Consider the following 115257-nt stretch of genomic DNA (forward strand, 5'->3'; position numbering starts at 1 on the left):
TAAACTTTTACTGTTGCTAATTACAGACAGGAAACAAAGTGTTCATTTTAGAGCAAGTCTTAAGCCCAGTCATTTTGGGTACCTAAAATGACCTGACAGTGTTCTTTTAAAGTAGCACCAGTTTGAGTTTGTCTAACCTGAGAAGTTTAACGCACAATTAACTTTGACCTGTTTGCTAATTTCCCTTTCGTTAATTTTTTTTGCATTGTGATTACCTTCATGGGCAGAAAATAAAATGATACATTATGATATACTGTTACAGCACCATTAGAATGTTGTAAATCTTGATTTATTGCTGTTGTTTAGACTGCAGTTACCTGGTTTTGCCATCAGCAGGCATTGATATGATTTGAGGAGTATGCACCCTAAATGCTTAAAAAGCAGACTTATGGCTTCTTTTCATTAATATTTTGTTTTAAGCAGACTGGACAGCAATCTCCTTTAACCTTCACAGGCGTTTCGCAGTCAACCGGCGGGCATGATTCTACAAAACAGGTAATCTGACCAACCTGTGCCAGGAAAAAAGTAACGAAACCAGAATACACTTAGCTACATTTTCCAAAAAAAGAATTACATTTTTCACATTATTGAAAAACATGTTCTCATTCATCTTCTCTAAGATCTTGGCTACTATGATTAACTCCACATAGTTTATTTCAGCATAAGCTTATATTGAGAAGGCTCTTTGTATTATACCGTCTTTAATGGAGCAGTATAGCACTTTAGCCAATGTTCAGGCACGAAACTCTGGGATACCGAGTACTGAAATATTTCTTTTACTACCTTTTTTAAAGTATCACTATGATAAAAGACAATGAAAATCTCGCACTCAGTTAGATGAGTTTTTACTGATTTTTATGCATTTTAGCAGGCTTTTTCAAGAAGTCTCTCATTTCGAAGTTAATTTTGCCAGTACGACTATACATCAGTGAAAATGGAAATACAATAAAAATATCTAAAGGCTGGATTGAAAACCAGTGTCAAGGGCAGGGCTATCTAAACAACGTAATTTTTTGCACCAAATACCTGAAGATCCGTAAAGGAACAACTAGCAACTATTACCCAGAAATTAGCAGGCACAAAACTGGAACCGCTGTTTTAGAAGCAGAACCTAATATAATTCCTATCTCAAAATGGATTTCTACATACTTACTTTGCATTCACACACAGTACACGGGTCCCTTTTCCAGGTTTCATTGCTGGAATATGATTTACCCTTTTCATCAGTGCAATCAGTTTTACTGAGGCGTGATTCAAGTTTTTTTATCTGAAAATATTAAAAAAAGATAATAACAATCAAAGAAAGGGTTTTATTTGTGGAAGGTATTCTGCCTTTTCTCTTATGCTACATAGCCCATGATAAATACTTGTCTGGGTTTTTCTTCTCACTACTTAGTTTTCATAATGCTGAAAGATTGGAAACAGGTAATATGTATGGAAAAAGCCTTTCTAAAGAAAACTAACAGAATCTTTTATACCATTGGAATATACAACTAGAGCATATAAAGAGAAGCAAACTACATGTTGCCATATATGGAAAAACAAACCTAAACTTTCAAAAATGTCTGAATGAAAAGGAGGTGAAATAAAGTAAAGTAAAAGTAAAGTAAAGTAAAGTAAAATAAAGTAAAATAAAGTAAAAATGTTTCCTTGGATTTTTTACTATCGCTATTTTCTCCTTAATGATGAAAAAAGGGGGTTATATGATTAGTTTATCTTGCTGATTGTGTGCTTCTTGGGAACAGTGATTAGGAAGGCACAATTTTTACCAATCCCTCAGTCTTTTTTACATTCAAAAAAGACAGATGAACTGACTGAAATGTAATGTTTTAACTTCACATAGCATTTTCACTGTGAAAATGGGAGCATTGAAGATGAGTACAACAATGATTAAATAACACCATCAAAGATGGAATCAAGTTACTATGCAAATAAATATAAGATTTGTATCTATAAATTACAAAATTGGAAAAGTTGCTCTGGATTAACTCAATTATTGTAGGCAGACATTTTAGCCTACTTGTATTTGTCTGTTCTGTATGGTATACATTTTTAAAACTGAATTCCACTCTGGCTGAGTTATCCTGAATAAAGAGTTTGTTTATGCCACATCGTAAAGGTCTTCCCTAAGTGATCTAGATCTTAACTATGTTTACAGCTGTAGTCTGGCATATTACTTCTTATGAAGTCAACCTTTTCAGCATAGTTTTACACAGATTCTATACATTTAAGATAGGGAAAAAAAAAGATTTTATTAACTCTACAGACAAATTTTTAGAGAAAGACTAATCCCATGTTTAGTATGCAATGGTTACACAAGGTTTCAGGTTCAAAAGTCAAGAGGGTCTAACTGTAGAATATTTCAGTATGATTTCAAAAGAACACAGAAATAAAGAATAATAACACACCATGTTCTGTGTTGTGTTTTGTTTGAGATACTATGTGGTGGGTTTTGGCTGCAGTAGATGTCTAAATATTAAAAACATAAGAGGAGTGACGTTAGGAAAACATTATAAATTAAATCTACAATAAGAAACTATTCATAATGGCACCTTACCTGGTTTCTGAGGCTTGAAATAGTTTTTTGCATTTCCAAAACAAATTCTTTGAAGTCATTCACTGCGGGCATGTTTGTATTTGCATTAGATGCTGATGTGGCATTACGAAAATATTTACTCTGTCTCACAGAACTGCAACAAATGAATGCCAAGTCAGGATATTCATCTAACTCATTTTTATTTGGCTGGATATTTTAGAACACTTAGCAAAAAATGTAAAAGAAGACCAACCAACAAAGGTAGGAACTGTCTGAACCGCAACAGCACGAGACCCACTGGTGTTGGAGACAGCCTCAGGTCAGGTGAGCTGTGGACTACTGTTAATATCCCTACCAACAGGGCATTTCTTCTGCTTAGAGAAATAATGTGTATTTCATGCAGGGGGACACACAAAGTTGTCATCAGTGACACTGTAGCATCACCTTAAATTTACTGGGAAATCTCTTGAACCTCCAATACAAAAGCAGACAAAAGTAAGAGTGTCTTAAAAAGTGTTATTTCCAAACATGAAATTCGCATTTCACGTTCAGATTCATAGGTTCTCCCTCAGTTGTGCTCATTAGCAAAACGTGTATTTAAAGTAATATGACTTTAAAAAGGAAAAAGTTGGTTTCCGTAAATAAATGAGTAGTACTTTTATATATGAACATATTCCTGGGTCCCATTTTAACTAGCATTTTAAATCTATGCTGATTATGGTAAACAAAATCTAGAGTCTTTTGTCTATAGCACTTTCCAGCTGATGTCCAGTAAGAGATGTACAACACTAAATTGTGTTAATCAATTCAATCTGTTGATGGGAAACAGTTATCAAAGGACCTGTCCATAACTAATAATATATTATTTGGTACCACTTAAGAAAACATGTATTCAAAACCAAGGATAACACTAATTATTAAGTCACTTATTACATTAAGGTCCTTGAATACATACAAGCATTCTTATTTTGTTTGCGCATCTTCTCCAGGGCTCATGTTTTATAATCTTTCTGCATAAATTAAAACAGCACTTACTGGCAGGTGTTCAAGCTACTTAGTTTCCCATAGTTTTTCATCTAAATTAAAGAAAAAGAACTCTAAACAACATAACATGCCAAAATTAAGTTAACCAGCTGCTATTGTATAACAAAAAGTTTAATCTTCCCCACCTGCTCAAGTTATTGAAAATAAGAAGGAAAAAAAAAAAGGAGGAAAAAAAATCTTCTCACCATGAATAAAATTCTAATAATGCAGCAATGAGCATGAGAACCGATGAGAATGTTAAAGGACTGAGGTTGCTTTAGCTTTATTTATGCTATAAATAAAGTATTGTAACTTTACTATTTTGTAGTCCTACTTAGTAATTGGACTGTTGTAGGTTTTTGAGCTTCATTTCTGAAACACAGTTAGACAGCAAGTTAACAAAACCAATCTGCTTCTCAGATATGTGTTTATTTATTCATTCGTGCTTTCATTTTTATTTAATTTAACCCATCTACAGTTTTAGAATTATGGAGAATTACAAATTTTAGAATTTGTAAATTTAAAAACTTCTAACAGTTCACTTGCAAAGACAGACAAAAAAAACCCTTACTCAATGATTACTTTAAAGGAACCTTTCTTTTTCTGTTGTCTATAAGTAAGCTTATACTTAGCAGCTGGCTTTTCTTGTCTAAAATCCTAACCACTTAAAGGCACTGTTACTTCAGGACAGCTTCCTATCTATTAAATGAAATATAATGGTGGTGTTTCCCCGGTGCTATAACATTCACATGAGTATTTGAAACCGCTGAAATAAATTTACCTGTCTACATATCTGTCTGGCTGCCCTCCTTGCCAGAGTGGGTAGACTCTGCCTGGTCGTCTCAGTCAAGGAGATGATTTTATTTGCTAAAGGAACACATGCTATATGGAAAGAGCTATAATTCAAGAGAGTCTCAAATTTGCTCATCATGAAAGATTTTCACAAGAAATGTTTGGTCTGAGAAGAATTCATTTCATTTCACTAATCCCTAGAAAAGTTTTGATTCCCTGAAAATTCCAGGGACCCTGTGGAGTTGATTATTTGTGACTGATGTTAAGATTTACTTCCTTGCTAAAGTATTTGAGGATTCAGGAGTTATAAACATTGTCTGTAGCACTCCTGTTCTCCATTCCCGCTCTCAGTATTTTTGTAGTAAAAGCAATCCCTACCACTATCACAAATTTTTCTGCTAGTGTTATCAACACTCCTATTTCCTCCTATTTCTACAGGAGGACCTAGCAGCTCCAAGGAGGAAAGGAAATAATTGAGTTCGGTTACTGCAGGCACAGTAGGAATATGGCATTCCAAATTCCCCAAATCATGCTTCATTACTGAGGTTTTTTATGAAAAGCACAGGAAGAACAGAAGCACTATACTGTGTCACTCACAAAGGGTCTTACACGCATTTGAGCTTGTAAAGAAAGTGGTTTACTGTTAGCAGATATGTAGAAATGTCAGAACGAAATACATCAATCATAAACTTGAGAAAGCAGACACTGGAAAAAAGTGGTATGCATTTACAAAGAAATCATGCAGTTTCATTCCATCTTAAAGACAAATGTTTTTTCTTACTTCTTTTAAAAAAAGCATCCTACCTTACTGTTTTGGATATTTTCATTTTCTTCAAGGGCTTGTCCTCCTGAAAGCTGTAATCAAGGGAACGTCTTCCCCGAAAGTGATATGAAAATGCATTAAACTGTCCTCTAGTTCTACAGTCTGAAATTAGACAAGAAATTACATATTATAAGCTACAGTATAATTCAGCATTTATAATATTAATATGTTTTTACAGTATCTTCTGAATTGGCAAAGGCAATTCATACATTCAGTCTGATCCCTCTGGAATCAGTCTGATGGCAGCTGAATACGTCTCAGCGATACAACATTTGGGCCAGCTGGATACAGAGAATTTGATTATTCACAGACCAGCTTTTTGGTATGAAACAAAGGAGTAAAGATTATTTTCATAAATATATCAGTGCTTCTTTAACTATTTTTTTCACTTCTGAAATCTCCTCTCTCTTGGCTTTTAATTATTTTCTGCTTTTGGATTTGGGTAGTTACACATAGAGGAAAACAATCATAGAAAAAACAGCCTGTTGCTTCCTCATCTATTCCAGGCATTATTATTTTTTATTTTTGGCATTTGAAAGGGAATCTTTAATTAAATCCTGGAGAACATTTGCAGACATGCTTTACTGGCTGACCAGCCCTATTTCCGAATTTGAAGGATTTGAAGGTATCACCAGTCACTTAGACGCTAAGACCCCACCGTAGAGTGAAAATTTCAAGCCTGAAAATAATCATGACAGAAATATTCTCCTAAGATTCTAAGAGGACGTTTTCACAGGATGAATTATGCCTTTCCTTCAGTTCACTTTATTTAGCTTTCCAAACACAGTGAGTATTTGGAAGTAGTCCCATTTAAAAAAGAAAAGGAAAACAAAACAAAACTGGAACAGCACTTTGGAGAGGAGACAATGAGAAAATAGAAGTTTTCTCATTTCTGTTCACAGAAGCTTTAAAACAAAGTTACAATGGGCCAAGCTGCAGCGGGAACCAACAGCATGTTCAACTGTTAGAAGAGTTTGCTAAGAAAACAGAAGGGAAAGAGAAATACAGAATCCCATGGATATATCCAAGCTAAGTCTGGTATTAGTAGAATGAGCCATGAAAGCAACCGAACAGAAGAGGAAGTCATTTTCCCTAATGTTTCTCATAACTTGAACCAGAAAAAAATTATTCAGAAAGTCAATAACATTTTATAAAGTATTTTTTCTGGAATTAAGCAGTAGTTAGATCAAATACCTAAAGTATTAATACAAATTATTGCACAAGTTTGAAGTCAAGAAAAGAGTCTCAAAACACGAACTTGAAAAACAACTTGAAAAACAAATGTAAAGTTGCTCTGTGATTATACAAAAATAAGTATCTTGGGACTACTTTTAACTGTACTGGACTTTTACTTAAATTAAACTATTACAATTTCCCTGTTAGGGAAAAACTTAGCTTGCCTGTGCTTAATATCAATTAAGATAGGGGGAAAAAAAAAAAAAAGACAAAAAAAAAAGGTACTGATTGACTGTCACTTCAAAACCGATACCTACAGATCATTCTTGAATACAATGTAGCCACACAATTCTCCTTCCCTTTTCTTTCCTTGCAGCTTGTCCCACTCTTGTGTAAATTTATTACCTTCCTCCTATAATAACAGCACCACCAAAGAACTAGATGATATTTACTGCCAACATATTGTTCATTCTTCTTGTGTGTTCTGCTCTTTCTCACACAATCTTCTTGCTCTCCGCTCAGAAACTAAGCTGTTTCAGACAGGAACAGACCGCTGCGTCTGTAAGACACTTGGCATGAAGGCATTTTTGATCACCCTTAGACATTTCTAGGTTTAGTATGGTGAGAAAAGGGGTCACACTCCGAAGGGCCACTGGAGAAAGAACTAGTTTTGGTCAGAGGAATTTTTTTTTCTTAAAGCAATCTGTTGCTTAAAGTTTTTCTGAGTGTCGTAGAAACTTTAGTTTCTCTTGGAAGCAATTTATGAAAAATTTCTGCTATCCTCCTTTGTTAAATAACTGCTAAGGTCATCTCACATAATATAGATATTGTTTTTTGGTACAATAACACAATGGCCCATTGTTTTTTTATTCCTAGGCTGGTTTTTAGAAACAAAGGTCTGAAATTCTGGGAAGGTTTTATCACCTAAGACTGGTAAATATGAGAACCATATGTTCAGTGGCAGCTTCAAGTACACACACCTGACATTTCTGTAGTTTTTAAGGACTCAAATATCTCAATTTGACAAATGAACAACTCTTGTTCTTGCTTTCAGTTTCAGGTACAAGGAGGGTTGAGAGGTGCAGGACAGAATGCTCTACTCGAGCTTTCAGACAGACTAAACAAAGAAGTTTATATCTTATTTTAAATGAAGAATACCTTAGCAGTTGCGGTAAATGAGAAAAATTAGCCAAAATTTCTGGTTTTTTCAGCCTACCTAAAATTTCCCCAAATTAGGTATACCCAGTCCAATTACTTTTCTGCACAAAAGCTGAATGTTTAAGAGCAAGGTAATAATTCCTTTTCTCTATGGACAACATTTTCTTCCAGAAGCTAGGTATTGTTACACTGCAAGTGTCAAGATAATCCACTTGTATATTGAAGCAATGTTGACGTCCTCAGAAAATCCCCTATTTCCCACAAGGTTTTAAAAATGCACCTAACACGTAAAGTGCATAAAAAAACCCCTGACATTTAGAACTATTGAGCACTCTTAATTCCCAGTTAATCACCTCTCAAAACCTGTGTCAAGGAGAATTATCTAAACAGTAGATTAAACCAAACCAACTTGAGAGACTAAGGGAATGTGAAGAAAAGCACAAATAGTATAACTACAGCTTCTATTTGATTATACATCAGTTTTCTGAGATTTAACATAGTGAATTAAGTTGCTGTTACTGTAAGGACTTCTACATATCTAAGAACTAGTTCTGCCAGTGGGAACAGCAAAAAGGAGGACAAATGCTAAAAAGTTCTGAAATATCAAAAGATTTTTTGAGTAGATGTTTTGACAAAGCAGCTACTTAAAAATTACACAACGTAGAAAAAAGATTTTGTACCCCAAATGAAGTTCTAACTCAAAATAGCTGGTTTTGTTAATGCTAAATAGGTCACATCCCTTCACATCACATTTCTTCTGTTGAATTAAACTTTCTAACAAAGGATAAATCCAATAGCAGCAAAAAATATAGTATGTTGGCCTAAAATCTGCAATAATCTGCTCAGATTGGCAAAGATGCATTTTGCATAAACATTATTTAAACATCTGGACAAAAATAATGGTATAGAAGACAGACGATCAAGTGACAGCCCAGACTGTCATCTGCCAGCTGACATACTTGGGAATTCTAATAAAGATGTTGTCTATAGTTGACCTCAAAGCTCACAGACTGATGCTACCAAAACTAGAATGCCCAGACATCGCTGGGAAAGAAATATCCAGATAATTTACAGAACACGACTATATAAATTGCTAATATACGTCTATAAATTGTTAATATACTTCTAAAGATAGCCTAAAGACATTTAAAAATATATCATGTCTTTGTTATCTGAATAGGTTTTGGATGGCCTGCAGGAAGATATAGGAGAACCATTAGGTTTCTTGACACCAAACCAAAGCAAATCCAATCTCCCCAGAAAAATTAAACAGGACTAGTTAGAAAGTTTTGCAGATCAAAACCATGCATCTTTTGGAAAAATAAATATCAAAATTGGTGAGAAAAAATAATTTCAGACAGACTGAAAAGCCACAGAAATTTGGAAATTTGAAAAGTAAGGACACTAAGAACTGACCTGCCCATTAGACTGTGAAGGTATCAGTGTCTCAGAAAGGCAGTAAGAGTCCACAGGGAAGGACAGGCTCCAGCTGCCTAGTTTTGCAGAAATCACTGAGACACATCCATTAGGACGCTTTACTTACTACCCATGTTTCCTTTACAGCTAATGGACATTGACACAGGAAGAGATTGCAGCCTGGACTGTCCTCTAAAGGCATCTCTTTCTCTACTGCCTGCAGTGGGACTTCGACAGGCTGGGATCTTAGGTTTGGCGACTTACTCAGGAGTTTGGGTTTAAACACAATGAATGACATCCTGTTGCTTCCCTGAGCTTTTCACCAGGGATGGCAACTACTGGCATGAGGCCCCCGGTAGCAAAGACAAAGCAGTGTCACAGACTAAATCTCCTTATTTTAAGTTTATGAATTAGAACTGTATTTTACTGATCTTGGATACTTGAAAAAGATAAAACATTCTTGATTTGGGTGAAAAATGAATAGAAATTATTCTCTCAATAAAATTTGTAATCATACAGAAATGCTGGACTACATTAAATATAAGTCTATTCAAATAAAAAAGGATGTAATCCTTAAAATTACAGCCCATGGAACTTTATTTTAGTAGCCTGGCATAGTCTGAATTGTTATTAAGCTAATAGACACTGTCTTTAAATGTAAATTGAAATGTAAAGAGATACATTTGAATGTAGGGAGCAAAAATAAATATGACGTGACAGAAGCACACCACAAGATCTGTGTAAAGAGAAAACATGTTCAGGCATAAATTGCATCATTTGGGTAAACAGTTTCCATTGGCACAATGGATCTTGCAGTCTCACACTGAGACGACTTTTAACATTTTTAAACGTTAGTCTTCCACGGCATTACTACTTAGCCCAGCATTGCTTAGTATTTTCCTTGAAGATGAAAGGGCGTAATAAGAAGAGCATAATAAGATATAATACCAGAAGTCAGACAATTTTTAACTTGAAATAAAGAATAATCTTTAAAACAAATAGTTGACGATTTTCTAGAAGCAATGCTTAAATCAAAGAGGTCAGTACAGAAGTGACGGAGTAATTGTTGGTCTGGTCTTAAAATGCAGGAATTCATAAATACAGGTCTATCCTACTGCAACACCATGTACAAATGTATTCTGATTAAGAATATGACTTAACTCTTCTAATAAAATTCAGTGGGATTTAAACGTGTTTAATCATAATTTGCAGAAGTCTATTTTCCTGAATTGAACAAAAAAGAACAATATCTGATAGAAGAGATATATTGGTTGCTAACTGAGAACCAGTTAAGAAAAATCAGCTTCGTAAATCAGTTTACGCCTATGAGGATGTCTTGTATCCTGCTGAATTACCTTCTCCTCAATCATTGTTTAACATAAAACAAAAGGCTAAAAGTTTTGGGTTTTTTTTTCATTTGGATTTACTAAAAAAAAAAAAAGTGCGAAACTTTTAAAGATTTACAATGGAAAATATTTCAAATTTACATATTTGGAGTAAAACCAAAGTCTTTTCACCTAATTTCTAGTCTTTTTTCTACATGAGTCATCTCACAAAGATATTTGGCATAACCATAACAGTATACTTGTATTTGAGGGAAGAGAGGTTTATAACTTCTGTGCTTTGGGTTCAGAACTGAGATACAAAGTCAATAAGACTAATCATGGAAGCATACACTGAGTACTTTAAAAAAAAAAAAAAAAAGTTCTTTTTCTGCACTAGAGAGAGTGGAAAAAGCACCAAAATTTCTTGTTTGGAAAACCTGAAGCTTGGATGCTCTTTGCTCAAATAAACTGCTGCAGTAAGTCTGCAGTAATTCTTCACCATCTCTGACAAGACAAAGAAAGGTAGAAAGTGAAGGAAACCAGAAGAAAAACTTGTGCATCTCAGTGGAGCCCCTTCTTTGTCCTACCACAAACTAGTAATTCTGTTGTATGATTCATTAACTGAAATCTAAAGGTAATCTGGTATTGTTATTATAAAAAGGAATAATACTCTGCTTTATAAGAAATAAATACTAGCTTTACTCAAGAAATCTAAGAAGTAGCTTTTTGCAACTAAGAAGTTTTTCTGTTCTTCATATGGAAAAGTATTTTGACTTGAACAAAACAGAAAGGATAACAAAACCAGATGTGTTTTTTAACCAAGCTGAAACAGCTGAACATATGGGTCACTTATTAAAAGTACATAAAGTACAACGAACAGTATTCCATATTCTAAATTTTAACTTAGGATAATTTTAATTACAAAATAATCAGAAGTGTTTTAAATGTGGAGAATGTTTTTTTTTATTTTAATAAACAATAATAAATAGTAATAATAATAATAAAACAAACCAAACCAGAATGTATTAAACTTAAAGTGAATGTTCTTCCTGAATGTATGCTGTGTATTCCTCCCCATCTCTGAGTAGTGGTGAGTCCCAAGTGCCACAGAATGATTTTTTTTTTAATTAATTGCTTAAACCTGGATTCCCACAGAAAACGTCACAACCATTCATCCAAGCAAGAAAGCAGTTCAAGCCACACATACCTTGTTTTTTGTTCATTAACCTCTGCACAGACTTCAAAAGAGTTCAGAAGAAACAGAAACGGATAGGCAATTTTTTAAAGAACATTAGTTATTTACCCTTTCTTTTGCTTGGCAGTTGTCTAACTGCACTGCATCCAGTAGTACTCTCTGGTAATAACATTCTTGAATGAAAACACAAGCTAGGCTGTTAAATGGCTGAATACTCTAAAGACTTTCCAAAGATAACATCTGCTCTAGAAGGCTCAGCGATAACATAACATTTAGAGAATCAACACATAATTTCTCAGAACAGCTTTACAATTTTTCCAAATCGATATAATTAATGTATTTGAAAAACTGTCTGCCAGGCTTCATGAACCACAGCAAAGTGAACTTATCCTGAGCTGGTAGAATATGATTTATTTTCTTATGGTAAAGCATTTGAAGAGTGATAATTGATTTTCTCTCAATGCTTCTGGCATATGTCAGAGTTATTTTGAAGAGATTCTGGAGGACTTTGCATTATAATTACAATACGTCAAACATACCTAGAGTTTTATAAGCTATTATCATCTATTTGGGAATGGCAAACCTGGTAAACGTTGTTTAAAAAAATCTGAATAACCTAAAAAAAACCCTGGCAGAAATTAAGAGTAAGACCTGAATGACATGACATTTTGGGGAAATGTATCTAAATAAATAAATCTAAAGTATTTATTTCTCCTAGTCTCACACAGATAACTGACATTTTGAACCAAGTCTTCCAGGAAAGAACTTTCTTAGACAGTGATTTATTATTTCAAGAGCTGGTTACCAGACAAGACAATACAGTAATCAGTTTAAAAGATAAGTTGTGCAATATCTTTGAATAGTAACTCACTATCTACTTTTTTTTCATTTTTAATACCTGAATTTGTTCTCATGGTAAAGTTACACTAGTTAGAATACTTCCTCAGTATTTACTGTATCTGTACCAGGTTGAAGGGACATCCTTTATCAGTTTACCCTTTACATACTGCCTTAAATTCTGAGCTATATCACCAAAGGACTCCGTCACTGGGGACAATTATATCTTACCAAAAGAGTTAAATGGACACTAGTGGAAATGTCACCTTTCTCAGAAATACAATGCACTGGTTCTTTATTCATGCATATCTTTTGACAGAATATTGAACAGTCTACTCAGCAGGAGTAAACTCAAGAGACTCCGCAGTAGAAAAGATGATGAACTCAGACCCAGATACCTTTCATCAGTAAAACTACAAGATACTGGTATTGAAAGCTACGTTCTTACCGAGTAAATTATAAGATTCTAATAATCACAGAATCACAGAATTTTCAGAGTTGGGAGGGACCTCTAGAGATCATCTAGTCCAACTCCCCTGCCAAAGCAGGATTGCCAGAGCACATTACTCAGGACTGCATCCAGGCGGGTCTCGAAAATCTCCAGGGAAGGGGACTCCACAACCTCCCTGGGCAGCCTGTGCCAGTGCTCTGTCACCCTCACCGTAAAGAACTGTTTCCGTGTATTTGAACGGAACTTCCTGTGTTCCAACTTGTGCCCATTGCCCCTCGTCCTGTTACTGGGAACCATTGAGAAGAGTCTGGCTCCATCCTCCTTCAACCCACCCTTCAGATACTTGTACGCCATAATAAGGTCTCCCCTCAGCCTTCTCTTCTCCAGGCTAAAGAGTCCCAGCTCTCTCAGCCTTTCCTCATAAGGCAGATGCTCCAAGCCCTTAATCATCTTAGTTGCCCTTTGCTGGACTCGCTCCAGCAGTTCCCTGTCCCTCTTGACTCGACACAGCATTCCAGTTGTGGCCTCACCAGTGCAGAGTAGAGGGGGAGAATGACCTCCCTCGACCTACTGGCCACACTCTTCCCTATGCAGCCCAGGATTCCATTGGCCTTTTTGGCAACAAGGGCACATTGCTGGGCCATGGATAATTTACTGTCTACCACGACCCCCAGATCCTTCTCCTCCAAGCTACTTCCCAGCAGGTCCGCCCCTAACCTATACTGGTGCTTTGCATTCTTCCTCCCCAGGTGCAGGACCTTGCACTTGCTTTTGTTGAACCTCATTAGGTTCTTCTCTGCTCAGCTCTCCAGCCTGTCCAGGTCACGCTGCATGGCAGCACGGCCCTCTGGGGTGTCAGCCACCCCACCCAGTTTGGTATCATCAGCAAACTTGCTGACGATACACTCTGTCCCCCCAGGTCATTAATGAATACATTAAACAAAATTGGACCGAGTATTGACCCCTGGGGGACACCACTGGTTACAGGCCTCCAACTAGACTCTGTGCCGCTGATCACAACCCTCTGAGTTCTGTCCCGCAGCCAACTCTCAATCCACCTCACTGTCACCTCATCTAGCCCATACTTCCTCAGCTTCCTAATGAAGATGTTATGGGAGACATTGTCAAAAGCCTTGCTAAAGTCAAGGTAGATGACATCTACGACTCTCCCCTCATCCAGCCAACCACTTATAACATCATAGAAAGCTATCAGATTGGTCAAGCATGATTTACCCTTGGTAAATCCATGTTGACCACTTCCAATAACTTCCTGTTACTCAACGTGTTTGGAGATGACATCCAGAATGAGTCGCTCCATTACCTTCCCAGGGACAGAGGTGAGACTAACCGGTCTGTAGTTCCCTGGGTCCTCCTTCTTGCCTTTTTTGAAGATCGGAGTGATGTCAACCTTCCTCCAGTCCTCAGGCACCTCTCCTGTTCTCCATGACCTTTCAAAGACGATGGAGAGTGGTCTAGCAATAACATCCGCCAGCTCTCTCAGCACTCACGGGTGTGTGCCATCAGGGCCCATGGACTTGTGAATGTCCAGCTTGGCCAAGTGGTCTCTGACACGGTCCTCCTCAACTGAGGGAAAATCTTCCTCTCTCCAGACCTTCCCCTTTGCCTCCAGAGTATTGGATTCATGAGGGACAGCTTTAGCAGTGAAGACCGAAGAAAAGAAGGCATTCAGTAACTCTGCCTTCTCTGTGTCTTCCACCACTAGGGCACCTGTCTCATTCACCAGTGGGCCTACATTTTCCCTAGTCTTCCTTTTTCTATTGATATACTCAAAGAATCTCTTCTTATTGTCTTTAACTGCAGTGGCCAAGCTGAGTTCTGATTGAGCTTTGGCCCTTCTCATTTTCCCCCTACATAGCTTTGTTATATCTTGATAGTCCTCATAAGTTGCCAACCCCCTTTTCCAGAGAATGTAAGCTTTCCTTTTTTTTTTTTTTTCCCTGAGGTTATCATAATCATCAACTGATTACTCTCTCTAATAAGAGCAAGTTTTTTACAGTTAGTAATTTGTTTGACAGCAATTTCTAGGTTATAAGAGTTCCACACAGAATTCCCAAAATTCCTGAATATACTTTTTCAGCCAGGGCATGTCATTCGAGTTTTGTCAAAAGAAAATGATAACAACATTGTCAAGGACATCCCAGTAAAGACAGGTCACTGTCCTCTGAAGTATTTTGTTGTTGATGCTACTGCAAATCATTCTGTGAATCTGTGTGACATAGAAGATTCTCTTGGGAAGGGATCTTCTATGTTACAGATGCAGTGAAATCTGATGTGATGATGGCTAAAAGAGAGGCCATGCAGAAAATCTGTGAGACAGAAGCCAACTTACATGCAACCAAGCAACATGGGATTCTCAGTGTCCTGTGCTTCGTGCAGCTAAGTAAACCCTCTTTCTGTAGGAAAAGTTTATTTCTGGAGAAATACAAATCACCCCACTGTCCTAACTTTTGAAGGAGATGGCAATGAACGTTTATCCGCGAAAGGAAGGAAACAGGAAAGCAGTTACCTACACCACGCAATTCTCAAGTCTATGCTATGTTTAGAATGTGTCTATGAAATATGGAATGATCCCTCACTTAACAAGGGTTGTGCTCTAGATTTGAGATTGTAACATCTTAATAAAAACTGAATAACAGTCAAATATCTCTTTGAAATAAAATAAACAGACACTAAACAAAGTGCATGTTAATACACCCAAATCCACCTGTATACAGACCTTCACAGCAATCTTGCCACATCCTGAGGTCCAGTTTAGGAATATCTTCACAGCTACTATATCCATGTGGGAATTCAGCCACCTTAAAGACATCATGTTGTACCCTGGTTATGTTGTCACCATTGTCACACAAAACTCTGGCAAGAGATGTCTGCTTGATCTGAGTGAGCTGAGCAGGCGTGAACACACCCGGGTTCTCATACCATAACCTGTAATCTCACAGAAAAGACAAGTTTGCTAGTAAAAAACTCAAACCACGCAGTTTTCCAGAGATATTGCAATACTGTAATCCAAGTGACATTAATTATTCCATAAATCCTGTTCTCAACGTTACATTTTATCTGAGGGAGTGATCCAGATGCCAAAATGTAAGCACTTGATGTCACTTCAACCCTACTTGGTGTCATGATGACACTAAAAGGGCCCAAGTCTTCAACAAATCCTTTGACTTCTCTTTTAGTCCCATTTCGATGTCTTGGGTATCTTTGAACATCTAAAATGGCACTAGACTACCGAGTTTAGGGTTCTTTTAAAGTAGAAGCTATAATTATAATAGGTTTCTTTCTCCAGACAACTTTCCTATAGGTATGAAAAAAATTTGATAGAATTGCTGAGATCAGAAGAATAGTTAATCTATAGCTAGTTTATTATCAAGATAAGTGAGACTGTTTAATTTACTGCAGAAATTTTTTTCTGTAAAACTATTTTAATGACTATACTAATTCAGGGACTTATTAGTATATGCTCAATTCATTATATTGAAGGAGGAAAAACTAATTTTGAATAATTTATTTTTCATACATAGAGGGCTAAAAGCCTGTTATCAATACAAAATATAAATAATACATTACTATGAAAAGCAAGCCAGCCCTTGTAAAAGAAAACATTTTAAGTTACTGTCCAGGATTTTAAAATGTTTTACACGTTTTTACACGTTTACATGAGGAGGAACTTCTTTACCTTGAGGGTGGCAGAGCACTGGAACGGGCTGCCCAGGGAGGTGGTGGAGTCTCCATCTCTGGAGACATTCAAAACCCGCCTGGACCCGTTCCTGTGCAACCTGCTCTAAGGTGGCCCTGCTCTGGCAGGGGGGTTGGACTAGATGATCTCCAGAGGTCCCTTCCAGCCCTATGATTCTATGATTCTACACTATTCTAACATTTAAGAATCACTCACTGTGATATCATTCACATCTCAAAACTGTAAAGTTATAATTCTATAGTGATACTTTTTCCACCTATTAAAAAAAAAAAGTAGGAGGCTTTTCAAACTTTATGAAAAATCAATAACAATTTTGTACTAAACTTAGAAGAACGGTCAACAAATTTCATTTTACATACTTATTGTGTCATTTTCATAAGTCATTGGACAATGGCCAATGAATTTCCAAGTACTGGGATCAAAAAAACCCAGATTCTGAAATTTCCATTGTGACATGAAGTTAGGCTCCCTTCAAACATCACTCCTTTTCTCTGCACAGACACATTTGTTTTGCATGGTACTGGCAGCTTTGATCCTCTGCCCATTGTAAAGGCTTTTCAGAGAAGTGAGAGTTGCTTTCGTTATGTCTAATAATATTTTACTATTTGCTGGCATGTTGTTTCAAAACATTTGTGTTCTTTGGACAGCAGAATCCCATTTCCTAAATATTCAATGTTTTCCTATAGTTTCTAAGTGTTGCTTAAGAAAAAAAAAAGAAAGAAAAAAAAGCTTTTGCTGGAAAAATGCAAACAGACACACATAAAAAAGCAGTATCATCGCCCTGTTGTGACACAAATAGGTACCTGTCACCAGCAATCTGGAGCTCATACTGCATATATTTCTCTTTTTAATCCCTCTGCCACCAGGTATGAGTTTTATGTATCGCAGCATAATTTTTAAACAGATTTTTATGTAAGAAAATTGTTTTTTAAAAAAGCATAGAAAAAGGGTCATGTTATTGACTACAGAAATAAAAAAGCCTTTATACTATTTTAAGTGTCAATTTAATAACTTACATAAACCAAATAACATTAGATAAAGTCAATCAAATCTAATTTCCTCATTCCTCCTCTGTTTCCCTTTCACTAGGATGGGACTACCCCCATGCCAGGCAAAAAACAGGATTCTGGGTCACAAATTATGTTAAAATGAGGGAAACGTTGATTTTCAGACTCCAAACGAGTGTGCTGAAAGTACCCAAAGGAGATGTGGCTGCTGTAACAACAGCAGTCATAGAATCATAAAATGGTTTGGGTTGGAAGGGACCTTGAAGATCATTGAGTTCCAACCCCCCTGCCATAGGCAGGGACATCTCCTACTAGACCAGGCTGCCCAAGGCCACGTCCAGCCTGGCCTTGAACACCTCCACAGATGCGGCCTCAACAACCTCTCTGGGCAACCTGTCCCAGTGCCTTACGACCCACAAAGTGAAATATTTCTTCCTAATGTTTAATCTAAACCTGCCTTCTTCTAGTTTAAAGTCATTCCCTCTAGTCCTATCGCTACATGTCCAAGTAAAAAGTCCTTCCCCAGCTCTCCTGTAGGCCCCCTTTAGGTACTGGAAGGCCGCAATAAGATCTCCCTGGAGCCTTCTCTTCTCCAGGATGAACAGCCCCAACTCTTTCAGCCTCTCCTCACAGGAGAGGTGCTCCAGCCCTCAGATCATCCTCGGGGCTCTCCTCTGGACACACTCCAGCAGGTCCATGCCCTTCTTATGTTGGGGACTCCAGAGCTGGATGCAGTACTCCAGGTGGGGTCTCACGAGAGTGGAGTAGAGGGGCAGAATCACCCCTTGACCTGTTGGCAACACTTCTTCTGATGCAGCCCAGGATACGGTTGGCCTTCTGGGCTGCGATTGCACATTGCTGGCTCATGTTGAGCTTCTCATCAATCAGCACCCCCAGGTCCTTCTCCTCAGCGCTGCTCTCCAGCCATTCCCTGCTGAGCCTGTATTTGTGCTTGGGATTGCCCCGACCCAGGTGTAAGACCTTGCACTTGGCCTTGTTGAACTGCATGAGGTTGGCTTGGGCCCACCTCTGCAGCCTGTCCAGGTCCCTCTGAATGGCATCCCTCCCCTCCAGCATGTCTACCTCGCCAAACAGCTTGGTATCATTGGCAAACTTGCTGAGGGTGCACTTGACCCCACTGTCCATGACAAAGATGTTGAACAGTACAGGTCCCAGTACCGACCCCTGAGGAACACCACTCATCAGTGGTCTCCACTTGGACATCGAGCCGTTGACAACCAGCCTGGCCTTGAACACCTCCAGGGATGGAGCTTCCACAAGTTCTCTGGGCAACCTGTTCAAGTGTCTTAGAACCCTGACAATGAAGATTTTTTTCCTAATATCTAACCTAAATCTACCCTATTTCAGTTTAAAACCATTACCCCTCATCCTATCACTACACTCCCAATAAAGAGTCCCTCCCTATCTTTCCTGTAGGTCCATTTAAGTACTGGAATGCTGCTATAAGGTCTCCCTGGAGCCTTCTCTTCTCCAGGTTGAACAACTCCAACTCTCTCAGCCTTTCCTTATAGGAGAGGTGCTCCAGCACTCTGATCATCTTCAGGGCCCTCCTCTGGACCCACTCCAACAGGTCCATGTCCTTCTTATGTTGGAGGCTCCAGAGCTGGATGCAATATGCCAGGTGGGGTCTCACAAGAGTGGAGTAGAGGGGGACGATCACCTCCCTCGACCTGCTGGCCACGCTTCTTTTGATGCAGCCCAGGATACAGTTGACTTTCTGGGCTGCAAGCACACACTGCCAGCCTATGTTGAGCTTCTCATCAGCCAGTACCCCCAAGTCCCTCTCCTTAGGGCTGCTCGAGCCATTGATCGAACTCTTTGAGTGCGACTGTCCAGCCAGTTACTTATCCACCGAGTGGTCCATCCATCAAATCAATGTCTCTCCAATTTAGAGACAAGGATGTCACATGGGACAGTGTCAAATGCTTTGCACAAGTCCAGGTAGATGTTGCCAGTTGTTCTTCCCTTATCCACCAGTGCCGTAACACTGTAACAGAAGGCCACCAAATTTGTCAGGCACAATTTGCCCTCCATGAAGCCATGTTGGCTGTTACCAACCACCTCCTTATTTTCCATGTGCCTTAGCAGACTTCCCAGGAGGATATGCTCCATCATCTTGCTGGGCACAGAGGTAAGACTGACTGGCCTGTAATACTCTGGTTCTTCCTTTTTTCCCTTTTTGAAAATGGTGGTTATGTTTCCCCTTTTCCAGTCAGTGGGCACTTCACCAGACTGCCACGAATTCTCAAATATGATGGCTAGTGGCTTAGCAACTTTATCTGCAAGTTCCCTCAGGACCCGCAGATGAATCTCATCCAGTCCCATGGACTTGTGCATCTTCAGGTTCCTCAGCTAGTCTCGAACCCCATCTTCACCTACAGCGGGCCGTTCTTCATTCTCCCAGTCGCTGCCTTTGTCTTCAGCAACTTGGGTGGTGTGGCTAGAGCACTTGCCGGTGAGGACAGGCAAAAAAGTCAAGAGTACCTCAGCCTTCTCCATATCCCAGGTAACCAGGTCTCATGTTGCCTTCCTGAGCAGGCCGACATTTTCCCTAGTCTTCCTTTTATCACTAACATACCTATAGAAGCTTTTCTTGTTGCCCTTGACCTCTCTGGCCAGATTTAATTCTATCAGGGCTTTAGCTTTCCTAACCTGATCCCTGGCTGCTCACACAATTTCTCTGTAATCCTCCCAGGCTACCTGTCCTTGCTGCCACTCTCTGTAGGCTTCCTTTTTCTGTTTGAGTTTGTCCAGGACCTCCTTGTCCATCCACGCGGGCCTCCTGGTTGGTTTTGCCTGACTTCCTCTTTGTTGGGATGCATTGTTCTTGAGCTTGGAGGAGGTGATCCTTGAATATAAACAGCTTTCTTGGGCCCCTCTTCCCTCCAGGGCTTTATCCCATGGTACTCAAGCAAGTAGATCCCTGAAAAGGCCAAAGTGTGCTGTCCTGAAGTCCAGGGTAGTGAGCTTGCTGTGCTCCCTCCTTGCTGTCCTAAGGATCCTGAACTCCACCATTTCATGGTCACTGCAGCGAAAGCTGCCCTTGAGCTTCCCATTCCCCACCAGCCCCTCCTTGTTGTTGAGAGCAAGGTCCAGCATGGCACCTCTCCTCATTGGCTCCTCTATCACTTGGAGAAGGAAGTTATCATCAACGTATTCTAGGAACCTCTTGGATTGCTTATGCCCTGCTGTGTTGACTTTCTAACAGATATTGGGACAGTTGAAGTCTCCCATGAGGACCAGGGCTTGTGAACATGAGGCTGCTCCTATCTGTCTATAGAGAGTGTCATCCACTTGGTCTTCCTGGTCCGGTGGTCTGTAAGCAGACCCACAGTGTAATGTCACCTGCCCCTGCCCTCCCTTTACTCCTGACCCATAAGAGCTCCATGCATTCCAGCTGGTCCTTGACATAGAGAGTGACACCCCCTCCTTGTCTCCCCTACCTGTCCTTCCTGAAGAGCCTCCTTCCATTCCTACACTCCAGTCATAGGAGCATCCCACTATGTCTCTGTGATCCCAATATCATAGCACATCTCTAACTCTTCTTGATTATTCCCCATGCTACATGTGTTTGCATACAAGCATTTAAGTTGTGCCCCTGATGAAGCTGACTTGCCCGCTGGAGTGGCTGGAATTCCTCTGTGGTGCACTCCAGGTGCTCTCCTGCCAACCTGCAATCTTCTCCAGGCTCTGAACATCTACTGCTGGTGCCAGCACTAAACTGGTAGGAGTGGGATGGATTGAGGTTCCCGTCCCCTGACAACTTTAGTTTAAAGCCCTCTTCACCAGCTTGGCAAGCCTATGACCGAAAATATTCTTCCCCTTCTCTGACAGATGGACCCTATCAGCCCCCAGCAGACCTGATTTCTCGAAGTGAGTCCCATGGTCTAAATAGCCAAACCCTTGGCTGTGGCACCAGTCCTGTAACCATTTGTTCACTTGCCAGATTCAACTGCTCCTTTCAACCCCCTTCCCTTTGACTGGGAGAACTGATGAAAAAACTACCTGTACTCCAGAGTCCGTTACTGCTGCTCCCAGGGCTCTGCAGTCCTTCCTGATACTCCTCAGACTGCTCCTGGTGGTATCACCAGTGCCCACGTGAAACAGCAGTGGCGGATAATAATGGGCTGTATGGGGCTTGGTATTCTCTCAGTGACATCCCCGATACGAGCCCCCGGTAAGCAGCACACCTCTCTAGAGAGTGAGTCAGGTCAGCAAATGGGTGCCTCCATAGCTTTCAAAAGAGAGTCACCTACTATTGTCACCCATCACCTTTTCTTAGTTGCGCTGGTTGTTATATGGGGAGCAGATTGGGCTGCCTTACTCAGCTCCAGCGTCTTTCCTGATGTGACTGCTCTTTCCTCTTCAGTCTGCAGAGTAGTGAAGTGGTTCTATAAGGGCACCTCAGGCTTTGGGGGAAGTGTCTTCCTCCTGCTGCTTGCAAGCCCTTGCAAGCTTCCATTCTGCATTACTGGCCCCCCTCCCTGCTGTGTGTGCCAGTGGGGGAGTTTTTGGTTGTTTGGCCGTGGGTTGTGGGTCCACTGCAGACTGCACTTGGAAACACCTATCTATCTCCTTCTCAGCCTCCCTGATGTTACGCGGCCTCCTCACTGCCTCCTGCAGCTCAGCCACCTGCTGCAGGAGGTCCTCCACCCGGACACACCTTTTGCAGGCAGATCTGCTGCCTATCCCTGCCCCCGGAGAAAGGTCCAGGCAATGACCATTTTCTTACTTCAGGTACTATAGAAACTGAAAATGAGAAATTGCTCATAATGTGCTTTGAAAGTAATTTAAGAACAATAATCAAACTGTGTTCTTTGGGATAACCTGTCTGCTTTTAACACCTTTTGGTGCACAGACTGCTTGTATTGAAATATGTATAGGGGTTATATACACAGAGTAATGCTTTTCCAACCCATGCTTAAGTAATGGAGATGGTAAAAAATTATGTCTCAACCACCACAATTCCTTTGCCAACAAAACAGTTAAATACCAATGACAAGAGATGAGTAACATCCACTTTTCAGAAAGGTGAGCGACTTGAATAACTGATGAAAGGAAACTCATTAATTAATTTCTAGCTCTCAGTCGCATGCTTAAGTAGCATGTATTTGCTGTGGTGCTCTTTGGAGCTCAGTACGACATATTCCCCACAAAAAGTAACAGATTTAAAAAATGAATTAATCATAGCTTCTAACAGTGTTTTAAACCTGTATTCTTCATCTTTTCGATTATACATTATAATCATAAACGAAAATAAAATGCAGCTTGGTTTGGAAACAAGCCATTGCAACCATTATTAAGCATCCTCAATTTAAAATTACTTTTGTTTTCCATGGTATTTCAATTTACCTGTCTCCATCCCGAATACGCCTAAACTGCGTGCTTAACAGACACATCAAAGTTGGCCCCAGTCTGCTCCCTGGAACTAGGTCTTCTACCATCAGAGCAGGAAACAGGTCTATGTTCAGTGGGGAACCATACAACCTATAAAGAGAAAACCACAAATATTTAATATCAAATATTTTACATTAACAAAACAGGCGGTATGCGGTAAAAATAAAGGCAAGAGATATGAACAACTCACAGTAAAAATGACAGTGATAGTGCTACATCTTTAGTGAACAACCTGTGGGTGTATACGCAAGAATGTAATACAATGTAGGCTGTATATAAGAGTAACATCACAGGGGTCTGCAAGTCTACCCCACAGTTTCCCTTCTCCTAGTAACTTTCTTCTGATTTCTTAGAACCATTTCTCTTTCCTGCCCCTCTGCACACTTCTTTTATCACAGCTGAGACGAATTCTGTCTTTGATTTTGTGTAGATAAGCTAGGGGTGGCAGGTAGCTGAAGACTTATTTTCAAACACTGATGCTCTAAAGTGGAGCAGATTACTGGCAGTGAAGGATGTCCGCATGAAAATACAGTGAATGATATTCCTGATTGTTCTACTGTACAGAATGGATGGAACTGAACATGTGAATACTTGCATGAGACTGACATTAAATATCACCTTACATTGTAATACCACTCATATTTAACAGCACTTATAAAACCAGGTATTTCAAATTAATACTTTAATGAACACATACAGTATATATTAACTTCTTATTGTTCACAGAGATGTGGAAGCGGAGAAATTATCTGTATGGGGCATTTTCCACATCTGTTTCCTGGTACAGATGGAAGTTTCTTAAAAAATCCCTTTACCCCTTTCTTAACAAATATTTTCTTCTACATAAGACATTTAGCCACTAATTTTGCATGCACATTCAGATAATTGATTGTTTTTCTTCACCTCAGGCTCACCTGCTAAGTTTCTCCCTGATTTCAGGATTCTTAATTTCATTTTTCAGATCTTCAAAAGTCTGAGCTGAAGAAAGATTACAGTAAACTCTAAAATCATGGTAGGGAGGAATTCCATGATCTCTGCCTCTCTGAATATTCATAGCTGCCAGATCTAAAGCCACAGTACGTGCCATGGAGAAGAGTCTTTCTGTTAATTCTGTATTGAGTAATTGTGATGGGACACGCATCTTACCAGCAACACCAAACAATCCCCTTAGAAGTGGATCAATGCCTCCTTCATTTACAATCCGAAATGGAGAGAAGAATGCCTTATGAAGAGGTAGATGGCCTTGTGGAATAGGTTCAAAGTTCTCATCCAGTCGATACAGAAAAGGATTAATGAGTGTGTGACCAAACCTAAAAGCGGCAGTTGCAAACTCATTAGTTATGCCAGAATTAACACTGGGATCATAACCCTTATATTCGCCAAGCATCTTCATGCCTACCTCTCCAAAGATCTTAGGTAGCCAGTGGCTAAATGTTATGTGTTGCATTTCTGCACCAACAATTTTGCGTGTTTCGTGATATATTGTGTCACCATCCCAGTGTGGATTGAGTTGCAGTAGTTCTGTGGCAATTCTGTTGTGTTCTCTAAACCACAACGTGTGGATGCTAGTAAGACCCAGCTGTTCGTTAGAACGCTGATCACCAGCTAAAAAGCAGGGAATTGGGCTCTCATTTTCATCTCTCATACATTCTGTTGGTGGGCCAGTAGCAAATGGAAGAAGGGGCTTGCCAGATCTCTGTACAATGCCCTGTCTCAGAAGACCCCTCTGACTCGCCAAGTCTCTGATTTCTAGTGCTTCATGGTCCGAACTGCCATACACATTTGACGCATCGATGTATGAAGTCAGCTGATTGATCTGTTCTCGTGGGTACACAGAATTCATCAGGAGAGATGTCATGCCACTTCCACAAACTGGACTGGAGCGTACGAAAAACATACAGCGTGCACCGTTTCGAACTCTGGGATCATTTGGTGGTATCATGATCGAAAAGCATGGAGGATCATTTGTACAAACTGAACTGCAATGCTGACCATCTGAAAACCTGGCCTCACTTAGGGCGGCCACGGTGAGGTCAAGGTCATGGTCAAGAAACTGACCCCACTGCATGAGCATGTGAGTGTACTGGTCATCAGGAGTTATTGTTTCCGTGCCGATCAGAGTAGTTGAAACCAAGCGAGGCATTGGGAGTGCATAGCCATTAGAGAGCCTCCTGGGTTCAATTCCCCGAGGCAAATTAAATCCGTTTTCGTAGACTGACTTTAACAGACGTTCAAAGGCGGTCAGAGAAGCGCCCCACATGGGATGCTGAAGGTTGTTGCATGTTCCGTCGTGCGTCCTGTACTTCTGGTGAAAGCACATATCTGAGCAGTTGTTCACTCGCCGATGGGCTGTGCAGCCCGAGAGATTAGCTATCAGGTTCAAGTACTGTGGGGATACAAGGTCATTATAGTGATAACCTGAAACCAGAAGAGAGACAGAGAGAAAATCAAAGACTTCATAGACTTACGGTCCCCACAGATCGTGAATTTGTTTGAAATGTTATTTTATTATATTGCATTTTCCACCAGGTTAAATATCCCTATTGTTTAAAAAGAACAATAATCATCACATATGTATATTAGCTCATGAGCTCATTTAATCAACAGCCGCTATTAGGTCAGGAGAGAACTTTGTAAAATGCCAATTCAAGAACAACTTCCTCAAAATGTTTACAAAGGAGCTCATTTCTTATTTGGTCACTTATGAAAGCAAAGATATTTTCAGAAATAAACGCCTCATATTGAGAAAAATGGGAAGTTTTTCCCTGTGTCAATAAAAGCATTTAAAAAACTTTCAGTAACATTTACATGGATTTCAAGACTTTATCTTTTGAGACTTGATAATTCACGGAACATTACTATTATGTTTTGCTTTATTACAGCAAAAGTTGCACAATTCTAAGAAAAAAAATCAACAAAAAAATCAAAAGAAAATAATCACAGGCAATATAGCTAAACATAGGAGTGATCTTTAGGACAAGTGTTACAGAGTAACTCACATTCACATTACCCAGAATTAGTTTCTAAAGAAAACTGGTGTTTGTGCAACACTTGGCACAGGTTTCCTCTTCTATCCACACCATTCACTTCTGGGACTACAACATACTTACCGCTTTCCTGCATTTTTTTTTCCTCAGTCCGTGGAAAAATAATATATATAAAATATATACTGAAATTCATTAGAATTATGCTTTTTATAACTTCAAACTAAGGCTATGTGTTGTATGATCGCTGCTGTGGTACGATTGCCTGTGGAAGGACTGAAGACCATAAGACCTCCTCGTACAGGGTTGGGTGACCTCAAATAGTAGAACAGTCAGGCTGCACCCTGTCCATGCTGCCTATTAGGAGTCATTCTAAAAGCAATTTTTTCTTAGAAGTGTTTGGGCTTCATTTCAGGAAAAAAAAGACATTAATTTGGGCTATATCTACATTATCAACTTGTGTAGACCAACAGAAATGTGTCTGTAGAGTGAAATTTTTGATGCTGAGAAAGACACCCCTACTGCGCTCATTGTGCAACAGGAGCAAGTTTCCTTCAGAAAAGCTTTACTTTGTTCTCCTGGACTGAATGTGGCCCTGGATCCTATTTTTTCACTTAATTTGAAAAGAATCCACACTGTTCAAGACCATACCACAGCTCACACCAAAGCACAGTATGTAGGGACAGCTGAAAGATTCACTTCAAAATGGGCCCTACTGATCCAAAGCATAGGCACACCTTGAGTGACTAATGGATATACGGTGTAGATAAGAAAGGTTCCAGGATCCAGGAGAGAGCCCAGGAGGTAGAATATTTGGCAGTGTAGATGTACTTTTAGCCAACTAGGAACCATCATACACCACCATGGTTCTTGATGTGGAAAGCTTGCAGTCAGGAGTAAAACCGGACAAGCAGAATAAAGGCAGAAGGAAAAAAGGAAATGAGTGAGTGTACAGTGGTACTGTGTTCCCGCAGGCCCACGAGGTTCCCTCCATGATGGTAATCACTCAAGAATACGAACTGAATGTAGCTTTGCAAGAGGTCGGTGCGGGCTAATTGCACACAGTCAGGAAACGTCCCTTTTAGCCCTGCGCTCAGTCCCAGCGTGCCTGCAAAGACATTGACCTTCATCTACATTCAACACATAAACGTGTGCTAGACACACTGCTGCTCTCTGCCAATTTCTACAATGCCGGGCAATTTAAAAAAAAAAAAAATTCACCTAAACCCCCTCTTTGTCTCTGCCTTGAAAGGGACTGGATTGCTCATAGCTGCTCAGCTGGGACAGGACCTGTGCTCGGTCAGGAGATCTGTTTTCTCAGCCTCAGGCTATGTGTACCCTGAGTGGTCTACAAGTTAAAGCAAGGCAGAGACCTAGTGCTTGCATTACACACAACTAACCTGTTCTTGTAAGACATACAGGAATTATTTTATGGAATACTCCAGACTAGGAAAAAGAAAAATAAACCACAGAGCAAAACCAGTAAGTGCCACTGGGTAATGCTGCAAAATACACTCTTTGATGATATTATTGATAACATATTATAGTATGTTGGCTACTAGGGCAGTTTAATTCTGAAACTACACTGAGAAAACATATCTTCTTTATAATAACACTCCTTTTAAAATTATCTTCATTCATCACGGAGTTCTTTCCTTTTGATCATTATTCATGTAGTCTTTACATAAACATTTGTCTGCTGTGGGTATCCTGGTTGCCACCCACATTTCTGAAATCAAGTTGTGAGCAAAACTCGACTGTGAGTTTTGGATGGAATGACCTCCATTATCCATTTAAAATAAAAGGTTCAGCTTCTCTGTTTAGCAGTTCAGGTCGGAGGCAATGTCTCATCTATCGATTAGATTCAATGGCTTTCTGAGCAGAGTGGAGGCTGCCATGAACGCCAGTCTCAGACCCTTAATTACCACTTGCATTGTAGGCACTATCTCCAGCTCTGCTTTCTAAAAGGCTGCGTGCTGAGCACTTCCACTGCTTAGAAGCTGGCTAGCGCAATTCACATAATATTTACTACCTTTTTTTCAAACTGCAAGGAAGATGTTTCATAGAGTAATAGATTGATTGGAAGGGACCTCTTACCCAGACCAAGCTTCTGCTTGAAGCAAGGCTGTCTCCAGCACTGGATCAGCTCAGCTAGCATCCCTGTCCAGCAGGCTTGAAAACCTCCAAAGACTGAGTCTCTTCAGCTTTTCTGGATAAATTCCTCCAGTGCTGCACTGGGCTCCTGGTGAGAAAGTGCTCCCTAACATCCAATCTGAACCTTCCAAGCAGCAATTTGTGGCCATTCCCCTTGTTATGCAGTCTGGCACTGCAGAGGAGAATTTGGCTCCATAGTCTTTCCTTGGGATATTCCAAGATTTTACATTAAAAAAAGTCTCTGAATGGGAAACTGTCAGGTTTCTCAACTGTTCCCAATGCAAAAGTGCTAAATAACACCTTTCATTGGGCTCTGCATTTTGAAATAAAACCAAATAAGGACAAATCTGAGTATTAAAATCTGAGCATTAGGCTATTTAAATGAAAACAGATTTATTTTACCATTCAAGTATTCCTAATAGCCAGGTTTCTATGGATTTTGCAGGGCTAAGAAGCAAACTCTGGTAGTGAATAGTATTTCCAGTATCACAGAAAGTTGCCTGATTTTGTGTTCATTATCACAGAATCATAGGGTTGGAAGGGACCTCTAGAGATCATCTAGTCCAACCTCCCTGCCAGAGCAGGGCCACCTTAGAGCAGGTTGCACAGGAACGCGTCCAGGCGTGTTTTGAATGTCTCCAGAGAAGGGGCCTCCACCACCTCCCTGGGCAGCCTGTGCCAGTGCTCTGCCACCCTCAAGGTAAAGAAGTTCCTCCTCATGTTTAGGTGGAACTTCCTATACTCAAGTTTGTGCCCGTTACCTCTTGTCCTGTCACTGGGCACCACCGAAAAGAGCCTGGCCCCATCCTCCTGGCACCCACCATTAAGTATTTATAAGCATGGATCAGGTGCCCCCTCAACTGTCTTTTTTCCAGACTAAAGAGACCCAATTCCCTCAGTCTTTCTTCATAAGAGAGGTGTTCCAGTCCCCTAATCATCTTGGTAGCCCTATGCTGCACCCTCTCCAGCAGTTCCCTGTCCTTCTTGAGCTGGGGAGCCCAGAACTGGACACAGTACTCCAGGTGCGGCCTCACCAAGGCAGAGTAGAGGGGGAGGATGACCTCCCTTGACCTGCTGGGCACACTCTTCTTGATGCACCCCAGGATGTCATTGGCCTTCTTGGTCACAAGGGCACATTGCTGGCTCATGGTCATCCTGTTCTCCACCACCATTACTTTGGATGTGTATGCTTTAATGCCGATTTTTGCTAAACTTGATTGAATTTCACTACTACAAATCCTAGTGAAAAGTAGTCAAGAATTCTCACACATCGGATTTCATATATTCCTAGTATTATATTCACTCTGCTTGCATATGCATCTAATCAGAGAACCACATCAAATCGGGTTGCTCTTATAAAACCCAAGCCTTCAAAGAATTTTGAATAAGTTTTTGTGGTAAACTATTCATCACAAATTATTTACTCAGCTCTAATAATGAGTTACAAGGTTCTTTTACTAGCAAACGTTACAGTACTCCACAAAGCTGGCAGTCTTTGGTCTTATAAATACTTGCTTAGTTCACGGTCAGAGTTAAATTTTTCGGAAGTTACAATAAATACTCAATTATAAACATCAAAAAGAATATAATAAGTAAAAATATTTCCTCTATATTTTCAGTGTAGCTTTTGGCTATGTCTCAAGTCTCAAAAGCTCTCCTAAAACTCTACCATTATTTCCAAATGCTTCACTCCTGGGTCTCAAGCCTATGCACACACATATCTACACACATTTGTTATATACGCTCCAGCTGGACTTCACAAATTTGAACTTGGACTTCAATAACTAAACCTTGCATTTTTCTGCTATTTCTAAAAAGCAGCAAAAACTGTATTTCTCATTAGATCAGATCAGTGTTAAAGGAAACAATTAGCTTAGTTTGATAGGCACTTAAAGGATGAGTGGCAAATAATTCTTTGAAAACTATCGTGGTACATGCAGAAGCCTTGGTTTGCAAAGTATGCAAATGCCTCTTGTTATATCATCTTTTCTCGTTGCCAAGGCACGCCGACACTAAATGGTTTTACTTAAAGAAACATGAACAAAATACTGATCGTTTTTAATACGTAACAGAAAAATCTGTTCTGCTATGAAACAATGGTCCCAGTGAGTTAACACACAAGAAATTAACAAGTAGGATGCATTATGCACTTCCATTATACCAATTTGACCAGTAGAAGAATCTGAACATGAATTTTTCCCTAATATGTTAACATGAGGAAAAATAAAAACACTCTACTCGAAGAGCTCAAGCACACTGAGTTACACCACCATGTAGCAATGTACAAACCAAGGACTGAATTGGGGAAACACATATATTTGGAAAAGTTTTGCAAAGTCACATACTCCACTGATTTCACTGTAATGGTTCTGCAGTTGGGACCCAGACTCAGAAAATAAGTGTCTCTTGAAGTATGACTTAAGAAGGCAAACACACTTCAACACAAAAAAATAAGGAAAGAATACTGACTTGTTCCATTCAGGTCAACCATTAGACCATCTTGTACATGATCTTGAATAAGCTGTAATGTCCTTTCAAATATTTCCCCAGCTCTTGCTTGCTCAACAGTGTATGGATCCCTTGGGTATCGAAATAAGGCTAGCAAATCATTTGGAGAACGAGGACGACTGATAGATAATTTGAAAAACAATAGTAAGTGGACACAGGAGTTACAAAATAACAATACTACATAAATCATGTAAACATTCAGCAACATGATTAATACATACCTTGGTTACTCATCTCAATATGGAAGGCAAACAAACAAACAAAAATTTAATCAAATAACAAAACTTTAAATATATAGTAGCAATTAAAGATTTAGTAGCCTTTTAATACACATCATGTCAGCAGAAAAACTGCTGCAGCGAATAGAGATTTCAACAAGTGTTTAAAGAATAGGAATCCTTACATGTTAAACTGTCAGTATTCCCAGAACTAACCAGATGTTAACAATATCATTTAAGTAATAAAATGGCTTCTTGCTTAACAAATGTTCCATTATTTCTAGTATATAAAAAATTAATTTTGACTTCTCAATATAAAAAAAAAAAGGGGGGATACCTGTCAAACAGATGTGTACGTGTTGAATTTATTGCTCTGTCAACAGTCGCAATTGCTTCCACAATTGATGTTTGTACAAAAGGATCTCCATTTCGGCTGACATTAGGGACTACAGAAAGAGGAATTCACACGTTATTGCAAAAATGGCCACCCACAAAAAGATACTTTTATAAAACAGAGTCTAGACACGACATCATTTCAGTTGTATAAAGGAAAGCCCTGTTCTTTAAGCATTAGTTCGTCCAAATATAAAATTCTTAACCATTTTGGAATTCTATCAAAGCATATTACAGTAGAACAAAATTCATTTAAAACAGCAGCTAATGAAAGTTTAAAAGTCAGCTTGCTTATCTTTCTAAAACAAAATAAAGTTAAGACAAATGTACACAGCATTTAACTATCCATTAAATACTCCTACAATTTCAAGTCAAAATGACCAAAGGAAAAAATTAATGATTATTAAGGTGGTTTTTTTTTTCTGGTGTGGTGTATTACCAGCTTTCAGGTGTTGATATCAAAAGCCTGACCTATACCCACTGAAATCAACACAAGTATTCCCTTTGATTTCAATTAGTACTGAATTCATTATAAGAATTTAAAGGGTTTACAGGAATGTGTTACAACAAGCGGAAAATACTGACACACTTAGTTTGCCTTTTAGAACACACGCATCACACAAATTCAAAGAGATGTCATTAAAAAAAAGAATAAACCACAAAAAAAACCCCACAGAATTTTATATATTCCCAAATAGTTACAGTAAATTTACACTGCTCCTCTCCTGAGCATAGTCTAGTAAGCAATTCACATTAATTCTAAAGGGTTATATTTTATTTATTTTGATCACTACTTTCTTTTCTATTTTTAAATTATCTAGCTTTTTAATCCTACATTAAAAATCACATGCTTAAAACCTATTTAACGACTCTGCATAATACTGGAAATTCACTAACGCATAGGTCCATTCATCTGCCTTTTTATACAGCACTCCGTTGCAGCTGGAAGTTTGTACAACGTATCTAAGGCTAATAACCTTCCTTTCAGCCTAAACCAAGAACTACCAGATCCAGGGGCAACAGCTAACAATTTCCAGAGTGTGTTTAGATTGGAAAAGTCACACGGGAAGAAGGGTAAAGTAGGGAAAAAGTCCAAAGCAAATACACTGGAATAAAATCAGCAGATGTACAAAATCAGCTGACATAAAAACCGTTGTTTGCAAGCTTTTCATTACTTCCCCCTCCCCCTTTCTAGGCAATATTTCATTATTCCTTCATAACTGGCAGCTTAGGCTGTGTCTAGCTGAGTTTCAGAGTCTAGACCCGTGTAATCAATCTTACCCATCTATACCCTCAAATAAAAGAGTCCCTGGCACTCCATAGCTGGAGCTGAAGCCCCTTTCCCCCTTTCTCTGCCCTGAGGCCAGCTGCCACGGGCTGCTGACAACATACCCCCGGCATCCAAAACGGGGTGACTCTTTCCACAGTGCCTGATGGCAACAGTTCCCGATCCAACCTAATTACCAGCTGTCCTCCTTGCTTGACAGCTTCATTTTCATAGCAACCATACAGAAACATTACCAGATAAGCTACTTATTTTAAGGAGAAACACCATTTACAGGTTTGCTGCCCTCGTTTTAGTTGTTTCAGAGAGTGCCTGTGTGCCATGAACCATCTTAGCGCTCCAACACTGCAGATTGTAAAAATCCATTGGTTGGTTCCCTTCCCTAATGCTGTCTACAATAGACATCATCTCGGTGTTCACTTTAGATACAAGTTTGGAAGAGCTGTTTTTCTGATTAATGGTAAACGCGGGCTGAATCATAAACCTTGGTCAGATGTTCACTACACTGTACTTTATTTTTGTTTAGACTATTTGCTGTCAGTAGTTCTTTTTTTAGACTGATAAACATTAAAAGGTAAAGCTCCCCGCAAGCCTTTCACACAAACTTTTTTTTGGGGGGGGGGGGAAATGGCATTTTTTTTAAGCAACAAAAATGTAATCCACACACATTCTGCCTTACACTTAATCCAGAGACTTTTACGAAACAACAGAAAAGGACAGAAGAAAGTGGCAAAAAAAAAGCATCTTTAAAATATAACCAAAGACAACCAGCAAAACCTGCCCCCCCAGCTTCTATACACTTGCCTTTATTCTGTATCAATAATAAGAAAAAATTTTTATGCATTAGGAACATTCATAAAACATTAATTTTGTTTAAAAGAAATGTTGACACGCAAGTTGTTAGGCGTTTCTGGCTACACCACTGTTAATACTATCCATATAGCAAGTAACCAGTAGGTATAATCTGTCTGCTTGTCCTCCTTTCTTCTCCAACAGCTTCATTTTTATAGCAACCATAGAGAAACGGTATGTGATATCCCACCAGTTTTAAGGAGAAACATCATTTACAGTTTCAAACTGAATGCAGATTAATCAAGGGTAGTTTCACCAATTTTAGGTTTATTAATGCTACGGTTAACAAAAAAAATAACCACATTACAATTGAATACTGTAGATGAGCTACCACCAGGTTTTGTAGTCTGCAACTTTCAGCAGATGAGAATAAGCACTCAACACCTGCACTAAGTAAATGAAACTGGTTTCCATTGGGGTTATAGTTCTATTCGTGGTTTCATTTTTCAGAGCTTTTATTGATTTGAGATCTGACTAACCTTTTTTTTTTTTTTTGAAAAAAAAAAAAAAAACACCACTTTTTTTCTACGCATCTCCAGATTAACCAAGATTTTTATGGACTTTCTTTCATTTGCAGACTTCATAATGTGGATTAAACCCTATCATTGAATGATTCCCAGACCTGCATTTTTTCCTCTCAGAAATCATCTTTGCAGATTGAAGAAATGTTATTTTTGATAGAGGAGGGGGTAGATTGATAGTCTACCAAAAGCAGCTTAGGCCAGGGAACATCATAGTTTTATTGATGCCATACGATTGCTGTCATGGTAATCAATGCATTAGAAAAACCACTGATATATATTTATGAATTTACTAAACAAAATACAGAACATTAGACATGACACTGGGAAACGATACCCAATGTGTTAAGAAATCACTGCTCAATGCTCATTTTTCAATGATACAAAAATATTGTGTCTTATTTTATACTGAAAAACAAAAAAAAATAATCACAGTTTCCTTAATATTTTCCATCAAAATGAGTCTGAAAAATCAGCAGTTTTCCTCAAGAAGTCAGAAAAGCATTAGGGTCAGTCTCTGTAAAAAAGTTATTTCCTTAGCCTTGCTTTATAACCAATTATTACGTATTAATAATTGATTATTATTTGCCATTACTACTTTCAAATAATTAGAATAAGTAAGTGCCCCTTTAAAGATGCCACAGGATTAGACTGTGTATTCAACTAGCAAATACTAACAGGTCTAAATAATATCTCAAGAGGGATGTAGTATGACTAACTGGAGCTCAAAGCATTGTTTGTTTTGAAGTTTAACTCCTAGAGACATTTTGGCTGACATATTCCCATCTTACTCACATCTGTGGAGACAGCAGCCTGAATTAAATGAAGAAAAAAATAAGAGAGGATTATGGGAGGCAAAGAAAAATATGAATAAAAGTTAACATTTGATTAACTTTTTTGCCTCTTACAAATTCAGCAATTAGAATAAAACTAATATTCTAACTCATACCTCTGGTTCATACACCTTACCATTAACACTAAGCACCATACTAACAGAGGAGTATCCTATGGTATTCCGGGCAACACATTCATATCGACCTTCATCAGCTGTTCCAACATCGCGAATGGTAAGAAATCCCTCTGGACTAACATGAAATTTTCCACTCTCAGTTACCTGTACTCCATCCTGAAGCAAAGAACAATGTTTAGTTATTCTAAATGTTCTTTTTTTTTCCAACTTGAATTTTTGTCTTCTTTTTCTCTTTTATTTTTACACTTTATTTTATATTTCTATTTTGTATGCCAAGGTAATAGTCAAATAGATTTACATAAACTTATATAAAAAACTCACACGCTGTTATGTTGACAGGACTTGCATGTACTTCTAAATTGTACAGTGTATTTATTTTCTTTTAAAAGTACTCACTATTATAAATCAAAGTATTTTAATAGTTATGTCCTCAGCACATAAAATTTAATACCCAAAAATAAGATAGCACCTCTTGAGAATGTATATATATTTGATACTACTCAAAATTAACCAACTAAAAAAGATCTCAGAAGGTTTATATGTATCAATTCTTCATGTGCTATGCATTTAGAAGCTATTTAAAGTACATTAAAGTACATTTTCTAATGCTTACTAATTGAAGAGAAGAAGATAATCAGGAAATTTTAAGATCAATATTAGCAAACCTTAAATTCACCGGTAACTCTGCTAATAACTCTAATAGTTTGATATAAAAATTATAGCACCAATGGAAATCAAAGGCACAGAGAGGTTACCAAAGAGTTACTAAAACATGTCCTGGTTTAAGTGTTAACCTAACAGCGACAACGGGCTCAGCAATACAGTATTTTTCATTTCTTTAAATCTATAATATCATTAAAAGTGTGACTATTAATAGGATATTCCCACAGAACCGTCAATAAAATACCTAGGCCTTTTAAGGCCTACATTAAGAATTTTAGCTGGTCTGTATGATGATTTGCATAACCATATATATATTTTTATATATATAAAATTCAAATTTGGTAACTATATACATGCTCTGTCTTAAAGAAGATTTGCTGATTGAACTTCAGGTAATGTTTTCAGACACCAGAGCAAGCAATAATTTGACAACGTGCCAGTTGTGAAGAGATGGAAAGGCCACTGCCTTTCTGCAACAACCAAATATCCAGTACCTTGTTCCAGGTAATTACTGGCTCCGGCTCTCCTTGAGCGCTGCACGGGATCTGCACGTTTGTGCCAACCTCCACTGTCATGTCACTCGGAACGCTGGCAAATACAGGAGTCACTAAAAAAACAAACACCACATTGACAAGTTACGAATACAACTCGTGCAAAAGATGATCTAAAAAGCGGTCAGCACTGTTTATTTTTTTCAGTTACCCAGCATTTCTTAATCTATAACCCTATTCTGTCTGCAGGTTTTTAGTTGCTTATGTTTGTCTTAGAAATTCTTTATTCCCGATGTCTGCTTCAGGCTGAATTTTAAGTACTTTTAACTTCTATCAAAACAAGCTAATAGTTGCTAAAAACACTTTAGTTCCATAAATTAAAAGCCCTGAAAAAAGCTTCTGTGAATAGTTGAATCTCAACAAAGTCACCAGAATGAATATCCCATTAACTTCTGTCGGTTTTTTTTAAGTTTTAATTTTTCAAATAGCAATAACGGAGATCTCTTAGATGATGAAAGCAAAACTTTCCAAAACTCATTCAACTGGGATTCCCCCCAGCCCAACTTGCTGAGGTGCTAAGCCTTCAGAGCTCCGACCCCCTGCCACCAATGAGCCCTGGGATGGCAGCTACGTCATGCCCCAAAACCGACCTGGACCATTAATCTGTATTCATTAATACAGATTTAGCCACAGTGACCACTGACTAGACATTCCTCAGATGAACTGTCCTTTTGTTAGAAGCCCAGAAGAAAAAGTTTTCTCTTCCTGCACAACTGAAAATAGCATCGCAATGAATGTATGGAGAGCTCCAATTTCAGGCTGCATACGCAGCCTTCAATCTTGTATTTACTATCTTTTGGTGACTGGATTTTGCAAAGTTACACAAAGATCATTTTATTAAACTTTACTCGAGTTCAGTGAAGTTTAACGCAGCTGGAAGGTTTTAAGACTTTTTAAAATTGAGTTTTGTTTTATCGAATTCTAGTCAACAATTTTATGTAGGTGAAAAAAACTTCAATTTTGACAATCAATCTCACAATCTCTCTTAACTAAGAAAAATCAGTGGAATTTTTTTCTAACATCTAAAGCTCAGGAAGACCTTTGAGTCCCTTCCATTAAAACATTCTTTGAAATGAGGTCACTAACAAGAAATGCTTTGAATTAAATGTTTAATCTCCTTCAATTTAGTTAAACATAAAAGTACTTAACTAAATTATAATATTAATATGATTCTAATTAATCCTAGAAGTAGATTACTCAGAATTTACTTGAAGAAAAGCATAAGAAAAATGAAGCGGGGGGGTTTTTTGTGTGTGTGTCAGCTTATTTTAAGTATAAGGAATGATTTTTCGCAGTGAAGGTCATTCTGCTGTTGTAAAATATAGTGTTCTGTTCTGGACATCAAAACATTATGTTAATAACACCATTTAGTTAACAGCATACAGTCTTATAAGAAACCAGTCTTTTCGCAAAACAAAATATTTTCCCAAGCATAGGAATACTGTCATCCTCAAAGCAAACCTCCATTCTTTACAAAAAAGAGTAAATCAGATAAACCTCTCTCACAGAAGATAGACTGTTCTAAAGGAATGATACTCTGTACAAACACTGATAAGTATCCACACGTGTTATTTATTAAAAACCACCTGGCATCTAAAAATAGATATACTCAGAAATAATGATCAGAAATGTGAAATGTTAGCAACAGTCTGAACAGCAAGTTTTTCAAACAACAAAAGATATAGTCTCCTTCTACCAAGCTTTTATCAAAAAAGGCCATGTTTAGTTGTTATGTAGTCTCCAAGTGACTTTGAACAAAGTCTGTCAGGACACACTGTCCCCCATGCTCAATTTATAAAAACTAATAATAAACGCATTATAATTCAAACCCAGCAACTTAGAATCATTGTAAAATGCAGCTAAAGTCCTGAAGAAAACTGCAGCACTATTCAAGCTCTGTTTCAAAATCTTTTTTTAATTCTAAACAAAAATAAACAACTTCATATTAACATTTTGTGCCATCAAAAATAATTAATTCTCAATCTTACATTTTAAGAAAAAAAAAGATTAAACACAGCACTATACATTTTAGTGTAAGCTTAATTATTTATTGGGGTTTTTTTTAGCAGCTTCACACGGAAAACATACCTCTAGGCTGTACGGTTAGGTATACAACAATTCGTTGAGATCCGATAATATTGACAGCTTGGCATTCATACTGTCCCTGGTCATGCAGAGCAACCCTGGAAATCCTGAGGGTTCCAGAGGATAGAACTAAGTGTCTTCTGTCCACAGACAACTGACCTCCTGAAACACAGAGCAAGAGCGTTTACTGTTTATAGCAGTGCAAAACAAAGTCCCTTTGTGTCACAAAAAGGGAAATCCGTAAGATTTTAAATTTGATAAAACATTGGAAAAAATTAGTCTCTTAAAAAAAAGTTTGAAACATTTACTTCTCAGAAGATAAACACGCAAAGCAAAAATAACACACATATGCACACAATCATAATCCTGATCTCTGTTTGTGGTAGAAATAAATATTTTCTTTCAAGGAGCATGATAAAGCATTCAAATGAGAAGGCATCGTAAGAAAAACAGCAACAGGAATTACTGTTCATTTCATATGATTGCCATGTGTATAAGACACAATTCATCTCATCTGCCTAGGCCATCTAGAGAATCCAAAGAAAAATACATACAGCCCTGAAAATATGAAATATAATAAAAATGAAATAAAAGGCGCAGCACTGTCTGTACCCTTTTCTTCCTTTCTGGGCATTTCATTTGACTGGAGCAATCTTGGTAGAGGGAGAATCAGTGACATTATCAGCATCAAAATGATTAAGGGTTTGTTAAAAACCTGCTTTATCTACATAACTTAGAATTTCCTAAGAGTTGTTTTGCCTGCTGGAGTGATTTCATTTGATTCAACTGGAATATTTACTTACTGATAAAACATCCACTACAGTATTTCTTCCCCGCTGGATTTGGCTTAATGCCTTTACAGCCACAACCCGATAAAACAGTCAGCAGAGTGCACCCCAGTGCTCCTGTCAATCCACATTAAGTGACAGAAATGCAGTTATACTGATGCCAGTGACAGGTTGGACTGTTCTGGTTTTTGAAGAGAGCACACCCCACCTAATTTCAGATCTCTGGTTAATGACAGTCCTCTCCGTTTCTTCTGCAGTAAACCGGCAGCAGTAGGTATTGCCACACGTGATTTGTCTCATATTTCTTAAACATTTATTATTAGGAACCTATTACAGAGACATATATTTTAGTGAGTCTTTTTTACTGAATAATGCAAACTGCTTGGGCAGCTAGCTTCTGTGGGACACTTTGCCTTTTCTACTGAAAGCAGAAAGAGATGAGCCCCGTTTCCTTCAGAGACTGAAGCATCTAAACAAATACGTGTGATTCCTTTCAATGCATTCCAAAATGACAGCTAAACTAGTCTAGTAATTTAAAAGTAAAAATGGAACACGCTTACCTCCTTTAGTCCAGGCAATAACAGGCTGGGGATAGCCTTGCGCTTCACAAGGGAAATCAACGGTTTGTCCCTCAATCACCGTTTTGTCTTGAGGAGTGACAGTAAACTGAGGTAGAGCTACAGAAGAGAAAATAAATGGGTTCAAAAAAAACCAACTGAAAAATGCATGACTGTGAAATTACGTACTGTTTCCCGCGTGACTTGAATAGCTCATATTGGTGGGAAAAGAGATGGCAACGAGACTCTTTTATACTGTGACCGCTATAGGGCAGAGACTTAGGGCAGCCACAGGACCATCTCCCTCACAACCCGGCCCTGCTGTCAGTGAAGGCCTCTGGGATTTACTGCCATAGATCCAAAATAATAGGTACAGTAAGACTTGTAGAATCAAACACAGAGTGTTCCCTGGATTAAAAACCTCTTCTTTTCTTTCTCTCAACAAATCCTCAGCTAACTTGTGAAGAAAACGCAATGTAGCCAAAACCATCCTGAGCTGCTTGTTTTCTTCTTGACACAAAAAGGAAAGCAGCGAGTGGGGTATGGGCCAACTTCAGCAGTAGCATCATGACATTATCAGTGTGAGAAGTAATTTGTTCGGCTCTCCAAACACAATCATCCATTAGTGAATAATAAATAAACAAACCGTGTGGACAAGTTGTTTTGTATAGTTTTAAAAACTGAATTCATTAACAAACCATTTGCAACCTAAACTATTTGCCAACTAGAGATCTTAATATGACAACAGAAACCAACTTAAATTTAAAGGTTACTCAAAATGTTTTGCAAATAAAAGTTCCAGCGTAAAAGCTTTTGCAAAAAAATATTCTTCATATATATATAGAGAGAGAGGAGGCTTTTGACTTATTGTTCTTTAAACACTTTATATTCATATTATTGACATACAATACCAAAATTATCGTGATCATAGTAAGTTAGAGAACTTTTGACTTTTATTTTGCAGAAAAGCTATGCTAATGCCTCAGCTGGCAGAGTGATAGTTTCCATGAAATAGAATAAAATGTTCCCACATTCACTGAAGTGTCTACAACAGAAAGGCAGCACAGATCTGTACTTGAAACTCCATTTCTAGTACTCCAGGCACAAATTCTCATCTGTTACATAAAAAAAAATAATCCCCCACAAATTTGACACTGTATGTTTACTCCTACAGGCAAGCAAAACATAGTAAGAAATAAACATTTCAAAACTGCAATGATTAACTTCTGAGAAAAATCAATGAAACTTGACTTTCAGAGAGCTGATATATAATATCTTACTCTGAGTGAAATGTATTGCAACTTTCCCATTGACTACACTAGAATAGTGTAATTAAAAGAGAAAACTCTTATGATTTTAGTTTGTCTCTGACAATTCAGAAAAAACACAAAACCTCACAATTTAAAGTAATATACTACTATACATATTTCTGATGTGTTTTATAGCATGTCACTCCTAGTTTAACATTACTCACCTTGAACTATGATGTATGCAGTCGCATGGATATTATCTATGCTGTTAGTTGCAAAACAGGTATACTCGCCACTGTCCTCCTGCTTCACATTTTGTATGTAAAGTCCTCCTGACGGAGTTATTGTGACACGAGGGTCACTTGGTAATGGGGTTCTGTCACCTTTGGTCCAGGTAATTCGCGGCTGAGGGTGCCCGGTTGCGCTGCACTCCAAGGTAACGCTCTCTCCAACTAGCACTTCGGTATTTTGTGGGTGAATCACAAAACTTGGCCGGGCTGTGAGAAAAGAGAGATACCTAAATATGCCTTTTAGTTCACATAGCACTATTTTGGCTGAATATTGCAAAGTTTATGGAATCTTGGGGTTTTTTAATAGCTCTGTTCCAACGTACTTCTAATCCTGGTGGAAAATATGCCTCGCTTTAAGCCTAATCTCGCTGCAGACGTTTATAAATATCAATAGATAAAAAATAAAAATTAAAATAAAATAAAAAAATAAAAATAAAAGCTCATAAAATTGCACTGATGTTTTTTCTTAACTCCCACTTTCAAACATTCTCTTCTCATTTGATGATCTTTATAAAGATCTCTTCAGAGGCTTAGACACTGAGACCTAGAAAACAAACTGGCTAAAAAATGCCAGAAACACACAAAAAGACAAAACTGATCAAGCTACATTTTAGTAACTTTTCCCAACTACATGTGTGCTTTGCAGTGACATTCTAAGTTTACTTGATGCTGAGTGTTAAAACAAAATGCCCTTCTTCTTGTGGGGGACTTCAACTTCCCAGAGGCCTGCTGGAAATACTACGCAGCAGAGAAGGAACAGTCCCAGAGGTTCCTGGAGTGTGTGGAAGACAACTTCCTAACACAGCTGGTGAAGGAACCAACTAGGGGAACTGCCCTACTGGACCTACTGTCTGTTAACAGAGAAGGTCTTGTGGGGGATGTAAACGTTGGAGGTCGCCTTGGGCAGAGTGATCATGAAATGATAGAATTTTCAATTCTTGACAAAGCAAGGCAGGGAGCCAGCAGAACTGCCACCTTGGATTTCCGAAGGGCAGACTTTAGCCTGTTTAGGAGCATGGTTGAGAGTGTCCCTTGGGAGGCAGTTTTGAAGAGCAAAGGTGCCCAGGAAGGCTGGGCATACTTCAAGCAGGTGCTCTTAGAAGCACAGGAGAAGGCCATCCCCGTGTCTCGAAAAACAAGCAGATGGGGAAGAAGACCAGCCTGGCTAAATAGAGAACTTTGGCTGGACCTCAGGAAAAAAAAGAAAGCTTACATTCTCTGGAAAAGGGGGTTGGCAACTTATGAGGACTATCAAGGTATAACAAAGCTACGTAGGGGGAATATGAGAAGGGCCAAAGCTCAATCAGAACTCAGCTTGGCCACTGCAGTTAAAGACAATAAGAAGAGATTCTTTCAGTATATCAATAGAAAAAGGAAGACTAGGGAAAATGTAGGCCCACTGGTGAATGAGACAGGTGCCCTAGTGGTGGAAGACACAGAGAAGGCAGAGTTACTGAATGCCTTCTTTTCTTCGGTCTTCACTGCTAAAGCTGTCCCTCATGAATCCCATACTCTGAAGGAAAAGGGGAAGGTCTGGAGAGAGGAAGATTTTCCCTCAGTTGAGGAGGACCGTGTCAGAGACCACTTGGCCAAGCTGGACATTCACAAGTCCATGGGCCCTGATGGCATGCATCCGCAAGTGCTGAGAGAGCTGGCGGATGTTATTGCTAGACCACTCTCCATCGTCTTTGAACGGTCATGGAGAACAGGAGAGGCGCCTGAGGACTGGAGGAAGGCTGACATCACTCCGATCTTCAAAAAAGGCAAGAAGGAGGACCCAGGGAACTACAGACCAGTTAGTCTCACCTCTGTCCCTGGGAAGGTAATGGAGCGACTCATTCTGGATGTCATCTCCAAACACGTTGAGTAACAGAAAGTTATTGGAAGTGGTCAACATGGATTTACCAAGGGTAAATCATGCTTCACCAATCTGATGATAGCTTTCTATGATGTTATAAGTGGTTGGCTGGATGAGGGGAGAGTCGTGGATGTCATCTACCTTGACTTTAGCAAGGCTTTTGACAATGTCTCCCATAACATCCTCATTAGGAAGCTGAGGAAGTATGGGTCAGATGAGGTGACAGTGAGGTGGATTGAGAGTTGACTGCAGGACAGAACTCAGAGGGTTGTGATCAGCGGCACAGAGTCTAGTTGGAGGCCTGTAACCAGTGGTGTCCCTCAGGGGTCGATACTTGGTCCAATCTTGTTTAATATATTCATTAATGACCTGGATGAGGGGACAGAGTGTATCCTCAGCAAGTTTGCTGATGATACCAAGCTGGGTGGGGTGGCTGACACCCCAGAGGGCCGTGCTGCCATCCAGCGTGACCTGGACAAGCTGGAGAGCTGGGCAGAGAAGAACCTAATGAGGTTCAACAAAAGCAAGTGCAAGGTCCTGCACCTGGGCAGGAAGAATGCAAAGCACCAGTACAGGTTAGGGGCGGACCTGCTGGGAAGTAGCTCTGAGGAGAAGGATCTGGGGGTCGTGGTAGACAGTAAATTATCCATGGCCCAGCAATGTGCCCTTGTTGCCAAAAAGGCCAGTGGAATCCTGGGCTGCATAGGGAAGAGTGTGGCCAGTAGGTCGAGGGAGGTCATTCTCCCCCTCTACTCTGCACTGGTGAGGCCACAACTGGAATGCTGTGTCCAGTTTTGGCGTCCCCAGTTCAAGAGGGACAGGGAACTGCTGGAGCGAGTCCAGCAAAGGGCAACTAAGATGATTAAGGGAGTGGAGCATCTCCCTTATGAGGAAAGGCTGAGAGAGCTGGGACTCTTTAGCCTGGAGAAGAGAAGGCTGAGGGGAGACCTTATTATGGCGTACAAGTATCTAAAGGGTGGGTTGAAGGAGGATGGAGCCAGGCTCTTTTCAATGGTTCCCAGTGACAGGACGAGGGGTAATGTGCACAAGTTAGAACACAGGAAGTTCCGTTCAAATACACGGAAACACTTCGTTACGGTGAGGGTGACAGAGCACTGGCACAGGCTGCCCAGGGAGGTTGTGGAGTCCCCTTCCCTGGAGATTTTCAAGACCCGCCTGGATGCAGTCCTGAGTAATGTGCTCTAGGCAACCCTGCTTTGGCAGGGGAGTTGGACTAGATGATCTCTAGAGGTCCCTTCCAACTCTGAAACTCCGTGATTCCGTGAAAATTTTCTCACAGCAAAATATGGAATTTAAAAACCCTCCAGTGCTGGACAGGAATTTAGTGTCTGGAAACGTGAAGCACTGGCTAAATAGAAATTCAGGCTGAGAAGCTCCTGAGCAGGGATGGTTGCACAGGGTGTACCAAAGCTGTCATCAGTGGCCTGTTCAGAAGCCTGTAGTTTTCAGGTATCCAGAGAGAACATTATGTTACTGAGCAACATCGCAATGCAACAGCCTCTTTTCCTAACCCTTCTACCAACAGCCTACATGACTATCATCAGAAGTGCAAACTAGAACAAAGATATTAATTAACTGGCCGATTTTCATTGTTGTTCTAGGGATATTACAACTTCATGATCTAGTTCTTAAGACACCCAAGTACAAGAAAACTACATGTCAAAAATGTACAAGAGACAAAGCACCTTATATTTAGCAATCTTATAATCAAAACAATTCTCTACCTGAATGCAAAATTCAGACTTGCTGGTCTTTACCTGGTGACTCAAAGTATCTAAGAGTAACTTCCTGAGTTTTCACTTCTCCAGCCACATTTTTTGCCATGCACTGGTAAATGCCTTGGTCTGTTTCTTGAGTATTCTGAATCATTAACGTGCCATCATCTAGCAAGTTTAGACGGGAATCTTCTTTCATACTGAGCTCATTACTGTGAAGAAAGGAATCTGCTGGAGTTAAACTTTTAAATCACAAGCACAGAAAACTGCCAAACAATAAAACCCAAAATACATTACCCAAAATAACTTGGGGGAAAAAAAAATAAGTTTTACTGTGTTAAGTAAAATAATAGAACTTTTAGTTTTCTCCTAAAGAGAAGAAGAGGAAAAACAAACAAACAAAAAGAACCAATTTTGCTTATGCAAGTATTACATCTTCAAAACAAAAAGCCAAAATATTTTTATGAGTAAAAGCTTACAGGGGAAAAAAATGAACAAAATACACATACCTGGTCTCATTTTCTTTTAAGGCTGTTGTAACTGGTAAATCATTTTAAAGCATTTCCGCTGGAAGTATACAGCGTGAGTTTAACACTCAAGATTCTTTCTACTAGGAGAGGGGTTAGTTGCTATAAAATCATCTTTGTCCCAACCTCTGGATTGTTCGAGGAGCACTAATGATAATTTGTATGATTATAATTTGTACTGGCTTGAAACGTAAGTTAAGATCAGATCTTCAGGCAATATCCTGGATACATTTCTGTGATATTAACTAAGAACAGTTAGGGGGTTTTATTAAAGGAACTGTTTCTCACTCCATCCCTCACTACGTGATGAAGAAAGCACAGAGGTGGGATGAGATCTCACCCCCTATGTACAAAATCCAGCCTTACTGCTGATCTATTCAACATACCGCTCTACAGGTCAATGGCTTTTGACTGAAATCTTGCCACATTCAACTCCCTTCCAAAGAGCTTTGCTCTCATTCATGTAGCCAGGAAACAAGCCAGAGTCAATAATCCCACACCCCAAGCTCAAATTTCTTCTTAAAACTCTTTCATATGTGTATTCTCAATACATGTTTTCTTTGTTTATTATAAAAAGTACATGAGCCAAAGAAAATTTTAATGAAATAATTATAGCATGCAAGTTCAAGGCTCTGTTCCTCCATAAATGCTGGGTCCTTGCTGCACGTGGGGATCTCACTGACATCAGCACAAAGCTACAGCACCAGGACTCTACACTGTTCCATTTTATCAGCAACTAACAAACTAAAATGGTTCATTTGCTAATATATAATGTGAGGGAATATATTTTCCAGATCAGGTTCTCCATTGGTATCAGATCGTTACTAAGCCAAAGTCTGATTAATCTAGTGGTAAACTCACAATTCCTGTGTCCGTCATAAGTTCACATCAGTTTAAGGGGGGGCAACGTGCCGGCAGGTGGCTGGCTCAGCCGTGCTGTGCCCAGCGCTGCTGGAGGGAGCCAGGCACTGGGCAGAGCTCGAGCAGCCACTCTGCAGTAGGCCGGCCCTTGGGCTGCTTAAAGACGTTATGTCCTTTATGGGGTCTTCCCTTCATCCCCTTAACAGTGAGGAGAGGCAATAGAGCAGGCTGCCCAGACAGTTGTGCCACCTCCATCCTTGGAGGCTTTTGAGACCCAACTGCATAAAGCAACCTGGTATGATCGTGCTTTGGGCAGAAGGCTGTACTGGAGACCTCCTGAGAACCCCTCCAACCTGAGTTACCCTACAATCCTGTGATATAAGCACTTACCTGCCCTCCATGTACCGGTTTGGGGAGCCTGGAAATTGATATAACTCTCCTCTCCTGGAATGGAGCTACACCTCAGAGGAAAACTGCCTCTGAGGAGCTGGGGCTCAAGGAAGACCTTCTCTGAAAGCTAACTCTTAATCAGCTGGAGCCTTTTAAAAAAGTAGGTTTTGCTCTGCCTCAAAATGTATGCAAAACCCTCAAACTGCACATGCAAACCTTCCATATTGAATTGCCTGCTACTTACATATGAATTCTTTTGTTTTGCCGCTGTGAGCAACTTTGCAGGTATAACTGCAGTTGAAAATCTTACAAATAGTATTATAGTCATAAGTTAATATTTTCTAAAGTTATCAGCTCTTAAGTGTTTAGAATTACTAATAAAACAGATCTGGGCCATTATTACTTCATATACTTCTTTTAATTACAATATGTTTCTGCCGTGACTATTCCATATATTAGCATATAATGCGTGTGGACATGCACCCAGAAATGTACACACACTCAGTCAAACATACTTACATCAGGTTTCTCTCTTCCTCTTTTAAACTTACTTGTTTCGAAGCCAGATAATTTCTGGTTTCGGATTGCCTTCAGCTCTGCAAGTGAAGTACACTGTATTCCCTGAGGTAACGTCCACATCCTGAGGCTCTGATGTAATTCTTGGCCTCTCTGTATCAACAATAAAACGTAAAAGGAATTCTTACTTATTTTAAAATTACTAAAGAATGGTAAATACGTACACCTTGTAGAAAACCATTTTTCACAAATGTTTTAACTTAAGATATTTATATGCTTAATCAGGATTAAACGCACTTTTCCCTATGCAAAAGTGACTGCGGGCTTTCTGACTTCCTCCCCTGTTCCTTAGGACCTTTTAGCAGACTGGAAATGGATTGTGCAAATTTGTATCAGGTTCTAAAGTAGCTGTTTTATTTATTTGAACAGAGGGTCAATTTGCTTATGAAGGAAAAACTTTGAAGCAGCAAGCACAAATACCATTTAAAATAACTTCCTTTAGATAAGTATCAGTGCCTAACCTGCCTCCTACAGAATAATTTTTCCAGCTTGCTTCCTGCAGTTTCCATATTCAGGCTCCTTAGATGTGCAGAGAGCTGGTAGGATGCCATGTGAATTATTCTTGCACCAAATCCCCTTTTTACAATCTTTTTCAAGAACCTTGTAGATGCCTAATGTCTTAAGTCTCACGATCAGAATTATATCCAATACATAACCAAAAGGACAATTTACTTATTTTGTATCTTGTTCTTGTCACATGGCTAGGCAGGCAAATGCCCACAGCTTGATACGAAATCTGCATTTTGATTTTGGAACAGAAGAGGTGCAGGGCCGAGCCCCAGGTTGTCCACGGGGACAAGTCTTTGCACCCCCGGGCTGAACAAATGCAAACAAAAAGATTATCATAAAAGTGCTTATCCATTAATCCTTCAATGACAGAGGATTTCAGTGCCTGTGCAGGGCACTCCTTGTTAATTATAGCTGAGTGAAAAAGAAATCCAGTGGCCCAACCGCCATTCCAATAAAATCAATAGGAGTTTTAACAATAAGATCTGTGAAATCGGGAGCAACTCTGTACAGTTTCTTTCTTCCCTTTTCCTTGTACAGAAGGGAATAAAGGACACCAAACAATATTAACGTGACACCAAAGACCCTAGCTGACAATCTTTTTATGACCAAACCACAATATAAAAAGGAAAAATAAACTCTTTCCGGATAATCGCATTTAGTTCCTCAAGGAGAAATTTCAAACGTGGTTCTGTTTGTTTCATTAAAGATAGGCCGAGGGGTAAAAGCAATCAGTTCTGTCAGCAGCAGGCAAAAACTGAGGGGGAACACAAGGAGATTGCTGGAAATAACCAATATCAACCAGAGGTTGTCAGGGTTATCGAAGAGAACAGAACAACGAATTCCAACAAATCAAACCAAGAAAATACAGTAACAAAACAAAACAAAACAAAATACAGTTTAAGTACATTTAACCCATTAAAGAAGCCATCAGGAAGTGGCAAACCCACCACAGTTAAGTTCTTCTGGTGTTATCGTGGCCACGGATCTTCCCTGGATCCTTCGTGGATACTCACAGGTAGCTGCTGCTTGAGCATTACCCGACTCTGCGTACGTCTTCAACAGCTCCGCCAGCCACAGGATTTCACAGTCACAGTGAAGAGCGTTTGAATCCAAACGTCTGCACGAAACAAGAGGCAGCCACACCACCTGTTAGCAACCTTCGACTATTTTGCTAGGATCCAAGTAGTTCTGCAATACCAGCAGCGCCTTTATCTGTGAATATAGACCTCGGGCAATATGGAACACAGGTGACAGTCACTTGCTTATATAAAAAATTCTATTCTATTCTATTAATTATATTATATTATATTATATTATATTATATTATATTATATTATATTATATTATATTATATTATAATAATGCATATTATTTTTACTGCATGAGTAGGACTATGTTCAACATAGTAAGCATGTAAAAAATGTTTCTTTTTTAACCCGAGCATTCAGTGAATGAACCAGGTTTTATTTAAATGTTATACAAACTTTGCTTAAATAAGGAACTTAGACCATTCTCCCCACATTATTTTTTCTATCTAATACTTATTACTGCAGTAACTTCACAGCTAACCTGACATTTTTACAACTTCCCATTTTGCTGATCAGGCAACTAAGACAAAGACCTACAGTTTTATTTAAGCATTAAACTCTCGTTGAGTTCAGCGGGTCAGTAACTTTGTAAAACACCTGCCTATTCCAGATAACGAGAACCCATAAATTCTGTTGACTTTCTTTCCAGTAGTGAAGGGCCCTGTTACTACGTGGAGCACTGCACTTTCTGGTGGAGCACCCTGTAGGAAAAAAACCATTAAGTACAGAAATCTATGCCATTAAATATATTTATATAGAGATTGGAAATAAAATTGCATGGCAAAGCAAACCTCAGTTTGGTGTACCTTCGGGGGTAGTAAACTTTTTGATCATTTTGTCTTTTAATAATTTTTTAACCTCTTGTACAAATGCCCAGATACTATTTCTTCCCTGTTCTCCTATGTAAACCAGGCAAGAACAAGCAAAACTATTTTAAAAGTTACTGTACGAATGTCTCCCAGTATATCACATGTTACTGGTAGAATTTAAATCTGGAAAACGAAAGTCAGGATGTGACCTTTAGGGATAAGCTGTCCCAGGTCAGAGGACACCAGATCAGTCTAGCCCAGTGTCCAGTGTTCCACTAATAGTCACTGTTAAAATTCCCCTTTACTGAGGAATTATGTGAAGCAGCATCCCTTTCTGTTCGCTTGAAGTCCACAAGAATTTAAGGGATGTATGAGTGAAGCAGCTACTACTGGAGAGTACATACATCAACAAAATTTACTTTATTCTGCCTTTCACCCACAGTTAAAAGGTATGGTTTCACAACTGTCCTGAACCTGCAGGACCACCTTCATACGACGTCCCTTGCGATCTCTTTCCTGGTGACTCGCTGCACAGCACAGCACAACCTCAGCAGTCCTCTGGGGGGGTACGAACGCAGGACTGCCTTTCTCAAAACAGCAGTCTTGGATAATTTAAAGAACACTTATCCTAGGTCAGTGGAGATGCAAAGTAAGGGACAGAAAACCCTCTGAAAGTCACCTTACTATGGTTCTCTTACCGAGTTCAAGTTTTCAAATGCTATTGCGGGACTAAGAAGCCTCTAATTTTCCAAGTTAATGGCATTTCAAGAAGAACTGGCTTCTGGAGTTGCTTTTGAATGTAATACACTCTTAAACCACCTAGCACCTTTTTATAACCATGTTTGTATTATCAGATACAGACAAGTAAAACAATTAAAAGAAAATACCAAAATAATCTAAGATCGAAAGACATCATAGAAGGATCACCCAATAAGACACAGACAAGAGAGGGATCACCCCCATCACTCAAATAAATAAAAAACAAACAAACAAACAAAAAACCAAAGAAGGGTCTGTGTATATTATTTAGTCTACAAAACAAGACTATATGATTACAAATAATTCCAAGACAGGAAACAAACAAAAGGATTTAGTCAGTCACTAAAGACAGTAGAATATTAAGCAATGGTCTCAATCTATGTACGTAAACAGATGCAGCACAGCTTAGGAAAAAATATTTAATACTTAAAATAATTACATAATGAAAGGCATTTGTAAGAAAGATAAATATTGCAAGATGAGATGCAGTATAATTAGATTATTTTAAAACTTTCTTTAGTTCAAGAATAATTCAGTTTACTTACAGTCTCTTCATAGATTCTAAGTGACTAAATGTTCCAGGAATCAAATGAGCTATTCTGTTGTTATGCAAAAATCTGTTAAAAAGCACAGAAATATGCATGTAATAATTCAGATTTTGATATGTACTCATTTCATTTACATTCTTCTGAAAGTCCTCTAAGCAATTTTACAAAATAAAAAATCATTGAACATTTTTCAGCAATTCATTGGCTGCTAGTTTTTAAGTGGCCTCCAAGGAGTATTTGGTGTGTCCATACGGGGGAAAAAGCCATAAAAAGACAAAGTAAGCAAAAGGAAGGGAGTTCATAAGCATTCAAATGAGAAATGACAAAAAAAAAAAAAAAAAAAGGAAGAAAAGTCACAATATAAATCTTCTACTTCTTCATTCGTAACATTTATTTTAGGCCAAACATTTATCACAGCTCTTTGGGAAACAGTTTTGCAATAGAAAAATATACCACAGGCAATGCTCACTTCTACATGCTTCTAAGGTCAGCCTGACCAAAGTGTTCTTGGCAAAGACTATGTAGTAGTTACAATAAAAAATTTAGATTAAAAATAATCTATGGGAGCGATAAAAATATTATTTTCCAGTTTAAAATATTTGATTTAATTCAAGCAAAGAAGCAAGCTGACTTCTGAATCTTACCCCAAGAAAAACAAACTTACAGCCTTTCAAGTTTTGGAAGATGGGTAAAGGATTCAGGTTCCAACGTTTCTATTTGATTAAAGTGCAGATACCTGAAAATATGTTAAAGAAAAAGAAAAATACTGAAACAGTTTTCTTAAGGAAGCAGAAATAAATTAAGCATTTGTTATGGTTTACACACTGACACATCTAAATGGTGATAGTGACGTAGTGGCTTAACTTTTATTATCATCTGGAACCTGTACTTGAATCTGAGAAATACAAGGAATGACAAACAAGAAGGGTTTGCAGACCACTATATGGTGTGTGTGTGTGTCTCTCTGTGCGTGTCTGTACATATATGTACAAAAAAATTGGTTGAAAACCATTACTTTAGAGATACTATTTTGAACACTCTTCTGCCAAGTCTCATTTTCATTAGTATGGATACTTGAATAAATACCTATGGAAAAAAGAAAATTATGATTTTTTTTACAGAAAAATGTTGCAGGTTGTTTAGAAAACATTAACAGTTTCCAACACAATAACATTTTTAGTAGGCAACAGTTTTCATTGCTGTCACCCTGAATGAAAATTTCAAAAGCGGCTGAGAAGTAACCTGCTCTAGTGCATGAATACTGGCACTGAAAGCTATGAACGCTCTCAAAAGCCAAACAAATTCGTAATGTAAAAATAAGTTTGACTGAATTGCTTTTAGACAAAGGGCTTCCCAGCAACTGGTGTACAATTAACCACCACAGCTGTGCTCTCTTTGATGCTCTGTTGATGCTTATGTAAGCTATTAATATTACACAGCAACAAATATTACACAGCTGTTAATCCTGTAAAACTGAAAAAGTCTAATGTAACAAGATAATTAACCAGATTATTAATCTGTAACTGCTGTGAAAACGGACTGTTAAAAAGGATCATTCCAGCCGTGACTATGATGTGGAGGTAGTCCATAACCTTGCTGATGAGAAAACAAGAAGTAATTGATAAGACTGGCACAAGGAACTGTGAAAATTATTTATAGACTTTGGATCCTGATTATATCCAAACATATCCAAACTTCCTAAAGTTTCCTATTTGACCTCCGACAAACTCAGGAACATCTGGAGAATGCGCATATCTAGAAATCACTGCGGGCTGAAGAATGACAAAGCCCATAATTTAAAAACAACGAGAAAATCTCAGACCCCCAAATCTCCTCAAAAGTTAGTCCTTGTGCAGGAAAAGTAGGAGGACACGGGAACTCCCTTGTGCTGAAACACCGCCCGTGCTCTACTCCCGGACCTGAGCCGAATGGTCGCCGCCGAGAGAGGATAAGGGGAAGAAGCGGCCATGAGGGCAGAGAGCGGTTGCGGCGAGCCCCAGGAGGCGCGTGCGGCAGGGCAGCCAGCCCCGTGCCTGGCGGTGTCCCAGATCCCCGCCAGCAGCAGCACGGCCCCAGCGCGAGCCAGCCAGCCATGCCAGGGGGCAATGAAGGGGGACCACAGAAAAAGCCGATAAATCAGCACGGATGCGTGCCCCATGGCACATCGGAGCGTCACGTCTGCTTACTGCCAGCGCAACGCGTGGCCACATATTGTAGTGAGCGCAGAGTACGATCCTGTTTGCACAGGCAAAGAAGGAGCGCGTAATGACGCTGCGCCTGCCAGTCTTCATCTCCCTTTTGAAAAATACAGGCCAATTTCATCTAAATGGAAAAGACAGACATCTCAAAGGCAGATACTTCCTGCAAGGTTCGTTCGAATCGCCTGCAGAGAGAAGAGAGACCTCAGTCAGGTCCAGCCCTGAGGAAGGACGGGCAGGACGGGGCCGGTACCTGCCGCGCGGGCAGGGCCCAGGGGCAGCCACAGCCCGCCAGGGGCCAGGGCTCTGCTCGCCCACCTCCCCGCCATCAGCGGCATTTGGGAGGGGGAAAGGTAAGGTGGGGATGGCTGCAGTGGAGGAGGAGAAAGGAAAAATACAGGCACAAATATAGGGTTTGTTACTTCTGCTGAAGCAGCTCTGAGGTAAAACAGAACCAATTTTGTTCAGTAACTTCGCTTCTTAGCTGGGCCTCTTCTAACAACTGAAATTAACTGCATATTGTGCAGACAGTGTTCACTCTCTCAGAGTGATAAGACCAATTGTTTATAGCTGATGCCCAGGCATGGTAAGCAGAGAGGCTCTTGCTTATACTTATTGCCATAACAGCCAAGGCCAACCAACTTTGTTATTTGCCACGTTGGAGGGTCGGAAGCGGAAAAACATAGTGGGGTCCCACCTGCAGGGAGGAGCGGACAGGACAGGTGACCCAAAACTGACCAACAGGGTATTCCATCCCATCTGCCTCATGCTCAGTATAAAAGCTGAGGGATCAAAGGGTCACGGGCTCTTCCTTCAATGGCCGACGTCTGAGGAGGACTCTGTCTGCCTGTGATCCCAATCCTGACTCCAGATCCGGAATCCAGTTCCCGTCCGTCACTGAGTCCAGCCTGGGACTGCCCCAGTGCCAGCCGGTGACGTGATTGTCATCTCGGGAGCTTGATACGGTTTTGTATATATTTTTCATTATTTCTTTTTATTTTATTATTAATATTTCATTAAAGTAGTTTAGTTTCTTCTAAACTCGTAAGTCTCTTTTTCCTCCTCTGCCTCTCTCTTTTTAGGGGGGTAGAGGGGAGCATCTGTCAGTCCCGTCTGGGGTCCCTCAGGTCCCCAGTGGTGGATTTGGCCTAAACCACGACAGTATGGCAAAAATTACATACATTACTTGTGCAGCCAACAAGGATTTTTTTCTTTTTTAACTTTGTTAATTTTACTCGCATTTTTATGATTCATGAGCACCTTGCAAATGTATCTCCTCATCTTCCCAATAAATTAAGCCCTTCTTCGGCCTTGACAAGGCAAGATTTGTAGGTACAAGTAACACCTCTTACTAGAACAATAAATAATGTCAGTCAAAGCAAGCACATTAAGGCACTCAACCCCTTCTGCAGGTCCGTGGATCAGAGGTGAGATTAGCAGAGAAAAAGAAAGAACACCTCTCTCTGATGGCTTAAGTGATGTATACATCATTAAACTCACAAATGCTGTTTAGTGGTAAAGACTACTATAATTACAGACGTAAGGAATACTTTATGTGCCTGACAACTCATCTTGTTTTTGCAACCAAATTTATCAGTCTAATGAAAACAGTACTACTTTGCCTTGTTTACAACCTCAAATCACCACAGATACAACTACAATAGTTCAAGCACTGAAGCACATTATAACAGTTAACTTTACCTCATCAGAAATCATGCTGCCTAAAGTAGCTCAAAAAATCAAATCATGAAGTCCAACTGGAAAATACTCTTAACTGCTTCATATGACAAGTTTGTTGAGTTTTGCAGGTCTTTAAATCATGACCTCAAAAAAGTGCTGAGCAACTTGGCAGGCAATTTATGAACAGAACAAGGTGTTAAATATGCAGACAAAGTAATTAGCAACAAGTGTCATTCTAAAAAAAATAGATGCAGAAACCAAATTGTATGGTAAGTCTTCAATAAAAATAAATCCTTGGCTTTATGACCCGCTCTTTAATCACATTTTATCACTTCGGTTTATCACTTACATTCTTTTCTTCTATGTACCACATTAACACTTTTTTAAAGGATTTTTAATATTTCAATTAATATAAGAATTTCTTGGGACTGGAAATTCACTTTAAAGGTAATCATATTCAGGAAATAATTTCACAGTGACATGTCTTTATAGACATATTTTGTGTTCAGAGTATAACACGCTTTTAAAAATAGTAGTATGATGTAATGAATTTTATATCGAAATCACTTTCATAATGGAAATTTAAAGAAAAAGCATGCAAGAGTGATTTTTAAATACCCTTGTGTCTTCCTTTTTTAATTCTGAATTCAAGGATGAAACAGAAGGAAAGGAAATACTTAAAGGGGAAAAAAAAGTCCAAACCAAACACACCCAGAGGAAGACAAAGATTTGATCAAATAAGCATGGTAGAAATTTTCTTTGTTACTATTAATCTTGGAGGATGAACATTTACAGTAAAATTCAGTCCCAGTGGCATTTTTCACAGCACTAAATCTAGGATTACATCTTCTGTAGCATAATATTTTTGTAGAGGATTACTTTTATCATCTATGCCACTTGTTCATTTCTAATAGTATCTCCACATCTTTGGGGAAGTACTTAAAATCCATTAGTTGAATATAATCTCTGTTCTGACTATTTTAATAGCATGTTTGCCATTTTGATTATTTGAAAGGGAATGAACAAACATACTTTTCCTGCATTTATCAAAGACCTTTCCCTGCCCAGGGGTACGACAAGAATTTTAAAAGGCTTAAACCACAAAGAAAGAGATTTAAATAAGAAGTTACAGTAACGATATAAAATATTGGAAGAGCAAATTTAAGGAGATTATGGAATCCTCTCTTTAAAGACCTTTAAAATAAGGCTAGATAAATATCTGTTTCTAGTCATCTAGGTTTGTTGTCCCTAGCTGGTCTTATTTTAGAATAATAAGGATTGGTAATTCTCAGGGCCCCTTTCATACCTTTTTGGTTTGTTTGTTTGTTTATTAATTCTCTTTCATTATTCTTTACCATAGGTATTTTTAGCAGCAATGAGACTTTAATGAGGCTCCACTGTGTTAAATGTACATAACTGCTCACATACAGTTATGCAAAAAAAAGAGAAACTCTCTATAATATAAAACTTAAAAAAAATCCTAGCAACATTTCAAAGCTACTGAAAATTAAATTGGGGGAAATAAAATGAATATAACAAGCTTCATCACTGTGTGGAAGATAACATTTTTATCTATTAATTTTCCCCAAAATATGTACATGTGTACACAAACTACAGCATAACTCTAATAACATCTTATAAAGAGCAAAATTAGTATGTTAATATGAAAGCTAAAAGAAAATGCATAATTAGTATTCCACTAAGATTAGGTAAAAAGATTTAAATAATTCCACCAGTATTTGGGGATCCCACTAGTGAAGGGCTGAAGAGAACACTTGTTACCCCTGATACATACAGCTCTTAAGCTGAGATGTCAAAAAAATATAGTAGATAGATATTTAGAAGAAAAGCAATGTACGCACTTATGGAAAAAGACCGCATTTAGAGCTCGATTTTGGGATCCAGATACAGCAAACTCATGACTTCCCAAAGCCAGGTATTTGTGATATTTCATGTGGGATTCAGCTGTCTCGGCGCAGCCACGGAGAGGCACATAGCAGTTACATAAGCAGTTATATATATATAAGCGCAAGCATATAGAGGCAACTTTTGTTGCCTCTCGGGTGCTCTGCCTGCCGCTCCGAAAAAATGCGAGTTTCCTGCAGCTTTGTGTCGCATTTGCCAGACCCAACCATATGTCTTGCAGATTTAACAGGGTCTAAACTGACAGTAAGCGGCCACTTTTCACCAGCTGAATTTCTCCCTTCACGCCCTGCCATAACTGAAGAGTTAGGTGACGAAATATGTAGGGCTCAGTGTGTTCGAGCATCTCAAACTGCCAAGTTTATTCAGAATTTACTCTAGCACAGGCGAATTTCAAGACCCGATTCAAAGATCTCATTCCCGTGGCAGAAATTTCTGAAGAAAAAGATATTTCTACTACATCAGCAGCTAAGCATGCTGCCATGGAGGTTTAAGCAGGATCCTGTCAGCAGGATCTTCCCTTCTTCCCTTATACATGCAACAGGCCTCCTAAATCAAACTATATTTACAGATTCTCTCTCAAAAAAAAAAAAAAAAAAACCAAAACCAAACCAAACCAAACCAAACCAAACCAAACCAAAACCTATCAGTTTCATCCTGCTTCATTGGAGAACAAGAAATTACTATGAATCAAGTCTTCTCCTGAGATGTGGACTGCAGCATCTGCTGAGAATTGAGAAGAGCATTTGGCTGAGTCAACACATCCAGTAGCAACACGTGTTTGATAACTTGAGGCCACGTAAGCCTCAAATGCAGAAACATTGTACTGAGGAGTCGATACAGTCCCAAACAGAAGTTAAGACGTCTTGGGAACTTGTTCACAACGACTAACTTTTGTCTTGACAACACAGTCTTTGTCCAAAAATAATGTGATAAAAACAGATTCTGCAGAGTCAGAATATATTTTCATGCTAAAGATGCATAAATGACAAATCTCTCATGAACTCTTACAGACTACAAATCTCAATAAATACACTCCCACTGGATTTATTTCTGGGCCTGCCACTGTCGTCCTGTGCTCCCATTTGCCCCCCTGGTGAGCTTTCCCTTTTAAGATCTCCCCAGGGGAAGGGTTCCAAAAGAAGCGAGCTTTCTGATGTGCACCCAGCAGGGCAGTAACCCCCCCCAGCAGCTCACCATAGGTGCTACTTGTGGCAACTGATGCCACGACTCAAGGGCAGGCACCAAGCAGTGACCGTGCCAGGCTCTCTTTCCGTACTTCCCAGACAGAGATGAGACTCAAAGTGTACTTAAAACTTAATTTCATACAGAATAATGTTGATGTCGCAAGTTTGAGCTTAAGCTGATACAGTGTGATATCACTGCAGGCAGAGAGGCTTAAATGCAACCTGGGGCAAAAGTATGTTTAGAAGGTGTTAATATTCCAAAGTGATTTGGGGTTTTTCACTCATAACATAGACCAACAGGAAATAGAGCGAAATTAAAAAGGACAAACGTTGCCACTTGCAGCATATCAGGCTTGTGGCATGGGGAAGAATATTATTTTGGAAGCATAAGTAATTCAATAAATGGCCCTCAATACTTAAAATTCTACACAGAAAATAAGAATTGCTATTAGCATGCAAGTAAGCCCTACCAGTTGCTGTCAATATGCTGCAGTAATCATTTCTAGAGTAGGAGGAAGAGGAAGAGAAAGGCATTAAGGAAACAAATGACATATTTGTATATGGTTTATAATTATCACTTTTGTTTTATATAGAAGTTCTTCCTTCAAAAGCATCCGTTGCCCTCTAAAATGAGCTTGTATGATCTTGTACCCATCCAAAGTGTCGTTTTATTTCAGATACACACTTTGTCCACTAATATCCCCTAGAGGTTTATAGTAACGAGGAAACGGGTACATACCATAGAAAAATTGTAATACACTGATAACTATCAGGAGTTTCAAAATTTATGTTGGTCCTAGAAGAAAGATGTTCAGCCCCCAAAATTTGTATACTACAAAGCTCATTGGTCTAGTACTGTTATTTGGCAGTCAAACTGTGCAATAGCTATGCATTTACAGCTCTGTTTTTCTAAATATTACCACAACAAATGTATAGCAATGCTTTTGATTATAAAACAAAATATAGTTAAACTAAATGGAATCAATACAATCAGTTTTTGTCACGCTAAGGACTGCATTTTTCATTCTTTTTCAATAGAAACTATCCTTCAGTCATTACACAGGCAAAGGAGTATGCTTTTAATCAATCTTTCTAGAATACACTACTGAAACATCTACATTACAAACAATGAACTTTCTTACTTTTTAAACATCTGTATACAGCAATGATTAACACATCAATAATAGGAAGGTTTTAATTTTAAAATCTCTTCTTGCTTTAAAATATAACAAAACTGGGTAAACTTCAGGAGACTAATCCAGCTTTAGTTATGCTGCATAAAGCAAAGTAACTGCTGCAGTCAAAGGAATTCCAATGTTATAAAACCTACAGAAATGAAATCAGAATCTCTCTCTATGCAATACACATTAGTTTTCAACATTTTCCACAATAATATTGCTTCTTCGTCAAAGCTAAGTAACAACGTATAGGGACACCGGGAATGCAAATCACAAATAAAAGACAAACATAGAAATGAGGAATTTGACACAGAGATCAATTTGTGTTTTTTCACATGCAAATGATTATGGGGGGCTCTGCCTAACAACCCAGGGAGTGCAGACATGCAGAGCATGCAGGCAGGATGTAGGGATCAAGGCGTGCACTTTCCCTCTGCAGGGGAACCATGGAGATGACAGCACAGACGAGAAAAGGCACTTACAGTTGTTCTAGAGAGGCAAGTCCTTTAAATGCTTGCCTGTCAATTGACTGGATTTCATTCTTGTACAAATAGCTGAAACAAGAAACAATCAGTAATATTAGTACACAAACAAGAGCTACATGAAGGTGGAAAAGAAGAATTAAGTTGACACGCGAAGACAGTTTTTCAACTACTTATTAGGAAAAAAATACAAAACAAAAATTAAACACGTACACATAAAAATACTTTGTCCTTGAGATTTCGTCCCAAATGTTTGCCACGAAAGACAAAGTCTGGGGCCTTGTAGGCCCTGAGGCTGTCACCCAGTTGGTCTTGGGCTTTCCAGTCCTCACTGTTATTACTTACTGTTTCTTTGCCCCTCAGTTTCTTGATGGGCTTGCCAAAAGTCAAAATAAATTCTAATCAACGGGGCAGAATTGCATCAGAAGTGCCTTTACCAGAGCACACCAGGGATGCCATCGGCCTCTTTGTTTCTTTAAAATATCTCATCTGAATACTGGTACAAATATTCAAATCATGATGGAATAAGTCTTTTTACTCAACTTGGAGAACAGTGAGAATTTCTATAACTTCGCCTGTGTCACCTTTTAAATATTTACAGAAAAATATGAGTTAGAATATCAGTATCACATCCATAAAACAGCATTGTACATTTGTTTTATCACTGTGTAGAAGATGGACATTAGGTCCCCATTGATATTCCATAATATAAACAGAATAAACATAAGCAGAGTACCAGTATGTCCACGTGTCATCTATACCTTTTCTACAGAATTAAAATAAACCAGGATGGATCAGTGTATGTGCTCACATTCATCACGCTTTTAACAGCAAGGATGGTTTAGTGAGAGGGTGTTGGAAAAAAAATCACAGTTTAGGTGATGACTGCTGTTTCTGCCTGGAGACAGCAAATTAAAATACTTTTGGGGTTCAGTGTCAGTCACTCTCTTTTTGCGTTAGGTTAGGGACAGGTTCGCAGTTAAGAACTTTCTCACAATTATTTGACGAATGATTTGAAACTCAGTTAATCAGGCATGGATTTCTATGAAAAAGGGATGAAGAGACTTTGGACCACAAATGGTTTTATTAGCAGGCATTTTATTAGTAGTGGTTTTCGGTTTTCTATTATTACAGTTTTCAGTAACTTACTGGAAATATTGCAAACTTCTTTTCATGCAACTGATAAAATACTGGCTCCGCTGGAGTTGGTGGCAGTTTTTACACCGACTCGACAATGGGCAACATTTCACAACAGGCCCTAACAAGGAAAAAAGCTGTAGGTATCTGATGTTCAACTCATGACAATTTTGAGGGACAATATGGAGTTGTATCTTTCCCTCGAGTCTAAACTCAGTTCACCAATGTATTGCTTGCTGAGATTACAACACATTAATATACAGAGACTCAGGTGCACTTAATTAACATAGATACGAGTCTGAACAAAAAGCAGAGTTCCTCCAATAACAGAATAACAAGGAAGCAAAAATTTCTGAGGTTTTTAAAATGCTCAGAATTGTGAACAAATTTAACTGAGAAAAAAAATACTATCATGTGAAATTACTGTAAAAACTTTAAAAATAATTTGAAAAGGGAGGTAATAGATGTATTGGACATCTTGGATGTGGAACTGGGTTTTATTCTGTTTGAAAAAAAAATTATTTCACGAGTATTCAAACATTTGGTTTGACTTAGATTTACCAATCCATTTGAGGATCACAGTCATTAAAATTTTATCTCCTTAATTTTTCTCTCTGATATTAAATTCCTACCTTATTTTCCAGAGAGAATTTTAAATGCATCACTTCTTCTCACATCTTAGAAAATTTCAAGGACTAAACAGCTAAAGTGTTATTTACCTTTCTTAATACACTTCCCTTGGCAGTGTGGAAATTCCTCTTGTTCCTGTGAGTACTAAATTTCTGATCAGACCAGTGAACCAGAGTGGGTTTTAATAACCAACCTCAGTTAAGTATCTCTTGTGGGCATTTGAATAATTTTATTCAAGAAATCTGAATTAATCCAATTTTAAAAAAAAAAAAAAAGTTTTGCCAGAATCACTCTTGTAACTTTTATTGACTTTCTGCAAAGTAAGGCAGATTGAAAAACAAAGATGGGTTAGAGGAAGACTGGGATAATGGTTTTGTAGTTTTGCAGACTTTTACCACCATACTCAGGGAAGGGAACAGCCTTTCATGTCCCCTTTTGGAGCTCTCACCAAGCTACTGTAGTGGGACTTTATTTGGGATTCAGCTTTAAACTACAACTTTTCCCATTCTGCTCAGAAAACCCTCAGCTGCAGGACACTCAGCTGACCTCAGTCTATCATGTCGCCCCTCCGCAGAGAAACCCCTGCAACCCCAAGGCTACAAAAAACGTACGTCTTATGACATATATGTTAACCAGACTTTCAGTTAATTGTGTAGATGTTTCCCTCAGGATATTAAGAGAAAGGAAAATACATAAATATTTGCCTAGAGAGAGATGACAGAATACAAAATATAAATAAGTAGCACTCACAAAAAATATGTCTTTCTAAAACGCTACTGTGCTTGACAAGTAAAACATTGTTAACAGTGCACTAATCTAACAAAAACATTCTCAAAATTTCTGCCAGTTACATTAGCAGAAAACAGAGTTAGAGTATAATTAGGGAAAAAGTAATTTATAATTGCGTTAACCTAAAAGCTCTCTTACAGAACTGAACTACTAGAATTTTACAAAGAATGAATAAACAGTGGATTAAGATGACAAAGGGATATATTATATTATGACATTAAATTATTTTCTGGCAATTACTACTAACTGTTTTCAGAAGAGTTAAAAAAAATTGTATTTCTCCAGAAATGCAAGCAAGACTGATGGATGCCAGAGGTACTGGTCACATGCTTGTGAAATGAACAAACAAATAGGTAACCAGTAATCAGAAAATTAGAAAAAGTAGTTTTAAGTAAAAAGTTTGCCAGATCCCCTACATGGATAATTTTTGTTTAGATTTTTTTTTTTTTTTAATGGACCGTATTAAAAGTCACGTGATTTAAGGAAAGTATGATCCAGATGTATTTGTTTGGAACTGGAGGGAAAAAAAGGTAAAAAGTAATAGCAATACCAGGCATTGTAGAGTTAAACCTGACAAATAAATAAATATAGCACTGACAAGCAAATAAATATAGCAAAGAGAGACTCATATAGAAACATAAAGGAGACAGTGGAATTAGCAACATGAATTGAAAAGAAATGAGATCCGGAATCACTGGAGGTGTTCAAAGGACAAAGTAATTTGACTAATACGGTCACAGTGGCAGAAGGCACAGAAGGAAACATGACCTAATCCCATTTCTGGAAGGCTGAGGTCAGCAGCTCAGCACTTTAGCAAACCTACAACCTATCTTCTACCACTATTACTTCATCCACCAAAGGCAAAACAAACCTTGCCTCTTCCCTTTCAGTATTTCCAGAACTGATAAATGTCATACAGTCCTAATTTCCATTTATCATATGCTTATCGCAATGCTGTCATGTCTTGATTCCTCACCTCTCCATCTCTTACTAAGTGACTATGTATCAGTGTTGTTGCCAAAGTTATTTCCACTGTCCATTTTTATTCCCCTCACTTCCTTCACACTGGCTTCCAGGTTACTGCTCTGTAAATACCAAGTACCTTCTCTTTATCTGGAACATTTTTTTAAATCGCTAATCTATGTTTTATACTTTTCCATATCTCCTCCCTAAATTCTTTTTAATTTAACCTCATTCTTTCCACTGCTGATTCCAAAATCTTCTAGTATCCTACATGTACGTGTCTACCCTCAGTTCCCAATTATCTTCTCTCTTGGAGAATAAACTGTTGACTTTCAGGATCAGGAAGGATTATCCTACCAAGTTTCCACAAATCTGTCCGGATCTGTTTTATAAGGTTGGGAAGCTTTCCTTTCTCATCTTTCTGTACTACCACCTCTAGTCAGTAAAGTGGATAACTCACAGCAATCAATTAAATGTATTCAGTGTACCATATACATCATGTACACGTATACATATATATCTCTATATATTAGGAGCAACAAATTACAAACATGTTATCAATTATTTTGCTGACATGAAGACAACTTTTCAAGTTTATTTTAGACAGGAGTCTTTACAGTATCCTTTGCAGAAGGGGGGACATAAGACTCAAAAATCATACAGAATCACAGAAGTGCAGAAAGAAACTATATTATGGACAGGGTACAAGCTAATACTGCCTTTTTGATCCTTACCAAAGAACCATATTGCCAACACTAAGGTATATAAATAAAAGACAGACAGACAGAAAGGCAGAAAGGCAGGGGAAAAAAAGTATCCTCTTCATTTCATAGCAAAACAATAATAATTACATTTCTTTCTTCCCAACTTTTAGCATATGAATTTGAAGACAAATTATTACCACAAAAAGCAGAACAAGATCACACAAATCTGTTTATATAATTGAAATGTTGACAGTTCTATAAAGAACAAGATAACAAATATTCCTAAAAAATTAGCTTCAAAAATCATACGTGCATAATTTTTTATACAATGTAAAGACCAACTTTTACAGTGATGAGTATTTTAATGCACAAAAAATTGAGAAAATATCATTACTCTGTCAAAAATTGTTCTTCAGACAAACAATTCTGAAAACATATACACCGCATAAAACTCTTAATCTCAATTTCAGAAAGAAATAGTACAAAGAAGCATTTGAAAATTCTAGGGCTTCTTGGATACTTGCTGGAAAAAGTTTTGTCTTAAAAGCATAAAAACTGATCCTCAGCAGAGATGCAGTAATGGGCTTTGACATCTGTCTCTCATATACTGCCTTTTTTTTAATAAATATACTGTATTATGTTTTATACTTATATATTTTATATATAACTATATAGTCACATGTATTTTTATACAGTTACATTCACACTCACTAATAGTTACACATCTTATATTTGCATAGATTTTGCTAAAGCAAAGCCACTGAGAAATGACAGGTTTTCTAAAATTACTCAGTGAATTATATGTTTTCAGAACCATCTGCAATCCGGTACTTGAGTTCTCATAAGAACAAAAGTAACATCATGGACCAATGATCTCCTTTTATGAAACACAACACTACAAATTATGTTTGCAAATATCTATAGGATCAGGCCATACAAAACCTCAGTTATTCCAGATGATTTGGCTTTATAATATTAAATTCTCAACAATATTTTTAACGTTTGTACAATTTCTCCCCCTTAATTTCTACTTCAGTTGATCCCATTGGGAAAAAATGGTCTGTTTTGTTCCCTTTGTTCCACAGAATACAGTTAGCATGTACTTACTCAGCTGAAATTTTCACAGCTGAACTGTATTTATTTGGTACATTTAAGCCTTCTGTATTGATCATGTGACCAGTACCAGCATTTTTATAACTTTAAGGCTGTACAGTTTAAAGCTAAACTTTATATCTTATCAGAATCTTTACATCACAGCCATTGAAAGAGACAAAACATGGGATGGCTTTAAAGAAGAGCTCTCTGCAGTTGAATAAACTGCCACATTGAACTTCATATGAAAATTCTCCAGGGAACAAGAAGAAAATGAAAAGATCTTCCTCTTAACAATATAGACATAGATAGACATTACTACATGTATATGAAAACAAATCATAGTTCAGTTATCTCTTTTCACTCTTTTATTGAACTGAACAGAGTGCATGGCTGAGATTTATCTCAGGTTTACTACAGCTAGGCAAAGGCAAGCATGTGAAAACAAAAACATAGTAAGAACCAAGCCGTATTTTTGCACAGTTGCTGACTGTGGAAAGAAGCTTAGCCATCCTTAATTAGTAAACCTCACGTACTCCACTACCAGATCCACCATACAAACACATATTGTAACAAATACAATCATCATGGACTTTAATAATTCCCTGAGGATACTCTGTTCAATATTCTTTTTCCCCCTATTGTATGTAGATTAAACAATTTAATTACTGAAAGACAATACACATAAAAATGAGACCAGGAAATGTAATCAAACACGGCTTGGAAAACCAGGTAATGTGTCTGCACAAATTTATATGATTTTTATTTTCCTCCTTTCTCTCACCTCCTTGGAGGTATTCAGGTTTCATTCTTGAAAACTAGATGAAAAAATAAGCCTCTGAATTGTTTCCAAAGCAATGAAATCTCAAAGTGACTTTTTTTGTCTGTACATCATTCAAGCAATGATCAATACTCCAAGACAGAGTGATGCTTTTCTACATGACATTACATAAGATGGACTCCAGAGACTAGACCTGAGAATCCATGACAACTTACTATTCAGCTTTAGACTTTTACACAGATAAAAATAACATTTTTTGATGCCTTTTGTTTATTCAGGTAATTAATACACTTGATATGTTTGTTCAAATGGGAGGGGTTAGTCCTAAAAAACACAGGGTGCCTGAAGACGTAGAACTTATGGCACATCATACAGGTGCTTTTCTATTTTGTGTTTGACTTAATTTTTCTCTTACAAATTTATGCTTCATTTAGTGAACAATTTAGGAGTAGTTAAAAAGCTTACATAAATTACAAGCTTCTGCAGACACAAATCTTGGATTAACTGCTTTTAAGCCACTTTTCAAAACAGAAACTTAAAAAGTACCTGTATGAAGGTTTCAGTGAACATTTAAAGAGGTGACTTCCTCAACCTTTCAACATGTGCCTTCTTAAATTAGCTTTTAAGTTGCATATAGTAAACAGCAACTACTATGTCCTTTAAAATCTACTGCCTAGAGATATCACAGTCTTATACTAGCAAATCTCAAAGCACCTACTTATAGAAACAAAGATTCTCTATTTCCCCCGCCCCATAAATTAATTTCACAGATTTTCAAAGATATAGTGAGTCAGATTAAAACATTTTCCCATGGAAGATTTTCAGTTACACATTGAGGTAAAAAGGGACATTCATTTAACTTACAGATATTTCAGATTTTCAAGGTCTTCAAATGCCCCACTAGGTATTCTTTTTATTTGATTGTTGTTTAGAAGCCTGTAAAAAGAAATAAACAGCTGTTTATTTTAACATACAGGAACAGTAAAAAAAAAAAAAAAAAGTGTAATAGCAGGTGTAGTGTAACATTAAAAGGAAAACTTAAAAAAATAAAAAACCAAAATGCCTTTTCCCCTAACAGTAACTGTTAGAAGAAAAAAGTGATGTGCTTACAGCTGCTTAGTCACTACCTTGCAGGAGAAAACTCTGGAAAAATTAAATAGAAATAAAAAAAACGAACAAAAAATCTGAAAACTGAAATAACATGGCTTTTTGTAGGTATCTGAGATGAAGGGAAAAAAAAATCTTGGTCTTAAGTCTAAACATTGGTTTGAAAATGATCAAATTGATACTAACAAAGATTTGTCACTAGCAGGTACATTAAAGTGACTTTTCCTATATGCTTCTTAGCAATATTCTGTGTACTGGGCCCTTTACTTCATACAGGAGCACAACTGTCTATATTCACAGATTTGCGCTCATCTCCCATGCAGTAGTTTTACGAAGAGGAAGGAATCCAAACTTAACGAATACTGTCTTTATTCTGAACTTGTGGATCTCGGATCAGTGATTTGGACAGTTAAAACTTGAGACTGGATATCTGACAGAAATTGTAATTCAAAACCGGGGATCAACTGCAAACAGAAATACTATCAAAGGTGACTGGAAACAGGGATAGGTAGTAAAACATCTTGGTAGCACAGATTTGGACAATACACTTTTGGGTGAAAGTCCTATCATTTCTTCTGGTGTGAAGAATACAGAGTACAAGATGTCTCAATACATTTGTTGTTATGTGCTTGCAGGATAAATAGGTAATAGGGATCCAAAGCTCACTGATATCACTACTGCGTTCCAGTTCACACACTGCTTGTGTTCTAGAAAAACCAGTCAAATTTGCAATCACAAATTCTGTACATTTAAAAGTAAAAATAACTGTCCATCTTAATTCCTCCTCATGCCTGCTTATATATTACAGAAGAGAAACATGCGTGCCTATGTTTCAGAAGTGATGTTTGAAGGAATGAGAAAGGAGATACGCAGTTAAAACTACAACACATATACCATTTGCATTCTGGTTTGTAAAAAGTCTTTTAGAAAACACAGACTTTTCTTCACAAACATATATGATAACAAAGACCTCCATAAAAGGCAGCTCAGTAGGAACAAAACTTGCCAACTTCTGCCAGTCCTGGCAAGCACGTTAGAACAGGGAAGTTCAAAACATTAGTTTGTCATATATTTTGTGATTTCAACACATTTGCACACCTGAGCCTTTGATGAGCTTTGCCATAGCTCCATAATTTATTATGTGATATTCCACCGAAGTCATTTAGCACAATTTGGAAAACATTATACAGTAAAGGTCTGTGTTTTTCATACCTCCAATTATAGTATGTTAATAAAACATTTGGCTGTAAATAATTACCTTTTTTTATTTTAATAGACATATACCTCATTTTGCTTTCAAATACTTTGGGCCTAAACCCCACTTCCCTCACCTGTGTAAATACTACAGCTGAAATTTGTGAGACTACTTACCTGTGATAAGTGAGCAAATTTGGCACATTACCAAATTAATCATATTAAATCAAAAGGGAAAAGGGCCTTAGGACTGAAAAAGAACTTACAGTGTGTTCAGGTTTTTAAGCCGTCTAAACTCTCCAGGCTGGATTTCTTTAATCCTATTAAATCTTAGGTCTCTGTAGAACAAAGAAAGAAGAATCATGTTATAAAAAAAAAATATGTATTTTTTTCATGTGAAAAAACAAACTAAGCACAAGCCTTCTAAGACCACAGTGACCAGCCTCCGTCCATAAACCGTAGCTTTTGACCAAAGAAGGCAAAACAAATCCCAACACTGTTTGACAAGTTTAAGCAGAGGATTGACCAAATCCAGCCTCAGTGGTCAACCCTGAAGGCTGTACCTAAGTTGAACCTGTGGTCACGAAGGATGTTCTTTTTCCACAGTGAAGCAACTTGTAATGGGATGTTGAATTGTATTTCACTAAATTGCATGGTCTTTGTATTTTAAATGCTACTTGTAAATAATACACTAAATAAAAACAGTTGCAAATAAATAGATACAGAAAAATTTGGATCAGAGAAAAGCTCAGGAAAAAAGAGACAACTTTTAAGACTTTTAAGCTACTCCATTGTTTTGGTTTGGGTAAGGAGGCTTAAGTGCCTGATGTTGTCCTGCTTTCAAAACCTGTAAATCCAGCTGCCTGAAGCTATTTATTTTCTTATTTAATTTTACTTTCTCTTAGGTTTTTTACATGTTTTTACCATCTTCAGTTTCCTGTTAGATCTCCAGCTTAATGAGAACTTCTCCAAGAAGAAGGAAACCGATTTCTCAAGCGAGCGAGGTGCAGCAAAAGCGAGCAGGGACAGGGAGCGAGGCGGCAGCGGCAGGACAGGGATGTGGGGAAACGCCATGGCTGTGCCATTCTCACTCCTCTCTCCCGCTGAAAGAAGGAGGAGGTGGTTTCCACCTCTGCCCACCCGTCCTCCCCAGGCTCCGAGTCGCGTGGTCTTGCTGCTGGCTTGCACTGGCTGTCCCATCCCCAGCGGCTCAGAAACGGATTTAACCAACTCATCGGGATCAGCAATAAACCCATGAGGAAAAAAAAAAAAAAAGGGAATAATTTTCTGGCTGATTAGCAAACGGAATGGGCTTCCTGGGAGGCCACACAGGTGAAAGGGGAACTGTGCAAGGAAAGATCGGGACCAGGGGAAAGGAAGCGAGGCAGCAGGTCTGTCCCCTTCCCTAGCAGCAGACAAAGGACACCAGGCCCTTACAGCCTCTGGCAAGCGATCAGAAGGGAAGCAAACGGAAAATATGTAAAATCTGAAAGACTTTGATCACCCTTATTGCCCTGTCCTTTCTAGAACACACACTTAGCGATTGCTTTCAAAAAAGCAGGGCACAAACATGTCATAACTTCAATCTTTGCACCAAACCCAGTCCTAATTAAAACTTAAATACGCACTGCGTTTTAACAGGTAATATGTTATCAAGAAGTCTCTCTGGAATTTGGCATTTAGTCAAAGGAAATATAGAAAAACAGACAAAAAGTCAGCTACCAATCCCATTCCACCCCACTGGCAGAGGTTGTACGCTATTGGGGGTACAGTTGCCTGAAGTCTTTTGCAAAGAGCACACTTAGGCATCACTTCTCAGGAATCAGCCCATCAGGTCTTATTCAGCTCTGGAATAATGGCCTCAGAAGGACTTTTTCTACATAAGTGGTTTAGGATGTGGCCTACTGTTCATTGTAAGGAAAGGATTAGACATGTGGCTCTGTTTGCATTACACTCCACCAAAATATTTGATCAGTGACTGGAATAAATAAGGGATGCAAACTGCTATCCCTTATTTAGACGTGCAGTTAAACTGCCTGAAGACATTCAGGACAGCCCCCTTACTCAACCCCCAGCTGAACCGAGGATTTCCAGATTTAGAAGCACAAATTGTCATAGCCTGAATTTGTTCTTTCCAAAAGCACCTCCTTTAGTTAGAGCTAAACAGCGTTACATTTTATTCATCGCTCACACAAGAAATACTCACTTGTCACACATGAAACACACATGGCCCTGATGAGAAAGAGATGCTGCCTATGAGTCACTGAATCTCAGGTGATGAGATTTTCTAAACAGGCATTGAATGTCATAGCCTGCACTGAGAAAAGATACAGCAGATCCCTCTGTAAGCGTCACTGGACATGGCATACCATTTTATTGAGAGCTTTTCCTAGATTATCTGAAAGTTTATTGTGTTTCAAGGAAGCATTTTAATTTTGATTAAAATCATCAAAATTGCAAAAATCCAATATGCATGAAAGGAACATTGAAAACTGAGTACTTTTCAAAAGCATCAAAATACTATTACAACTAGCAATATTTAGCTCCTCAACAACTCAGGACTTCTCAAATTGATATTTTTCAAAGTTCCACAAGTAGAAATAAATCTTTACTCCAAGTAGACATAGACAGAATAGACACAGAGTACAGAATGTCTTTTTCGATATAAAAGAATATACATTCATCCATATGGAAAGCAAGCCTATTCCCTACAGTGAAGCAAAGCTGATAACTAAGTACGTAGCTTTCATGAATGCAATGAAGGAGCCAGTCCTCTGAGTCAGCATCAAAATGAGCACCCTTTTGATGTGTCAAATCCATTCTGCAGTAAATCACTGGGATGACTCGGGATTAGCAACACCAATCAAAATAATTTATATTATTTCACTATCGCTGGGTATAGTGATATTTTATCCCAACTCCTGACACTATATGCCCTTCTCATATGGAGTTGTTAAGGTTTCATGTCTGAAACCCTACTCATTCATTTTCATTCTGCATAAAGGTATTAAAAAGGAGCCGTAATAAAACACAGCACCCAAATTTTCTCTGGAGCCCAGTTCATTTGGTATCTTTAAATAAAATGTTTCATAGAAAGCTATGATGACAACAATGCATTTTTATAAAGATTAATTATATGTTTTGTTTAAAGTCAGTACGACAATTACATTAAAATTGAAAAAAACCCCAATGTTAATCTCAGTGAAATGTAGAATTATGATTTTGGTACATTCCTTCAAAGGGGAGCTCTTTCTTCAAATGAAGTAACACTTCTAAGTGTTACCTCAAAGTTTTTTCATTAATTTTCCAGCACAAAGTCTCCCAAAATAGAGAGTGAGGCAGATCACAAATGCTGCTCAAAATAAGAAAAACCACACAACCTCTTTTGTTCTCTAAATTAATATAACTATACTTCATAAATTATTTCTTGTACATGGAAGACAAAAGTTCTTAAGTCATAACCACTGTAGATTTCTCAAGAAGAAATTCTGTCAAACTATCTTAACTTCCTTCTATAGGAGGATAATAAGCCAGGTGAATAAAGGAAATAGAGTATACATTGCATACATTTAGTTTAAGAGTTTTGATACAGGCCATTCACAGAAGCAAACCAGAGAAATATGGATTAGAGGAAATCTCTGTAAACCAAGTAGTAGGGAAAAAGAGGATAAGCAAAGACTATTTATTGAACTGAAAGGTTGTATCAAGTAGAATTGGGCAGAAGGTATTAAATATTTTAACACAAGGTTGGTAGAAGAAAAAATAAGCTTATAAAGTTTGTAGATGTTGGCAAATTTGGAGTGGCTGCAACTGGAGAAGAGGAGGCTGAGGGGAGACCTTATCACCCTCTACAACTACCTGAAAGGAGGTTTTAGAGAGGTGGGGGCTGACCTCTTCTCCCTGGTGACAAGTGATAGGACAAGAGGAAACGGGTTCAAGTTATGTCAGGGCAGGTTTAGATTGGATATTAGGAAGCATTTTTTCACTGAAAGGGTTATTAAACATTGGAATAGGCTGCCCAGAGAGGTGGTGGATTCACCATCCCTGGAGGTGTTTAAGAAAAGGGTAGATGAGGTGCTTAGGGACATGGTTTAGGAGTGGTGGTGTTTTTATCAGGGTAGGTTAATGGTTGGACTTGAAGATCTTAAAGGTCCCTTCCAACCTCACTGATTCTATGATTCTATTCTGGAAGATGTTTGAGATTAGAAACAAGCCTGAAGTTATAAATCCCTAAAAATTTGAAATAATTAACTGAACACCAATGACACAGGGAAGAATCAGACAGCCGCCAATTCTTTCAAACCTAATTAAGGTTTTGGTAGGTGATGAAAAAAAGATTTAAAAAGCCTCAGTCTCCACTGCCATGTCATTGTAGAAAAAAGGAAAAAAAAAAAAAGACTCCACACTAAATAGGAGCACTATTTCTCAGGCTTGAAATGTCATCCTCCCATGGTACAGGCCCCATGCCCAGCTTACGAGAATAGAACACGTTTCAGCGGACAGAAGAAGAACTCAGAGCATACGTGTAACAGCAACCGGAGTGCAGGGAAACATCCCCTCCGAGAGTGAACGGCAGGAATGAGGACTGTGTGTCGTGGTTTGGCCTCAGCCAGCAACAGAGAACCACGCAGCCGCTCGCTCGACTCCCACAGCCGTGGGAAAAATCGGCAGAAAAGGGCAAAACTCGTGGGTTGAAATATTATAATTTAACAGAACAGACAAAGGGGAGAAGAAAGAAAGAAAACCAATAACACCGGTAAAGGAATACAAGAACGCGATTACAGTACCGCCGCGAAGCGCACCGACCGGACCCGCACCGCCGCAACCCGCCCCCGAGTGGCGACTGACTCCCCCGCCCCGGCTAGCTCCTTTTATAGCGGGGCAAGGGTCACGTGGTATGGAATACGTGCCTCCCCTGCCGGCTCCTTGGAAATTAACCCCATCCTTGCCGGAACCAGGACACTGTGTTAGACTGAAAAATGAGTATTGGTAGCTCAAGTAGGCCATTCCGATCCAGCTCTTCAAAGACATTCTGTGCTGCTGAAATAATGTGTGGTTAATCAGCAGGGAGGGGAGGGATGACATCCAGAGGGACCTGGACAGGCTTGAGAGGTAGGCCTGTGCAAACCCCATGAAGTTCAACAAGGCCAAGTGCAAGGTCCTACATCTGGATTAGGGCAATGCCATGCACAAATACAGGCTGGGTGCAGAATGCATCGAGAGCAGCCCTGAGGAGAAGGACTTGGGGGTGTTGGTTGATGAGAAACTCAACATGAGCCAGCAATGTGCTCTCGCAGCCCAGAAGGCCAACCGTATCCTGGGCTGCATCGAAAGAAGCATGGCCAACAGGTCAAGGGAGATGATTGTCCCCCTCTTCGCTCTTGTGAGACCCCACCTGGCGTACTGTGTCCTGCTCTGGAGCGCCCAACATAAGAAGGACATGGACCTGTTGGAGTGGGTCCAGAGGAGGGCCACAAAGATGATCAGAGGGCTGGAGCACCTCTCCCATGAAGACAGGCTGAGAGTTGGGGTTGTTCAGCCTGGAGAAGACAAGACTCGGAGGAGACCTCGAAGTGGTCTTCCAGTATCTGAAGGGTGCCTACAAGAAGGCTGGAGAAGGACTTTTTACAAGGGCATGTAGTGACAGGATGAGGGGTAATGGTTTCAAACTGGAAGAGGGGAGATTTAGAATAGATATTAGGAAAAAAATTCTCCCTATGTGGGTGGTGAGGCACTGGAACACGTTGCCCAGAGAAGTTGTGGATGTCTCATTCCTAGAGGTGTTTAAGGCCAGGTTGGACAAGGCTTTGAGCAACCTGGTCTAGTGGAAGATGTCCCTGCCTATGGCAGGGGAGTTGGAACTAGATGATCTTTAAGGTCCCTTCCAATCTAAGCCATTCCGTGATTCTGTAAGGTTTCTTGTCTTTTTTTTTTTTTTTTTCAGACTAGTTCCTGGCCAACCCTGCGACCACATGACTTTTTACTCACAAAAGCCTGTTTCCTGCCCATTCATTTCTCTTTCACCTTTTTTGTTGTTCCCCATTTTGCTCTTACAAGCTGACTGAATCCTGGCTGTATTGCCGTGCTTCGGGGCTCAGCAAGCCTGACTTCCACTGACCAGCCAGAATGCACCAGAAGGTTAAACCAGCAGCCTGAGGGAGTCCACCCCAGTTGCTGACTGTCATTTTTCCCCTTCCTAATCTCTAAATAATAAATGAAACAACCAGTAAAAATTATGCAAACACCTACGATGATGGCATGGGATTTTAGGGTACCATAATAACTTTTGCATAAAAATCCAAACCTAAATGTCATGCATTCAGTTTTTCAAATACAAATCTAGTACACCTATCTCTTAATTCAGATTACCTCCTTTATTACCTGTTTCACAGTGAAAACATTTACTCCTTAAAATTACACCTCGACAACATAATACTACTTTCAGGGAAGAGTGTGCTACTGCTGCTTTCCTGTACTGAATTCTCTTAGCTTGTGGTCCTGTACCTGAGCATCTTCCTTCTGAGAAATTCTGCCTGACCTCCCAAAACACTTTGCTGACAACGTTATCTTTCAGCTCTCCTCCTCGAAGACAGCCACATGGATATACACATGTAAAAAAAGAAGAGTCATTGCAACGAAATGAACTTTCCCTTCTACATAAAGCCCTAAAAATTGTCTTTCTGTCAATTCACAAAAACATCTTAAATACTGATGGTTACCATTTTCCTCCTTCTTGTAGCCCTCCACAGCTTAACAATTCAAGCTGGAAAAATACACTTCAGCCATACAGACTTCCACAGAAGTTAAGCCCGTCACTTTGAAGCATTGGGTCTCCCCTGAGTAACACAAACAAAACAACACGTCGAGGCCGCCTAGTAAACTGACTACTCTCCGGATTATTTTCCTGGCCCCGTGTCGTCCGCCCTGTGCTAGTTCACGGAGGGAGCGGCCAGCAAATGTTCGGCAGAGCGCGAGGCTGCGTGGGCCAAGAACGTGCCAGGGAGCACGCTGACAATTTAGCAATTGGACGCCCCTGAGAGTCGCATTCCAGCGCCTGGGAACGGCCGGGGTCCCACAGCACCGCCAAGAGCCGCGGGCCAGGGTGCGTGCCAAGCAGTACGCAGCCGACGGGGCGCGCGTACACGGTTGCTGCGCAGGCTTCCTCTGCGCCCTTATGGGAACGAGGTCTTATGGAAATCCGTAAGATCTAGAGGTATGGCATATAAATAAACAAAATATTTGTATGCTTTCTTTTCTGTGACAAAGCAAAGGAGAACTCTGCTGCAGACACCTTTCTGTCTGGATGAAAATAAATTCGGCTCCTAATAAATTCTTTATTTGAACTAACTGCGTCCATTTGTGTCCCCCCTTAGACTGCCCATTCTTAACAACAGTAAACTACTTCCAATTTAGCATTCGAAGTTAACTTTTAACAATACTTGTATCTAATTAAACACAGTGAAAATGTCTAAATACATAAATATCAAAAAAGCATTACACGGCTTTTACTGTCCCACACTCCCATGGCAGCCCCTGGCACTCCAGAACACCCTATTTACAGTTTGCACCTACAATGCGAAGTAATGAAAACTGTGGGTTCTCTCTTTACACATCCTGATGGGACAAAACAACATTTGGGCATATAAATTAATTACAAGTTTACAAAATAATAGCTTATAAAATAAATAGAACAATAAATACTAAAAGGCATTAACAAATATTTGGAATACAAAAATCACACAGGATACAGAGCAAATAATATAGCTTTCAAATACATTGACTTTAAACATCAAGCAGCTTATAAGAAAAGTCAATTGAAGTTTCTTATCACTCTGAAATATGGGAATCCCTTTTAGAGCAGGGACTGGTTTTACACAGAAAAAAACATGCACTGAAATTAAAACAGTGGCTTTTTTATAAAAAATACATTAAGTGCAGTTTCCCTTTATTCTTTTGTCTTCTAATTATTGCAAAACAACTTACGGGGAGGAGAGTTAAGGTTTTTCATCTCATTACTTTTATAAAAGATTAGATTTGGTGTACTTTAGTAATCTTAATTCAGATTCCTTTTTGCATATGTTTGACATTTAAAGATTCTGTTGTGTTATCAAACTAAGAAAAATAATGAACCGTTCTAAGTCAAACTGATTTAAAGTAGGGCTGCCAAGACAACATAGTGTACCCCCATCGTGCACTTCAAACGGTGGCAGCCTGTGGATCGTTGTGGATACACAACACCAAAACAAGTCACCCTCTATTCATCACCCCACTGATGATAATCTTTTTGATGCCAAGTAATAAGCACTCGCTAATCAGCAGCTAATACAAAAGGTGTTGTCCTAAGTGCAGCAAATGGGAACATTCTTTATGAAGAATTGCTGGAGCAGCAGCAGGAAGGAAGACACCAGGACTTCTCCTGGGCTTGCTCCACCCCAGCCACGTCCTTCTCACCTCTGCCTGCACACTGAGTACCCTGCCACTTATTAGGGCTTGGAGGATTTCCCTGAGATCCCTTTGTTTCTATAAAGAGAGAATATAAGAAATAGCATTCCATTTTTTTAATTCAAATTTAATTTAAATTAATTATCATGACACAAAAACATACTAAGATCTTTGATTAAAAAAGGAAAACAGAAAAAATAGCATGTTAAGCTACTGTTTCATTCATAGCCATGTCTCTCTACCTATACACAGATAATTAGCCAATTCTAACATGGATATAGAAACACTGTATAATATGATGATTTAATTAAAATCACTTATCTTGTGACATAATGTACATATGCAAAGCATGTCGTCAGGGCATTAGCAAAGAACTCTACATGTCACACTCATGCCTGACAGAAATGCTGCAATTACAGAGATTTTAAATCTAGTACCACAACTACAAGTATTCTTGCCATTTTTAAAGGTTATGCAAATTTTTTATTATACATAGTCTTCTATGATTTCATTCTAGTGCACTTAAATCCAAATGCAAAAGCTTTAAGAACATTAACTTTAAATAATATATTTTGTAAGAGCAAAGACAGCTGAAAACATTCAGAATTTTGGTTATCCATCTATCATCATTCCTACAGGATGGAAATGAAAGCAAAAATAAAACTGAAGGCTCATTTGCTAGGGTGTAACAATAAGATTTACAAAACATAACACAAGGAAATAGTTTCCAACTTTTAACAGCTTGCATCACCGACATACCTCCCAAATAATGATATGTGCAAAATCTAAGGCTAAAGTAAGGGAGATAACTTAAGTTTGCTTTGGACACTTCTTGTTCTATTATTAAAAAATGCTTGAAAAGAGAACTCTACGTGCAAATGGAAAACTTTAGGCATGATGTGTAATTTCATCTTCTGTTTATAGCCCTCCTGATTTTGACAAAGATGAATGCAAAAATATCTATCTATTGATAGCAAAAATGCTATCAATTCTATTTCCCTCTCAGATTAAAGAGTAAATTTTAAATAATACATTTATTTGTTACTTTTTTCACTGTTGAGGCTGAGGAGTCAAACATTCATTTCTTGTACTAACCCCAAATACTTCTGTGACATGAGACTGTGTCTTATTTAGTACTTTTTGGATAGACCTACTGTTCCACATCACCTATATTTCCAAACTTTAGAAGATCCCTTTAATCATTTAGTAATCTCCCAGCATTTGTAATAAGTTTTTCTTATCCAAAAATGAAAATATTCTGTTACTTCGCTTCATAATGTGAGGTGCAATCAACAGAACAAATTAAACACCATGTTACACTTACACTTAATAAATTTGCTCTGGAGGACTATTTTCCAGCATCCCGCTCTTAGATATAATGGATTATACATCGCATTCATATGCTTATGCTAAGAAATACTACATGATAACCAGACTAAGTGAAATAAAAAAAAAAAAAGTAGGACTTCCCAGTTTCTCCAAAAACAGTATCCATAAAGACAGAATAAAGCCAAAGCATCAGATTTACCATTGGCAAACTAGAACAATGCGTTTAAACTCCAGTTTAGCACATCTGCATATTGAAAGCAACTGATTTCATACTTGAAATTGAAAATATTTGTGTATCTTTTAGCTTTAGACAAGAAAAAGGCAATATTGATGAAATCAACCTACTTGTATAACACACTGATGTTTGACACATGATGTTGATAAATTAATGACTTTTATTATCAATCTTCATTAAAAATATTGAAGCATTTACCAACGAAATAAAATCTTGATTTTTCATTTTCAGTGAAGGTAAGTATCTCATTACCTTGTTTCAAGGGTTAAGCAGTAGGTTAGCATTGAGTTTGGACACAAAAGAGCTTAAATTCAAATATTTCCTCAGATAAGCAAAATCGCCACAGTAGCAAAATGGAAATATGTGAAAGGATACTACTGTCTTAAGTATCTTAAAAACGGAAAGGTTCTTAAACGCTAAGTGTGGATCATAAAAGAACAAGCCCTGTACCCGACCCCCTGCCTCAAAGGTAGACACTTATAAAAGGTCCACTGAAAACTACTTAAAGCTAAAACTCTTCCTTTATATGTGATTGCAAACTGTATGGTAATATAATCTATTACTTTAATTTGACAAATTAAAAGGAAGTGGTGGCTTTGGTTTGGTAAGAATTAGCAGAAACAATGCAAACTACTTTCAAAGGATGGGTTTCTCATCGTTACAACTATCTGATATTGAGAGATATAATAAGTCTGAAAAAGATGCATATGTGAAAGGCAATGCCCTCTTATTCATCTTGATCAGTGAGGCTAGTTATGAAATGTTGGTTGGCAACAAGAGGTGACACAAACACATAACATTTCCTCCAGCTGCATGATATATACTGGATCTGGAAAAAAAGTGCAAACCAGTTAATCACCTTTTCCTTTGAAAAAAGGAGGGGTCAATTTAATAGATAAATATTAGATTTGTAGATCTATTAGATTTCATAGGTTAAATTAATAATCTAAATTAAAGAATGACCATTGCATTTATCATTTGTTTAGCTCTCTTCAGATGTTTTAATAAGGTAGGAATTGTCATAACTAGATCACTTTGCCGTCAGCAAATTCAAAAGAACAAAATAAGGGAAAAACACTGATTTTGTTCTAACTGTTGAAGATTAATTACTAGCCAGCAGAAATAACCTATACCATAAATGCCAAACTACTATGTTTCTCAACACAGAACAAAAGATCTGCAAATGCCAGCAAGACTACATTGCTTATGTCTACTTTATTCTTATTCTTTTTTTATTCAAGGTCATCCCAGCAGGAAATGAAAAACAGCCATCAGCATAGTAAAAACATTCAAACAGAGCAGAGCATGAAAATTGCACAAAAGAGGTTATATAATCAAGTCAGGGCAGTAACTGCATGATGTCAATGGCACTTTAATGCTGCTTTAACTACTGCCCTGTAAAAAAATGTGTCACTTTGTTGAACAAACAAAGAGAAGGCCACCACTTTAAAAAAATAAAACCAAACCCCACTTTCAGCTGCTATAGTTACTTATAGTTACTTATAGTAATCCTGCCTGCTAGAAGCGGAACATTTTCTGGAATACCAGAGGAACCAAGATTTTTTGGTTTTGCCTGGTTTTAAGATTTCGCCCTAGTGATTCTTTTACAAACAAAATTACATCCTTCCCCTTTTTGTTTGCAACTCATTTTCTGGATTAATTCTTCCCCAGTCTAATTACTAGATACAATATGTGTTTTTCTCTAATGTACACTGAGAGATTTTTATTACCTGAACATCAGCCCTAAGCATGTAAAATAAAGCCACTGAATTTTTTAATGGGAAACTAAAACATAATTCTTACATGGTGAATAGGTATCATAGTCAAGAACATTTAGTATACCATAATTTTAGTAACAAAAGCAAATGGTAGGATCACAAAAATATTGAAATCTGTAGAACAGGATCCAGAACGTTCAGCACTACTCACCTTGATCACGAAACCATGCTTACAAAAATATAAAGAATTAAATCCGGATGATCTATCAATTATCTAGTTAAAATAATACTTGATTTGCACAAATATGTAAGATTTTTTAAAAGGGACTTCAAGTTTATAAGTCTTAAAAAATATATTTATCAGGTACAGCTTTGGTGAATGGAGAGCTTATGATATATATAGCCTTCTCCAAGAGCTAAGGATTTGTTTTAACTAACAATTATTTTGCCATTAGAGTTGAAAGGAAAACATTTAAAAGTGAACTCAATGAAAAGCAATACAGTATTGTCTTACTAAGTCTGTAGATCCCTCTGCTGCCCTTGTTGCCAATTTTTCCAACTAGCTATGCAGTGCCATTAATAGGACTCAAGCGGGATTTGCTGGTTCAAAGTTTTAGGCATGTAGGCTTAATTGTCAAGAATTATACATGGAAATTTTACTCTGGCATGATGGTGGCTCTTTGTCTCATCCACCTTCAGAGTCTTCCAAAATCCGTCCACTACAGAAATATTGTTATTTTGAAATTAGAAACTTTATTTTATAACTGTTTCTAATTCTCAGGCTATCTTACAACAATTAAAAACAAAACAAACAAAAAAAACCCCAAACAACAACGACAAAAAAGAAACCAAACAAACAACCCACAACCAAAATAATTCCCTCCTTTTAACAGTATGGGTAGAATTGAAAGAGATGTAACGCTGTTTCTGCATTCTGGAGAAATAACAAGAAAAGGCAAAATCTGTCTTTATTCCTCTCAAGGGGATCTATTTCTAGAACCAAACAATGAAAAGATTGTTGACAGTACAGCCATACGATTCATTACTGATTATTTTTGACAGAAAGATCCTTGGGCATGATAGCTGCACGAGTGCTGTGCTAACACAAATACGTGATGGTTAAGTTCTTGGATCAAGCAGAGAGTGAACTAATGGTTGGCGTAGTCTGTATGGTAAAGAGCTACTGAAACATCAAAATATTTTTAGAGGATTAGCAACAGTTGGAGATGCAACCTTTTCTTGGTTTCCTTCTCAATATTTATTGTTTCAACTCTACTTCGCAAGAAAAAAAAAAAATTCTCCTCTATAGCAGGCTACAGAAGACACAAAAAAGGGAAGCTGACTAGTTTATGGCATACCACGAACCACTAAAGCAAATGCGGTAACAGTTTAGTTTGGGTTTGTAGTTAATAGTCGTATGAATTACTACTGTGAAAAACCCCACAGAAATACTGCTTTTATGCTATAGTCATAAATTAGTCTTTTTTCCCCCCTATCTAACATTTTGCAAAATAAATAAAGTTTCTGCACTTCTCTGCCTCACAGGGATGCTTAAGTCTAAACTCTATATCCATGAAATATTGATATTCTCAGAGGAAAGAACTGAAAGCCAGAAAGAAACATTATCATCCCCTGACCTCCCACACAGGACAAGTCACACAACAGTTAGAGAAGTTCCTGTCTTAAGGCAATTAATTATTGCTGTCAGAGCTGAACCATCCCTTTGAGAAAAATATAAAACTGTGATTCAAAAAGACCATGAATCAAGCGAAACCTAATGACTTGCTAGTCATTCTAGTAGTTAACTATATTCGCTGTCAAAAAGGGGATACTCTCACCCTGCTTCCAGCTTGAGTGTGTTTATCTTCCTTTTGTGCTCACTAGAAGTAAACAGCTGCAAAGAGTAGCATTGACCATTTTTCTTAAAACAGGACCAGAGGAGTTGAGCCCTGAAGTTCATACATGAATTTTTTTTTGCAGCAGTTCTTAAAGATTTCTAAATAAATAAATAAATAAATAAAACTTCAAATATGGGTAGGGAGGAAAGCATACTCGCAATTCCATGCAATTTGTCTGATTTTGTTCTATGGCAGATCAGTTCTTTCTTTACTCTTGGGAAAAAGGATGCGGGCGCAATGCAAGCAAATGAGTGTGCATATCCATAAAAGGGAATGCACTCTGATGCAGAAGGGACACCTGCGTTTTACTGGAGTGCCAGAGCTCTTAAGAAGCCTCCTTCTAGCTCTGACACCGTCAGCCCCTCTCCCACAGCTGTACCAGCTGGGTACACCCCGCACCCGGCGAGTACCAGCGCAGAGCTGAGGGCAAGGAGCTCTCAGCAGCAGAAGATCCCGGAAAACAGGGATGTGAGTGAGGGCTGGGAAAGAAATAACAGACCGGGCAGGTAAACTAATATAATAATATACTAGTATAGAAGTGTGATTTCCCCATCAGTGCAATTTTGGGGGGTTTTCTTTCCTCAGGGCAGGAAGCCTCATTGATGCAGTGCATGTGAGCTTGCATTATATTTATTACGCCAATAAATAACATCCAGCATCTACTATGCCAGTGACCTTACTGAAGAATGCCCATTTTGTCTCCTTCAAATCAAAGAGAAGTCTTGCAATACAAGATCAACATCAAGCCAAAGGATGTGGAAAACTGAAGGAATTACTGCATCTAAAAATAACATCTAAATTTGACCCAAAAGCCTTTATTCATTGTAAATCTATGCGTCACTTCCCTCTCTACTAAGCGGATTTTATCAGAATGTATTTCCAACCGTTATGTACTTTCTCCAGTTATTTCGAATACAAAGATTGCCAAATAATTTCCAATTTTTTGCCCAACAATTTCCAATACAAAGCTTCAAACAGACTCAGAGGTGGTGTTAGAATTTATCTGGATACTTGTTCCTATAGAATGCCAGGGACATTTTACTATAAATACGGAAAGCACTATTGGCCTGCATAAAGAGTGAAAACAAAAATTCAGGTACTCTGTAACTTGGCTGCAGACAGGTTTCCTGGTTTCAGACAAAGTGACGGCTCTTCCTTCCACTTTATGGAAAATCCCAGGTCACCCCACTGAAAAGGCTGCAGCTCTTGGAATCATATCTTCTGCTTCCTGAGGTTAACAAAGGGCTGCCAGAGGAGATAAGTTAGCTATTTTCTTGCTTTGCCTCCAGCTCCTCCTGCTCCTGGCAAAGCAAACTCAGAAGAACTGGGAGTGACACCGCTGCATTCAGAATCCTCTGATATTTATCTCTTGATGCCTCATCAGTGCAGGCAGTCTCAGCACAGGCATCCGTGCGTTCCTGAGAAACTGCTTTCTGCCTGGGAAGAGCAATGGAAGAGGCTACTAGAGGACATGCAACCTTGAAGTACCCAACTGAATGACTTTCAGTGAAGAGAATGTCTGGGAACAGAGATTATCCCTTCCTTTTTCTTCTTGCCATGTCCATCCTAACATCAATATCAAAATTATAAGCAAAAAACAATTAAAGTCATTTTAGAGCTACTTCTCATTACCGACTCCCTACTCATTAGGGAAAAAGTTATCTTACAGAACACATCAAGAGAATAAATAAAATATAATAATAAATATATTGCTTTTTATATATATTTTAATCATATCCCATAATATGTAGAATCAATGAACACCCATCTCGTTTTACCTCACATGCCAAAACTAGGATTGAACTAAATGAAATGCCTGCAGCTTCTTTCCCTGCATATTTCTTTTCTTCTTTTTCTACTCAAAGTAAATCTGTAGAAAACTGGTGGCTGCAAATTACAGACATGTCTGAAATTTCCAAATAAGTGTTACTAGTCTTGTGTGCGTTTGTTAGTTATTTAAAATTTCAGTGGCCTCAGGAGATCATATCTATTTTGCTTTAAGTCATGCACCTTCTTCCTAGCAGTTCTAATATTGGCATTATTAAGTCAACAATTAATTAGAAAACACTTTTTAATATCTCTGTAATTATTTCATCACATAAGAAAGTACTAAAAATACCAGAAAGAAGCATGAAACACTCTTAGACAGAAAATGTTATTACACACTTACATGTTGTTCCTAAGGCCAAAAAGTTCATTTCTGAGTATAAGCGAAGACAATTCTGTACTCCTTGAGCCTTCACAGTTTAAGGCCTTTTTTAAGGTAATAATTCAATATGATTTTTTCATTTCGAATAAGTTTCAACTTACATTCTTGTTTTCATCAACCCCTATCAGTTACAAACTAGCTATCACTCAGGCCATATAAATACCGTTTGGGCTTCACAGGCTTCCCAGTAATACATTATAGCTTACACGGACTCTCAAAGCGTCTTTCCTGATGTTCAAACAGAAAGGAAAATGCTTTCAATCACATGTGTATGCAAAAAATGGGGAAAAGTTAAAACATATGATTATTCTTGCCAAAGTAGAATGAAAAAAAAAATGTAGAAACGTCTCTAAAACATTAAATACAAACCTGCCTTTTAGGAATATCGGATGTCTTAAAATAAATACCTAGCATAAAAACTCAGTACATGGGAGATTAATTAAAAATTAATTCAGAAGAGTCAAAATTCCAAACATTTCCAAAGACAGACAATTACTTTTGCCACCGGGCAGGAGCAGCATGCCCGGGGTGGTGCGGGGCAGGGGGCAGTTGGAAGGGAAGGTGGAGGGGGACTTTTTCTCCAGGGACATCTCAGCAATGGCATTTACAGTCCTCTGTGTGTGTGGAACCTGGCCCTTCAAGTTGTACCACAAACTTGGCTTGTTTTTAAGGCTTTCCCTGAGGGCAGGCCTATTTTGGTGAGGCCAAAGGGGCAGGTTAATGGGTTCCCTCAGGAAAGCGTTCCTCCCCTCCTGCCAGGCCACCATTTCACTGGGGCTAACACGAGTGGCCATGGGCATCACAGGCCACAAAATCAGGGAAATGGTTCAGGTGAAACCAAAGGCTTTTTGGGGCCCCTCACTACAAGAAGGATATTGAGGTGTTGGAGCATGTCCAGAGAAGGGCTACAAAGCTGGTGAGGGGTCTGGAGGACAAGTCTTAAAAGGAACGGCTGAGGGAACTGGGGTTGTTTAGCCTGGAGAAGAGGAGGCTGAGAGGACCTTATCACCCTCTACAACTACCTGAAAGGAGGTTTTAGAGAGATGGGAGCTGACCTCTTCTCCCTGGTGACAAGTGATAGGACAAGAAGAAATGGGTTCAAGTTATGTCAGAGAAGGTTTAGATTGGATATTAGGAAAAATTTTTTCACTGAAAGGGTTATTAAACATTGGAATAGGCTGCCCAGGGAGGTGGTGGATTCACCATCCCTGGAGGTGTTTAAAAAAAGGGCAGATGTGGTACCTGGGGACATGGTCTAGAAGTGGTTTTGTCAGGGTAGGTTAATGGTTGGACTTGATGATCTTAAAGGTCCCTTCCAACCTCAGCGATTCTATGATTCTATGATTTATTTTTCAGCTACCTCTGAGAACTGACTGAGAAGACCAAGAGCAGGAACAAGCCACCACTGCTGGCACCCAGCAGCCAAAAGAAACACAAATACCCCTCAGATGGTGTTTCTGGGTTGGGGGTTTTTAACTGCAAAGGGTTACAATCTCTATTTTGTAAAGTAAACCAGAAAATTGAAACAAAACAAGAGGTACATACTAGCATTAATATACTAAATAGACCAGCTACTTAAATACATTACTTACTGTTTTCTTTTAGTATAAGGTATAAATAGTCATCTCAAAAAAAGAAGTTTGAGTACTATCTGCAGCCAAAAGTTTAAAAAAAAAAACTTAGTTTCAGCAGGCAGATATATCTACTAAATACTTTTCAGCTTTCAAGAACAGATTCTTAGAATGTTTTTACTACCCAAAAATACATATTTACATGTCTTGGAAATGTATAAACTACTAGTACTCTGCTTGACTAAGAACACGGCCATATATATGGCTTAAAGTCCAGCGAAAAAATTCTTTGCCACAAAATATTATTCACCAAATTGTAAGTTCACCTGAAAAAGAATCCTCCTGGACCCACAGCTAAAATATCATTGCTGTAATACTGGTCAACAGTACAACTATACCCTCTGATCCAGAGCCATGCAAATGCCAATTTATGGCTGGGTTTTCCACAAATACTTAAGACACCTTAAGTAGAATTTTAGAGGCTAAGCCACAAACCCAGTACTTAACCTCTTAAGTGCATAAATTTCTACTGGTAAAGTTTCCTCAGGCATCAGATGGTGTGCTACTACCGTAGTGTCATGGCTGAAATCTCTCCTGAGATTATACACTTGCTCTGACAAACCCTTCCCATGTCCAACCCACAGGGCTAAATATAAGGCTGAGCTGAATGGACATTTTATTTCCAAAGCAAAGTCAACCTGCAAAAGCAAATAAGTAAATAAAACATATTTTAATATTTAAGGATTTTATAAATGCAAATTCTACTTCAGGTAACTAAGATGTATTTATTATAGACTTATGATGACATATATTTTTTTCTGATTTTCAGGAAAAGTTTGGGAAGGTAGTTATGGCCAAAAACAAAAAAAAAAAAGAAACAAACAAACAACAAAATCAACCAGGATACAAATTCTGTCATAAACAATGTCTGACAAGCAAGACAGGTACTTGCTCTATGCTAATGCTATTACAAAACAATTCTTCATGGATATCCACAGAAAAAAAGTAAACGAAAGGTAATGGAAAACTGTTACCTGAAGAATCTTGGTTGCACAGATACTACTGGTTTCATATATAATGTGGGAATTCAAAATTTTACCAATATTGAAAAGACAAAACTAGTTTGAATTCAACTCGATATTGTTGAATGGTTAGTGCCAAACCACAACTAGTTTTTACTTCTTTCTTTGATGAATAAGGGATTATAAACACATGCCATGGAATTACAAAACTGACCTACATAATACACCTGAGTACCTGAGTGCGTGGGCTGTACACAAGTTATTTACCTACCTCATATCTGTTCTCTAAGTGTTGTTCACATTGCAAGCTCACTGAAAATGCAAAACTTCCCTGTACTATCTAATGCATTTGGCTCGCACACGAATTTCTTCAAAAGATAGTTATAACTTACATCCATTGATGGATAGGTATCTTTTCCACAGATATGACCAGTATAAAGATTGACACGAGAATTTTCTGGCTAAGTTTTCAAAACTGTTGTTCACTGAATTAAGAAAGATGTTTCAGCATGTATCAAAACTTTAGAAATTTCAAGTGATTTAGCTTATTCATAGAGCACTCAGGAAAAACAATAGCCTGAGTTTTTAAAATTGCTTTAAATAAAGTATAGGAGGTGTTTCTATACTAAGAAAGGTCTTTACAGACCTTTAATAATTGCCTCGTAGCAATTATTTACACTCCTGACAGCTATGTCTTCAGTCTACACATAAAACATGCTTTCTCTATACATAAAAGTCTAACGAACATTTTAATTGATTTACTTTAGCTGATTCTACCCCCTACATAGGTGCTATTATACTTACTTAAGTTTTGCCCAGGCCAATAAAATTGAATCAGAAATTTAATGACTTGAATCTGGCCAGAGCAAACCACCTACTCACATAATCGAATTGCTCTCACTGGCCCTTGCAGCCCCATCGCGGCTCTGCAGCTCTTCCTGCCTGATGAAAATCTGTCCTTTCTCTGGCACTTTAAAACAAATGCCTGAGCTTTTTTATTGGAGACTGAGAATGTTACCCAAGTCAAAGATCTGAATTTCATGATTCAGTTTATGTCTTTAAAAAGTAACTTAAAATACTCCCACTTCTCAAATTTCTCAGAGTTTACCAAAACGCCATCAAACCAAAACTTTTTTCTGGAACCCAAATTAGTTATTATTCCAAAGAGTTATTGCCCAAAGGCAAGTGTAGGGTCCTGCACCTAGGGAGGAATAACCCCATGCACCAGTACAGGTCAGGGGTTGACCTGCTGGAAAGCAGCTCTGCAGAGAGGGACCTGAGAGTCCTGGTGGACACGAAGTTGACCATGAGCCAGCAATGTGCCCTTGTGGCCAAGAAGGCCAATGGTATCCTGGGGTGCATTAAAAAGGAGCGTGGTCAGCAAGTCAAGGGAGGTTATCCTCCCCCTCTACTCTGCCCTACTGAAGCCACATCTGGAGTACTGTGTCCAGTTCTGGGCTCCCCAGTTCAAGAAAGACAATGAACTACTGGAGACAGTCCAGTGGAGGGCTACAAAGATGAATCAAGGGAATGAAGCATCTCTCTCATGAGGAAAGGCTGAGAGACCTGGGCCTGTTTAGCCTGAAGAAGATAAGACTGAGAGGGAATCTCATCAATGCTTAGAAATATCTAAAGGGCGGGTGTCAAGAGGATGGAGCCAGACTCTTTTCAGTGGTGCCCAGTGATAGGTCAAGGGCAATGGGCACAAACTGGAAAATGGGAAATTCCATCCGAACATGAAGAAAAACTTCTTCACTTTGAGGGTGACAGAGCACTGGAACAGGCTGCCCAGAGAGGCTGTGGATTCTCCTTCCCTGGAGATATTCAAAACCCACCTGGACATGTTCCTGTGCGACCTGCGCTAGGTGAATCTGCTTTGGCAGGGGGGGTTGGACTAGATGATCTCCAGAGGTCCCTTCCAACACCAACCATTCTGTGATTCTGATTCTGTAAACTGAAAATATTTACCGTCTGTAGAGCACAGTGAACCTTGGACAGAGGCTATAAACCTCTGAATTGAATTCTTTTGAGAAGTTTGCATTGAATTTCAGGCTGCCCTGCTACGCTTCACACTGCCTGGAGATAGGTAATTGTAAGCATGAACTTGCCTATCCTATATTTTTTCTCCTATGAAGGAAACGGGAAGCCATATGGCTAATAAAAGGCTATTGAATCCATCAGTCTGGCTAACACAATGCAAACAACTTGACACTTAGCAGTCATATCCTGCTTACCAAAAAGAGTCATTAGTTAAGGTAATGCTGCGTACAAAGTAATATTCTTTTCCTTTTTTAGTCCAGCCAAGCAATGAGCAGACTGTTGTAATAAGTGATTTAAGGGGAAAGAATGCTGAAAGAAAATGTTTCTGAAAGATCCGGGGAGTGGCAACTGGAAAGAGAATAAAAGATCTGAAAGTCCAAACAACAACAAATCACAACAGAGAAGGGAGCAATGTCACAATCATTAAAACTAATTTTGGAGTTAAATACGTACACTCATCATTTTGCTTAGTAAAACATATAAAAAACTCAAAAAAAAAAAAAGCAAAAGAGAACACAACATTGCACCAAACTTAACAGTTTTGATTCAACAAACTTTCACAAGGTTCTAGAAACCATGCCAGGCACTGCATAAACTCTTCAATGTCCTAATCTTCGCTAATCTGTGTAAATACAGGTTAAACAAAACAAAACAAAAAAAAAAAACAACCATGAAGCTGAGAGCCCACACCAGTCCCTCCCTCATGTGTCTTTCTTAAGAAGTTTGAGAATCTTTGTCATTTGCAATAAACTAAACAGTCATTCAATTTTCTTTTTCAAAGAATCACTTGACTCTCATTAGCCACAATAATAATTCCATACCAAAAAAGAAATCAAATTTGGCAGCCTGATAAGCAAAGGAAGGAAAAGGAACTATTTGAGTCATTCCATTCCAGCTCAGCCAGCTCTCATTGCACCATCTCTTTGGATTGTCTTGAAACTCTGCCCATGTTTGCAATAATAAAGCCTGTAAAGCTATTTTTGTTTTGGTTTTGGTCTTTTTCATCAAATCCAAATGGAACAAAGATAAAGACAGTTTGGCTCAGTTGCTTCCATTTTACTTTACATGTATACGCACACACATACATATACACTATGTGTATAGCATGTGTGTGTATACATGTATACAAACACAGACATACACAAAAGTATTTAAAATATTAACATATTTTTATACATAAGCTTCTCCAGAAAGACAGGCAACTATAAATATTTAGCTTGTGTAATATAGAATTTAAATGTCACCTTTATAAATGGGCCTTTTCTGCAAGTGAAGTCTTAGCCTATAAGGCTGTAAACACTTTTGCTTGCTGGAAAGAGACTCAGCAAATGTCCAAGCCCAGGAAGAACCAGAAGCCTGGGGATTACTCATGTATGCAAAGTTAAGCATAAGTTCACATCTGCAAGATGAGATATAGAGCGTACAAAATATTCCATCACAAAATAATATATGAAGTGGGACAAAATACTGTAAACAAACTACAATAAGTTTTGAAAGTCTTAGAAATATGAAACCAAAAAGAAGTAATTGAAAAAATAACATTTTGAAAGATGAATCACGATGGGTGAAAATTTACAGTTTGTTTTTCAATTGTTCAAAATAGAATTGGGGCCTGAAAACATTAACCTAGCATTTTCATTTTAGCCATTAAAGACAGTAAAATATTCCCGTAAAAGGACATTTTATGAGTCAAAAAAATAAAATATTAAGTAGTTTTTACACATCACACACTATTTCTCTTCTTCTTTTGTTATTTTCTGAATAGTTCTCTGCTATTTTTTCATGTCATAATAGCAATAGCAATTTCTTCTATTATATTATATTGTTTTCTTTCCACAGCTTCCTTCTGTCTTTACCCCGAGCTCTGTTCTCTTCTTTACTGGCTGTACTTTCTATTTCTCTTTTCTGCTGGACTTTCAACCTTTTAATTTAAACTTAGTTTACTTACAAGCCAATCCATAAGCACAAGTGGGCAGCCTAACATTTATTTAAAATCTAAATGACCAAGTTTTCTACTGGTTAATGACATCTTCATCTCATCTCTTAATGAGCACTGACCTCACCTGGGAGAGAAGTCAGTAAGAGCTACAAAAAAAAATGGGAGGAGGTTGGAATATTTATTAGTCATATTTTTCTCTCAGGCATGTGTTTACCACAATGTTAGATGAGACAGTCACCCCTCTCCTTGTGTCTCAGATCCAGAACCTCCTGATGATGCAACGGATAGGCATCTCCCTCTTATTTTTCCACCAGCCTTCTTTGGGAATTAGGAGAGAAAGAGTATATTTACTCATGTCCAAGCATCCATTTCTTACTCTTTCCAGTGAGTAATCCCATGTTTGTCTCTGCTACTCAAAAATTTCTTACTCAATGTCCCTTGTGCCCCTGAATTCCCCAAAGTAATGATGAAAATTGACATAACTCATCACTTTTAATTTTGCTGTTGTTTGGGAAAACTAAGTAACAGCAGAGCCACTGAAGACATCTATTAACAGATTCAGGGAGACAGAAAAATGTTTAAAACTCTGATTTTCAACTGGGCCTAGACAACAATACCAAGCAATCCATTGATCTATATAATCCTCGTGGCTTTCTAAAATGTTTCAGTAGAACAAATGAAAAAAATCTTGTGCTGACCACAGTCCAAGCTCCCAAAGCTTTGGGAATTAGAAGACAATCTTTTGAAACAGCTAGAAAGCAAATATCCTCCACAGTCCAGATAAGCATATAAAGAGATGTTGGTAGTAAATGGTGAATTTTCGTAGTGGAGGAAGGTCACCAGTAGAGTTTCACAGAGAGCTGTGATGGGTTCTGCGTTGTTCAATTTATTCATAAGTGGAAGAGGGATGAACAACGGAGAGAATAAAATGTTGCTTATGATATTCATCTGTTTTAACAAAGTCTGACTAGGAAGAGCAGCAGAAGGACCTGTCAACAGTCCATGAATGGATATTAAAATTCAGACCTGATGCATATTAATACAAAGTAATGTATATAGAGAAAACCAAACTTAACAAAAATAAAATGGTGGGCCTAGACCTGATCATTACTACTTATGGACAATATCTTAAGCTACCCTTGATAATTCCATGAAAACAAGAGTTCAAGAGGATGAAAAATGATGTTGGGAATTATTAGCAGACGAACAGAAAGTAAAAACAGAGACAATCCTAATGCCGCTGTATAAATCCCCAGTTAGCCCACATACCAGATCTGTCCATGTAAATACTGGGGCAAGTTATAAATCCCTCAAAACGCAGCAGAGTGGGAAAGGAGCAATTCAGATGATGAGAGGTTAAGAACATCGACCTTTCAGTGAGAAGGCTCCTCAACTCTAAAAAGAAATGTATGGAGAAGTTTAGGATAAAAGGTCATGGCTGACATTGAGATGATAGAGAGGGATAGAGTATTCACTGTCTCTTCCAACAGAAGAAATGGGGGACACCAAGTGAAGCTAGCAACTTGCAGGCTTCAAACAAAAGAAGAGAGTGATTTACACCGTGTAGTTTGTGTAGTACTCCTTGTCACCAAACGTTATCAGCGTAAGTGACAGCTAAATTAGTTGAAAAAAAGAGGTTAACAACTTGTGGAGGAGAAATTCATTCAGAATTACATATAATATGGAAATAATCTCTAGCTCAGAAAATCCCTAAACTGCAAATGCAAATAGGGATGAACCACTATATGCTGCTCTATGCTGTCTACTTGTTTATAAGCTGCCCTTCCAGTCACCCTCAAAGAACAGATACCAGGTCAGATGGATCTTTGGTTTTACTCATTACAGACAGCTTTCTGTAAATAAATACATATTTAGCATTTTAACACTCAAATGTTAAATATTTACTGGTCAAAAATACATCTTAGTAAAAAAGATGAAAACCAGAAATTATATTTATTAACTGTAACATAAGACAATGAATTGTGCTGATGACAGTATGTTATATACACAGTAAGATTCTTGCAGGAAACGATGGGTATGATTGCGCTCCACATCTTTGCCCACTCTTCAACAAAGAATTTGGTGAGGGTTAACTTGCTGCTGAGGTGACAAAAATACTTTCCCACTAGTGGATCTAGTGACTTACAGATGAGTTCTTGAAACGAAGACTCGTTTGGGCCTTCTGCTGCTTCCCTCAGCAGCTTTGCCTAATGTCTCCCAGTAAACACCAAACACTCCATCAATGGTGTGCCCTTCTGCCCGCTGCGCACAACCAAGCGCGTTCTGCAAGCACTGCAGATGTCTCCTCAAGACATTCATGCCTAGGTCCTAGCTCGTTCCATCAGCAGTACAGACAGATTGCCTGGGAACGGCTCTAGCAGGGTATGCATCCTACACATCCTCCAAAGCTGCTTTGCTGGGGAGGTTTGGGATCTTAAGCAGTATCTGTTTGATTTGTCGGTACTCGGAGGATAGGGCTTAATGGAGGAGAAATACTCTCCTTTTAGCAACAATTTTAAGTTTAACTAGTTTAAGAAAGTAACTTTAAGTTACTTTCTGTATCGTGTATGACTCCTTTGCCCGATTTTTGCAAGTAGTTTCTTTCTGTTAAAATACTACATAAACATTCTCTTTTGAAAAACATTTTGAGCTTTTGTTTAGACAAATAAATATCAACATCTACATTAAGATGTTTAAACTCCTTTTATTGTCAACAGAAGACTAGTCAACACACTCATGCTGGAGAATGAATAAGCCACCTAAACAGTAGCAGCTTAATTCAGTTGTCTCAACAGTGGTGCCTGTGCTTGGTTCAGATGTCCTAGGCTGGCGGTGGGAGCAAGTGGGTATGACACAGGTCCAATGGGAGACCTGTGTCCTTTTTGGAGAGGCAGCTGGAGGCTAGAAATTATCTCATCAAGGGAATTCAAATGATGCTAGATACTATAGTTAGCGAATGAATCGGGTCCTAGGTGTCTCCTTTCGGGTGAAGTCCTGCTCCAGGCAATACGGGCTGTATTGACTAAGTTGCTACTCACTAGAAGGGAAGCTTAGACACCAAACGTGGCTGTAGACTCCTGTCTCTAGAGAGCTACACATAGGTGCTTTAATCTTAAATCGAATTCTGCACTTGGTCATAAAATTTAACTTTTATTGAAATAATTTTACGCTTTTCTCCTGCTTCATGTAATTCAAGCAAATCATCACTGGCATCTAATGCTGCCCAGCCACAAATCCGTCGAGATCTGTGTCCGTACTCAGCTATTCTCAAACACTCCAAGTAAACCTTCAGTATCTGTTCTTCTTTTTTGAACACTAGATATAGACAAATCTCTGTCTCTTAACTAAACCCTTACACCAGTGTCATATCTCTCAGCTACCTCCTATATGTAAATTGATGCTCAGCAGTGAAGTGATCGAGCTGACTCACAGTCCAGATTTGAGACTACAATCTTTTGTCATTCACAGCGTCGAAGTGTATTTATTTGCTGTCTTAATTGCTTCATCTACTGGAATTTTTCTAAAAGGGTTTCAAAGATCTGATCGGAAGCAAGGATCCTGCATTTTTCAGATGAGAATGGGCTGGCGGTTTGCTGACTGATAACGCACCATTTGCAAACAGCAGATCTGCAAATACCATGCATCCTTCCGCTATGATAGCCCAGAGACTCCTGCACTGGCAGAATTCACACACATCACCCATTTCTTTTCCCTAAATGCCTCTGTTAAGAGGCATAATGTTATCACAAATCAACACTGAAATGCAAAATGTCATTATATTTCCATTACCCCTACCTCTTTGGTAATTCATGTACACTCTAAACAGATGTGTGATTCATGTAACACAGTGGGTTTTTTTAAATTGTATTAAGATAGATGCTCTTAAAAAGCATCAGTAACGCTGTTCACTGGCATTGCGAGTGTACATCAGATTCCACAAAATTCTCATGGAGCTATGAAAAAAACGTAAGTACTTCTTATACAGCTTCCTAGAAAGTCACCACAGAATTAAACAATTCACGCTTTCCCCTTTCCCTAGAAACCATAAAATAAAATAAATAAATAAATAAATAGATAAATAGGTATGCGCTATAAACTATCCGATTTGTAGAATATGTTGGAATCATGTAAACAAAAGCAGGAACAAGCAACACTGAGACTGTTGCCTTCAATTTAATTTCAGTGACTACCTTCAAAAGCTAATGTCCTGGTTTGAGGTAAAACAGAACCAATTTTGTTCAGTAACTTCGCTTCTTAGCTGGGCCTCTTCTAACAACTGAAATTAACTGCATATTGTGCAGAAAATGTTCCCTCTCTCAGAGTGATAAGACCAATTGTTTAGAGCTGATGCCCAGGCGTGGTGTGCAGAGAGGCTCCTGCTTATACTTATTGCTATAACACTCGAGGCCAAACAACTTTGTTATTTGCCACGTTGGAGGGTCGGAAGCCGAAAAACATAGTGGGGTCCCACCTGCAGGGAGGAGCGGACAGGACAGGTGACCCAAAACTGACCAAGGGGGTATTCCATCCCATCTGCCTCATGCTCAGTATAAAATCTGAGGGATCAAAGGGTCAGGGGCTCTTCCTTCAATGGCCGACGTCTGAGGAGGACTCTGTTCGTCTGCCTGTGATCCCGACCCTGACTCCAGATCCGGAATCCAGTTCCCGTCTGTCACTGAGTCCAGTCTGGGACTGCCCCAGTGCCAGCCAGTGACGTGATTGTCATCTCGGGAGCTTGATATTTCATTATTTCTTTTTATTTTATTATTAATATTTCATTAAAGTAGTTTAGTTTCTTCTAAACTCATAAGTCTCTTTTTCCTCCTCTGCCTCTCTCTTTGTAGAGGGGTAGAGGGGAGCATCTGTCGGTCCCATCTGGGGTCCCTCGGGTCCCCAGTGGTGGATTTGGCCTAAACCACGACAGCTACTCAGCTGGAATAACTGCAATTTAAAAACTCCTATTAAGGTCTGATCTCTTAAAATTACACTCATGTATTGAGAAGGTGTTTCATTCATAACAGACATGCAGGAGAGCCAAAGTAATAATTACCCATCACAAATATTATGGGTGACTTATTTCAGAATATTTTTTTTCCTCAATAATTTGCATGCCGTTCTTAGTGCAAATCAAGTCCACTTTCTTTGTGACAATTATTTTTTGTCAGCTTTTACCTTTTCTGCTTGCAACAGAATCACAGAACCACAGAGAATCACAGAATTATCAGAGTTGGAAGGGACCTCTAGAGATCATCTAGTCCAACTCCCCTGCCAAAGCAGGATTGCCAGAGCACATTACTCAGGACTGCATCCAGGCGGGTCTTGAAAATCTCCAGGGAAGGGGACTCCACAACCTCCCTGGGCAGCCTGTGCCAGTGCTCTGTCACCCTCACCGGAAAGAAGTTTTTCCGTGTATTTGAACGGAACTTCCGGTGTTCTAACTTGTGCCCATTGCCCCTCGTCCTGTCACTGGGAACCATTGAAAAGAGCCTGGCTCCATCCTCCTTCAACCCACCCTTTAGATACTTGTACGCCATAATAAGGTCTCCCCTCAGCCTTCTCTTCTCCAGGCTAAAGAGTCCCAGCTCTCTCAGCCTTTCCTCATAAGGCAGATGCTCCAAGCCCTTAATCATCTTAGTTACCCTTCGCTGGACTCGCTCCAGCAGTTCCCTGTCCCTCTTGAACTGGGGAGCCCAAAACTGGACACAGTATTCCAGTTGTGGCCTCACCAGTGCAAAATAGAGGGGAAGAATGACCTCCCTCGACCTACTGGCCACACTCTTCCCTATGCAGCCCAGGATTCCATTGGCCTTTTTGGCGACAAGGGCACATTGCTGGGCCATGGATAATTTACTGTCTACCACAACCCCCAGATCCTTCTCCTCTGAGCTACTTCCCAGCAGGTCCACCCCTAACCTATACTGGTGCTTTGCATTCTTCCTCCCCAGGTGCAGGACCTTGCACTTGCTTTTGTTGAACCTCATTAGGTTCTTCTCTGCCCAGCTCTCCAGTCTGTCCAGGTCACGCTGGATGGCAGCACGGCCCTCTGGGGTGTCAGCCACCCCACCCAGTTTGGTATCATCAGCAAACTTGCTGAGGATACACTCTGTCCCCTCATCCAGGTCATTAATGAATATATTAAACAAAATTGTTATTTTCTATTCTCATTCAGTCTTTGAGACCCAATAGCAGTGAATGCAACTATGCTTGTACAGCTAGCAAAAAAAAATCCAGGTGCTGCCAAGAAAAACTGTGAACAAATGTTAGTATCGGTCTGAGTATGTGTAACTAGTCCTGTAGACAGGTTTGGATTTTGGTCATGTTTAGGCAAGATACAAATAGTAACATAATGCATCGATACTCAAAGGACCCCTGTCAGAATTACGAACACCACGAACTAGGAACGGCTGGAAGACAGAAATCCCCTAAATAAATGTACGATGGGATACAATTCAGGGAGGAGAGGACAGCAATAGTACTGTATCCAGAATTTTACATTCCTCAACTGTTTAAGTGGTCTAATATAAATATGTTTCAGCAATTTCCATGAATACATGAGCACTCTATATTTAGTCAGAGATGAAAGGAAACTTCCAGGACTGTATTTCAGGCATGAAGTGGTTTTGCAAACCGCTTTGGAAGTGGGTCTCCATTCTAAAGGGAAGTCAGCACAGGACCTGCTGACTGGGATGCCGGCCCCAGTCCTACAAAGGCTCTGGGTGATAATCTCATCTTGGGTGAAACCACGTGCTCATGCAAGGCTCCACCAGCACTTTCAAAGCTGGCAGAATCCACCCTGCAGAAGAAATCTAAGCCGTGGATCCCAGCCGGCAGCAGGGAAGGGGGAAGTGCCAGAAAGTAGGGGAAGCAGGAGAGAGTGAGAAAATGTACAGCCAGAAGTAGCACTGGCGAGGTCAGCAACTAGTAATGTTATGAACAGTTTTCAAAAGAGAGCCTGAGATTAGGAGTAGACATTTTTGATATGTGGGGAAAAACATTTGGCTGCACAGTTGGTCTGGGCCCCATGCTGGTTTAATCCATATAACAAATTATATGTGAAGTAGAGCAAAGTCAACTCAGCTTCCAAAATGGGACAGTTTTCAGAACCAGTGCTCAGCAAAAACCAACATAACTACATACTTATGGTGATGTTATTTTACGAAATTACTTTGCACGGTCAATCTGTGTCCTAAGAAAGAAATGAAACAGACAAGAAAGTGGAATTTACCAATGTCAGTAAAAATGGGCTTAGCCCATCAGCAATACACTTTGCAGTATTTCTAAGTCCGTGTTTTAAAGGGGAGGGCGTTCGATTGAATTTAATTCATCATTTCTAATTATTTAGCTATAAACACCACTACTCAACAAAATACATTTAATATACAAGCTCCACATGAAAGACAAACTGTGAGAGTCTAACCAGAGATGAAATAACTGCTTCTTATTTTCATGCTTAAAAAAGAAACTATTCTTGAGTGTAGAAAGCCTTCTGCGGGTGATGGGCTGCCTCCATGAAGCATAACACTATAACCACTATGAAGCATAACAGTAAGGTAAACACGAGTGGTAAACCATCTGGTAATCAATGAGTATCTCAGACACGTAACAATTATTCTGAAAGTACATCCTACAGCTAAAGGTAAGCAATTCATATACAATAGGTAAGCTATTTCTGTATAATTGGTACCTTCAAACTACTGATTACAAAATGAATTGTACCATTGTTCTTTGTCCCAGAGATTCATGTTGCCCGACTGTGTTCTGGCCCATCTTCTCCCTATTCACAGCCATTCAGCAGAACTGTAGCAGAAGGAGTGATTGTGCATTTACAGATGTAGTATTACTGATTTTATTTATAACAGTCCCTGAGCCAGTGGGTGAAAAAGGAGAATACCCATTACCATATGACAAGTAGGGCTACCGTTAGGTTTTGAAGAATGCTGATCACCCACAGGCATAGTTTGGGAGTTACTGTTCTTTGTCAAGCTGAAAAAAGACATTTTTAACTTCTTCTGCTGCATTGTAGCTTGCATTATACCGGAACAATAATTCAGATTTGGGATACTAGACAATTTGATATATTAGTGGGGTTAGACGAGTATAATGCTTGCATTGTTCACACACTCTCTTCTGACTCACTGCAAGATTATAAATACCCACCGTAAGAGGAGCTCCACCCTGGCTAGGTTTAATCTAATACTTTCTGCTGTTGCAGGCCCTTCTACCTTTAACATGAAACCAAGCCACGAAGACTTGACTCCATACTCTAAAGATTTTTTCCTTTTTTTTTTTTTTTTTTTTTTTTAACATTTAAGACGATTCACAAAACTAACTTTACACAGTTTCCTGTAATCTCAAAGCAAAAGGTGTTCTGTAAATGTACTTTGTTTCAAATGTAAGAAACATTAACCACCCACTTCCTGTATTGTTCCCTAAAAGGTTTGCAAGTACTGCAGGACTAATCCCATTCTGCCAAAAGGCTGCGCTCCATGCCAAAGAGGGACTCAGTTAATGTTAAATGACTGTACTCTTCACATGAAATAATACTTGGAAGCTGAAACACACCAAGGCTTTATGGATCCCTTTTGAAAATATCTGACAAAGTCACAAGTCAATTTATTACAGGAGGCCCCGCAGAAAATTCCCAGGGCCAAGTTCTGCTCAGCTTCCACGGCTGCGTGTGTGTACGGGGGGGACGACGGGGCTGGTGCCAAGAGCTTTCTGAGCTCAAGAAACATATAAACGGGTCTGTGGAACAAATCCGTTCCTCACTGTAAGCCTCGAAACAAAATAGCGTGTGATGTTCCTTTAGATCTTCGCCTTTATTACAGGCAAATATGGCCGGAAAGGTCACCGTTACAGTAAAACCAATGTGAACGAAATCAGTGGCAACACTGGATTTTATTACCAACGCCGTCCCACTCAAAACAGCGACTGGACCCTACAGAAGAATGGTCGGGCGCTTCAGCTGACACATTAGTGCCTGAATTAAAAAAAAAAAAAAAAATCGGACAAGAGAACTGCAAGTTCGCGTGTCCTCAGTCCTTCGCAGGAACTTGAGCCGGCTTAGTCTTCGGGAAGCGCAGGGTCTGGGTCCCGCTTTGCTCACACATCCCCACCATGTCTCAGAACTAACAGAGGGCTACACACACCCCCGCCGATCCTCCTGCCCACCGAATACGCTTCTAACCCGGATACCGAGGAAGCAGCGAAACCCTTCTAGGGACGATTAAGCCGGAGACGCGATGCCCGCAGGTTAACCAGAATATCCACCTCCACCCGCCCCTGCCAAACCCGGGGCACCGGCCAGACCCCACCCGCGCCGGGGCACCGCCGCCCCCCGGCACGGCCCGCGGGGCCCAGCGGGCAGCGGGGGCGGGGGGGTGCTGCGAGCCCTGCCCAGCCCCGCAGAGCCGAGCCGAGGGCAACCCCGAGCCGCTTACCGAGGAGCCCCGCCAGCAGCTTTGGGGGGGAGGGGGCGGGGGGGGGAGCCCGGGCAGAGCCACCGCCGCGGGTCCAACCCCCCACTCCCCTCCTCCCCCGACCGCAGACAAAGGGCTGAAGCTCCACCGCCACCCAAAGTGCCTCCCACCCGCCCCAGGTGTCCCCTCCTCCTCCTCCTTCTCCTCCTCTGCCCTCCCCCCGCCCCTCTGCCTGCGCCCCCGAGCTCAGCCGCCCCCCTCCCCGGGCTACTCACAGGATGGTGGTTTGGGGGGACACGGCGGGGACGCTCTCCACCATGAGATGCATGCAGCGCACCGTGGTGCGGAAGCAGAGGCAGCGGCTGGGGCACCACACGCTCCCGCGCTGCTGCGGTGGCGGCGGCGGCGGGGGGGGCTGCGCGGCGGCGGGAGGGGGGAGCCCCCCGCTGCGGAGCAGCAGCAGGAGCAGGAGGCAGAGGCCGGGGGCGGCCGCCGCTCCGCGCCGGGCCATGCTTGCGGGGCAGGAGGAGGAGGAGGAGGAGGAGGAGGAGGGAGAGGGGCTCCGGCAGGTCCGCGTCGCGCCCGCTCCGCTCCGCTCCCCGGCCGCGGCTGCCGCTCTGGTCGGCGGCGGGGGGGATCCCGTCCCCCCCGCTCAGGCTGGAGGAGGAGGGGACGGCGGTGGGCCCGCCCCGGCCGGCGGCGGGATGGGCGGCCGCGCCCCAGGGCTCCGCGCCGCCCTGCGCAGGCACCGCGGGGCAGCGCACCGCCGCCCCCTCCTCCGTCCCCCCCCCCTCCCCCCGGGGCGAGAGGGGTTCGGTCGCCGCTCCCCGTCCCCCGGCTCCATCCCCGGGAAGGGAAGGGAGGGGGTGAAGGTACCCCCTGGGGCGGGCGACTGCGTGCGCCCCGGGAGAGGAGAGAAGGAAGGGAAAATGAAGGGAAGTGAGAGGATTGGAGGAGGAAAAAGGAAGGGGAAGGAGAGGAAAAGAGACAGAAAGCAAAGAGAAGAGGAGAAAAAAAACAAGGGAAAGAGAAACCCTTATGGGAAGAAGCAAGTTCATCGAAGTCCCGTTTCTGCCCTGGTCTGGAAGACTCACATACACAAACCTCGGACTAACCCCCTCTTAAGTACTGCAGCTTTTACTGCTGAACCAGGAAAATTGTCGGATTTGCCCTGAATTGCATTCAGTTGTTGTTTTTAGGTAGGTCTGTACACCAGCAAGGAGGTGTAAGGGGACCACCAGAATGTAACTGTACTTACAGGAATAATGGTTACAGCCTAAACTTCCATGATCTCAACACTTTCTCAAAACAAATCTTGCATGAGAACACAAAATTGTATTAGCTTTGACATTTCTAACATTGCCCTAAATATGTTGTCATTCTTCTGTGGTGTCACGTCCAAAGTAGGTACCTTTTCTCCAAGTCTCTCCATGCTTTGACTACCCCAGGTGAAAATATCGGAATGTCATTTCTATGATGACAATTACAGTGATCACAACTAACCTATTAAGTGTAACAACAACATATTCTCTTACAACTGATGGGTATCAGCACCCCTAGTTTCACCCCAGAAATAAACAATGGCACTTCTGCAGGGTTGCCTGCATGCCTTTTTCTTCAAGGAACAATATAGAGGCCATTCTTGCCTAGAACTTAACTGTAGTGATTCTTACTCAATCTCACTGTGAGAACTTGGTTTTATCACATAAGTCAGGAAATTACTTTTTTTTTTTTTTTTTTTTTTTTTTTAAACACCAAGTCAAACACCTCATGTAAGAAATCAGAGCCTGGAAGTGTGCTAAGGGTACTGAAAATCACTGATGGGCCCAGAATCAAAATATGCTGAGATGAGTCATTATCCGTAACTTACTTTCTGCAAAAGTACTATTTGACAATGTTTTTCCTGAGTCACTATGTCTGTCTTCTCTAAAGCGAGACGTGCCTGCTTATATCTTCAAAAGAAGTTAGCCAACGGAAGCATAGAAGTGTTTTTCTTGTTCTAAGGAGTCCTGAGTCCTTCAAAACATCCTTCAACCTCCCAGTGAGCTGGAGGCTGGCTAACTGGGAGCCTGGAGAGGCTTGCGAGAGTTTACAGAAGCAGCAGGTTAAAACGTGCACCACCTCAGTGTCGATTCAGCGAGCGGCTGGTCTGTGTTTCACCTCCTCTCCATTTGTGATCAGCGCTGGGATATATGCATGGCTTAATCTGAAAATTAAATTTGTCTCCTTGTTCAGGAAAAGCTCAGGCACTTTTGACCTACAAAGTGCAAGCATTGGCACAAGTAATTTTTTTGTCCCGGAAATGCCACTCACATTAGAGCATCTTGGTGGTTGTAAATCTGTCATCCTGCAGCGCCCATACGAAAAGCAGCAAAACATCTGAGGTTAGCTAATTAAACACAGTAATACAGAGATATCACTAAACCGGGATATTTGTAGCGTTTAGGAAAATATGATGACAGTTTATTTTGCAGCATTTCGGTGCTTTATGATGATTATTTTCAAAAATAATGTACATTGTCAAATGTAATTATGTTTTCTGTAGGAAATTAAAATTGTTCTGAAAAGCTTTCAGCATTAGGGGCTTTGCTAGACTACTGTACTATGCATTGGAAGTATCTATGCTACACATATGTAATTCTGAGAGTGAGATTAAAAGTGCATAGATATTTTCACTCTAATTAGGCAATTTAGCCTTAACATCCTATACAGCATTCTGGCCATTTACTTTAAGTTACATGTAACCTCCAGGCTCTTGGTTAACATATTATTAATGCGTCATAAGTCATTTAAGTTAGACTTTTTTCATGCCCTGTGAGATCCGGTAGAGTATGAGGCGGTGTGCAATTAGCTCAGCAGCACTAGACACTGGATAGCATATTAATGCTTCTAATTAAAATATAATGCAGATCAACTTGACATTCATTGAGATGCTGAGACAGCAGCCAGTTCCTTCCTTGTCAGTGCACTGATTAAAGAGTCAAGGCCACGTTTTCTGAGGCCAAGAGCTGCATCTTGTTTTCAGTCTATACCATGCTAGTTTGGCAGGGAAGGGAAGAGAGAAATACGGGTAGACTGAAAAGTCTTCACAGAGGTGAATGAGAAGATCCAAAAAAGCTTTCAAGAGATTTTCTGCAGTAGTAAAGGGGGAGTTTAAAAAGGTGCTTAGAGGGTGGGTTAAAAAGGAAATCCGTTTTCCTTCAAGCTGCATAGGAAAGGTATTTACATTATTATGTGTTGTAAGTTAAGCTAAATTTTGGAAGTCCTCGCTGTTTCTTAACTGTTCTTCACAAACTTTCTGGAATAAGAGAGTTTTCATCCCCAGATTATGATTTATTCTTTGAACCAAATAAAGTAGGAAACCTGTGGAAAAATGTCTTCTGTTAAGTAACTGAAGACTATTTCAAGGCAGTTGCACAAGTGAGAAGGCAAATTTCTGGAGTTTCCCAAGTTTTTAATTGTTCGATTTTACAGCCTCAAAATCTTTCATATTTCTTTTCTTTTTTTCCCTCCACAAACGGTTTTTGTGTAATAAAACCAGAGGAGTAAGAAGTTTGTTGTGAGCAAACTTGAGCCACAAAGTACACAGGGCTACTACAGCTGAAATCACTGAGAAACAGTTCAGCGACTGCTGTAAGAAGAAAATCAGGCCCAAAGGCTTCTGCTGTGTGGTCATTTATGGTATTCATGAAACTGCAGGTTTTTAAGATTGGAGAAAAACTTCGGCTGTGAATTTAATTTAACTCTCTGTCCTCTGGTCCTTGCGTGTTTTTGGTGCTGAAAATATAGACATCACTCCATAATTATACTTTTCAATAGTGCTGACATTCTTTTTGGCTTCTGACACCTCTGTTATGACTTAACATTGCAGTTGTCTTTTTATTCTGGTTTATCTACATCTTATTTCTTTTATAAAATACACTGCAAAAAAAAACCAAAACTGTATAATGATGTTAATATTGATTGCATGCTGTTCTAAATTGGTGGCAGGGATGGTTTCTGATAAATAAGACTTCCAAATGGTTTTGATATATCTTTCTATTCTTAGCCAGTTTTCATAGAATAACTTATAAAACGCGCAGGGTCATTTTTATTGACCCTGCATATAAATATCCTTGGGAAATTTGTCTTCTGTTTCTGATTTCTCTAGTTGAGGATTTGACCTAACAAAAATATTTATGCTGGAAATGAGAGATCTTTCTTTCTGAAAGCTGGTAGAAGTGCTTACCTTATAGCTAGATACAGTGTAAATCTCCATTTGCTTTTAAAAGTTTCCTACTTACCTCTCAGATTTTTGTCAAATACTGCCACTTGCTGGTTTTATTCCATACCAGTAATTTATTTTTGTAACTCTGCTGAAGTAATAAAAAAAATATTTCTAGAAGATCAAATAATTAATACTTTTATCTTTTGTTTAAAAAAAAAAATCAGATATAAGAAATATAAGCTCAAATCGTCTTCAGTTTAGTTTATGTCTCCACCATAGCATTCTGTGTCTGGATATAAAATGAGGCATTCAAGACGTCCCAGTATGTCTTTGGATACCTGACAATGGAAATGCTTTGCAGGCACAGAGTCATGACCTAGTTTATTGTTTAGGACCCTTTTGTTTAATAATAACAGTAACAGTTTAGAGGAACAAATTGTTAAAATAACTGTTCTGAAGCACAATAAAAACATATATTTAAAGTGGGTTTATTATAGTATACCACCACAGGACTAAAGCTTAAATACATCTGATCTTTAATATTTTAAAGGCAGAAGCAAAACTCAGACTGGTTTTGAAAGCATATAGTGGCGTCTTTTGTTTCTATTGCGAATGCAAAGCAAATTTCATGGGGTAGCTGGATGGTATGTCAGCAAATGTGCTAAACTCAGGGTATCAGCCAAGTTGATTATTTACATTTGTAAATGCTTACTCATAAACTTTTCTCAACTATCCAGGAAAGCTTATGCTATACTCAGACACACACTTTTTGAAATATTGCATTCTTCTTCATAGATCAGTCAGAGGCAATATAACTTCTTCTCTGACTATGAGCGTTCAAGAGTTTATGACATAGAATCATAGAATCATTTGGGTTGGAAAAGACCTTAGAGATCATTGAGTCCAGCGAAGAAGATTGAGGACATTGTCGCCACAGAATTCAGATTCAGATATCCTTCTTTCTCTCAGTTGGGAAACTGATGTTATTGATATCTTTAAAAGCTGCCATTCTCCTTTCCGGAATATAATATGAATTTCCAGGGAAAATTACTCCTTCACTGGTTACATTATGAGAAAGGTTACTTCCAAGTTCAAACAAGAGTGTACCGTTTTCTGGAACGTGCTAGGGTATCTTTAATTACCTCATGTCTTGTAGATCATCTGAATACGTGTTGTTAGTTTCTTATATAGTAAGAAATTCCTGGAACAGGTTTTTTATAAACTGGCAAAAAAAGCAAAGGTTCTCTGCCAAAGTATGTTTGAGTCTTCACCTCAGCCAGGTTACCTGGTGCTAGAGTATGTGTCCAAGGAAAGATGCTTATCGTATCTTAAATCAGCCAGTACAACTTACATCTGCCAGATATTTCTGAGGTTTTTGAACACTGTCTTTTAACGTGTCCTCTCTTTCAAAGAGAGAGTTGGTTGAGTGCAGCTATGGGAAATGGACCTTGTTAACCCATTATTTGATATTCAAGGAAATGCCCATAAGCTTTTTTTTTTACTAACTGTACAATATGGATCTATTAAATCTATTTCCTTTTTTTTTTTGATTGCACACAACTACCACAGGTAACACTGGGGGTAAAACACTTATTAACCGGCATTGGCTAGAGAAGTCAGGCTTGAAAAGCAGGTAACACAAAAGGATAAACCTCTGTTTATCCTGGCTTTTTTAACAATATGCTAGAAAAAAAAATAAATAAAAATGAAAAATAATATTAAACCTTCCTTTGGCAAACTGCTTAAAACGTAGGAAACCATAGGTTCTTCCTCAATAGCCAGCCAATGTACCTAGTGGAAGAGACACACTGTAATGGTAAAGGAAAATAAGAAAACTCCCCTGAAGAGAAATTTTCCCAAGGAAAATGTACTTGGACCAATGAGCTCCTGATTTCCCACAGAGTAATTTTCCTTAATATCAACATAATGGGAAATTGGGTGTTATTAGTTTAATCCCTTGCCTACACTGAGGAAATACCTCACGCAGAAGAGATTCCAGGCTATTATTTGTACTACAGCTGTGCCTGGAGGCCTCAGCCAGGATCAGAGCCACTCAGCCACATGTTTTACAGACATAAATGAAAACCAGCTCCTTCTCTGAAGACAGACAAATGCAGTAGGACTGTGCCCATTTCCCAGATGGATACCATCAGGGCCCTGAGCCCAGGGGCCTGGCTACTGTGGTGCAGTGCCAGCCTGGGACGACCTGGTCCCTGAGGAGAGGGAGTTGCTGTGGGGAAAGCCAGACCCCCTGTGAGGGCAAACAGCCCTGCTTTTAAGCTAACTGCCATTTCCAGCCTGGCCTCAGCTTAGCCCCATCCCTACAGCCCTGTCCAGCCATCTCAGGGCCACATCTGAGTCCAGGTCCCCCAGTGGGCCTGATCCCAACTCCAACCCATGGGTCAACATTCTGGCCCAGCCTTGGCTCATCCCTGTCCCCAGGGAGGTGCCCGATGCCCAGGGCTGGGACTGCCCCAGTGTCCCTGGGCCGTCTTGCTCCTGGCTGGTGTGTGGGACAGGCCCTGTCTGGCAGGCCCTGCCCTTCTGTCCATGGGAATACCAAATCCTAGGAAGGGTCCTAGAAGTAGTGTTGAACAAACCCTGTTGGACTCTCCAGAGCAGTGTAAATGTTTTCTGCTCTTAATTTGAAAAGAATGAGCATCATCATGAGAAACATAGTCAGCAGATCAAGGGAAGCTGCTTTCCTTCTCAGCTGGTGCATGTGAGGTCCCGCCTGGAAGGACTCATCCCATTCCGGGATCTCCAGATCAAAGGGGATGATGAGAAACTGGAAGGAGGACCACCAAGATGACCAAGGGACTTGAATACATGAGCTACGAGCTTAGGCTGAGGGATCTGGGCTTGTTTCATCTGGTGAAGCGTGGGCAAGATTGTGATCCAACAGCAACCTATGACACCTTGAAGCGAAACTACAAAAATTGATAAAGCAAACCAATTCTTTGCAGTGGCAGATGATATATATATATAGCATGGCACAATGGTTGTAAATTCTGACTTGAAAAGCTTAGGTTGGATATCATGTAAAAATATTTTTCACTAGGATGGTAGTGTGGCACTGGAATGGGTTACACAGAAATGCTGGGAATCGCCTTTCTGAGAGATTCTCAAGATTCAATTAGACAAAGCCAGGGCTGATACGAGAGAGTGCTGGCAATAGTCCTTGTCTGAGCAGGAGGCTGGCCAAGAGGCCTTCAGATATCCCCTCCAGCCAACATCTCTGTGGTTTTTCCATCAGCTGACTTGTCCTTTGGAAATGCTGATGTGAGCCTAGGTGACTAGCTTGGGCAAGATGCCTCAGAAGCCTAAAAGGTGAGTCATTGGCAACTTTACCAGTATGACACAATCTGAGACAGGAATGGTCTGCTCTAGTCATCATGGCCTTAGATTCCAGTGAAATGCAACAGTTCTTCTGGAGCAAAATCAACTGACCATAGTTTGATTAGTATAATAGTTAAACAAAGGTCTTTGAAAAAACAGAAGTAATGTGATCATTTAACAGGACATTCAGAAGAAAAATTCTGTTTTTTTTCCACATAGATTTTTGTATTTAAAAATAATAAACCAGAAAGATACAGTTCCTCAAACTTCCAGGTCAGATACCAAAGAATACGAAGAGGCAAGAGGGCGTGTTCAGCTAGGTTGTCTGAGATTTGGGCTATCAACAGACCTCCCTCAACTCATCCATGTTTTCCTGGGTCATCAAAGTCAGTGGGACTGTTCAACTAGGGTGGGCTAGCTCAGTCCTGTTCTCTCCCTCAGGGTAGTTTTGATGTCCTCTAATTGCTCCCTGGATTGCCTAATTCCTATTTGATGTTCCTCCTTTAGTCACCTTTGATGTTCTGTTGTTATTTGTTACAGAATCTCTGGTTAGGATTAAGTCATTTTAGACAGTAAGACATTCCTGTGAAAGGGAATACAGACAGATGAGTACTAAAAAGAGAATAAAACAAAAAAAGTGTTCTTTGCTTCAGGACGCCAACCCTGAGCTACAGTACCAGTGAAATCAGGGGTCTTGATTTGTAAATCGGATTATTGTAGAATGATCAAAATTTAACGACTGCCGTCTCTGCTCTCTTCCTATTGGCCCTTGAAGTTTAGAATTACCTCAGAGAGCAAAACAGCCTTTCCAGATGCAAGGCTTAGATAAGAGTAAGCAAAACAGAGCCTGCTTACGAAACAAATGGAGAAAAAAACCCAACTACTAAAACCTGTAGCAATACCGGTGCCTTTTGCATGCTGTTGATTACACTGTAGTATACAGTTCTCTTCCGCTGCACAGACAGTAGTTGTATTCTCAATGATCCTTGCTGTACATCCTCCACTGTTCTCCACTAATAATTCTGTCCTACACTCATCCACAAAATGGACATTTGGCTGGTTTATTCTTTGTTTCTTTTTGCATAGCCTGTGGAAAGCAAAGTGATTCCCATCCAGTTCTGACTGGACTAACAATATTTTTAAAACATGGCTGGGTTACATGAGTTAAGCTCCCATTATTTGTCATTATCATATAGTTGGAAACTGTAGTTAGTTGGAAGAATTTTAGAAGATTAACAAATTTTAGATTTTTTTCTGTTGATTTTTTCTGGTTTTCTTTGCTTTTCTTTCATTGTTAGTTCTCATTCTATTCTCCTCACTGTCACTTTTTTTCTAGCAGAACAACAGGTAAAAAAAGCTATCAGGATAAGGCAGGAAGGGTTTTTTTTTAAAAAACTTTTTTGTTTATTTTATCATAAAAGCAAATTTTTTTAAAAAATCCAGTGCCATTAAAATGCTCCATCCATTTGAAAAGTTTTGCAGTAAAGATATATTGTATCAGTCTGAAACTTCAATTCGTCTTCTCTCCCCACTGCAGAAATGAAAGTTTTTACTGTAAATATGCACCAAATGTCTCTTACCTGACAAATATATAATGAACCAGTAGAAAAATGGCATGTTATAATTTGCACATTATTTTTTTCAATTATGTTGAAATATAATTGCACTGAAATTCAATTAGCTAAAGTCTCATGGAGAATTTTGTGAAGAAACAAAGACAAGAAAAGACCTGTCCCCTTTATCAGGAATCTATTAGCAAACCAACAGTTGACTGGCATTTTAGTACAAAATACTAGCCCTTAAAATAAAAAATACAAATCTCAGTATCATTTGTAAGGTCATCATGAGCAACATACTTTTAGTATTTTAGTTTATAACTTTTGCAGAGGCACCAGAATTAAAAGGACACAGTCATTAGTTCTGCATTTCAGATTTTCTTTTTCACCATTCTTAATGTTTTCTCTGCCCTCTCTCTCCAAGGCACAAAGTTTTTAGGTCTTAAGATTTAAAAACCAGGACATTAGAAGGTGCTTGAGTGATTCCTAATTCCATTTTCTATTTTTGAGTCATGGTGTTCATTTTATTTGATTGTTATAAAATTGTGTTATTAAAAAAATATCGAGGAAGGTGAAACCCCGTGGCACAGAAGCAGAAGGGCTGCTCCTTCGTGTGAACGCTGGGGCTTGGAGGAGCTGGTGGTTAAGAGTCATAGAGGGGGTTTAAAGAGCTTCCTGGGACCAAGGGGCAGAAGCAAGGGCTGAGCCAGTGACTCAGAAAGCCACTGGAAGTAAGGACACACTTGCAAGGAGCACCTGGGGACTTCTGTACAATCCTTTTTATTTCTCTTCCAGCTGCTCTGAGCCTTCCCTGTTTCAAAAATAAAACTACTTCTGTTCAAAACCTGTATTTTTGTGCTTAAAATCTTTTTGTTCTTTTTTAGAGAGCTTACTGTGAGGAGAATGCCTAGGCTGATCCTCTCCAAAGCTGGCTCAGGACCTTGTCACGTTCACATTTTGAAGTCCTGGTTGTTAAAGTCATAGTTTCTGTTGACTTCAGTGAGATTTTGAGTGCACTTGGAACACTTTAAACAGATCATTTAATAGATGAGTATTAATAGTAACAGGTAGCATATATATTTTACCTTTTATCTATGGTATCAGATTCCTTAGGAAACAGTGGGTGAATTCAAATTGCAGTTCGAAAAATCAAGGTTTAGCCAGGATTTCCAAACTGAAGCATGTAAGAGCAATAATTTTTCAGGGCGCCGAGCGCTTCTGTTCAGACAGCTTCTGATCATGTGCAGACAAGATGCACCATGGGATGGTTTGCTTGATCCCTATCTATAGATAAGATTATGTCACGTGCAACGCTAGCAGCCTCACCTGAATCAGCATGTCCAATTAGAGGTGCAACCTTTGCCATGAATATTGCTATTGCTTCTTGCTTATTTACCCACCTACCCCGAAAAAGATTCTCTTTTATGCCAGTCAGTTGGAAACAGCTTACAATCATACAGTCATATAAGTTATGACTACAAAAACTTAGTTCAGCTGATCATACAATATCTGGTTTTAGACATACCTCAATTTTGCTTTTAATTTTAAACATTTTGCATCAGCTGTTCTACAGTAAATGCAATTGCTTAAAAAGATCATTCCTTTCTTTCGCGTGGAATCAATTATTCTTCCAGACAGCGTATTCCAGACCTGCTTCTTGGGATGGAAATTCAGCTTAAGTTATTTTCAGAAATTGTCCTCACATGTATTCTGATAACCATAGACGGTGAAAATGAAAAAGGGTGGAATCACTGGAAGTGAAATTTGAACTAAGGAAGGGAGAATAAGAAAAAATGACACATGACGGAAATAAGTTTCTCCTGAACAGTCTTAATTAGAATTTAACTGAATTAGTTAAACTTAATTAGAATTTAACTGAATTAGTTAAATTTGCTGCTATGATTGTTGACATGCTAGTTTTCTGGGTGGAGCAGCAAAAATAGGTTTTACTGTGAACTTTTATTTTTGCTGTTTACTGAAAGTCTTAATGAAATGTGAGCTAAAAGCTAAAGTTCTTTCTTGGTCCAAGAGATAAAGGCTCTCCTCATCCATCTTTTCTTAGGAAACATGAAGTTTTGGGGTATCAGCATTTTTAATCACAGGGGATTAACTCTAAAAATGTGTCTGGGCACATAGACATGAGAGGTGACCAAGTAGTGTGTCGAGTGTAGTCAGAAGAGCTGAAAAGTCTGTTTTAGCAATAAGGGTTAGATATTACTCAAATCAGAGTGGAGACCTTGCTTCTTCCTAGGCTTAAACGTGTCTCTTGGTGGAGGTGTTTACAATTATCTGATTGAATATGAATGTGGCTCACACATCTTGGGCATCCATCTGGGCAGAGCCTGAGGGCTCTGGGGCATGGCCAGGGATTTTGTGAGGCAGCACACTTCACGATTTAAGATTATGTGCACGTGTGCACACACTAGTCTTTTGTGTTAATTTTACAAGAAAAAACTAAATCTAAAGTTTCATGCATGTGGAGAAAAAATCTTTTTAGGAACGATGTCTCAAGCAAGGACAACGTGGTCCATACAGAAAAGGATTTAAATGTGTAAAAAAAATCTCAAAACCTGCTTTCATTCTGCTGCATCTCCTTAACGTGTAAATCCATTAATGACTTGTGCACTTCTGTTCTCTCTTTATAAAAGCAATGGTCAGTGAAGAACGGAGTAGAAGCAATTCCATGTGTTCAGAGGGTCACTGAATAGCTCGTTCTATATAAACCATATTATTTACTAACAGCACACTGCTCAGATCCTATTGAATATAACATGTTTACTTACATTAATTCAAGCAACAACACCATTTAAAAATAACCACAGCCAGCCCATGTTCACCACAAAAATGGAAAAAAAATATGTAGCAACTCGTACGGTTCTCATTATAAGTAATCACTGCATATAAATTGATGCCACATTTTCATGACAAATAACCACAGAAAGGACCTAAACTAAGAGTGTTCTTTAAAGCATAATTTGAGCAGTTAGTGCTGCAGTCACCCCAGTGACCTCTCTGCTGCAGCTGCTGGTGTCCCTGAAGACCCTGGAACCGCTGAGTGCCTGTGGCCCCAGATCTACTGGTGAGGCACTGCAGGACAAGCATCACCGGAGGAGTCAGGAGCAACGGACATCCTCATGTGAGGCTACAAGATCTGACAAAGAAGATAACCTGGTTCGAGGCTCTGTTCTTCAGGGAGATACTCACTCTTTCACTATCAAATGAAAATTGGGTGTTTGAGCAAAATTACTGGTGCCTGCAAATATAGGTCATGCAACACATGACCAATTTTGGGGCTGGAGAAAGAAACTTGATCAGTAATCCCAACAGTACAGTTGGTTGCTCCTCAGACGTGCTCACTGGGAAGTGTGTGTGGCGCTAGCATTTTTTGTGCAGTAAGAGAGAGAATTTTGTTTCTTTCAGCGAAGCATTGTTTGACTTTTTAAAGTTAAGAATTCCTTATTTTCAGATCATAAAAGCAGGACACGTTTGAAGCTAATTTAAGATTAAGGCTTCTCAGTTTAAATCATGTAGCAAAAGGAGCGACATTTTCAGACAGGGCAGTGCCCAGAGCCTCATGCAAAAGCAAGTAATATGTGAATTTCAGAAAAACAAAATGGCTTCTGAACAACCTTCCCTGGGCATGACTGCATCCTCCAGCTCCACCAGATCGTGCATCCTTTTTCTTCTTGGAACAGTTGTGATACCATAGCACAACTGTTCCTATCTTTTTTGTTACTTGTCTCCAGTTTAGGTGCCTGCATTTTTGATAGTCTGACTCTGTCCTGTTTCTTTTGCTTTTTACTGACCCTGTGTACTTGTTCTGCTGCTTTTACTTCTTCTGTTTTGATCCCTTCTACGGACAGTTTGTCTGATCGTGCTCTTTGGAGGCATTTGCAAGAGGAGTGATTTTCAATGTACAGTCAGTGAGCCCTGGAGAATCCACAAATTATTCCTAACAGTCCATGAGAGGTAGTTAAGAAAATCAAGTCTACTGTCAGCAGGGTTATATGTTCTGTTTAAAGATCGATGCCTCCATTGAAAAAAGTGTTGGGAATGAAAACTCTTGCTCTAGACTTAGATGTGATTTTCTCCGCAAGTGTTAAATGAATAATTGATTGCACATGCCCAATTCCACATCATCCCTTCCTTTATGATAGAAGTAAAACTTCTCTATATATAGTAGTGACAAGACAGAGCTCAGAGTTATTTGTGAATATAGTTTCTGCCATTGTTTTTCTCTTTTTGGTACTGCTGAGGCAAATAATCTCATTAGTGATCTTAATATCAGAAATGACCAAAGATGGGAAGATTGATCAGCACAGAATTCTTATACACATGGAGAACTTGATGATGTGATGGACTAAATATAAAGGCAAGGTTAGAGATTACTTAGAGATAATAGATTTTTTTTGCTGTATTCCAAAACTTGATCAAAATGTAACAGTTGATAACAGGTCTAAGAACCATCAGTAAAGAGGATAGTGAAAATATGAGGATGTAACGACATGGAAGGTATTTCTGGGTAATAGCAACAGAGAGATCTAGTATTAGTGCTTATTGCATGAGTCAAAAGCTGTGGATGTTGTTTACCTGGACTTTAGCAAAGCCTTTGAGGGTAGGAAGGCTCTACAGAGGGATCTGGACAGGCTGGATCGATGGGCCAAGGCCAATGGTTCAACAAGGTTCAACAAGGCCAAGTGCCGTGTCCTGCACTTTGGTCACAACAAATCCATGCAGCACTACAGGCTTGGGAAGAGTGCCTGGAAAGCTGCTCGTCGGAAAAGGACCTGGGGGTGTTGGTGGACAGCTGGCTGAATATGAGCCACCAGCGTGCCCAGGTGGCCAAGAAGGCCAAGAGCATCCTGGCTTGTGTCAGAGTGTGGCCAGCAGGACTAGGGAAGTCATAGTCCCCCTGTACTCAGTCGGCACTGGTGAAGCTGCATCTGAAATGCTGTGTTCAGTTTTGGTCCCCTCACTACAAGAAAGACATTGAGGTTCTGGAGCGTGTCCGGAGAAGGGCAATGAATCTGGTGAAGGGTCTAGAACACAAGTCTTATGAGGAGCAGCTGAGGGAACTGGGGTTGTTTAGCCTGGAGAAAAGGAGGCTGAGGGGAGACCTTGTTGCTCTCTACAACTACCTGAAAGGAGGTTGTAGTGAGGTGGGGGGTCTGTCTCTTTTCTCAAGTAACAGGCAATAGGACAAGAGGAAACGGTCTCAAGTTGCACCAGGGGAGGTTTAGATTGGCTATTAGGAAAAATTTCTTCACAGAAAGAGTTGTCAAGCATTGGAACAGGCTGCCTAGGGAAGGGGTTGAGTCACCATCCCTGGAGCTACTTAAAAGACGTGTAGATGTGGCTGGCACCCAGGGAGATGGTTTAGTGGTAGACCCGGCAGTGCTAGGTTTGCAGTTGGGATTCAATGACCTTAAAGGTCTTTACCAACCCAAATGATTCTATGATGCTGGGCACAGTAGGCTCAAGGGCTCAAGAAGAATTAAGTCACAGAAAATTCGTGAAGGATTAAGTCCACAGGCACGGAGATGGGCCTGTAGTTCACAACAATGGAAAAATAGCCTTACGAGACCAGAGGAATTGGCTCATATCCTTTGGCAAAAGGATTTCTCAGAAGAAATACTAACGTTGGCAGGAAAGAGAAGCGGGGAGTGGGAATTAACTGCTTCAGCTCCCACTGATCAGCTGACTACTAACATAGAGAACACGATGCTCTTGTGTACCCTGCACCATACTAGCCCACTGAGTTAGGTCTAGTTGGATGTACCTGTTTTCTGGTCACAGTGATCCATTTTACTGGAGATGAGGTGACAAAATTATAGCCTTACATTTACAGCTAAATATATTCTTTATAATTGATGTACAGTGATTCACCTGCTTATCAGGATTGAACACTGCCATATTTAATCCTTTTGTCCTGTAGCTCTGGACTGCATAGAAATGCAGTTTCCTATGACAAGAACATTATCATGCATTAACAGAAAAAAATATCTGTTATTCAGATCTAATATCAGAAATAATTCTATAAATATATAGGTATATATGGTGCAAAAATGTATTGTTGGCTTTCTCATGAGAGCTGCTAAAGGACACTATGACTGAGAACATCTGGGCAAGAAAAATCCAGAACTTAATTGATAAATAGCTAAAATAAAATAACAGCACAGCTTAAGAAGATATTTATTTCCCAGGCAGCATTATCAAGATTCAGAGGGAAACTTCTCAGGTTATCCCTCAGCTGCTGTGTAAGCAGTTCAGGGCTTTTTCTGCAGAGACTGATCCTGACCATTGTCCCAGGCAGGTTACTGCATCGTGGGGATCACCGCCTTGATCCAGTACAGCAATTTCTACACAACAAATGGTTAGAGAGGGGGCAGGTGGGATGACAAATCAGACAAGCTGCCAGAACTGAAAATCTCAAATTACTTTTCTGTTATCACTCCCGATTTGAGTAGTTTTTTCTTATTTATTGGTTCCGAAAGCGAGGATCAAACATATTTGACCTGTTGCCCATCTGTCACGAAAAGCTGAATTCTGGCTATTCCAGGTCTCAAAAGAAATTGAGAATTGCCTGCCAATTCTCTCCCATATGATATTATTTCATCTGCTATTAATGTCACCAGACTGTTGCAGGTTCCTTCCGCTGGCGATAAAACGTTTGCAATGTGTT

The 115257-nt window shown here is 39.3% G+C and overlaps 1 protein-coding gene across 1 annotated transcript; it reads right to left on the reverse strand.

Annotated features, from left to right (window-relative positions):
* Positions 1-386: 386 nt before the first annotated feature.
* On the reverse strand, positions 387-100056 carry PXDN (peroxidasin; the record flags this gene model as incomplete). Its single annotated transcript, XM_082480607.1, has 23 exons — positions 99749-100056; positions 67918-67989; positions 66215-66286; positions 59255-59326; positions 51271-51342; positions 50604-50675; positions 48350-48519; positions 46868-46985; positions 44581-44750; positions 40879-41151; positions 39408-39524; positions 38063-38221; positions 35918-36030; positions 34760-34916; positions 31077-31185; positions 30483-30640; positions 23790-25293; positions 22831-22965; positions 15470-15678; positions 5156-5276; positions 2558-2690; positions 1154-1267; positions 387-509 (listed from the first exon to the last, which is right to left on the reverse strand). The coding sequence occupies exons 1-23, from the start codon at positions 99982-99984 to the stop codon at positions 387-389; spliced, it is 4479 nt and encodes a 1492-aa protein (XP_082336733.1). The 5' UTR covers positions 99985-100056.
* Between the last annotated feature and the right edge of the window lie 15201 nt (positions 100057-115257).

This window comes from Vanellus vanellus, assembly GCF_965231255.1.
Source record: "Vanellus vanellus genome assembly, chromosome: 3".
NCBI classification, from domain to species: domain Eukaryota; kingdom Metazoa; phylum Chordata; class Aves; order Charadriiformes; family Charadriidae; genus Vanellus; species Vanellus vanellus.